Here is a 144179-nt window from a genome sequence, read left to right as displayed (position 1 = left end):
TAAATGCCCAGGAAGCCACCACCCATGTCCCACAGTGAGGAATTTCATCCAAGTCCCAAAGTGGAGATCACCCAGTAATGAGTGGGGCACCAGTCAAAAATGAATAAAGTCACTGAGCAATCTAAGAAGATAGGTCCCGCATTGTTACCTTCTTTGTCCCTTTTTTAATTCCTCAGATACGAACTCACCAGCACAGCACTAGGAAGGCCTGGACTCTTCTTTTAACTGTACCAGTTCCTCAAATGTGTAATGTGGGTGGAGAAGCAACAAGCCTGTATGTTCCTGGGAGCTGACCCATGAAGTCTTGAAGACACACAGACACACTCATACCCTGGCCGGCAAAATACAAGACTTCCTCTTCTGCTGGCTGAAAGGAGGTCTCAGCTCTCAGCAGAGTGTCTCTGAAACAGTAACATTCACCCACAAGCTTAGAAAAGGCAACTTAATTGAGGAGAGCTGGAGCTTTTGAGCTATCCCTGGGCTGTTTTGGACAAAATTAAAAGGCTTTGAAGCCCACTTTTTTTTCACCCCCCCTAGGAAAAAAGTTGTTTCCTCTGGTTCTCAAAGTTTCTTCTTAGAGGCAACCCTTGGAGAGTGCTGCAAGCAGCACATGGAGGCATCATGAGTCCCTCTGAATTTCAGTGTGTGAGAGGCCTAGGCCAGCACTCCTTAGCAGATGAGGATGGATGGTTGGTAGATGGATGTGTGGATGGATGAATGGATGGTTGGCAGATGGATGGGTGGGTGGATGGATGGATGGTTGGTAGATGGATTGGTGGGTGGATGGATGGATGGCTGGTGGATGGATGGGGAGGTGGATGGATGGATGGTTGGTAGATGGATGTGTGGATGGTTGGTAGATGGATGTGTGGATGGTTGGTAGATGGATGTATGGATGGATGAATGGATGGTTGGTAGATGGATTGGTGGGTGGATGGATGGATGGCTGGTGGATGGATGGGGAGGTGGATGGATGGATGGATGGTTGGTAGATGGATGGATTGGGGCAGATGGGTGGAGAGGTGAATGGGTGGGTGAATGAACAGAAGAGGTAGCTGTTCAGTTCCGTGAATATCTAAGAAGCGTTGTCCTGACACCCTTAAATGCCCCCTTTCCAACAGGCAATCAAGGAAATCATTGCTACGGGTTTTTACGGTCTTGAATCCATTTCTCCAACATGCATTTTCCCTGTCTCTGATGCAGCCACCATCTCCAAGCCCCCACCCTTCTGGCTTATTATCAGCTCCATGCTGTCTCTTTGCATTAAAGTGACAAGAAGCAGCACAAAGCTGACGACAGGAGGCTGGAGCTGTAATTTGCACTGACATTCACTGGCGTGATCCACTTACTGCCTAGTAAGCCAGAAAGAAGAGTTGTCTGATTTTGATCACAGGAAGAGAAGTAACAAGCCTGCTGTACTCCTGCCACTCAAACCAAGGTGCCAGGCTAGTCCCCAGGCGTGGGTCCTGGCTGGCAACACCCACCCACACCACGTCGGTCTTCTGTATCCTCTTTCCTTCCTGGGGTTGGAATTGCCTTTCAGACTTGACATCTGGCAAACACTGGACAGGGGCTGCAGTTGGGAGTGGAGGTGGATACCACACCATTCTCTTAGCAGGTGGCAGTGTTGTTCACAGGTTGCCGAGGGGCCTCCAAGGACTCTCCCGAGAAATTAAGGGCGCTTGGGATGTCAGATCCTGTTGACAATACCTCAGTAGCCGCCCCCCTTTAAAGATTTTTTAATTTATTGGACAGAGAGAGAGCAGAAGCAAGCAGAGCAGCAGGCAGAGGGAGAAGCCTGACGAACAGAAAGCCTGACATGTGGCTTGGTCCCAGGATCCTGGGATCATGACCTGAGCTGAAGGCAGATGCATAATGGACTGAGCCACCCAGGTCCCCCCTCTCAGTAACCCTCTTTCTGCCCCCTCAACCCCCTCTTTAAACTCTCTCAGCTGTCAGAGAAATGACACTAAGCAGGAGGCTTGCAAGAAGCTGAAGCAAGGAGTTAGCCTGTGGGCACAGCCTGCTATGCCATCTCCAAATCCCAGTGGGAACTGAGAATGTGGGACCCCTTGTTCAAAAAGGCAGAAAAAACTATCATTAAAGGTAAAAAATAGAAGGTTTTTTACCTTTCTTCTGTGGTCTCTCTCTGATTTGTCATGGTTTTATTTGCCATATAATGCTGTTCTAAGTAAACATAAATAAACAAATGAATAAATTATTATCATGAATTCTACCATGCATCTTTCTATTATACAATGAGTTTAAAATGAATCTGTAAGAGCTTTTTTAAAAATTAAATTTATTTATTTTTTTAATAAACCTATAATTTATTTTTATCCCCAGGGGTACAGATCTGTGAATCGCCAGGTTTACACATTTCACAGGACTCATCAGAGCACATACCCTCCCCAATGTCCATATCCCCACCACCCTCTCCCGTCCCCCCTACCCCATCAACCCTCAGTCTGTTTTTTGAGATTGAGTCTTTTATGGTGTATCTCTCTCCCAATCCTACCTTCGTTCATTTTTTCTTTTCCTACTCCCCAACCCCCCCACATTGCATCTCCACTTCTTCATTTCAGGGAGATCGTATGATAGTTGTCTTTCTCCGATTGATTTATGTTGCTAAGCATAATACCCTCTAGTTCCATCCACATCGTCGCAAATGGCAAGATTTCATTTCTTTTGATGGCTGCATAGTATTCCATTGTGTATATATACCACATCTTCTTTATCCATTCATCTGTTGATGGACATCTAGGTTCTTTCCATAGTTTGGCTATTGTGAACATTGCTGCTATAAAAATTCGGGTGCACGTGCTCCTTCGGAGCACCACGTTTGTATCTTTAGGATATATACCCAGTAGTGCAATCATTGGGTCATAGGGTAGCTCTATTTTCAGTTTTTTGAGGAAACTCCACATGGTTTTCCAGAGTGGTGGCACCAGATTGCATTCCCACCAACAGCGTAGGAGGGTTCCCCTCTCTCCACATCCTCGCCAGCATCTGTCATTTCTTGACTTGTTAATTTTAGCCATTCTGACTGGTGAAAGGTGGTACCTCATTGTGGTTTTGATTTGTTTCTCCCTGATGCTGAGTGATGTGGAGCCCTTTTTCATGTGTCTGTTAGCCATCTGGATGTCTTCTTTGCAGAAATGTCTGTTCATGTCCTCTGCCCATTTCTTGATTGGATTATTTGTTCTTTGGGTGTTGAGTTTGCTAAGCTCTTTATAGATTCTGGATACTAGCCCTTTATCTGATATGTCATTTGCAAATATCTTCTCCCATTCTATCAGTTGTCTTTGGTTTTGTTAACGTTTCCTTTGCTGTGCAAAAGCTTTTGATCTTGATGAAATCCCAATAGTTCATTTTTGCCCTTGCTTCTGTTGTCTTTGGCAATGTTCCTAGGAAGAAGTTGCTGCGGTTGATGTCAAAGAGGTTGCTGCCTGTGTTCTCCTCAAGCATTTTGATGGATTCCTTTCTCACATTGAAGTCCTTCATCCATTTGAGTCTATTTTCGTGTATGGTATAAGGAAATAGTCCAATTTCATTTTTCTGCATGTGGCTGTCCAATTTTCCCACCACCATTTGTTGAAGAGGCTGTATGTTTTCCATTGGTCAATCCTCCCTGCTTTGTCAAAAATTAGTTGACCATAGAGTTGAGGGTCTATTTCTGAGCTCTCTATTCTGTTCCATTGATCTATGTGTCTGTTTTTGTGCCAATACCAGGCTGTCTTGATGATGACAGCTTTGTAATAGAGCTTGAAGTCTGGAATTGTGATGCCACCAACTTTGGCTTTCTTTTTCAATATTCCTTTGGCTATTCGAGGTCTTTTCTGGTTTCATATAAATTTTAGGATTGTTTGTTCTATTTCTTTGAAAAAACGGATGGGATTTTGATAGGGATTGCATTAAATGTGTAGATTGCTTTAGGTAGAATAGACATTTTCACAGTATTTGTTCTTCCAATCCATGAGCATGGAACATTTTTCCATTTCTTTGTGTCTTCCTCAATTTCTTTCATGAGTACTTTATAGTTTTCTGAGTATATATTCTTTGCCTCTTTGGTTAGGTTTATTCCTAGGTATCTTATGGTTTTGGGTGCAATTGTAAATGGGATTGACTCCTTAATTTCTCTTTCTTCTGTCTTGTTGTTAATGTAAAGAAATGCAACCGATTTCTGTGCATTGACTTTATATCCTGACACTTTACTGAATTCCTGTACAAGTTCTATCAGTTTTGGAGTGGAGCCTTTTGGGTTTTCCACATATAGTCTCATCATCTGGAAAGAGTGATAGTTTGACTTCTTCTTTGATGATTTGGATGCCTTTAATTTCTTTTTGCTGTGTGATTGCTGAGGCTAGGACTTCTAGTACTGTGTTGAACAGCAGTGGTGATAACGGACATCCTTGTCGTGTTCCTGACCTTAGCAGAAAAGCTTTCAGTGTTTCTCCATTGAGAATGATATTTTCAGTGGGTTTTTCATAGATGGCTTTGATGATATTGAGGCATGTGCCCTCTATCCCTACACTTTGAAGAGTTTTAATCAGGAAGGGATGTTGCACTTTGTCAAATGCTTTTTCAGCATCTATTGAGAGTATCATATGGTTCTTACTCTTTCTTTTGTTAATGTGTTGTATCACATTGATTGATTTGTGGATGTTGAACCAACCTTGCAGCCCTGGAATAAATCCCACTCAGTCGTGGTAAATAATCCTTTTAATGTACTGTTGGATCCTATTGGCCAGTATTTTGGTGAGAATTTTTGCATCTGTGTTCATCAAGGATATTGGTCTGTAATTCTCTTTTTGGATGGGATCCTTGTCTGGTTTTGGGATCAAGGTGATCCTGGCCTCATGAGTTTGGAAGTTTTCCTTCCAAACTGGCCTCATGAGTTTGGAAGTTTTCCTTCCATTTCTACTTTTTGGAACAGTTTCAGGAGAATAGGAATTAATTCTTCTTTAAACGTTTGGTAGAATTCCCCTGGGAAGCTGTCTTGCCCTGGACTTTTGTTTGTTTAGCGATTTTTGATGACTGTTTAAATCTCCTTACTGGTTATGGGTCTGTTCAGGTTTTCTATTTCTTCCTGGTTCAGTTGTGGTAGTTTATATGTCTCTAGAAATGTATCCATTTCTTCCAGATTGTCGAATTTGTTGGTGTAGAATTGCTCATAGTATGTTCTTATAATTGTTTGGATTTCTTTGGTGTTGTGATCTCTTCTCTTTCATTCATGATTTTATTTATTTGGGTCCTTTCTCTTTTCTTTTTGATAAGTCTGACCAGGGATTTGTCAATCTTATTAATTCTTTCAAAGAACCATCTCCAAGTTTTGTTGATTTGTTCTATTGTTTTTTCAGTTTCTATTTCATTGGTTTCTGCTCTGATCTTTATGATTTCTCTTCTCCTGCTGGGTTTAGGCTTTCTTTGTTGTTCTTTCTCCAGCTCCTTTAGGTGTAGGGTTAGGTTGTGTACCTGAGACCTTTCTTGTTTCTTGAGAAAGGCTTGTACCACTATATATTTTCCTCTCAGGACTGCCTTTGTTGTGTCCCACAGATTTTGAACCGTTGTGTTTTCATTATCATTTGTTTCCATGAATTTTTTCAATTCTTCTTTAATTTACTGGTTGACCCATTCATTTTTTAGAAGGATGCTGTTTAGTCTCCATGTATTTGGGTTCGTTCCAAATTTCCTTTTGTGATTGAGTTCTAGCTTCAGAGCATTGTGGTCTGAAAATATGCAGGGAATGATCCCAATCTTTTGATACTGGTTGAGACCTGATTTATGTCCTAGGATGTGATCTATTCTGGAGAATGTTCCATGTGCACTAGAGAAGAATGTATATTCTGTTGCTTTGGGATGGAATGTTCTGAATATATCTGTGATGTCCATCTGGTCCAGTGTTTCATTTAAGGCCTTTATTTCCTTGTTGATTTTTTGCTTAGATTATCTGTCCATTTCAGTGAGGGGAGTATTAAAGTCCCCTGCTATTATTGTATTATTGTTGATGTATTTCTTTGATAGTTGGCTGCTCCCATGTTAGGGGCATAGATATTTAAAATTGTTAGGTCTTATTGGACAGACCCTTTGAGTATGATATAATGTCCTTCCTCATCTCTTATTATAGTCTTTGGCTTAAAATCTAATTGATCTAAGAATTGCCACCCCAGCTGTCTTCTGATGTCCATTAGCATGGTACCTTGTTTTCCACCTCCTCACTTTAAATCTGGAGGTGTCTTTGGGTCTAAAATGAGTTTCTTGTAGGCAGCATATTGATGGGTTTTGTTTTTTTTATCCATTCTGATACCCTGTGTTTTTTGATTAGAACATTTAGCCCACTAACATTCAGGGTTAACTATTGAGAGATATGAATTTAGTGCCATTGTATTGCCTGTAAGGTGACTGTTACTGTATATTGTCTCTGTTTCTTTCTGACCTACTACTTTTAGGGTCTCTCTTTGCTTAGAGGACCCCTTTCAATATTTCCTGTAGAGCTGGTTTGGTGTTAGCAAATTCTTTCAGTTTTTGTTTGTCCTGGAAGCTTTTTATCTCTCCTATTTTTAATGATAGCCTAGCTGGATATAGTATTCTTGGCTGCATGTTTTTCTTGTTTAGTGCTCTGAATATATCATGCCAGTTCTTTTCAGCCTGCCAGGTCTCTGTGGATAGGTCTGTTGCCAATCTAATGTTTTTTACCCTTGTATGTTACAGACTTCTTTTCCCGGGCTACTTTCAGGATTTTCTCTTTGTCGCTAAGATTTGTAAATTTTACTATCAGGTGACGAGGTGTGGACCTATTTTTATTGATTTTGAGGGGCGTTCTTAGCATCTCCTGGATTTTGGTGTTTGTTCCCTTTGCCATATTAGGGAAATTCTCTCCAATATACCTTCTGCTTCCCTCTCTCTCTTTCTTCTGGAATCTCAATTATTCTAGTGTTGTGTCGTCTTATGGTGTCACTTATCTCTCGAATTCTCTCCTCATGGCCCAGTATTTGTTTGTCTCTCTTTTACTCAGCTTCTTTATTCTCTGTCATTTGGTCTTCTATGTCACTAATTCTTTCTTCTGCCTTATTTATCCTAGCAGTGAGAGTCTCCATTTTTGATTGCACATCGTTAATAACTTTTTTGATTTCAATTTGGTTAGATTTTAGTTCTTTTATTTCTCCAGAAAGGGCTTTTATCTCTCTAGAGAGGGTTTCTCTAATATCTTCTATTCCTTTTTCGAGCCCGGCTAGAACTTTGAGAATCGTCATTCTGAACTCCAGATCTGTCATATTAGCAATATCTGTATTGATTAGGTCCCCAGCCTTCAGTACTGGCTCTTGTTCTTTTTTTCTGTGGTGAGTTTTTCCACCTTGTCATGTTGTCCAGATAAGATTTGCTTTCTCCTCCTCTGGAATTCTGCTGTTCTCCTTGGTGAGTGAAGTTGGTCTTAGCTCGGTTTCTGGTTGATCTTCTGGGGGAGGTGCCTGTTGTAGTGATTCTCAAGTGTCTTTGCCCCTGGTGGAAATGCACTGCCCTTACCAGGGGCCGGGCTGAGTAATCCGCTCGCGTTTCCTTTTGGGAGCTTTTGTTCCCTGAGCACTTTCCATAGAGTTCCAGAGGACGGGAATGAATATGGCGGCCTCCCAATCTCTGGCCCGGAGGAGCCGAGAGCTCGGTCTGGCTCCTCAGTGCACCCTCAGAGAAAAGCGCCCAACCGTCCCCATCTCCTTGGCCTCTGGTTGCGCTTGTAGGAAAGCGCTCAACTGGTCGCACTTGGAGAAAAGCACTTGGTCACTTCCGTCTCCACGGCCTCTGGTCGTGCTCCAAGCTCACCCAGCCTGCGACCGGTTCAAGGTAACCCCTGAGCTGAGAGCTCCCTCCTTGGCTTTGTCACTGTAGCTGGCTTCCCCACTCTAATACCTGCAACCTCTGCGACACTCAGACACCCCTGGTCCTTCTGTGACCCCCGGGATGTGGGGTTATGCTAACCCCGCGTGGGCTTCTTCCGCCCCGGTTTAGCCTCTGGAGCGATGACCCTCAGCGGAACAGACTTTTAAAAGTCCTGATTTTGTGCTCTGTTGCTCCGCCGCTTGCCAGGAGCCGGCCCCTCCCTCCGCGGTCTATCTTCCCGTCACTTTGGATTCACTTCTCTGCAGGGCCTACCTTTCAGAAAGTGATCGATTTTCTATTTCTAGAATTGTTGCTCTTCTTCTCTTTGATTTCCCGTTGGATTTGTAAGTGTTCACAATGGTTGGATAAGCTATCTAGCTGATTTCCTGCTTCCTGATGTTGTCTCAGCCTGCTACTTCTCCACCATCCTGACTCCTTCTCCTCTGTAAGAGCTTTTAACACAGATGTGGAATCACCAAAATGACACAGTTCATATCTCCTAATTCATAATGCACATACAATTAATTTCTATCAGAACAATGGAAATGCTGCATGATAGTGTTCTTATTTCACTTCTTTTTTTTAAGATTTATATATTTTAGAGAGAGTGGGGAGAGGGGCTGAGAAAGAGCAAGAGCAAGAGCGAGAGCGAGAGAGAGAGAGAGAAAGAATCTCAGGCAGACTGTGCTGAGCCAGAAGCTCGGCTGAGATCAGGACCTGAGCCAAAATCGAGTCCAATGCTTAACTGACTGAGCCCCCCAGGCCTCTATTCTTATTTCAGTTCTTGAAACATATGCATCCTATCCACTGTCTGTACCATTCTCTTACTGACAAGTAAGGGAAGGATTGAAAGGAAAATATACTATGGTTGCCTTGTCTTTGTCATTTCTTCTATATCCTCATTTTCAATGTTGGTGGTTAGTTAACACAGGGAGGTAATGTAAGAATACGATAGGTTTCCTTGGCCTTTCTTGGAACACCATTGTTTTCTTTCTGCAGTCAAAGCCAGCTGTGGCTGAACAGCAAGCTTGACTCCCCCCTCCTCTTCCCTGCTTAGTCAGTCACATTGGTAACCCACTTCCCTTGTACTCATTGTGGGTCTGTGGGAATTCTGTGCTCATGGGACATCAAAAATGCTATTTGAGCTGGGGCAGCGGGGAATGACAGATATCCATATTGCTCACACATCTCTGCTTACCTGCATGCTCCATTGTCTCATTGACTTCTCTTCCAAAACCCAAGTTCAAAGATAAACTCATTAATAATTTCAAGATGGTGACAGCAAAGCATTATACAGGTAGCCGTGTGCTCTCATGGAACTGGCCCAGCCCATCCACATGATAGAGAGAGCCTATGGTGACCAGGCACTGGTTCAAGAGCTTTATATGTAGGAACTCATTGAGGCTTCCTGGCAAATACAAGCAGCAGGTAAGTTATTACCCCACTTTTCAGATACAAAACATGAGGCACTGGGAAATTAAATGACTTGCCCATTTTCACCACTCCTGCCACTGGCAGAGGCAAGCCGCCAGACCCAGGCAATGTGGTCTTCCAGTCTGTGTCCTGGACCACTAGGCTCAACTGCTTCTCAAGATAAATCAAGTAAAGACTTGGGTTGGGGGGAGACACATGTTTTTTTCCTCTCGTGTCTATATTCAGGTCTATACAGCAGGATTGAGGAATCTTCCCCTTCATAAGGGAATTCATAACTTTACTTCTTTAAAAATTCAGCCTTTGCTCAAACCTGGCTTAAAGGGCTTAGTGACATTTTAAAGATCATGAGGGGGGTGGGGGTAAAATTCACACTGGGAAGGCCTCAGAGTCTCTGAGCCCAGATAAGTCAGGGGAGGGCAGCTGATGGTCGGCGAAGCCCCTTCCTCCCAGCTGCTGTTAGACTCGGGAGCCTGGGGATTTTGCACAGGAATCCAGCTGGTTAAGCCCTGGCTTGATTTTTCTTGTCCCTTAGTGTGTGCACGCACATCTGCACACACACTCAACCCAGCTCTACCTCCAGGCTACATTCTTAGAAACTCTCCCTTTATCACCCCCACATATTGTCTCTTTCAGTGACTCAGAGGCATTCCCCACTGGCCACCAGGAAAGTAGAAAAGGCATCGCGGAGAAGGTTCACCTGGTCTCCCCTTTGTATACAGAACACCAGCCTGCGTGCATCAGCAGAGAGAAAGGAGGAAAGGTGGCCAGGATGGAGGGACATGGTGACTTCCTGTTGGTGCTTGGGTAGGTAGGAGAGGGCAGGGAATGGAGGAAGGGAAGGGAAGGGAGGGCTTGGGGAGGGGGAAGGCACAGAGGAAGTCAGATAAGCACTTTGCATAAGGTCCTGGAGGATGAAGCGATCGCTGTGTTGCCCAGTGGTCTTACACTGACCCTTACTGGTTTATCAGTAGCCATTAGTCTAGTCCCATTTAACCATTTTTGTGACCAATCAAACTAATTACATTTCCTCTGGAGTAGTGTGTGCTCTCTGATTGGCCATCCAAACAAGGGTGATGTCAAATGCAGCTGTGTCTTCCCTCTCTTAGCATGAGACTCCTAGTCCCCCTACCAGAAAGACTTCTGTGTCATGCCCATTAACACAGTTTGTGTTTCATGTTTCTGCAGACAGTATCCCATCATTCAAGAATTGAAAACAACAAATGTAACATAACTGGGTACTGACCAGTACAGATTGGCTATCTGGACTTGAAGAAAAAACATCAGGGAAAGGAAGCTGTGGCTTAACGTAATTGCTTTTATCTTTCTGAGAAGAGCAGCCTTGCTTCTCCCTGCACCTTTTGCCTTTTTTCCAGAATGTGAAAAGCTTTCTCTGTTTTCCCCATCTTCCAGTGCACAACGCCTTTACGGCAGTCTTATTGACCAGCAACAGCATGGGGCAGAGTGCCCTTCCCCTTCCTGCTTCCTTATTTGAGTTGTCATATGCTCTTGTTCTCTTCGGACAGGATGTTTGGAAAGCAACAGGCATGTATTTGATGCATGGTGCAAATGTCATATAGTGTGGTTAATGTCATACCATTGACAAAAGAAGACAAGAAAAGGCTCCCAGCAGATGGCTTGGTGTTACATTTCCTACTACGCACAGTTGATTCCTAGCAGCCCAAAGCAAATAGCAGCCACTTTAGCAGTGGGAGAGATGCAAGGTTTTATGTCATCTCATGCAAGAATTCCCCCAAATGGTGGTTTTGGGGGTCTTACCCACTTGTCAGTAAGTTTTCTTTTTCATGGTTCTTTTTTGTCCCTCCTCAAAGCTACTGCTGGTCTCAGGGCTTAGGGGCAACGATTGTTGTTCTTCTCAAAATAAAGGTCAGGGTCCTTTGTACAAAATAAGTTTATGACCCACATAAAGCTGGATCAACACAATCTCTACAAAACGGCCGCAGAAAATACCTCCCTCTCTGCTTGCCACATTTGGCCAGTCTGAGTGAGAAAGGCTCCTGGGTGTAAGAGCATGTGAAACCACACAATTACGGCCTCTTGCTTATCTTTTTATAGACAGGTCTAAGAGATCCCAAAATGTCAGCCACTGCTTGGACTATAAAGGGGAGTCAGTTAAAAAAAAAAAAAAGAGTTGTTTTTTTCCTTTTGTTGATCATTTTTCTGCCCTCATTTTCAATATCTTTAGCAAAGAGCCCGACACTGTGAAGATACAGTTTCTGTTTATAAAGGCTGGAGAACCTGCTCTCACTCTGGTTTGCTGATTTCTGGATTTCTTCTGGCTAGCACGGGAGCACCAGGGTGCTGAATGCCAAGCAGGTGGAGGTTGACCCCTGCCTGGCTGACCCCATGTCTGGGTTAATCTCCACCAGCTACCTGTCAGGTAGGAAGCATCACTTGGCCTTATGGCCACCGCAGACCATTCCTTTCCAGTTATGATAGGTTGCCACGGAAACAAGGATGTCTTAATGTTAAGAATAATTTGCTCCTTAATGGAAACAGCCTCTCTCTAAAAGAAAGTTAACTGGGAAATTATTTGAGTCATCCCCAGTTGCTGTCCCCCACCCTACCCCCGCCCTACTTTCCTCTGTTTGCCTAGAGGTCTTAATTCTGATGATCTATGAGGTGTCAGCCAGAAGGTCTTGTGCTCTGCTGTGAAGCACTATAAAAAGGCAGATGTATGACTGTGTCATCCACAAATACCCTAGAAAGTTAAGTGTTAAACCAATGTTAATAATAAATGTTTTCCTCCCAAGTAGGTTACGGCAGCATCACCAGAGCCCTTTGAAGTATAACAAACTAATAAAATCCCAGGGAGCTCAGGAACACTTACCCTGTCATTGTGTTTATGGTACAGTCAGGAAAGTTATTAAATGCTGTTCCATTGGAGGCCCCTCCACATCTGAACTTGATCTCCAAAAGATGGGAAGTCTGGGGATGGGAAAGCCCAAGGGAATGGAGAAATGACTCTTTAAAAGTCTTTTTGAGGAAACATGACCACTAACCCATCACATTGTCTCAGTGCAGCACCTGCCATGGCTTTGCTACAAGGACCCCTTGATCTAAATGGGGGAGGTGACCCAGGTCCTGCCCAACCTCCAATCATAAGACCCTGTGGTGGTCATTTAGGAACCACTGGTCTTCACTCTGGCTCCTGCAGAGGTTTGTCTAAAGAGAGCCCCCAGGTGGGGAGCCTATAAGGAGGGCCACATGTTTATGGGTGTAAGAATTAGAAGCTTACTTTGTTGCCCTATCTTTGTTCAAGAAAATTCCAAGCCAAAATTCTATATTCTGACCCGAGCTGTTGTAAAGTCTTGATTGCTCCTTATGTCCCATTGCTTTTCTTCCAATAGGTAGAGTGTTTGTGACTGCCACTATCGTTGTATTCTATTTGAAGATCCTTCCTTGTTCAGGAAAAAGAGTCAGCATCACGGGGAAAATGAGCCATGGTCAAGAAATAAAAATGATCCAGTTTTAAGCTTGGTTCCCCAGAAGCAGATCCTGACAGATTAATCCAATGAAAGTGACTCATTAGGAAGTGTTCCTGGTGTCCTCCATGTTCTGTAGGGTGGGGAAACGTGCCTGGGGAGGGAAGAAGTACAAACAAGGCTATGATGTCAAGCCAAGTCCCTAGGAGGGTAATGTTGGCACAGAATAGGTCACACTTAAGTATCCCCATCAGGAATGAGGGAGTTGGAGAGTTTATATCCCTCAGTCATTGGTTAAAGGGTACAGGAGTGGGTCATATGGGACATAGCCAAAGCTGTTCCAGTAAGTAGCCTGTGGCTAGTCCTCTGACATAGAGATGGAGGTGAGCCTGGGAACGGAAGCATCAGGAGGACCCTTGTGCCCAGAAACAGCAAAATGATTGGAGGGAATAGCAAATCAGGACTGACAGTCACTGCTCTAAGCCCTATCTGCAAGGGAAGAAAGCAAGGAAGAAAGGCTGAACTTATTTTCAGGTTAGTTTGCTTATCACTCATTCATTCACCTGCTACATTCCAGTCATTGTGCTAAATGTTGGAGGTGCAAAGGAAGAAGAAGACAGGGCCAGTCTTATAGCTGAGAAGCTAAAGAGTCATAGGGTGGGTGGGGAACATGTACTGAAATTTCTGTCCCCTCTCCTCCTGCCTCAGGTTTGGACCCCACTATTCCTGGCTTCCATCTAGGTCTATCCTATGAAGGACCAACCCTTCCCCTGAGGAAGCTCTCTGTATAATTACATAATCCAAGGGTCACAGGGCTGGGCCCCTTAATGCTAATACTGCACCTAGAGATCTCTGGATGAAAAGCACTACATGAGTGCGAGGTATTATTAGTAAGAAAGGTGGTGTTTAGTAATACCAAAATAAATAGAATGACGGGAGTTTTGCTCTGCATTCAGGGAAGTGTTCTGGGCCTCATAGGCCCTTTATCTAAGAATCAAATGCTCCCAGCATCCATAAAACACTCCTGCCCTGGTTTGTCTTAGGACCTGAGCATTTTCCTGGCATCTGCGCTTTGGTAAATGCCCTGCTGATTCCAAGGACTATGGCTGCATGGGCGGTATCTCAGCAGCAGCCCAGGCAGACGGGTTACCTAAGGTCACATCCATCTATTGCCCTTGACCAGCAGGCCAGGGCCAGGAAGGAAGGAAAAGGAATTGGAGTGGAGACTGAGAGCGAAGCATCTCTTATCTGTAGAGTAAAGTGGGTTAGGAAAAGTACAGTGTCCCTGACCCTACATTCTTTGGACTGAGGACTTGAAGATCAGAAGAGGTCTTCAAGGTAGGCAGGCCAGATAAAACAGAGGGCACATAGCTATACCTACAGTTCAGATAAACCATAAATATATATATTTATTAGTATAAGTATGTCTCAAATAACTCATGGGATATGCTTATAATAAAACCTGATCTGTTGCTCCTCTGAAATTCAGATGAAACTGACATCTTACGTTTTTATTTGTCAGAGTTATCAACCCTGGCAACCCAACACCCAAGGTCTTCTCCAGGAAGACTTTACTCCTTTAATTCCCTGCCTAGGTGAGAAACAGAAGGCCTGATAACCATGGGGGACTCCATTTCACCCACATGGTGGGGGGGGGGTGGTTTGAATCTCTCCAATCCAGCCATTATCTGAAGTCAACTAAAATCACTTTTTAAGATTCTCAACTGTTGCTGGGATGAGGAATGTAGACCCCAAACTGTTCTTTAACTCATTCTTAAGTTCCCTAATGCCAAGCAGAAAGCCCAGCTGCCTTGGGGAGATGGCTGTCAAATGTTTTTCATGGGCAGGAAAACAAAGGCAGAGAAATAACCAAGGTAAGACATTCTTAGCAGGGGCTCAAATTCCAGGATTTCTTTTTTGAATGTAACTCCTTACATTTTTTTCATCTGTGGCCAGCTTACCCTATGCTAATGAAGACAACAATGCTTTATGATTTTTAAACTGCCAGAATAAAAAGCTTATGTAAAATTATATGCTGTGTACAGATTTTAAAGCCACAGGGAAGTACAACCATCCCCAAACCTCAAATTTGTCAGCCCCTTTATCTTGGCATAGTAGTTTCTCAGCAATGACTTCATTGAGCCACATGGACTGGGAGGCAAGGTGACACAAATGTTACCCCACCCTTTGGCAGGTAAGGCAGGTCAGGTCAACACCTGTTGAGGGCTTTGTTCAGGGTGATGGGTAGTAAGGATGGCAGAAATCTCATTTATGGCCCTGGTCCTTCCCATCTGAATAAGCTGTTAAGAAATAGACCTGCAGACAGAATCTGGACTTGAGGGTCAAGATCTGGGGTATATCGCTTAAGAATTCTAGACCTTGCCTCCCATAGTGTATCCAGTAGAGTCCACACATTCATGCCATAAATCTGTATTGAATATGTATGGTGTGCTGGGCATGCTCTAGGTGCTGGGGACATGGCTGAGAGAGGCAGACAAGGTTCTGGCATTCATGGGGTTGCCACCCTGGAGGTGGTGTTAGACAGTGGCAAGTGCTTCTGAAGATAGGGACAGAAGGAAAGGGTGGGAGGTGAGGCTGTTTTATGGAGGGTGAAGAGGAAGCTCTTTCTGGAGAGGGGATGCCCGAACCACCGGTGTCACGTGCCATCTGGGTCCTTGCCTTAGCAGACGGAGGGACCGAAGAGCTCCAGGATGGGAACAAGCTTGGTGTCTGAGGGACGGCAGTGGGGCCAGAGGGCCAGAGTGGAGCTGAGAGGCTGCAGAGCAGGGAGATGGGGTCTGAGCACCAGGCAGGCCATGGTCAGGAGTTCGGATTTTATTTGAATCACGATGGGGAAAGCATATCTTAGCCCTTCTCACCTTCTCCTGTAAAGGTCAAGAGAGAAAGAGGTGTGGGCTCAGGCACAGACCAGGTGGCATGGAGAGTACATGGAGACATTCACAGATGAGGACCAGGAGTCCCTTGGCCTTTGGAAGGGGGCAGATGAGATCCCTGGTTGCTGCTTCCTGTTTAAGGTTTGGCTCCCAGAGCGTGGGGTTTTCCCAGGATGTAAAATTCTCTTCCCCGAAGCTTCAGGTGCTTCTCCTAAAAGCAAGTAGGTATTCTGAGAAGGCTTCAGATTCTGCTACAGTGATTTTTAGGCCTTGGTGGCCTTTTGACACAGGCTGGAATGTCCCAGTGTGCCCCTGCAGGCTGCCAAGGAAAGATAGTCCAAGTCTGACCCTGAGGGTAAACAGAGCCGGGCCCTGGCACTGTGGCCAAACATTTCAAACCCCCAGCTCCTTGGCCTCGGGAGATGGTCAGTCTGTCTCTTTATCTAACAGGTGCCATGTTAGAACATTTAAACTAGTGGGTCTCAAAGTGTGGTCCCCGTACCAGCGGCATCAGCACCACATGGGGAATTGTTAGAAATGCTAAGTCAAAAACTCTGGAGGCATGGGTGGCTCAGTGGGTTAAGCTTCTGCCTTTGGCTCAGGTCATGATCTCAGGTCCTGGGATCGAGCCCCGCATGGGGCTCTCTGCTCAGCAGGGAGACTGCTTTCTCCTCTCTCTCTCTCTGCCTGCCTCTCTGCTTACTTGTGATCTCTCTCTCTCTCTGTCAAACAAATAAATTAAAAAATCCTTAAAAAAAGAAAAAGCTCAGCTTTCCATGTGTTGACAAGTACTCCTAGTGATTCTGATATTGAGCAGTTTGAAAACTTGCTTTAAGGGAAAGCTGGGCAGATGGTTTTTTTTTTTTTTTTTTTTTTTTAATCCTGCTTTAGTTAAGAGCTGGCTCTCAGTGTAAAGTCAAATCAGAGCAAACACAGAAACCTTAAGGGCACGTGGATATGTGATGTCAAAACCCCAACCAACCACTGAGTCTAACATCTGAGTTGTAACTTCCCCAATTCAATAGAACTCTGTGATGAAACATATTAATAGAGAATAACCTCTAGCTACTTCTCCTAAATAGGTTCGAAGCACTTAGTTTATCCTTGGTGCACTTTGGATGCTCCTGGAGTGTATATTCATTCATTCATTCCTTCTCATGCTCAGCTGCTGAAGATACAAAGATGGTAAGACCCTGAAGTAGCTTGAATCAAGGAGAGGACTGTGACTGGTAAACGAAACATTACAATTCAGGGTAGCAAATACTACAAGAGAGCTGTGGTTTGGGATGAAGGAGACATGGGGGAGGAATAAGGAGGGGGAGCTCAGCCCAACCAGGAGGAAGGAAACATGGGAAGTTGGCAAGGGTTAACCCAGTTCATCCAGGCTGGTGGCTGAGTCAAGTCATGATGCAGTCAGATGGGAAAGCTCCAGCCCACATCCCTGGCTTCTCCTGGAGAGCAGAGCCCAAATATACCCCATTGCCACAAGCGTGTGCTTGGGCTATGAGCGGGGAGACCGCAGGAGTAAAGGCACCACTGGCAGCCCCAGTCCCTTGGTTTGCTGACCAGGGGCTCCTTTTCCTGATTGGGGTTCACGCTGGCTGGTTGGTCAGCTCCAAATTTCAGCACCTGCTTCTCGGCACCCCGATAGACACTCCCAAACCTCCTTTCTACCACAGAGTTCTGTCCATTTGAAAGTACTTTTAATTGAGCAAGGAAAGACTCGGAATAAATTCCTGTTTATATAAGCAATAATTCCACAACTCCAGGCCTTCACATACAGCCCTAGTGGTTCTACTCTTACCCACAGTGTAGCCCACCTTTGATAATTCATCTATTTGAAACTATTTATTCTGCCAGGCCCTGACCCAATGACTCCCTCCCCCTCCATTGTGTTACTGATGGTTGATAGTTATGGGAGAATTTTTAGCCTCAGTTGTAATAAAGAATGTAACAATGAACTACTTTTTTTCCCCTGTCAAATTAGCAATGGTTTGTTTGAAAGAAAACAGTGTGGAGCCTGTAGGATGGACAACTATAGCACCATGATTAGTAAGAGTGCCCGGGACATCTTCCTGGAAAGTGAATTGACACCGTGCATCAGAACTAAATGTTAAAGCTGATTAAACAGTTTATTCTAAGGAAGTCACTGGGGATTTAGACAAATATTTATACCAGCTACTATTTATTGAGCATATACCATGTACTGTGCATCAAATACATCAATTATCTCCTCTAGCAGCCAAGATGCTCACCAAAACATTGTTTTTAATGACAAAAAATCAGAAACGAGTGACATTCGCAATAATACAGAATGCTTAACAAATTAGAGTAAGTCCACAGAAAATACTATGCATTAAAAACGTTTTTTTTCAAGAGTTTTGAATGCTGCACCAAATGCTCTTAAATAGAGAGTAAGATTTTAATTTCTAAAATATATATAATAAACATACATGCATTAAAAATAACCAAGAGAGGGGGTGCCAGGGTGGCTCAGTCTGTTAAACATCTGCCTTTGGCTCAGGTCATGTCATGATCTCCACGTCCTGGGATCGAGTCCTGTGTCTGGCACCCTGCTCAATGAGAACCTGCTTCTCCCTCTCCCTCTGCCTGCTGCTCCCCAGCTTGTTCTCTCTCTCTTTCTGTCAAATAAATAAATAAATAAAATCTTTAAAAATAAAAATCACAAAGAGAAATAAACCAAAATACTATGAGGTAGAATGGGAAATTTCATTTTTTATGCTTTCTCTATTTCCCTATTTTTCTACAATTGGCATGTATCTCTTTTTTAAAGAAAAGGTTATAAAAATTAAAACACACACGTGACTTCCCCCTGGGTACAAGGAACTCCTTATCTTGTTGTTTCTCCAGACAGCTGTCTCCTGGTCCAGTTCTGGTGAGTCACCCACCTTGTCTGTTTTTTATTTTCTCTTTGCAAAATGGACATGATAATCCCGGCCTTGCCACCTCATGAGATAGTTCTATGTTGCCGTTACCTCCTGCTTGTAAAACCCCAGGTGAATGCTAATTACTGTTATTACTAACACACTAATGCTTTCGGGAGAGGTGAGTCACAGTGACTGTGACATCACTATCAAGACTCACATGAGGAAGGAATGGTCTCCTGGGACAGGGTTTCCCATGATGCCTCCTCTTCCCAGAAATCGTCCTCCTGTGTAGGTGTCCAAGAGGCACTGAAGGAGATATGTATATCCATTAGCTACTGGTGGTGATAAATGACTGAAAGCATCAGCAGCAGACAACTAAGCCTCTAATCACACACTGCAGGTCAGCCACATTTTGAGATGTTGGGTGGCATCAGCTGGCCTGGGCTCCAGGCTGCCATTGGGGTCCAGGTCTGTGACACATGTCTCTTATCTTCCGGGGAACAGCAAGCTAGCTGGGGCATGTTCTTCTTCTGGCAATGGCAGAGGCACAAGAGGTCACACCCAATCATACCAGCACATTTAAAAGCACTGTATGCGTCACATCTGCTAAGATCCCTGGCCAAGCCCAAAGTCTTGGGGCAAAGAAGTGTTCCCTTCCAGAAATTATAGGAGGATACATAAAATCACACAGCAAAGGGTATGGATGCAGCCAAAGGTGGAGATTGAGATCAGTGACTCAATGTGGTATTAGAACGGTTGGGAAGCTATTAGGCCCCTGCCCATCCAGACTGAAGGAGCAGAGGGATTGGAAGTAGGAGCTGTGCCCATGCTATACCCTTTCTTCACTCATGAGCAATATTTATAGGGGGTTGGGCTTGGAGCTCGGTGGAGCTCTCACCGGGGGCCGCAGCACAGGCGAGCATGAAGGCAGGACTCCGTGCCACCCATCTGTTTTCCTGGTCTACTTTATTTCCAAACCTGCAGCCTGGAGCCATATTTTAAATGCTTTTTAATTGGCAGCATTCCTGCCTCTTGTGTTGCCATGGTTTTAAAAGGTTGTGTATATTTTTATCATCTCAAGACCACATACCAAGCACTTCTCTAGTGTGTAAACATCTTTAGCACTGGAGTCCTCCCTGGGGAAGGCTGGCCTAGAAGGGTCCATCTGATGGTGTGGTCTGTCGCCTGGGCTGGGGGGTCCACCCACCAGGACTTTGCCAGAGGAAGGCAGGAAGTTGAGGGAGCTTCTGCTGGGCTGAGGAGATGCCTCTACAGAGATAGCAGAGACAGAGACTTGCAGAGACAGAGCCTAGTGTAGGGAGTTGGGAGGCAGCCCCCCATGCATCATACCTGGGCTTCAGGGTCCCAGTCTTAGCAGTGATGAACAAGGCCAGGCCGGAGAGCTGAAGGACCCAAGTGCAATCTGTGACCCTGAAACATGGGGCCCAACATCGACCAAGGGCCTCTCACCAGCAGAGAGCCTGAGTTAGGATGACTTCTTTTAAATGGAACCAGATGACTCAGCACAACAACAAAACAGGAGTCTCCTTTTCCTTCTGAAAGAAGCAAAGATGTAAGAGAAAAAGTTGATATAGTATGGAATTCTGCCAAATAAAGCAACAGAAATGTTCCTGTTGAGTTTATACCTGCCTCACAAGAGCTCCCTGTCACTATCAAAGGTCAAGGTTAGGCCTCAGTCTAATTGTGAGAAAAATCACCAAATGTGTCCCCAACACCTAACCAGGACTCCTCAGAACCATCAAGGCCATTGACAACAAGGAAGTCAGAGGGACTGCCACAATGGGGAAGATCTTAAGAAGGCTTGGGGACAAAGTGTAATGTGGCATCCTGGATGGGGTCCTGCAACAGCAAGAGACATTAGGTAAAAACCAAGGAAATCCAAATCAACTATGTACTTTTGTTAATAATGTATCAGTATTAGTTCATTAATGAGCACCATATGGGGCTCCTCAATCAACGCAGGGTTTGCTTGGGATTCTCTCCCTCTGCCTCTCCCTCTGCTTTGATAGAGAGATAGATAGATAGGTAGATAAAATCTTTTAAAAATATGTTAGTTAATTAATCATAACAAATGTACCAGCTTATATATTTATAAATATAAAAAATGGGAACCTTCTGTACTATCTTAATTTTTCTGTAAGCCAGAAACTGTTCTAAAAAATAAAGTCTTTTTTTAAAAAATCAAGCGCCAAGAGCACACACTTGGAAGCCAGGTTGCCTTGGGTCCAATCCTGTCTGTCATCACCTTGGATAAGCCACTTAACCCTTTTTGTGCCTTGGTTTCTTCACTGTCAAATGAGGATGATCACAGTAGCTCTGCCTCTCCTGGGGACTAAACTCTGGAAGAGAGCTAGTGCTCATTTAATACCTAAAAATAAAGGTCCCCTCACTTGTTCTATAGAGGAAGAAGAGTACACACTAGACAAATTTTTGTTTTTCTTTAAAAAAATTGGAAACAACAAGGGTGGGTGAGGATGGGGAGAAAAGGTAACACATGCACACTGTTGGTGGGAATGTAAATTGGTGCAACCACTGTGGAAAATAGAATAGAGATTCCTCAAAAAAAAAAAAAAGAAATAGAAATACCATACGATCCATAATTCCACTATTAGCTATTGACCCAGGGAAAACACTAACTCAAAAAGATACATGCATCCCTATGTTTACTGTGGCATTGTTTACAATAGTCAAGACATGGAAGCAACTCAGGTGTTCATCAATAGACAAATGGGTAAAGAAAATGTGACACAAATGTGCATAAATGCATGCACAGACAGAGGAATATTATGCAGCCATAAAAAGGATGAGAGTGTGCTATTTGAGACACTATGGATGGACCAAGAGGGTATTATGTTAAGTGGAATAAGTCAGGCTGAGAAAGATAAATACTGTATGATTCCACTCATAAATGGGATCTAAATGAAAAATGGATAGATAAAAAGCAGAATCAGAACTATATATACAGAGAACAAACTGATGGTTGCCAATGGAGAGTTGGGCAAAATAGGTGAAAGGGAGAGGAAGATATAGGCCTCCAGTTACAGAATGAGTAAATCACAAGAATAAAAAGCAGAGCATAAGGAGTACAGTCAGTGATATTGTAATAGGGATGTAATGGGACAGGTCGTAGCTCTACTTGTGGTGAACATAGCATCACATATAAACCTGTCAAATCACTAAGTTGTACACCTGAAACTAACGTAACATCATGTGTCAACTAGACTCGTGTTTAAAAAAAAATGGAGCATTCTCAGGGCTCACTTTGGGCTCTGCTGTCATGTAAACCTTGCGGCCTGTCCCCTCCCTGCAGCATGGCTTGAGTTCAGCTCCTCCTGCTCTTTCTCTTGAATGTTTCCTATCCTTTGCCAGGCTCAGATGAAATGCCCCAGGTTTGCTGGAAACCTCCCCCAGAGTTGCTATCAGCTCAGGTAGATTCACCGCCTCCGTCTGTCCTCCCTCTTCCTTCAGCCCTGGGAACATCCTACTCAATCTGGGATCCAACAATATTTCCAGACGCCCCCAATCCCAGCATCCTCCCCCGGCTCCAGACCATCCAGCTGCGTCTCCCGCCAGCACGGACACCCATCCAGCTCTGAGCACCATGGGAAGGAAGGGCACGTCACCGCCCAGCAGGATGCTTGGGAAACGCGTGTGTTCCTTATTGCTCAGGAAGAGGTCTCCCTCAAGAACAATCCTGAACTTGGTCCAAATGGTTGAGAGCTTGACATAAGTCATCTTCCTGCGAACATCGGAAAAAAGCCTGTGTCCGAACGGAATCAGGCACACACATCTGCTGTTTCCTTCAGTCCAGAGCTTGGGTTCCTGGAGCTATTTCCTGCTTGTGCTCACAGCCACACTCCCTCTCTGGGGCCGCTAGGTCAAACGAAAGCCAAACACTGTTCCAACGGGGCCGAAAGCCTACAGCTAGAGGATGGGGTCGAATCTCCTAGTGCTATTCCCCAGTGGGTTCCCCCACCCTCTACTGAAAAGGCCTATTTTTTGTCCAAACTCCCAAGACACTAGTAAAGGGGGTTGTTCACATGACCCTCATTTTATGGGTGAAGAAACAGAGTCCTTCAGGAAACAAGAGAGATTTCAGTCATGTTTCCTCTTTGGAGATAGGGTTGCCATTCCCCATCCACCTTCTGTCTGGGCTTAGCTTATTTTCTTTGCTCTCTGTCATGATGGTACTTAGCAATGACCTACATGGACCACATGCCTAATAATAACATGGGTTTTATTAGCACCTAACATTCAAGAGCCTCTGGGGATTTGGCAAAAGCAATATTTACTAAATCATCTGCTTGTTGCAAACAAACCCTCATGCCTCTGGGGCAGTCTTACAGAGAAGAGGCTGCTGGAAGGGAATACCTGACAGCAGCCCCTTGACTTTCTTTCTTTTTCATTTTTTTTAATATGGAAATCCTGCCCATGGCTCACTTGCACAAGGTGGTTATTTAATACATACAGCAACTAGTATGCTCAGGTATTGACCAATCAGAATGGAGGTCAGCCAGGGTACCCAACCAGGGCACTAGGCCCACCTCCACACTCCGTTGGCCAGGCAGTGTTCCTAAAGCTGCAGGATTAGATGAAGGTCCCGGAAGTTCTAGGGAAGGAGTCTAGGTGGTCAGGGCAGCAGGACAATAGCTATATCATGTGACAGGGACATAATTCCATGTTTAACAAGCAGACTGTCAACCCTAATGCACACATATTCTCAATTCCTAGAGATTCATCCTACATGGCTGGAGTAGACTTGTCCCTAAGCATACATGATGGTTGGTTACAGCAGGTGGCAAGGAGCAGAAGAGTTTGGATTCAAGAACCTTGAAGATTTCATTTTAGTACATGCCACTTCCCCTCTGGGCCACTGGAGCGGGATGTAGAATTGGAGATGGGTTGGGTGAACAGATGTGGGAAGTGAGTGTCAGTGCCAAAAGATAGCATGCAACAGTCAAACCTGGAGAAGCCTAAGAGTGTCCCCATGTCCAAAGGATATGTGTAGAGTTAGACCTGAAAGATAGGACAATCAAAGCAGATGCTGGGAAGATCCTAGAGCATCCTAGAGGACTAGGGCATAGGGAAACAATGGAGTCTAAATCCATTGCCTCAAAAACTCTATCATCCTTGCCTTGGGAAGCTTAGTGTGGCTCAGTGTAAGGAAGGGGTGGAGCTACTCGACACCTACCTTATAACCTGCTTGTGAAAAGATTTTCCCGAGTGTTTGCAGCTAGCTCACATAGCAAGTTCCTTCTAGAAAAGTTGTTCCAGATATCAAAGCTGTTACATCAGAGACCTTCCTCATTTGAAGGGCTACTTCCCACTGGGAAAAAGCATGATTTGGATGAGTGATCCTTTCCATCAGAGTTCAAATTCTTTATGACTTTGGCAATACGGAAATTCTAACATAGTCATTTTCCAAGTGGGCTGGAAGGCCACTGGTGGGATGCATGAATTCTGTGATGGATGCAAATTGCTCTCCAAACATGGGAGTCCTTACTTCTGCTTGTCTGATTGAATGCCACACCATCCTTCAACTGTCGTTTATGAAGAACTCATCGCTTCTTACCAGTAACTTATTAAGTGAATCACCAAGGATGACTGAATTTGGAATTTGCAAACCAAAATTAATGTATGACTAGAATACTTTTACTCTGCATTCTGACCCAGATTCCGTCAGTCATGCCACATGTGGCAACTTGCACAGCTCCTTCTGGCCATGCCTCACTGTGCATGGCCAGAATGCCCACACTGAGGAGGAAGCAAGCTCAGTTATAGCTTTCATCAGTTGTTGCTACTATGTTATCCATGTACTGCAGTTGGTAACCGATTATCTGATCTTCTTTTCAGTGCTTAGGATCCCATATTCATCCCATTGGTAGTTGGTGCCCATAATTGTCTAATAACTAGATTGGAAGATATCTGTACATTGTGGTTCAGGTAGAAATCATCGATGTCCCTATTGCAAAAGCAAAGCAATATATTATATGTTAATAAAAAATAAATCAAAAATACAAATAAATAAATAAATAATAAAGATAAATAAAAATTTTTAAAAAGCAAGCTACTTGTCTGGTGATGCTATTGCAAACAAGTTCTTATCTTTTTTCCATTGGAAAGTTTCTCTAAATGTAATTTTATTTATTTTTTTTAAAGATTTTATTTATTTATTCGACAGAGAGAGATCACAAGTAGGCAGAGAGGCAGGCAGAGAGAGAGAGAGGAGGAAGCAGGCTCCCTGCTGAGCAGAGAGCCCGATGCGGGACTCGATCCCAGGACCCTGAGATCATGACGTGAGCCGAAGGCAGCGGCTTAACCCACTGAGCCACCCAGGCGCCCTGTAATTTTATTTTTTAATAGATTATAAATTCCTGGGATTCAAAAGTCAACATGATACTAAAAGGCAGAATTGAGACATTTCGTTCCCACCACTCCCTAGTCTGTATGGATCCGTCCACCCCTCACCCTAGAAGTCACCACTAAATTTGTTTCTTGTAAACCCTTCAGTGTAGCTTTATGCCAATACAGAGTATTTTCTTCAAAAAGAGAGGTTTTTAATATTTCACTAATGCACAGAGCTCCCCTCACCCCACATTAAAGGGTAATATTAAATAAGGTAGATAAATTCAGAAGTGACCCCAGAAGACTGAAATTGCCTCTGTCAGCAGCCGTGACCTTTTAAAAATATACCTGGCTCTTGAGAAAGCAATAGAATAGTTTTTCCCCATGTCTCTTGCTCCTCTGCTTCCTCCTGTGTTGACAATCCCACAAGGGGCCCTGACAAAGGTCCACCTCCACCTCCACCAAACTCACCTGTCTAGGGGTCCATTCACATGAGTGCCTGTGGGGATGGGTACAATATTCAAGGAAGAAGTGGCTGGCTGGTTCAAATCAAGTTTCTTCCAACTGGAAACAGTCCTTTCAAAATGGATCCAGTGGAGAAATATGATTCTGGATGGTGTCCCAAACGTGTAATATCCAGCCTATCTATTTATGGAGCATGTATCATGTGCCAAGTGTTATGAGGGGTGCCAGGAGGAAGGGTGAGTAAGACACAGTTCTTGCCCTCACAGGCCTCACAGCCTCAGGAAAGGTACAAGACATTGCTGTAAGAGGCATGAGAAAGGACCCCTAGCTAGGATGGAGGGCTCAGAGGCTTCATGGGGGAGGCCTCATCAAAACTGCAACAAGAGGGGCAGGAAGGCTCAGCCAGACAGTGAGTGGGGGCATGAGGTGGCTTTACATTTCTTTACATTTCTTTACCTTATGGAGAAATCCTGGTGATTGAAGGAGTGACTTTAATGGAGGTGTAGGGACAGCAGGAGTTGGGGTGTTTGGGACAGGGTGGGAGTGTAGAATCTCTCATACCACAACACTTGGACATGGGCCTCATCCTAGTCCATGCCAGTGCAGTGGTGGGGGTACCAGGTGGCAGTCAGGAAATTAAATGTCCTCTCTCCTGGGGACCCCCAAGTTTATTCTGGGCACTTCATACAATGCTTTGGAAACCTCAGAAAACGTCATAGCAATGAGAACTTCCAGAGAAAGGCCTCAAAATGTCTGTGAGTCCGAAGGTGCATCAGTCAGGTTCCCAGCCGAAAAGCAGATGGCACGTTCATAGCAGGATGATCTGGGGAGGGGTTATTTATAAAAGTGTGGGTATGTGGAAGCACAACCGGTGGTATAGTGGCTGGGGCCTCACCACTTTCAGGCTCAAAGGAAGGAGATCGGGACTAAGTACCAGAATTTGCAGGGAGAGGGTGTCTCATTAGGTCCCTGGGTCTTGAGAGGAGCAGTGGCCTTCAGCAGAGGTGATCTTGCGTACAGAGAGCCAGGGACATAAATTCCTCAACCTTACTCTCTTTCCTTCTGGCAGGTCTCCCATATAGATGAAGCCAGCCCTAGGAGAGGGCACAGGGCCTGCCAATATGGTGCGAGACAAGGAGGAGGGTGAGGCAAGGATCTGGAGGCGCATAGGTGGCAAGAAGACAGAAGGAAACCCACCAAGACTCACTTGACTCAGGACAGTGGGAGACTGGGCAAGCTTTCTTTTCTTCATGCTTTTCTCTGTTTTTCTAATATTTTCAAAATGAGCACATGTGACTCCTGGAATTGCAGGAAATATGATTTTTAAATTTAAAAAGTCAAATCACTAACCATATCAACAACCATAACAGCAACAAGGAATGTGTACTGAGAGGCCCCAGTGGGCTGTATAAATGCGTTTATTAATTAGTGCAGAAAAGGGGGGCACTCACAGATAATTCTTTCCCATTCTGAACAGCCAGCTGAGCCTTTCTCACAGGATACTGATGACAGGCAGAGCAAACGCAATCGGCTTTCTCACCTAAGAGCCTGAAAAGAAGAGTCACTGGGCCCTGAAGAAAGTGACACCCAAGTCCCTCTTACTTCTCTGAAGTGAAGCTTGTATACAGGGATGGTGTCATAGGGGAAGCCACTCAGCATTTCAGGATGTGGGTTCAATCCCCAGCTCAGCCACTTCATTGTGGAGGAACCTCGACAAATAGACTGTGAGTGTTGTCCCTGTTTCTCCCCTCCTGAAGGCACCCTGAGAGCCCCTGGCCTTGCAAATTGCCAGAAACTCTGTAAATATTAGTTGCAAATGAAGGAGAGGAGGGCACGGAAGATAATAGCCACCACAAACTGCAAGAACAAATGTCCAGCTGCTCCCTCTCTTATGGCCACATCTAGGAGGCCTACAGTACTGATCACCCTTAGATGGAAAGAACACACCTTCAACTTGGGTGAATTGAGGAGAAACCGATGGGCCAGAGGCAGGTGCAATGGATTCCTCTATGTTCTTTCAGATGGCCTTTCTGTCTTCTCTTGTTTCTCTGCCTTCTGCACTCCTCAGCAACCTGGACTCAGGGAGCCCAGAACCTGACAAGGAGTTCCTTTGTGCAGCTCTTTCCCTACCTCCAGGGTGGAGGTAGACCCCCAGGTTTGGGACCTTCACAGACTTCAGAGGGCAGAACCTATGACACCCACCTTTCCCTTGCTGCCTCAGCCATATTTGGAAGTGCAAGTTCAGTGTGGGATTGTGCCAAAGCTCCCTGTCCCTTGAGGAAGGGACAAGATGGATGAGCCCAGAGGAAACCCCATCTCACCACATGAGAAAAACCATGGCAGAAGAGTGTGTGAAAAGAACAGGGCAACTGGGTGGCTTAGTAGGTTAAAGCCTCTGTCTTCAGCTTCGAGCCCCGCATTGGACTCTCTGCTCAGCAGGCAGCCTGCTTCCTTTCCTCTCTCTATGCCTGTCTCTCCACTTGTGATCTCTGTCAAATAAAAAAAAAAAATCTTAAAAGAAAAAAAAAAAAAAGAAAAGGAGGCAAGACAAGGAGATGGGAAATTCACAATAAAGACTGCATGAAGCCTGAAAATGTGTTAACATTTTGGTACAGTCCTCAATCCCTTTAGCAAGCAATACACTCACAGCTGGAGCCTGAAGGTTTTAGGGCCAAAAGGAAAAGCAGGTGGGGAGGAAAACTTGTCAGATGCTAGACCCTCCCCAGATCCTCCCACCTCTCATGACATCCACCAAACCGGGAGAGAAGAGAAGGAGCCACATGGTGGGCCTTCTTGATACTTGAAACCGTTGCACCTGTTGTCCTCCCTAGTTTAATCTACATAAGCCAACCCACAGCATTTTGGTACTGAGAAAGCACGAATGCAGGTCACAGGGACTTCAGGAAGAGAGCAAGGTATGAAAATGGAACACTTGTCCTTCCTGCAGAATGGGGTAGTGGCTCAAAGTATACATTTGGAGATCTGATTGAGAAGGTCCAAACCCCATCCCCTCTGCCTCTTGTCAAGGTGGTCTATTTATCTAATCACTTGGGCCCTCTGATCTACCACTATAAATAGGATAACTGGGCCTTAAGCACATACTAAGGTGATGCAATGTAAATACACAGCACCAACTTGGACACATCCTTGCCTTTAAAAAATTGACCCTGAAACTAATCAAGCCTCTGTCTCTCTTAACAGTTTACAAAAAATATAGGGATTGAAGAAGAAATTAAACAACACTATAAAGACACAATCAGCCCAATCCAGAATGTGGGATGTTCTACAGGATAAATGACCTGATATCCATGACAAATCAACAGCATGGAAAAAGGGAAGAAAAGAATGGAAATTGTTAAAGAATAAAAAAGACCCAAGAGGGGTACTTGGGTGGCTCAGTCAGTTAAGCATCTGCCTTTGGCTCAGGCCATGATCCCACGGTCCTGGGATAGAGCCCCACATTGGGCTCTCTGCTCTGCAGGGAGTCTGCTTCTCTCTCTGTCTCTGCCCCCTCCTCTTGCTTATGTGTGTGCTCTCTCTCAAATAAATAAGTAAAATCTTGAAGAAAAAAAAAAAGACCTAAGCCATAGGAAGCATCAAAAGAAATGCACGAGCCATGTTTGGGTTCTGATTTGAAAACAAAATACATCAAAACACACTAAAGAGACATCTTTAAGAGAACTGATCTAATATTAAGGAATGACTATTAATTTTGTAGGAGTGATTTGTGGTAGTTACATTTCTAAAAAGTCCTTCAAATTACAGATGCACTTTGAAGTATTTATGGCTGAAATGACATAGAGTCAGGGAGTAAGAGGGGATCGAGTCAAATGGCTGGATCCCGGCAATGAGTGCCTGAGTTTTCATCACACCCTTCTACCTGCACTATGTATTTTCTGGAAGTCTTTGTAGTCAAACCTTTCATAAAGTCACTATTATATGACTACAAATAATGTCAGGTGCTGGATCAGACACCTTTGGTGCGACCTCAGCATCTATTGGGCTGACCAGGGCTTGCATCCATGTCTGGGGAGTAGTTCCCTGCAGCTTTGACCTGCTTCACCTCCAGAATAAGCCTTGGGTCTCTCCAACTTGTGGCAGGGGATGCAGGGCTTGTCACTCCACCAGAAGGAGCCCACAAGTGTCCAGGAATTAGCGCTCCATGATCAGTAAGTCCAGGTGCCTTGTTTTAAAGGTGCGTAAACAGACAGTGTAAAGGAAAATGACACTTTCATGACAGCTGATGGGTGACAGAGCTGGACGAGGGATTCTGTCTTCATGGTTTTCACAGCATCCAGCAGAGGGCTTTGCCCCCAGTAGGCTCTTGATGAAGAAACTTTGAATGATTAAATAGAGACCACAATAACGCAACAAAATTAACAATAGAAGGTTCTAATACTAGGTCTTTTCCCCCCATATGACTGATTATAAGATTCCAAAGTATTATTTGAGAAAATGAGTACCTATGAAGGAAGACAATCTTTTGTGCCCCAACAACACACTTCTACATTGGTGGTAAAATACCGAGCTTACTGTTTCTTAGCTCTACCTTCAACATAATGAACCCAAGTGTCCATGCAGGTAGGTGTATGTGCAAACAGGTGTGTGTGTGCTCCATATTGCTATAAATAAAAATAGCTTATGAGCTTGGAAGAACAATCCATTAGTTCATTCTAGGAACTTGAAAAAATGCCTGTAGTGAAGAACAGAATCTCGGTTTTGAAAATAATTGGCATTTCCCTCCAAGCACAAATATTTTAAGTATTAACATAAGTGAGATAACATGCAGAGGCAACTCCTCCAGCCCAAGTCCTTGTGACTACAGGAATCCATGCCTTCTCTTCTCTTTCCACGCTCTCCTGGGGCTTTCAGGATGCTGCGACGAAATCTGCAGGATTGCCAAGATTTGAAAAAAAAAAAAAAAAGCAACTTGGCTATCAGGTAAAAATAAACAAAAGATATCCACACCCTTTATTTTTGTGTAGAAAGCAAGGAAATATTTTTTTTTATTAGAAAACTGGCAAGCAGAAAGCTGGTTGAGTGATGAAGGTTCCAACTGCAGGCTAACGTGTTTATCTAGGACCAGATGGTTCAGAGGGCTGGTAATGAGATCCAAAGTATTCTCTATCTAGGTCAGCATTGAATCCAGCCTAGGTCATAAATAACAGAGAGTGGTTTGGGCAGATGTGTGTTCAGGGGCTGATGGAAACGAGAGAATGTTCTGAGATAGACATAATCTGACTTTGGGTCTAATTTCTCTCTTTTTGGGGCAGACTTTGGTCCTGAGTTCTCAGATGGAGTTGCCATGGAAGGAAAACTTTCTGTATATGATAGATCTGCAATTGTGGTTCTTTCTCAAAAGATTACAGAATGTCATTAACTTTCCAGAACTTGAAAGAAAAATACAGTGCCAGGGCCTCTGGGTGGCTCAGTTGGTTAAACGTTCAACTCTTGATCTCAGCTCAGGTCTTGATCTCAGAATTGTGAGTTCAAGCCCTTATCGGGCTCCATGCAGGGCATGGAGCCTACTTAAAAATCTTTTTTTTTTTCAATTTAAATAAAGTTAGAAAAAGAAAAAAGAAAAACACTGAACCAGAATGCAAGGAATCCTCTCATACATGGCAGATGTGTGTAAATTATTACTGCTTCTCTACAGATAAATTTGACATATATATTTTTTAAAAACCCTAAAAGTTGCACAGTACTCCACTTTTAGGAATTTATTCTAAGGAAATAATCAAGGATGCACCCTAAGATCTTATTTATATTAAAAATAAAGATTAAAAAATAGTAATTTTTTAAAAAATAGAGTAATGAACTAATCTTATTGCCTAACATTAGGGGATATTTAATGCAATCCCTATCAAAATACCATCAACTTTTTCAAAGAAATGACCAATAATCCTAAAATTTACATGAAACCAGAAAAGACCCCGAATAGCCAGAGGAATATTGAAAAAGAAAACCAAAGTTGGCAGCATTACAATTCCAGACTTCAAGCTCTATTACAAAGCTGTCATCATCAAGACAGTATCATCAAGTAGTACAGGCACAAAAACAGACACATAGATCAGTGGAACAGAATAGAGAACCCAGAAATGGACCCTCAACTCTATGGCCAACAAAACTTTGACAAAGCAGGAAAGAATGTCCAGTGGAAAAAAAGACAGTGTCTTCAACAAATGGTGCTGGGAAAACTGGACAATCACATGCAGAAGAATGAAACTGGACCATTTTCTTACACCATACACAAAAATAGACTCAAAATGGATGAAAGACCTCAGTGTGACAGGAATCCATCAAAATCCTTGAGGAGAACACAGGCAGTAGCCTCTTTGACCTCAGCCACAACAACTTCTTCCTAGAAACATCATCAAACGCAAGGGAAGCAAGGACAAAAATGAACTATTGGGACTTCATCAAGATAAAAATCTTTTGCACAGCAAAGGAAACAATCAACAAAACCAAAAGACAACTGGCAGAATGGGAAAAGATATTTACAAATGACATATCAGATAAAGGGCTCGTATCCAAAATCTATAAAGAACTTATCAAACTCAACAGCCAAAGAACAAATAATCCAATCAAGAAATGGGCAGAGGACATGAACAGACATTTATGCAAAGAAGACATCCAAATGGCCAAAAGACACATGAAAAAAGTGCTTTACATCACTGGACATCAGGGAAATACAAGTCAAAACTACAGTGAGATACCACCTCACACCAGTCATAATGGCTAAAATTAACCAGCCAGGAAATAACAGGTGCTGGTGAGGATGTGGAGAAAGGGGAAACTCCTCCACTCTTGGTGGGAATGTAAGCTGGTGCAGCTACTCTGGAAAACAGTATGGAGGTTCCTCAAAACTTGAAAATAGAGCTACTCTACAACCCCACAATCGCACTACTGAGTATTTACCCTAAAGAGACAAATGTAGTGACCTGCAGGTGTACATGCACCTGAATGTTTACAGCAGCAATGTCCACAATAGCCAAACTATGGAAAGAACCTAGATGTCCATCAACAGATGAATGGATAAAGAAGATGTGGTAAATATATCTACAACAGAATATTATGCAACCATCACCCCCCCCCAAATCCTGTCATTTGCAATGATGTAGATGGAACTAGAGGCTATTGTGCTAAACAAAATAAGTCAATCAGAGAAAGACAATTGTCATATGATCTCTCTGGTATGAGGAATTTGAGAGGCAGGGTGGGGGCTTGTGAGGGGAAGGGAGGGAAAAATGAAACAAGATGGGACCATGGAGGGAGATCATAAGAGACTCTTAATCTCAGGAAACAAACTGGGGGCTGCTGGCATGGGGTGGGGGTGGGGGTAGGGATAGGGTAGCTGGGTGTTGGACATTGGGGAGGGTATGTGATATGGTGAGTCCTGTGAATTATGTAAGACTGATGATTCACAGACCTGTACCCCAGAAGCAAAAAATACATTACATGTTAAAAAAAAAAAAGAGGTGGAAACAACAGAAACAAAAAATGATGATGTGATGTACTGTCCTCAGCCATTAAGAACAATACTGCAGAAATGAATTTATTGACATAGAAAGACAAAAAGTTGGTTGTAAAGTAGCCTGACCTCACTTTTGCTTCTCTAAAGCTTTTTATCCACCCATGCATATGCTTAGGTGCTTAGAAAGTTCTATGAATAATTGGTTACAATTATCTCTGGGTAATAGAATAAGAGGCACATTTTTTTTCTTCTTTTAGGTATCTCTGTTTTCTAAACTTTTTTTTAAATAATAAACAAGAATTTGCGTTTATGTTTGCTGTTGAAAAGCTATTTCAAAACAGAAATTAAGAGCTAGAATTAGAGGATTCTCTGTAGCAACCAAAAGGCAGGATGGTGGAGGTGTCATCCATGAAAGAAAAGACGTATGGGAAAGGAACGTACAACCTACTCTGTGCTCCTTCAAAGGAGATGGGATGCTAAGGCACTGAGCCCCAACCTTGCATGGAACAACCCTGCCATGAAGCTGAAAAGAAGCCTCTGTGGTCTTCCCTCAGCAAGGCAGGGCTGTCAGTGCTTCCTAGAACTGCCCCTAAGAAGAAGACTTCCACCAGTGGAAATGGACAGGGGTAAAGGCGAGGGGTGGGGGGCAGGTCCTGGGCTGGAACAAAACCCAGGACACCAGCATCTTTCTTAAAAGCTACACTTCTTGGCTTATTCCTCATTGTTTTAAACATGTAATTCCCTAATCCCTCAAGAGTAGTCTTTGAAAGTATGGAATGAACTCATATAAACAGCAAGAGAAAATGGAGCCGCCAAAGGGGGATATTTCCCCCCAGCTTTCTCATTCCGAGATGTTTCCCTTTACCAACAGACATCTCAGCACGGGGGGAGCCCAGCTCTGGACGGATGCTCCTTTTTCTCCTTGTCTCTCTGAGGTCTGGAACAAGCATCCTCCTCCCCTGCTTAGCACATGCATGTCCTTAATTAAAGTGTGTACAGCAGCCCAACGTAGGATGGCAAATCCACACTGGAATGGTCACATGAGCTCAAAAACAAGCGAGGCAGCAACCCAATTGAGGTTTTGAGCTTCCTGGGTAAAGACAGGGCTGATGTGCAGCTTTCCGTACAATGCGTTCCTGGGCTCTGGCATAGCAGACTCAGGAGTTAATAAGACATATGTTTAGAGGTGATGCTGCCCAGAATTGAGGGACCCACAGTAGACCAACACAGGCATCCCCGGGGCCAGACACTACTTAGCACCATTGGGTGTTACACACAAAAGGCCTTGGGACCACCCAAAGCTGATTCTGAAGAATTTGGAGGCCAATGGCACTGTTTATGGAGCTGCCTCAGACAAGTGACATAAGCTCTCAGGGTCTTAGTACCTCTGTTTGTAAAGTGAAAAATAACAGAAACCTGGGGAAGTTGTAAAAATTAAAAGAAACACTGAGGTCTGAGGGCCCGGAAAAGTCTCACAGAGACATGCAGCACAGAGCTCAAGAAGAACTGCCAGGATCCTATCTTCTGACTGTCTTCCTGGGAACAAAGACAGCTAATCATCCACCCCAATATCAGCCCTTCCTTCCTAGCTGGGCAACAGCTCCCTGGAATAGAGCTTGCATGGCCCAGCCTCCCCTGTAGCTAGCTGTGGCCATAAGAGGACATTCTGGCCCTTGGGACACTCCATTTACATGGGAGTGTCCTGCGCACCTGGTGTTTTGGGATGGAGTGGGTCTCTGTACCCCTCCTCTTTCTCCTGGGCCAGAGCATCAACTAGATGGCTAAAGCCAAACAGTCAAATAATGGTATTGGGCTGTGAGCCCAGGACAGCAGTGATGAGGCAGAAGGAGCCTGAATCCCTAAAGAGCTTCACAGAGCCACCACAGCAGCCCAGACTCCCTAGCTCTGGATGCATTTACAGGACTGTCAGATAAACTTCTGTGTTGTTTTAGCCACTGTTGTTTTAGATTTTCACTCACACAGACAGGACAGATCCAATCCAAACTGAAACATCACTCATGCTCTATGTAAAGCTGGGAAAACAATGACGAGCAGCTAACCACCCTAATAGTAGTCTTTCACGTTCATACAAGCCCCCAGCCCACTAGGCCCTTTTAGATCACACAGTCCCCAACTCACCAGGCTCTCTTTAGTCTATATAGCAAGTCATCGCACACCCAGAAGGGTTTCCCGCTGATGCAGGGAACGGGGCTCCTCTGTTGGCACCCAGCACAAGAAGACCCCAGAGTCTCTGAATCTGTTTGAACATCAAAGACAGATTATGTTTACAGGAGAGAGATGTCCCCCATCTGCAGAGTGGGGGCAGGAGGCTATAGTATTCTGAAAGTTTTGAACTCCCAACATTTCAGAGACATTGTTCAAGACCCAGAAAGACCTGCTCATAAACTTTTAGGAATTATTTTTTCCCCTTTAACCAGAGATTTACTTTTTTCTCCCTGTTCCTATTTCCATTTATTTTATAAGGGACCCCGATATGATACAAGAAGTGTGTTTTGTACTAATTTTCTTTCCTAAAGACTTTCGTCACTGATAGTATTTTGTAATCCTGAAAAAATGATTTTTATTGGCTTCTTCATGTTGGCTTATTTCCTTGCTAGAAAGAATTGCAGATTTTATTTTGGTGGATGTTTGGCTGGTTTCTTGGGTTTTGTATGTACAATTTACCCTGTTAACCATTTTTAACCATCCAGTTTCCTGGCATTAAGAACACCACCACCACGTATCTCCACAATTTTTTTCATTTCTGCAACCTGAAACTCCATACCCATTAAATAACTTCCCACCCTTCCTGCCCCTCGGCTCCTGGCAATGGCTGTTCCACTTTCTGTCTGGAGGATTTTGACTTCTCTAGGAACCACCTGTAAGCGGAATCACACCATATTGGTCCCTTCCTGTCTGACTTATTTCATTCAGGATAATGTCTTCAAGGTTCATCTCTGATACAATGTGTCAGAATTTTGCTCCTTTTGAAGGTTGAACATAAATACGCTGTTGGGTGTCTATACCACGTTTTGTTTCTTTACCCATTCATCTACGATGGCCCCCTTGGGTTGCTTCCACATTTCTGCTATTGTGAATAATGCTGCTACGAACATGGGGATACAGAGTTCCGTTTTTGAGGAACCTCTATACTGTTAAGTATTACTTCAGAAGAAGAGCATGAGGGTGTAGTTCTTCCAGGAGTGGGTAAAACAATGGTTCCCAAATTGGATTATGCATCAGAATTACCTGGGAACTCACGTGCAAATTCCTGAGTGCCCCATTTTCCAAGACTATTAAATGAGATTATCTAGGGGGAGGAGCTGGGAATCTGGAATTTAATACAAGTTCCCTGTGCCACTCATCTCTAGGGTGGCCTATGGAGCCATCAGGTGCAGGGAAGAAGGCTCTAGCTGCCCCTGCAGTGTCTACTACACACACCCAAAGGGAAATAAGCTTTGTAAGACACAGGTCCCATGCTGCTTTGCTCTCCACCTACGGCAGAAACTTCTTGTAAGAAAGTGACAGAGTAAGGAAAGCCATCTTCGTGTCTGGGGAGGAACCAGGATAATAGTGCTCACAGCTCAGGACTCAGCAGCTTACCGCCCTGAATCTCCTGACTTGGAGGAGTGGGCAGAGAAGAGTCCTCAGGGAGTGTATTTATGCACTCGTCCTGAGACAAGATCTGATTGGCCTGTTTTTCACTATCCAATATCGAGGACTCTTACTTGACAGTGGCTTCGGTCAAGCTTTCTCATAAGTGGAGTGGGTTCTATCAGAGCCTTTACTAGGGATTCCCCCTTCAATGCCAGCTGGTAGGGTCATATGACACACGGTTTGGCATCTCTGCCCACAGTGCTGCTTCCAGGAGTGGTTGGTTGGTTTGTTTGTTTTTTGTTTTTTAAGATTTTATTTATTTATGACAGAGAGAGATTGTGAGAAAGGGAACATAAGCACAGAGGAGCTGGAGAGGGAGAAGCAAGCTTCCTGCAGAACAAGAAGCCTGATATGGGGCTCCATCCCAGGACGCTGGGACCATGACCCAAGCCAAAGGCAGACACCTAACCAGTGAGCCACCCAGGCGCCCCTCCAGGAGTGTTTATAAAGGTCTGTGGATGCTCCAAGACAGGTACTCTTTCCCAAGGAATGCTGTGAGAATTGCTTTCCTCCTTTGACCACCTGAACTTTTTTTAAAAATCAGGTGGGTTTTTTTTTTTTTTAAGTTTTGTTTTGTAGTTTGCTATAACATCATTCGTATTGAGCTTAGAAAGTTTGGAAATTATAGGAAAATGGAAGGAGGAAAAAACTGGTCCTAATTCCCACTTCCCAGAGTCTACCATTTTTGTGAATTCCTTCCTGGCTTTTTTCCTCTGCATAGTTTTTTGTGTGCTTTCTTATCATAAGTATTTTCCCATGTTATTTTAAACTCATATATGCATTTCAGTGGGTGCAAGAATCTACCATGGTTTACTCAATTTGTTCCTTACTTTTAAATATTTTTTATTGTTTCCAATTTTTCTTTATTGAAAAATGGTATTACAAAGAACATTTTAGACAGAAAGCCTCCTGCAATATTTTCCCTTAGGGCAAAGGCCAAGAAATTGGATTATTGAGTCAAAGTCATGAACATATTAAGGCCTTTGATATGTAGCCCATCTAATTTTTGAAAGGGTGGACACCAAATTACACAACCATAAGCAAATATAAAAATGGGCACCATTACCTAGATCCTAGGCTAGTGGTTGGGCACTGAGTGATTTTGCCCTCAGGGGACATCTGACCATGTCTGGAGGCATTTTTGGTTTTTGCCATGGGAGGGATACTACTGGCATCTGTTGAGCAGAGGCCAAGGATGCTGCTAATCATCGTACAATGCACATTATAGCTATACACAACAGAGAATCATCTGGCCCAGAATGTCAATCATGCCAAGGTTCAGAACGCTACTCTATTGTAACCATCACTTGGATCACAGCCCATTCAGGGAGAAAAAGACAGAATCTTATCAGTTCAATTTCAGGGCCCAGCTGTCAGCTGCTGGTGCTTCTGTCAATGCTACATACATGAGGTCAGTGATGAAAAACAGTCTAAACATCAGCACAATGTGTCCTTGTCCAAATTAGCTCCCTGCTCCAGAATCAAATTTCACCTTGACCAACTGAGGGCACTTCCCTGAACCACCTCTTACCCTGGAGCTCTGAGAATTCTTACACATTGGCTGCCCATGGCTCTCAGTCTAGACCACTACCTCTCATCAGAAATGTTCGATGCAATTCAAAGTAGGGGATCCATATGCTCTGATTTTGAGAAAATTTCTGGGATCCTATGCAAATTTACCCATACATCACCCCTTCTCAAACCCACAGTAGTCCCTGGCAACACACCTAAACCTTAGGACTTTGAAGACAGGAATTCAAATCACAGATCTAATCTGTGGTACAAACAGCTAACTCTTCCCAGTGTCTATTCTACTGTTCCTCTATGGTAATAGAATATCCCATTTTTAGCTGGCCAGTAGCTTCTCAGAATAAACACCTCATTTCTCAGACTTTCTTGCAGCTATCCAATAGCTTTTAAGTGGAAGTATTGAGTGTGACTCCTGGTAGTGTCCTGTCAGAGGCAATGCACCCTTTTTTACTGATAACTTAAATAAATGTGGACATGCCAGCTTAATCTAAAGCAGCCATCTTAGACCAGGAGGTGGAAGTCAATTTTGGAGGATGTCAGAGCAACAAGATAGAAGGAGCCTGGGTCCTTGATGATCATGGATTTACTGTGCCAACCCTGTACTCTTTACCACCAGGCTTCACTATGTGGGAGAGAAATAACCCCATGTTTAATTTAAGCCACTGTTATTTTGGTCTCCATTACAGCTGAACCTAATCCTAAGTGACACATAATCCAACTTCCTCATTTGAAAGATAAAAATGCAGGCTTGAATGGACTATATCAGGCTTGGTTCGTGGTGCCTTTTCTGCCAGCTGTCGGGGAGTTTGCTGAATAAGAAAAAAAAATGAATCATTTAAGAGAAATGGTGTATTTTGGGATACCGTATGAGATTGATAACACAAAAGAAAAGAAGATAAAAAGACTTGAATCTGGAGGAAAGCAAAGACTTCAGAATATGTGAGATGAGATTTGGGGCACAGTAAGGAAAGGCAAAATAAAGCAAAAGCCCTGATTTTTCAGGGTTAGATCTGAATCTGGGAGTAGTTAAAACTCTAACGACACTCTTGTTGATGTAATGATCTGTTTTTAGCAGTCAGCATGTCTGAATGCAGAGACTGTTTATAGAGCAGCGTAATTAATAGATACTTCATGGAAGTGATTGTTGCTGGTTCAATTATTCTTTAAGAGATTGGACAGATCAAGAGACTGCTCTAGAAAGAGAATCACCCTTTCTTTTCTCCCCTTCAGAATAAATGAGCACTCATAATTTATTAAAATTATCCCCTTGGTTTCATTTCACTCACAAAGAGAATATATGCACCCTCCTAAAATATACAGATTTATTTCTCCTAGAGTCTAGCAGGTAAAGAGAAAGATAATTGACATCATATTGAGTTAGAAGAAAGCTGTGTCTGTACATCGCCTAAGCAACCAGTCACTCAGGACAATTCTGCCAAAACACCCGTCGACTCTGGGAAAAATCCATCAGCCTGCTTATGTGACATCCCACAGCCTTCTGCTTGCCCTTCCCAGATTGAGTAGCTGAATTTCTTATTTTCTGTTACCTGTATTGGTTTCCTAAAGACACTGCTACAGGTAAAGCTTTTACTTCATAAAGGAAGTCATCGATCTTTAAAACTCCCCCCCACAGGGTGACTTCCTCATGACTATCAGAAAATCCTCTGCAGAAATAAGGTCCCATTGCCCACTGGAGCTTGAAGGGTCAAATGAAGCCCAGTCCCTGGGACAAGCAGAAACAATTAGAAAGAGGACCATTAATTAGTTTTCCCCTTTTCCTTCTTCTCAGTGCCCAGAAAATGGTTTTTCTTGGCTCGAGGACTAAGCGGAGTGAACACCTGGTCCAGATTTCCTTGGATCCTTCTCTAAGCAACTAATTCTTGATGGAAAATATGCTTATATCACATAGGCGCACACCAAAGAGAAGGAAAAGCCTCCATTTATCCTTTCTCTTTGATTTCATTTCAGCTTCTGGAGGCAAAGTCAGCCCAGGCAAGCCTCATGCAGCACTTCATGGCACAGAAAACTGTTGCATCTGGCTGGCTGCTCTGTTATCATAGAGCAACAGAACCTTGGCAGCAGCCTCTTGAGCAGGTTACTTTGACTCTGAAGGCTATTTGCATCACAAAAGAGTCTCTGAGCTGCACCAAGATTCAGCCCTCAAAACGTGGGTGACCCACCCTGTGTACATCCACCTTTCTATGTAGTTACTCTTCTCATCTGTGACTGGCCTACTTTCACACCCACTGCTCCCATGGTTCTTAGTCTAGCCGGTTCCAGGGTCACATGAGCTGCCACACCCTGGTTTTATCTGTTGGTTTAATCCCTCAATTCAACCAGTGGTGTGCCAGAGCTAGTTCCCACTGGCTTAAGAAAACCAGTAGCTCATAGCTCTTCAAAATGTCCTATTCAATAGCATTACATTGGTAGGTTGAACTCAGGCATTGTAAGGGTAATTACATCACAGAAATCAGCAAAATCTGTAAGATCTACCCCCAACCTGACCCAGAAAGCCAATTAAATATTTCCTACCACATGCTGGATCTGTCCCTTTTGAAAAGGGGTAAATATGTGTCCATTTATCATGGTCAATATAAATAATACACATTAAAAAATGATTTAAAAGAAGAATTTTAGGCCAACCTTAATTGGATTCTGATTTGAACCACTAAATGTAAAAAGATATTTGGAAATATTTGAAACCAATTATAGATAATATTAAAGAACTCATGTTAATTTTTTAGGCATAAAAATATGGAGGAATAGAAGGGCACTTCCTCAACCTGATAAAGAACATCTATAAAAAAAACCTACAGCTAACATGATTATGTGGGAGAAACTCAAAGTTTTCCCTCTAAGGTCATGAATGAAATAAAGATGTTCCCTCTTCTTTTCAACATTGTACAAGAAGTCCTAGCTGATGCAATAAGACAAGAAAATAAAAAACAATACAGATTGGGATAGAAGAAATAAAACTGTCTTTTTTTAACAGACAACATGGTTGCCTATGTAGAAAATCTGAAAAAATCAACAACAACAAAAAACCTCCTGGAACAAATAAGCTATTATAGCAGGGTTGCAGGATATAAGATTAACTAACAAAAGTCTATTGCTTTTCTACACATCAGCAATGAACAAGTGGAACTTGAAATTAAAAACACATTACCTATGTCAACTATACTTGAACAAAAACTATTTTGAAAACCACATCATTTACATTAGCACCCCCAAAATAAAACACTTAGGTATGGATCCAAAAAACATGTACAAGATCTATACATGAGGAAAACTACAAGACTCCAATGGAAGAAATCAAAGAACTAAATAAATAGATGTCAGTGGATAAAAAGACTCAAAATTGTCAAGATGCTCATTTTTCGGCAGTTTGAATCGCGGTGCGATGAAGGAGTAAGCGGTGGGATCTCGCTGGCTGTCTGACTAGTTCTTTGTCAGCTTTGCTTGTTTGAGCTTCAGCAGAATTCGAAATGGCTGGCGGTAAGGCTGGGAAGGACTTTGGAAAGGCCACGACAAAGGCGGTTTCCCACTCACAGAGAGCCAGCTTGCAGTTCCCGGTGGGCCGCGTTCAATGACACCTGAAACTAGGACAACCAGTTATGGATGTGTGGGCGCGGCTGTTGCTATGTACAGTGCAGCCATCCACAGAGGTACTTGAATTGGCAGGAAATGCATCAAAAGACTTAAAGGTAAAGCATATTACTCCTCCTCACTTGTAGCTTGCTATTGGTGGAGATTGAGAATTGGGCTCTTTCATCAAGGCTGCAGTTGCTGGTGGTGGTGTCATTCCACACATCCACAAATCTCTGATTGGGAAGAAAGGACAAAGGAAGACTGTTTCAAGGATGCCTGGATTCCTTATTATCTCGGGACTCTAAATACTCTTAACAGCTGTCCAGCGTTGGTGATTTTCGGGGACTGTATTGCTGTGAAAAACAGAATTTTGCCTTTTTGTAATTCTATTTGAGCAAGTTGGAAGTTTAATTAGCTTTCCAACCAACCAAATTTCTGCGTTTGGGTCTTAACCATATTTAAGTGTTATTGTGGCTTCAAAGAAGCTATTGATTCTGAAGTAGTGGGTTTTGTTTTTAAAAAACTGTTCGGATTTTAATTGTGATGCAGAAGTTATAGTAACAAACATTTGGTTTTGTACAGACATTATTTCCACTCCAGTGGATAAGCTCAATAAAGGTTATATCAAAAAAAATTGCTCATTTTTCTCAATTTGTTCCATAGATCCAATCCCAATCCCAATCCCAATCAAAGTCCCAGCAGATTATTTTGTGGATATTAACAAACTGATTCTAAAGTGTATTGGGAATGGCAAAATTCCCAGGATGGCGAGAATTGAAACTATCTGACTTCAAGGTTTAGGATAAAGACATATTAATCAAGAATAGACAAATTGATCAATGGTACAGAGTAAATAGTCCAAAAATGGACCCACATAAATATAGTCAACAGATCTTTGACAAAGTGGCAAAGACAATACAATGCAGGGAAAAAGTCGTTTCAATGAACCATGCTGGAACGATCAGAAATATGTATGTAAACACAGACGTTATGCCCCTCACCAATTAACTTGACATGGATCACAGATCTCAATGTAAAATGCAAAACTATAAAACTAGAAGCTAACACAGGAGAAAATCTAAATAACCTTGGGTATGGCAAGGACTTTTTAGATATAGCACCGAAATCACAACCATAGCCTTATAATTGAGAAGTTGAACCTCATTAAAATTAAAAGCTTCTGCTCTGTAAACGATTCTGTCAAGAGAATAAGAAGACGAACCACAGACTTGGGAGAAAACATTTGCAAAAGAGATGAAGGACTGCTATTCAAACCAAAGAATTCTTAAGACTCAACAATACAAAAATGAACAATCTGATTTTTAAAATGAGGAAAAGCTCTTAACGACACTAAAGAAGATATATAGATGGCAAGTAAGCATATGAAAGGTGTTCGACATCATATAATCATTAGGTAATTGCAAGTTAAAACAACAAGATACCACTACACACTTAAATATAAGAACGGCCAAAACTCCAAACACTGACAACAACAAATGCTGTTAAGGATGCGGAACAACAGGAACTCTCACTCTTTGCTGGTGAGAGTGCAGAATGGTACAGCCCCTTTGGAAGATAATTTGGCAGTTTCTTACAAAACTGAACATATTCTCGTCATACCGCTCAGCAGCGCTGTGCTCTTTGGTATTTACCCAAGTTAGGTGAAAAGTTATGTTCGCACAAAAGCATGCACATAGATATTTATAGTAGCTTTATTCATAATTGCCCAGACTTAGAAACAGCCAAGAGCTACTGTCCTTTAGTAGGTGAATGGATGAATACATTGAGGTGCATCTAGACAATGGAATATTATTCAGCACTAAAAAGAAATGAACTATCAAGCCATGAGAATATAGGGAAAGATCCTAATGCATATTATGAAGTGAAAAAACCTAATCTAAAAAGGCCACATACCTTATAATTGCAACTACACGATGCTCTGGAAAAGACAAAACTATGAAGATAATGAAAATATTAGTGGTTGCCAAAGGTGGGGGGTTAGACAAAAAGGCTGAGCACACAGGATTTTTAGGGCAGTGAAGCAATTTTGCATGATGGTATAATGATGGATCGATGTCATTATATATCAATCAATCTATCTATCAAATCTATCTATCAAAACAATAGAACGCACAACACCAAAAGTGAATTATAATGTAAAGTACGAGTTTGGGATGATCACGATAAGTCATGTAGGATCATCAGTTGTCACAAATGTACCACTCTAGTGACAGGTGTTCATAATGGAGGAGTCTATATGTGTGTGGGGCAAGGGATATATGGGAAATCGCTGCACTTCCCACTCAATTTTGCTGGAAATCTAAAACTGCTCTAAAAAAATAAAGTCCACTTTTAAAGAAATGATATTATGGTTATATAAGGAATTGTTTCTATTGTTTAAAGAAGTATTGAGGGAAGAAATGCCATGATGTCTGTAATTTACTTTAAAATCACGTCAGAAGAAGAAATGAAGCAAATACAGGAAAATGCTAACAATTGTTAAATCTCAAGTATGGATGTGTGGAGATTCATGCTACTATTCTTCATTTCTGTATTTTTTGAACTTTTCATAACAACAATTTTAAAGAACTTCCAGCCATGAAAGCTATGAGTTTGGACAATCTCAAGTAGAACTGTGCGTATCTGTCCCCTAAAATCTGGGCCTGGATTACTCGAAAAGTTGTAAACCTATTGGGTTGTTATCATCCCAGTGAAAGCCTGTGATAGCACACACTAGGACTGTGCAGATCTGGTAGCTGGCCAGGGCTCTACCTGCCCCTGTGCATGTGTGGGACTGGGCTAGGGTTAAGTTTGCAGTCTGCAGGATGAGGCAGCCACTGACCAGCAGGCATTTCGGGCTTTCTCAGTCAAGCTGGAGGCCGTTGAGTGCAGTACACATTCCACTATTTAACTTTCATGCTTTTTGTAATTGTATAGACTGACTGAAAACCACGGTTTTTCAGTAACCCACATAGGAATGACCCCCCCCCCATTTTTTTAAATTAAATGTTTTTGTTTCCACTAACTGCATTTGGCATGGCTATCCAATTCTCTGAGCAGCAAACACCATTTAATCAAAATAATATTTTAAAATATGTATTTTCTGGTACTAATGCCTCCCCCTTTCCCTCAAGAGGAATCCTTTGGCCTTGGAGAGTTTTAGGGAACTTTTAAATGCATTTAGCATCTAACATCCAAACTAGGATTTTATTTTTTTGAAAAGATTTTATTTAACTATTTATTTTAGAGTGAGAGAGCACAGCGCACAAGTGCAGGGACAGGGGATGGGGGGGAGGGGTTGGAGCAGAGGGGGAAGGAGAGGCAGAGGGAGAGGAACAAACAGAATCCATGCTGAGCAAGGGGAAGGTCACAGGGCTCATTCCCAAGACCAAGAGATCATGACCTGAGCTGAAACTGACTAAGCCCCCAAACTAGGATTTTAAATCAAGAAATGCCTTTAGGAAAAAAGGTTTTTTAAGTCCTTCTTTTCCTACCCTTTAGAGAGAATGGCAGTCCTGGTGGACCTGAGGGTGACCCTAGCCTTTTAGGTCACAGAGTCCTATTCAATCAGGAAGAGAAAAGGGGCTTAGGAGGGAGAAGCCAGTGTCAGTATGTGTCTTAAACACTGCCTCTGGGCTTGCGTAGTGTGTCAGATGAATGGAGAGAAATTGGGGGCACCACTTCTGCCCACGTCTCATTTGGGACCCTGGGAGGAGATGACCCCATAAGCTCCCCACACCAACCTACCATGGGAAGCCACATCAGAGAACACTCAGGGGCCCAGTGTGATCTGGCAGAAGGAGTTTGGGTCTTATGTGATTTAGAAGATACTCTCCAGTCCCCATGTGCCCTCTCAGGGTACAACAAAGCTGAATTGAGATGCACTGGGCCTCCTGAGAGCCCCCTGGTGAAGGTGAGGTTGTCCCTGAGCAGAGGAGAGTGGGAGAGACACTCAGAAGACTGTGTGGTGCCAACAGGAGCAACAGTGGGCTAAGTCAACCTGAGAGGAACCAGTCTGTGAGTGACAGCAGCAACACCAGTAGGAAACCCAGACCCAGTGGTCACCATCCACACAGCAATCCCAGACTGCTGCCCCATGGCTGAGACTGGCCCTTACATCTATCCAACCATCCCACCCTCCTTCTGATATCGCAGGGTCCTGTAATATACAGCCCTCTCCCTTATATTTACACAACACTTCAGAAAGTGGAGCACTTCCCATGAAGACCTAGAAAGACTGTGTCAGCGACTGCATTTAACCAAGTGCACTGGACCTTGTAAACATGGCTGCTCCTGTCCCTTACTCCTGCTACCTGACAGGGCAGGCTTTCCTGACAAAAATGCAAGAACTAGATTTCCTTTGCTCATGTGAATGCAATGTGAGAAGATCTAAATCGTGCTACAGCCAGAGTTTTTTTTGTGGTCTATCCTTCCCCCAAGATGCTCACAGCAAGAGTCTCATGATCAAAGAAATCTGGGAACACCTCTATCTTGAATGTCCCTCCTGGAGCTTTGACATATTGAGGGTTCTGAATGTTTCTCAGAGGAAACCTTGTTGAATCTTTGTTGATCTCAATGCCATGCTTGGCCCCCACTCCTTCCTTTGGATAACCTCCAGAACACAGCAGAAACTTCTTCAGTAGAAAAGAAGGTTTGCTGGGCTCACTTATGGGAAACCACACTTAGTCTCCAACAGGCCCGGGGTGGGTGGGAGGTATTTTCACCTACCTCCTTGCAGAAGAAATGACACATCTCCTAACTGGGCAGTGTCAGTTCCCAGATGGCTCAGCCACATGAGCACTTTCCAGCATTTCTAGCCCCTTGTTGACAGGCACATTTGTGTGATTAGGGTCAGGTATGTCCTGCATGCAGAATTTAACTCTAGCTGATGCATGGTTTTCATTTTGCTGCCAGAGACAAGCTGTTAAAATACAAACACATATTTTTGGTTTTCCCTCACAAACCTTTGACTGAAGTGGAAAGAACACTGGACTAAGTGAGGAATGTAGAAAAACCTGGGTTTGAAGCTCTGCCCATGCATCAGTGGACTACCAGTCCCAGTTCAAGTATCAACAAAACCATCAAAGGCAAATGGAAGCAGACTCGCACCCTTCACTGAAAACCCTCCCAGAAGAGGATGTGGGCATCTCCAATTCCTCAGGCAGCCCTGCATATCACTCCCATAGCCTCCTTGTCATCTTAGCCCTCCCTGTGTTTATTCCTCAGACTAAGACTTAAACAGTCCTGGATTGTACCTGGTGTTTCTTGGGGCTCATAAAATCCCATGTCCCAACTCCTATCTCCTTCCCCTTGGCCAGTTATAGATTTAGGGCTTTTCCCCTCTCCCTTGCTGTGGCCTGAGAACTTCAATTGAACCATAAGGCTGAGACCAGACAGTCTGTAGGCTTGGACATCCCATAGAGCCTTAGTTTCATCCATAATGACATTAATAAAAGATAACTGTTTTGTCTGCCTTGCAGGGCTGTTAAAAGATCAAAGGAATAAAAGTCTACCTAAGTCTGATGTTCACTGGAAAACCCAATGCAAATGTTCCTTGTTATTATCTATTTTTTATAGAATTTAATTTTTGATGCTACACAGTATCTTTAGTGACTCTCCAAACAGCCAGTGTTGTTGTTTTCTCATCTAAGAAAGCAAAAGGTTTAGTGAATTATTTTCCTACTCAAAGAAATCTTAAATATGGAAGGAGGGAGTCAGTGTCCTCAGATACATACAATGAAACACCCCTGTGAAGAGGATGCTCGCCCTGTACAGACAGGTGCCTCCTAGCCCATGATCCTACTCTACTTGTTAGCTACAGATTCAGTTCCTGTTCATTTGGGAACTGCTGACGTTGAATATTCATACTGGCTTCTATTTTCTGTTGGCCTTCATTACTTCCTTCCTCCCTCCCTGGCTTCCAAACTTTTGTGATGTTGAAACCTTTGGCACACAGGGCTGCTGACATACCTTTTGTACACCAAGCTGTTGTGCTCTACTTTTAGAAGTAAACACAATCACATGTTGTTTTAAGGAGCTTCTGGAAACCTCTGGGGGAATAGATTCTGTCCAGCTCTGATAGATTTTGAACAGAAAATTTCCGGTTCTTCCAACTTCTTCACGTATTAGCAGAATAGTTGCTCTAGGTCTGAGTATCAACAAAACCATTGAAAGCAAATGCGAGCCAAGCCTTGGACCCTTCACCATTTTCTTAGTACTGAACATGGGCTCAGATTTTCTGGCAGCATCATCAAAACTCTCAACCTAAAATCATCTTGGGGAAGCCGGAGTAAGGGCAAAATCCCTGGAGAATACTATGAAAGCACTGAAGATGAAGGGGATACATTTTAATACCCCCAACAAACCTCTCCCAGATTAGTTCTGAGCCAAATGAATCATGGCTACATTGGATTTCTAGCCGAATGGGTTTACCCACTCCAGCGTTGCCGTCTTCAGGGAGACATTGACCAACAGGAATGTTTCCAGGGATGAGGGCCAAGGTAGTTCTTTACCCTATTGGCAAGTGAGGGGGCTCCCTAAGGCAATCAGAGCCTGAACCTGATTGGAAATCTCCATAACCCCCGATACTTGATTATCTTCCTGTCCCTGTGTAATTGTAAGATTAGATTCTATTTGGCAAAGGATGCCATCTAATCCACCTTGGAATCTCCATTTGTAAAACACTGGCAATCACAAATCCTCACTTCTCCCCTTTCCAAAAGGTGAGATTTGAAATTCTTATCAACTCTCATGTGTGGGAAGTGTTCAGGAACAACATTTTCTGTTTACAGCCATACTCTGTTAAAGCCTCACTACAATCCCACAAGGATAATCTGGGTAAGTACTACCAGTCGCATTTTATGGTTAAACAAACTAAAGGTTGTAGAGTTTGAGGGGGTTCCCCATTGGTCCTATTGTTGGTAATGACAGAGCTACCAAGTTCTTTCTTTTCATTTAGCAGCTTTTAAATCTAGGCCTTTTGTCTGGCTTTGAGAGATTGCCTAGAAAAATCTGTGCATTTTTCTAGAAAGGTGATCTGTAGCTGTCATGGGATTTCCAAAGAGATGCAAGATTCAAAAATGGTTAAGAATACATTGACTATTTTTGTTTGACATGGAGAAGGTGTTCAACATTTACATGCTGAATTGAATTTGAGGTTAATTGATGTTGGGAAGATGAGACACAGAGGGATAGCACTCTTACTTACAGAAGAGTGCCCTGTAGGAAAGGACCCATGAGCTTCCACAGCTGAGTTCCTTGTCATGGTAATTCAGAGAACCATGAAGAAGTTGGGCAGTAGGCCAGGACAATTTCCTGATGCATATATATAGCCCAGAACCCTGGACCAACCCAGCTCACCTGAGGAGGACATATTCCCAAAGAAGTTTATAGTGAGAACACTGTTGAAAGAGAGAGGAATCGCCAACCCTTCCACTGGAGTTGGAGTGTGGTGGCCATTTGAGGGGTTCTTGGGTCTTCTAGGACTTCCCTAGCAGCAAAGGAATGAAACCTGCCTGAGGGGAGTCTTGCCGTCAGCGGGCCCAAGGCTCATTACAGAGTGAGACCAGGGCAGAGTTGAGCTTCCCAACCTCATGCAGAGAAGATAAATGAATATGGGGCTTTGGCAAAGAGCTGAAACAAATATGGAGATCAAGGAGGATCACTGTCAAGCCAGTTGTCATCTTGGCAACTGGATCAGCTTTAACTCTACACATTTGGGCATCTTCGAGGACTAGACATGTACGATGGTTGGGCATCTATTCAGAGACATGAAGTAAAATCAGGACATTGATCCCGACAACAGAATATTATTCCCCTTCTTGGCTAGCAATACACATGCTGTTAGAATGTGTAAAATCTGATGAACTTGGGCAGTGGGAAACAAGCACAAGAACCCTTCCAGTTTGGGCTGTTTTGGTCTTTGTGTTTCACAGGATGTATTTAGAGGAGAGATTTCCGTGACTACTGAGACACAGAGAAACTTGGTGCCCAGAGAAGAATGAGGGGAAACAAGAGCCTGCGTGTGTGTCCCATGGTAAACAATGAGGCCGGAAGCATCCATCTGGAAGGCAGTCAAAACAAACAACTGCCCGATGAAATGCTGGGGTCCCTGTGTTCTCAAAGTGAGTGGCTCCTTAACAAAACTTTGCTGGATAACAGATATGAAAGGATGGTTAAGGAGTTGTATGGGAAAAAGTTGAGAGCAAAGTTTTTGAGCAGCCAAATAAAACGTGTTTGTGCAGGAGTCACACAGAGAGGCAGAGAGGGAGAGAGGAGAGCAGAGAAACTCAGATTCAGTGGTTGGAAATGCTCTACAATTAAAATTCAGCCCACAATTCATCTCAATCTCTTTCAGTGGAGTCCTGGCACTACGCTCGGGTTGTGGCAGCTTCTTGAGGGATCTGGAGTATAATAGCCTGGGAAGAAATATATGATATGTTTCGGGATCCTTGCATTCTTCGTAATCATGTTACAATGATGGGGGAGGTTCAAGCAGTGGTGCAGGCATTATTTTAATTCACCTAGTGGAAAATTACTGAAGCATATTTCATATAATTAGGGTCAAGAATGGATTTGGCATCATTTGAGGCAAATGCCCCAAACACAAAGCCGATTCAGCTGGCATGGTTTCTAGCTTAGAGAACAGCAAGTCTGGCAACAATTAACCAGGCAAGAGGAAATAGTAGAGAGACCACTGTTTGGCCACCCTCTGCACAGATCAGGGCAAAGAATTATGGAACTCCAGCAATTAGCAATATAAGGGGCCCACTGGAACACAGCAACATGTTGTGAGTAATGGCTTGCGCCTGGAACATCTCAGGAAGTTTTATGAATGTTAATTTAGTTGTGCAATAGTCCAGGAAAGTAAATGTTCCTTGTTTTACAAACACTAGGCTTGCTAGGAGCTGGGCCTCGCTGAGACTCATAGGTGTTCTGGGGTAAATTGACCCAGACCCTAGTGCTAATAGATTAAAAAGAAGAAGAAGAAGGAAAGAAGTAAACCGATATTGTTAACGACATAGCTGATGAACAGAAACTAGATTTGGAACAGAACCATGATGCTCAACACAGATGCTTCTATTCAGGACCAAAAAACAAGTTGTCAGCTTAAAGCTGTCAGCTGTGCTCAAGAAAGGATGGCAATGAAATCCCCAAACCAGCCTCATGGCCATAAATGTCCAGTGAGCCTGGCTGTCAGAGTGTGGAAGTCTGGTGTTCAAGTGTGGTAACATCTTGGTTTGCTGGTTGATGTTATGAAGTAGAACCAAAAGGCGCCCATGGCATCACTGTGATTGCTTCCCTTCCCCCTTAGGCTACTTCCATCAGGTGCCTTGGGGATAAGACCAGTAGGCTTGTCTCTGGGCAGATTTCAAGGGGAGTATTGGGAAGCAAAGTACCAACTATTATATACAGCAGAGCACATAAATCAGTAGATAGAAAAAGTAAGCCTCACAGAAGTTGACATAATGTAGGAGAGATCCAAATAATGGTGGCTTGAACAAGATGGAAGCTACTTCCCTCTGCTGTAACAGCCTGGACATCAAGAGTCCGGGGCAGGTCTGTTGGCCTATGAGGGAGGGACCCAGTCTCCTTCAATCTTGTTCTCTGCTGTCCCTAAGGTATTCCCCTCAATTAAGTGGTTCAAGATGATTCATCACCACCATGTGCCCATTCCAACAGCAAAAGAGAAAAGCAGGGCACTCCTCTAACCAACAGGAGAACAGCCTGGATGTTCCGCATAACCCTTCCCTTTGGTCCGGAGACAGTCATGTGTCCATAACTACCTGCAAGGGAGACTGGAAATTAATTTTTTTTTTCTGGGTAGCCATGCACCCAGCCAAGAATTGTATTTCTTTGGAAGCAGGAGAGAGGCAGTCTGAAGGCATAAGGGGAGATGGCAGTCAAATCTTTGGCTCCCTGTTACAAGTCTCCCATTCCATGCTCCTTTATTAGTTGTCCCTCCTCGTCCTCCTCTAACCCCAGCACTTCTTTTCCTGTGCCCCACACAGTACTTCAACTTTCTTTTTGTCCTATCAACTTTTTCCCGGGCTCCATGGTCCCAAACAGAACTCTCTTTTGTCCTCCTCTTTTTGTATTCTCTTCTTCACACAAAGAGGAGAAGCTTAAAAATAAGGAAAGACAAAGTCCTATCTTTCATGAAATCTGGCAAGGATTTTTTTCTAGATGTAACTCTATGTATTAACTTGACCACTTTAAACAATCACCTCTCTAAATACAGTGGAGGCCTTCCATAGATAGGAGTGGCTCTAACATTGTCTGTACTCCATGGGTTCAACAACACTGAATAAATTTCAAACACGCGAATCAAGGACACGAAATACATTTCGAACACACTTCTTCCTTTGTTCTGGTTGGAACATGGATGGACACATGTGAGAGACAGAGTAGCAAATGGACAACAGCCTGACCATGTATAACAATAGGATTCTGACTTACACAAGAAGCCCAAAGAGCCAAACCACAGTGTCTACAGCAATTGGCCCAGACAGAGTCAGGATTTGGTCAATAGCAGCCAACTTCCCTTGGTTTTTGTTTGTTTGTTGTTTTGTTTTGTTTTGTTTCGTTTTGTTTGCCACCACTGACCCTACAGCCTGCTTCTAATTCTAGGCCAACTAGAGGAAGCCTAATAGCAACTACGCTCCCCTAACCAATTACATAGGATGCCCTGCTTCTAGTTCATGGGCCTCTGGCTCACCCATGTCCCCTCCTCCAGCCTCTAATCAGAGGACTCCTGAAGCCATCACTTTTTTTTCCCTATAGAGCTTTCCCACCCTTCTGCCTTGGAATCCCTACCAAAGGCGATTGCTAACTCTCTTGCTAGGGCAAGTTCTGAATAAATAGCTTCTGCTTGTTCCCACTTGTTTATTTTACTTTATTCATTTATTTTCACACTTGCAAAAAACTCACTAAAAACTGAGCTGAACATTAAAACCAGTGTTCTTTATGTTGGTTACTCTATAAATCTTACCCACCAAAATTTTTTAAACATTAACTTTGCTCAAACTTTTGAATAAAGAAAAGACGGATGATATTAGGAGGAGTAAAGGAAAAGTAAAGAACATGGTAAAACAAGGTAAGTACCATCAGTTTCACTGGGCAATATAAGAACCAAGAACTTCTCATTGGCAGTTCATTTGAAATGCCTCAGGCAGACCTAGGACCTTCTTTCTATGTAAAGACCATGATCACCACCCTAAAAAGGGAGACTGAAAGAGATCATGAGAAGTTGCACATTCCGAGTTTCTGGGGCCCTGTCCACTTCCTAGAGTATGCATGCAGATTAGGGGAAATAAGACCTAGACCAAGACACCACTTGACCTAAGTAGTAAAACTTTACTAACTAACCTATACAGGCACCATGTTTTTTCTCCATGACTCTGTTCTAGTGACACACCTCTCTGTAATGGTCTATTTCATCTTAGTGTCTAACTTACTGCAGCCAGTGCCCCTTGCCCCCTTGGGAGACCCACTAAAGATTGGTGGGATTGTATTCCATCCTGATCCGCAGAAGCTCTCAAGATTACCACAAAGAAATTTCCTCAGTTCTTTCCCTTGGGGGCAGGGGAGCCCATGATGTCAATTAAACCCAGACAATCAGAAAACAAGATTCCCTTACCAACAAACTGAGCTGATTCTTTTATATTTTGAAGAATTTAATTCAGGGAGGTTCTAGGAACAAAATGGACCTTTTCCCCAGTGTCTTGGGCTGACTTTTTGACATAAGTTGTGATATTCCAGGAAATCAAATATAAAGAGTTGAGAGTGAGGCTTAGAATTAAGGTTGAGGCATGGCTAAAAGTTGAAGAATCAACAGTATTGTTTGTGACAGGAACACTGGGCTGTGCTTCTAAATTTCAGAGCTGAATTGCAAATGTAGAGGATAAACCCTTCTATTTGTACTCCAGCCAGACTGAGGTCTGCCAGGGTCACGCAGGTATGGATGGCTTGACACTCAGCAAAGATCCCAGGGGCCTCACAGCTATCACCAGGGACACACAGGGATGATGGATGAAGGGAAGGATGGCTACTCACAGATGGTGGGGACGAGACTCAACTCAATGATGTTAATGGAGTTGCAAAGTAGAAGACAGGACATTAAATATGAATGCCAGGGCACCTGGGTGGCTCAGTCATTATGCATCTGCCTTTGGCTAGGGTCATGATCCCAGTGTCCTAGGATCGAGCCCCTCATTGGGCTCCCTGCTCAGCAGAGAGCCTGCTATGTTCCCTTTCTCACTGTGTCTCTCTCTGTCAAATAAATAAATAAAATCTTAAAAAAAAAATAAAGTAAATATGAATGCTAGAATCGAACTAACTATCCCCAGTCTGCTGTGAAGCACAGGCTTCTCACCTTCCAAGAGGACATTACCTGTTGGGTATCACCAAGCCCTTCCTTATTTTCCTAATTCATCCCAGCATCTCTCAGAGGGGTACTAAGATTTTCCCCATTTAAAACTGTCTGCAGATGTCCTCCTGGCACCAAGTGTGGTATCAATGTCACCCCAATCATCACCTCTTAGCTGACAATGTCTTGGCATGCTCCCATATCACCCCTGCCCAGGACATTCTTAGACTCTTACCATTGAGGCCCTGAACCCCTCTCGCCTAGCAGCCACCATGTTGCTCACATGCATCCCATCCTTTCCCATTCCCCCTGCCCTCCACTGCTCAGGTCTCTGCAGCCCAGCTGGACTCTTGCCCTGACTGCTGAGCCATGTGCCCAAGCCTCTGTCCTCTCCTGCCGCCACCTGCCCCCCATCACCTTACAGACTTGACCACATCCCCAGCCTGACTCCCCAAGCTCTCTTCCCCCCACAACCTCAACCTCACTTCCCTGACAGCCCTGCAGGTACCCTCTTGTCTAGCGCTACATGCTCTGGCTGATGCTGCCTCTTTCTCCCTTTCTAAACAAACATTTTTGGGGGCACCTGGGTGGTTAAGCCTCTGCCTTCAGCTCAGGTCATGATCCCAGGGTCCTGAGATGGAGCCCTGCATCAGGCTCTCTGCTCGGCAGGGAGCCTGCCCCCCCGCAACCTACCTCTCTGCCTACTTGTGATCTCTCTCTGTCAAATAAAATCTTTAAATTTTTTTTTCATTATGAGTTATAACATTAAAAATCCCAGTTAGCATGAGAACAGGAGAACTTCACTCCATCCCTCCCAACCACCTCCCACAGTGTGAAAAGACAGATAATCTACAAAACCTCATCAGAGAACTAAGGTCACAAGGAAACCAGGTGAACTAGATTCCAAAGACAAGAGGGAGATAAGGGACACAAGAACTGTTTCACCTTCAAGCATGGACAGGTGAGGTTATTATGGGCCACTATGAAACACATAGTGTATAAAAATAGAAAAATAAAACATACCTGAGCTTCATGAATTATTGGAGAGTAAACACCTGTATGATGGCCACCGGGGGTAACAGACAGGTCATGATGCTCCCTCCCCTCCTAAGAGGAACAGCATTGCTGGTTTTTTTTTTTTAATTATTTTTTTTTTTAAAGATTTATTTATTTATTTATTTGACAGAGAGAGATCACAAGTAGGCAGAGAGGCAGGCAGAGAGAGAGGAAGGGAAGCAGGCTCCCGGCTGAGCAGAGAGCCCGATGTGGGACTCGATCCCAGGACCCTGAGATCATGACCTGAGCTGAAGGCAGTGGCTTAACCCGCTGAGCCACCCAGGTGCCCCAGCATTGCTGGTTTTTATGGTAAAGACTCCCTTGCTTTTCTTTATCCTTTTACCACTATATGTGAGTCCCTAATCACTATGGTTCAGTTTGCCTTTTAAACTTTATAAAACATAGCTCTACCATAGGTCTCTCCAGCAGCTTCCTTCACTCAGCACTGGGTGCATGAAATTCTGCCCCACTGCTAACGAGTATAATTTAGGCCCATGCAGCTTTGCTCCTGACTCCTCCCACCTAGAAGTTCTGTCCCTCACTGTCCCAATCCGGTCTCCACATGTACCTGCCAAATCAACCCCGACCCTCAGAATTCAAGGCAAATGCCCCTTCCTCTTCTAAGAAGCCCTCCCTATAGCCCTGTTTGGAAGCTGCCACACCTGCACGGGACTCCAATACCTTGAACTCATCTGCCAGCTCTTTCACCTACCTTGCTCTGCACGATGGTTCCTTGTCCTGAGATTACACCACGTTGTCATGTGTCCTCAAAACCAGACACCTGGACTGATTTATTTATTTTTGATCCCACAGAGTGCTTGGCACTCAGCCAATGGGAGATATTCAATGAATTCAATGAATGGGTGGATCTACCAAACTCTGCCCACACAAAACAGAAGTGTCATGGACTCTGTTGGACCAGAGCTTGGCAGAGCCTGGAGGAGAGCCTGGAAGGTTTTCTCCTTCTTGTTTGATTTTCTCACATGGTCCTGTAGATTTCGGAGTGTCAGGAACTAGAAGCAAGACTGCAGTTGCTCTGGGGGTTGCTCTCTGGACTGACTGCCCCATTCGGATTGTTCCCATTGTATCTGTGTCTTAGAGATGTGATGTGTAGAATATTGTCTGGCTCTTCGAACTTCCATATTTTTAGATTTTGGTTAAACAAGAGTCTTCTTTCAGGCTCTCTAGGATTAAACCAGTTGGAATATCATTTCAGTTTGAATGAAAACAGAGCTCCTTCCCTGACATGGAAATTTTGAGAAACGCAAACTGGAGAGATGGTCTGGGTGCACCTTTGATGACCCATGGCAGAGAAAGAAGTATTCAAGACACCTCAGTAACAGTGATGAGTAACAATGAGCATCTTTTCATGTGTCTGTTGGGCATCCAGATGTCTTTGGGGAAGTATTTGTTCATGTCTTCTGCCTATTTTTTAATTGGATTATTTGTCTTCTTAGTGTTGAGTGGTGTCAGTTCTTTATATTTTTTGGATACTAACCTTTTATTGGATATGTCACTTGCAAATATTTTCTCCCATTCCACAGGCTGCATCTTAGTTTTGTTGATTGTTTCCCTTGCTCTACAGGGGAAATAAGAGTAAGCTTTTTAGTTTGGTGTCATTCCAATAGTTTATTTTTGCTTCTGTTCCCCTTGCCTCAGGAGACAAATCTAGAAAAATGTTGCCATGGCCAGTTTCAGAGACATTACTGCCTATGATCTCTTCTAGGATTTTTATGGTTTCAGGTCTCACAGTTAGGTCCTTAATCCATTTTGAGTTTATTTTTGTGTGTGATGTAAAAAAAGTAGTCCAGTTTCATTCTTTTGCATAAAGCTGACCAGTGTTCCCAACTTCGTTTGTTGAAGAGACAATTGGATATTCTTTTTCCCATTGGATATTCTTTCCTGCTTTGTTAAGATTAATTGACCATAAAATTGTGGATTTATCTCTGGATTTCTATTCTGTTCTATTGACCTATGTGTCTGTTTCTGTGCCAATACCATAATGCTTTCATTACTACAGATTTGTAAAATAACTTGAAGTCTGGGATTTTGATACCTCCAGCTTTGCTTTTCTTTTTTAAAATTGCTTTGCCTATTCAGGGTCTTTTGTAGTTCCATATAAATCTTAGGATTGTTTGTTATAGTTCTATGAAAAATGTTATTGGTGTTTTGATAGGGCCTGCATTAAATGTGTAGATAGTTTTGGGTAGGACAGACATTTTAACCATCTATTCTTCCAATTCATGAGCACAGAATGTCATTCCATTTCTTTGTGTCATCTTCAATTTCTTTCATCAGTGTTTTATACTTTTCAGATTATAGTTCTTTCTCTTCTTTGATTAGGTTTATTCCTAAGTATCTTATTATTTTTGGTACAATTGTAGGTTAGGATTTTCTTAACTTCTTTGTCTACTGCTTCACTGTTAGTGTGTAGAAATGCAACAGATTTCTGCACATTGATTTTGTATTCTGTGACTTTACTGAATTCATTTACCAGTTCTAGTAACATTTTGGTGGAGTCTTTAGGGTTTTCTATATTTGGTGTCATGTCATTTATACATAGTGGAAGTTTTACTTCTTCCTTACCAATTCAATCTCTTTTATTTATTTATGTTGTCTAATTGCTGTGGCTAGGACTTCCATATTATGTTGAATGAAAGCGGTGAGAGTAAACATCTTTGTCTTGTTCCTGACCTTAGGGAGAGAGATTTCAGTTTTTCCTCATTCAGTATGATGTTACCTGTGAGTTTTCCACAGATGGCCTTTATTATGTTGAGGTATGTTCCCTCTAAATCTGCTTTGTTGAGGGCTTTTATCATGAATGGATGTTGTAATTTGTCAAAGGCCTTTTCTGCATCTACTGAAATGATCATATGGTTCTTGTCCTTTCTCTTATTGATGTGACACAACACGTTGATTGATTTGTGAATATTGAACCACCCCCACCCCCCGCAGCTGAGGAGTAAATCCCACTTGATTGTGGTGGATGATTTTCTAATATACTGTTGGACCCAATTTGCTAGTGTAGTTGTTGAGGATTTTTGCATATATGTTCATCAGAGATACTGGTTTGTAGTTCTCTTTTCTGGTGGTGTATTTATCTGGTTTTGGCCTCAGGGTAATGCTGGTTTATAGAATTCAATTTGGAAGTTTTTCTTTTTCTCCTATTTTTGGAACAGTTTGAGAAGAATAGGTATTAGCTCTTCTTTAAATGTTTGGTAGAATTTGCCTGTGAGGCTGTCTGTCCCTGAACTTTGGTTTGTTGGGAGTTGTTTGGTTGTTGATTCAATCTCCTTGCTGGTAATTAATCTGTTTGAATTTTCTTTTCCTTCCTACTTCAGTTTTGGGAATTTATATGTTTCTAAGAACTTACACATTTCTTCCAGGTTGTGTAATTTGTTGGCAAATAGTGTTTTATAATATTCTCTTGCAATTGTTTGTGTTTCTGTGGTATTCGTTGTTATTTCTCCTCTTTCCTTTGTGATTTTTATTTGAGTCTTGAGTCCTCTGTCTCTCTCACTGATGAGTCTGGCTAGATGTTAATCAATTTTGTTGATCTTTTCAAAGAACCAGCTCCTGGTTTCATTGATCTGTTCTATTGTTCTTTTAGTTTCTATGTCACTTATTTCTGTTCTAGTCTTTATTATTTCTTTCTGCTGGTTTTGAGTATTGTTTGTTCTTTTTCTAGCTCCTTAAGCTGGGTGGTTAGGTTATGTATTTGAGATTGTTTTTGCTTCTTTAACTAGGGCTGTATTGCTATAAACTTCCTTCTTAGAACCACTTTTGCTGCATCTCAAAGGTTTTGGACCATTGTGTTTCCATTTTTGTTTGTTTCCATCTATTTTTTTTTTTTTTTTTGCTTCTTTAATTTCCTGGTTGATCCATTTATTGTTTAGTAGCATGTTGTTTAACCTTCATTATTAGTGTTCTTTCCAGATGTTTTCTTGTGGTTGATTGCTAGTTTCATAGCATTGTGGTCAGAAAAGATGCATGGTATGACTTTGATCTTCTTGTATTTGTTGAGGCTTGTTTTGTGGCCTGATACGTGATCTATTCTGGAGAATGTTCCGTGCGCACTTGAAAAGAAAGCATATTCTGCTGTTTTAGGATGCAATGTTCTGAATATATCTGTTAAATCCATCTGTTCCTGTGTGTCATTCAAATGCTCTCGTTCCGTATTGATTTTCTGTTTCAATGCTCTGTCCGTCCATGTAAGTGGAGTGTTAAAGTCCCCTACCATTATAGTGTTGTTATTAATTAGTTCCTTTATGTTTGTTATTAACTGGTTTATGTATTTGGGTGCTCCCATGTTGGGTGCATATTTACCATTGTTGCATCTCCTTGTTGGATTGTCCCCTTTATCATTATATAGTGTCCTTCCTTGTCTCTTTTTACAGGCTTCTTTTTGAAATCCATTTTGTCTGATGTAAGTATTGCTATTCTGGCTTTCTTTTGACATTCATTTGCATGATAGATGGTTCTCCATCCCCTTTTAATCTACAGGTGTCTTTAGGTCTGAAATGAGTCTCTTGTAGGCAACATATAGATGGTCCTTATTTTTTTCCCATTCTGATACCCTATGTATTTTTTTTTTTTATGATTTAAAGATTTTCTTTTATTTGTTTATTTGACAGACAGAGATCACAAGTAGGCAGAGAGGTAGGCAGAGAGAGAGAGGAGGAAGCAGGCTCCCCACTGAGTAGAGAGCCCTATTCGGGGCTTGATTCCAGGACCCTGGGATCATGACCTGAGCTGAAGGCAGAGGCTTTAACCCACTGAGCCACCCAGGGACCCCAACCCTATATCTTTTGATTGAAGTGTTTAGTTCATTTACATTCAAAGCAATTATTGATAACTATGTATGTTTTGCTATTTGTTACTTGTTTGTGGTTGTTTTTGTAGTTTTTCTCTGATCCTTTTTTTAAATACTTTTTATGGTTTGCTGGCTTTCTTTAGTGAAGTACCTGGATTATTTTCTGTTTATTCTTTGCATATCTATTATCAGGTTTTGATTTGTGGTTATCATTAGATTTGTATACAACATCTTCTGCATATAGCAATTTATATTAGGTTGATGGTTACTTGAGTTTGAACTGATTCTTTCCTCCTCTTCCTCCCACATTTTAGGTATATGGTGTCGTACTTTACACCCCTTTATTCTTGAATGACTTGACTGACTTTTTTTTTTACAGAAATACTTACTTTTACTGTTTTTATGTTTCATACTCTCATTTATGGTCTTTCCTTTCCACTCGGAGAGTTCCCTTTAATATTTATTGTTGGGCTGGTTTAGTGGTTAATTTTTATTTGTCTGAGAAACTCCATCTCTCTATCTATTCTGAATAACAGCCTTGCTGGATAGAGCATTCCTGGCTGTAGATTTTTCCCTCTCTATAATTTTGAATATATCATATGAGCAGGACAATTCTTGAAAGGCGTTCTACGTCGAAGAGCTGCAGTGGGGAAAGGCTGTTCCCTGCAGTGGGCAGGAAGGGTTGTAGAGGCTGAGCAGGGTGAAAGCTGGAGGCCTGTTGCAATAATCTAGTAGAGGCAAGACAAAACGTAAAGGAGGAGGGTAATTGAGGGTAATAAATGTATAGGCAACATCAGACCTTGCCATAAAATAAAAAGGATCCATGAGGACAGTCTGTGCATTGTAAAGCCTCTATCTGGGCTTCCTTTTGACATTTCAGCCACAATTGAGACACCCAGGGTTAGGTCAGTTCACATGTACAGAGGAGATCTTAAAGATGGGTTTAAGACACTACTCCCTCTGCCATTTTCTTGCCCTGTTGTCCTGCAAATATCACACCATTTGTCCAAGTCTCATTGAGGAAAATTTTCTTATGTACCCGTTGTGGACATCTGTGATTTGACTACTTAGTATCTGTTCCCTTTTGTCTAATAAGGCCTCTCTGATTTTTGCTTGCCTCATTCTTCAGTAGTGGAGCTTATACCTCTGGCAACAATGATTGGTTTAAGGACAGACACACACCCTAAGTCAGTCCAATCAAAGTGAATCTTAGGAATTTTTGTGGAAGTCACTGGAAGAGTTTTTTATTCTTTCCCATTGAGTGAAACCCTGAACTTAGTCATCCTGCAGCCATCTTGGCTTTAGTAAGGAAACAGTCATGACACAGAGATCAAAAAAGGAGCCAACAATGTATGGCAGAGCAAACGTATGATATCAAGGCAAAACAAGTCCTAATGACACTCTTTTGGGTCCCGGATCAAGCTACACTTAAAGTCAGAGAGGTTACCCTGGATTTTTCCATTACATTTAGATTCTTATATAATTTGCTGGTTTCACCCAATAGAACAGTGGAAATATCTAACTCTGCAGATGCTGAGCTCTCAAATCACTACCTTGACCCCAGGGCCAGAGTTTGGTTGGTGATGTCTTTCACCAATGGACTTGGTCCTGTGCAGCAACAGCCCCTCTGGGCAGCATATTCAGTAATCCAAACTATCCGCAGACACACCCACGTTGGCCCTCTGAAGCTGGCAGTGAGATGATGAGCAGGCCCAGCTCACTGCAGCTGGAGTTGCGTGGGAGGCAGGCTTCACTGGGCTCAGCACCGGGAATGCCTGCAGGTGTGTATTGTCATCTCTGTGCCAGCATGCCATGTGCTACATTGCCTCCGAAAGAGGTGTTTCTCCAAAGCCTGCGGTGGAGGCTTGTGGTATTGCCATAGGGGAAATGGGAGGAACCAGGATAGGATTTTCATCCCGGTGGCATCCAGTCACAAGGGCAACAAGACCTCCTTGCTTGGGGTATACTAAAAGCTGTGGACTTGGTGTGTGATCCGGGTGCTTGAGGCAACCCCTCCCCAAAGGAACTGGTGCCAGTCCACCGAATCACCATCACCAGGAGGACCATAGCACTGACAACAAAAGCACTCACTTGTCTGGCCATGAAGGCTTCCCCAGGGCAGTGGCTCATATCAGATATGTGCTTCTCAGTAGCCCACAGTGGGTGGGTGTTGGAGCCAGGGTGCTAGGGTTGGATACTGGTAGCTTTGTAAGCATGGGCAAGTGGCTTAACCTCTATGCCTCAGTTTCCTCAGTCAAGTATAGATAATAATAGCATCAGCATCATGAGTTGTTATGAGGATTAAGTGAACGAATATCTCCAAGACTGGGCCGCTTATAGTGAAGGCTACAGGTCAGTGGGAGAAGCATTCTTAAGACTGTTTTTAGCTTACTGGCAAGGCTAGGCTTTGGACCAGGACTTCTAAGCCCTAGATCTTCTTCTGACTCAGCCAGAAACACAGAGGTGATCTTCACACACTTCAGAGCGGTTCATGCGGGCACACCCACACCCCCAGAGTGCAGCCTCAAGGGAAATCTCTGTCAGGTGTTCCATCTGAGTCAATGGCATACTAGGCATATTGTCATTAATTATACTCAAAGCAAGGATGTGTCATTATTCCCAGATTCTATGTCTGCAACTGCAAACAGGCAGGGAAACTTACCGGAGCTAATGGGGTATTTATTGGGGTTCATGGAGTATTCCTGCTTTCTCAGTCTCCCAACTTGTGACTGCTTCAGTGTTAAGGACAACAGGCAACTGAGCACTCTGTTGACCATTCTGACCTGACTTTCAGGGTAGCAAAACTTGAGTCTTCTTCATCCATTTGGTGTGAGGGGGCCTAGATTTGGGGTCCTTGTGCCTGCAGACACACCCTCACCTCGCATAACAAGCCTCAAGCCTTACTGACCATGAAACGAGATCCAATCTCACTGTGTTGACTGCCCAGCTTTGCTATGATCCTTTGGTGGTGCCTGTCTCTCAGGCTGGGGTGGGTGGACATCGGGAGTTCAGTGAAACATTAGTCGTCCTGAATGATTCTCAACCCAACTTTGGATAAGGATAAGTTCCAGGCAAAAGGGGACAGTTCCCAAAAAGCAGCTTGTTGGCTGGACCGGTCCAATAATCTTCTAACTGGTCTCTAGCCTTTAGTCACGGCCCCTTCGGATCCATCCTCACTGGCTACAGGGAGTGTTCTGTGAAATATGATGCTGCTATTTGCTTGTCTAAAATCCTCCCGTGATTCCTGCAGCCTAGAGAAGCACTGTTCAACAGGACTTTCTGTGACGATGGGCATGTTCTACATCTCTGCTGTCCAATATGGTGACCCTAACTACATGTAACTACTGAGCACTTGAAATGTGGGTGATGTGTCTGATGAACTGAATTTTTAGTTGCATTTTACTTCAATTAATTGAAATAGAAATTGCCACATATGGCTAGAGGCTACACATTAGACACTGCAGAGTTAGAGAATGAAATCCCAAGTTCCAGGCATGTCCTAGCCCTATTTGAGCAAGTTTAATTTGTTTGCCAGAATTCATTCAAACTGGGGATTCCAGCCATAGCAAATGACTTACAACTCCCTAAAACCCTATGCCCACTTCACACCTCCATGCACTGGCATCTGCTGTTCTCTCTGCCTGGAATGTTATCATTCCTGCCCAAACACGCCCGCAAACTGCCTGCCAGCCAAACAGCCCTCCTTCAATACACAATTTCAGTGTTACCTCTACTATCAAGATTTATCATTCACCCCTGGCCTCCCCATGCAGAATTAACCACCCCTCCCTTTCTGTGTCAGTACAGACATGCCACAGGCCCTTCCATGCCTCAGAGTGCCCATGTGTTTCCCATATGCTACTCTCTGCAAGTAAAGGAAGACCCCTGGAGAGAAGGTTCCATGTCAAATTCACGTTGCGCCCCCAGTGTCTGGCCTAGGGATTGGCTCGTATCAAGCAGTCATCAGATAATGGCTGAAGGAATAAAATAATTGTAGTGGACATATGTCGTACTTCAGGCTTTCCCATGTCCAACCTCTTGTCCTCTTCTGTCCTGGTTACTCTTTGGGACTTCTCTTTGTGTGGGGCCTTGGGAGTGAGGGGAGTTGAAAGGGAAGATGTTCTTCTCACTTCCTGGGCCATCCTTCCAGAGAGCATAAGGAACGCAGTGATGCCAGGGCGGATGGAGGTCATACATGTCATTTCTGCTGAGTGGCCTGCCAAAGCTCCCAGATTGGCTCTCCAGCCTCCAGTCAACCATGTGAGCTCCTGACTCGCTGAGAGCTGGCTGTCTCTTGGTAGTTGGCTATGAAGTGACACTGGCAGTCATGAAGTTAACTCCCAGGTCTACAGAGCCCTGCAGGAGGAAAGGATGTGTTTTTCTGTGATTAGAATCAATGGGTGACAGGGCTGAGCTGTCAAAATACACAGAGCTGAAGTTGAGTCTGAGCAGAGGACTCCCTTCTCACCCTGGGCAGCAAAGTAGGACCCAGCTGGCACCAAAGGGAGATATAACAGACAATGTTGGGGTCTGGCCCATGCCAGGAGAGCACAGTACCATCTATTCCAACAAGAGTGACTGGGATAGCTGGTTAACCACATGCTGGGCTACCCTATGCCCTAAGAGAGAAGCAGAGGGCTACCTGGAGATTCCAGGTGATGCTGAGGAATTGTTTTGACAGGGATTGGGACACTGAGGGCCATGATGGGGATTTGGTGTGCTCTTGGCAAGTATTGTTGATTGGGCTTAAGTGAACATCCCTTCAAATACGCTGTGAAGTGAAAACTGTATTCATCCCTTCAGCAAAGTTTATGAAGGGCCTCTTCCTTTGCACAAGATGCCATGTCAGTAAGCACTCTTTCCCACCTCAGGGCCTTTGCCCAAGCTGTGTCTCCTGCCCAGATTTCTCTTTCTGCCTTGTCTGAACCACTCTTACCCATCATTCACATTTAGCCCCTTCATGCTCAGATTAGGTCTCCGGGACCTTGGTACCTCACATGTCAGAGTTATAAGTGTGTAGCCAGTTATTGGTGGGGTTGTTTGAAGAAAGGCCTTCTTCCTTGATACACAGCAGGCACCGTGAGAGTGGGGACAGTGTCCGTCCTGTTCACAGAGGCATCCTCAGCACTGCATGCTACAGTGTCTGACACACGAGAATCATTTGTTGAATAAATGAACAAAAGAGTGAAAGTGAAGAGGAAAGAAGGGAGAAAGGGAGGGAGGGGGGACGGAAGGGCCGTAGCACTCCCTCTGGGCCTTCTGGGGACCACATTATGATGTTGTCTCCACTTATCTTTGTCTTAAAAGAGGAAATACTCTGCTACATGCAATTTCTGCTACTTATACATTATCCAGTCTGTGGCACTTTATAGTAACCCGAAAGAACTAAGACACTACTACACCACACGTCAGACATGAAGGCTATAGATATTTGATGCTTTCTTCTGCAGTTCAAAAAAATACCAAATAAAAATGTGGTGTTTTCTTTTTTTTTTTTTTTTAAGATTTTATTTATATATTTGACAGAGAGAGATCACAAGTAGGCAGAGAGGCAGGCAGAGTGAGAGGGGAAAAGCAAGCTCGCCGCTGAGCAGAGAGCCTGATGTGAGGCTCGATCCCAGGACCCTGGGATCACGACCTGAGCCAAAGGCAGAGGCTGTAATCCACTGAGCCACCCAGGCACCCCTGTGGTGTTTTCTTATTAGTATTTTACATATGAGACTTGGGAAGAAAGGAGACTTACAAAAACTAAGCACTAAGTCCACCCAGTGTTGTACCCTGGGTGGGATCCTGGACCAGAAAAAGACATTAATGGAAAAACAGGAATCTGAATAGACTTTGCAGTTTAGGTAATAGTATCTTACCGGTGTTCCCATCTTGGTTTTGATGAATGCTCCAAAGCTATGCGGTATGTTAACACTGGGGAAGCTGGGTGAAGGGTGTGTACACAAACTCTGTATTATCTTTTGTTTGCAACTGTTTGCAACTATTTTTGTTTGCAACTGTTTTTGTTTTGTTTTGTTTTGTTTTTTAGAGAGAGAGAGAGAGAGCATGTGTGGGGAGTGGGTGGCAGAAGGAGAGGGAGAGAGAGAATCCCGAGCAGTTTCCATGCTCAGTGCAGAGCCTGATGCAGGGCTTGATCCCCAGGACCCTGGGATCATGACCTGAACTGAAATCAAGAGTTGCATGTTTAACCAACTGAGCCACCCAGGTGCCCCATCCTTGCGATTTTTATGTAAATTTAAATTATTCCAACATAAAAAGTTTTTTAAGACTTCATCCACTTTCTTATTTTTAAGTGTTATAAAATATAAACCTCTGCATGGAGAAATGGTGGATGACTTTCATTGTCTTTATTACACCTTTTCTGTGTTCTTACAATAGCGTGTATTGCTTTTTAAATTAGGAAATGAAGTGTTTTTAGGAAAAACAATTAAATGGCTTGGTTTAGAAAATAGTGTGTATAAGTTTGTGTAAGTGTTGTTTTTAATTGAAAACAGAGTGGCACCATTATGATCAAAGTGTAAAAGATGTAATAATCCATAATCTTACTATTATGACAAAACCGGATTCTCAGTTTGGCACATAGCTGTTCACAGGTAAAAATAATGCTGTGAAGATGCAATGGGATTGGGGTATCGAGGTTTACTGCAGGTGCCTGGATTATACTTCCTGCCGATGCAATTAGAGCAGATGTGTGGTAATTTTCAACTGACAAGTGTTCAAAATGCCCAGCTGCTGATCTAGATCATGTAGAGGTTCTGAAGGTGTGTCCCCTCAGCCCCTTCAAGACTGCCCATTATCGTCATGGTGTGTGTGGGTGGTGTGGTCAGGCAGGACCAGGAAGGTCCTGTGCCACTCTTTGTGACACCACTTGAACTTAGCTTCCTGCTGGGGGAGTGGGAGAAGCTGTCTCTGAAGCTGGAGATGTAGAATGGGTGCTAAGGGGAGCCTGCTGCTCTGAAATCATTCTACATGTGAGTTTAGAAAAAAGTGGGTGGTTCCATCCCCTTCTGCAAAGTGAGGCAGAGAATTAACTATTCATTGTCCAGTCACCAAAAGAAGAGTCCTATGTGACCAAGGAATGCTGGGGTTTTGCAGTACTCTGCCCCTGCCTTACCCCATCAGCTTGACTGTAATCATTAACTTTCTCTTCAAGACGTCTCAAAAGGTGTATGAGTGGGTCTGAATCCTGACAAATTAAAGTTTTCTTTTACCACATTGGAAGAAGTGCCATTTCACATGAAGAAAAGTGTGAAGTGTTTCTCTGAATATACTCCCCTCATCTTAGAATGTGGAAGGTGGTCCCTTGTCCACTGCACAGTATCAGCAGCTCTGGAGCCCCCTGTAATTTGGGATCATACTTCTGTCCCTGGGGAAGTCTTGCCAAACAGCCCTGACCTCAGATCCAGGCCCAGCCCTGGGTCCCTGGCTGTTCCTGCAAACCTCCAGCTCTCACCCATCTTTATTCTCCCTCCCTTTGCTACTGGGATGCTGGACCCCTCCCTAAAGCCACTAGAAGTCCTCATGGACCAAGTGCCAACCCTCAGCCTGGCATTAAAACTCCCTCCAGACTGGTCAGACCAGTCTCCCACGCTTCCTTGCTTCTGCCCCCAAACATCTGCCCTTCTTTCTCAGAGGTCCTTCCTGCTCCCATTGAATTTCTACCCATTTCCAAACCTGAGTCAGGTCAAGCTTCACTGTGGGGCCCAAGGACAGGCATCATCAGTGTGTTAAAGACTTAGAATGCTAGGACCACCCTAGACCTTCAGCCACAGAGCTGTGCTTTCCTAGATCATTGTGTGGTTTCCATGTGCCTTACAACAGGAGAAGAAACTTTGATATGAAATGATCTCCAGTGGGGCCCTGAGGCCATCAACAGCAGAAGAACCACCATGACAGAAATGTAGACTCCTGGTCATATCCCAAAGATAGAGGAATTGGAACTTCTGGGGATGAGACCCAGGAATCTTCATGTTTGACACCCTGATGTGATTCTCTTGTATTTTCTTTATAAATTGAATACTGTATAAATAAAAAAATCACAAATCACATAATTTTAATAGTAAATAAATTTTAAAAATTATTTCAATAATAATTTTAATTGTACTAATTATAAATTAGTTTATATTGCTATAGACATTAGATATCAAATATAAGTATGTATGTTAGGGACACCTGGGTGGCTCAGTTGGCTTAACGCCCGCCTGCAGCTCAGGTCATGATCCTGGGATCCTGGGATCAAGTTTCACATCAGGCTACTTGCTCAATGGGGAGCCTAGTTCTTCCTCTGCCTGTGGCCCCCTCTGCTTGGTGCTCTCTCTCTCTCTCTCAAATAAGTAAATAACATCTTTTAAAAATACATATGAATTCATTACTATATGTGACAATTTTTACTTAATACATGAAACACATTGTAACAAATCAGAACATAAGGGAGAAGGCTGACCTCTCATTTAACCACAATACCCTGTGGCTGTCCCGTTCCCAGAGCAACTTCCTTGTATTTACACACACATGTATAATTCTGAGAGAAATCACATATTCTACATTCTATACATATGGTAACCTTCATGTCATTCTGGAACTTTCTTCTTCACATTCAGCAATTTCTGTGTTAGAAAGCAGAGGGCCTCCTTGTACAAAGACCACCAACTATTCCCTTATACACATTTTTTTAAGCCATTAGTGGGCAGTTGGGTTATTTACAGTTCTTCTGCAATGCTATAGTGAACATTCTTGAACACACTTCTTGCACCAGAGTGTGTGCGTTTCTTTAGTGCAGAAATAGCAAAGGCTGGAAAATGGAATTGTTGGTCATGGAGGGATGAGCATTTTATGTGTTTACATGTTATCGCCAAAATGGGGCAGAGCTTTGCACCTTCAAGTTTAATCTCTTTGTTTTGGGGTTGATTTCCCACGAAGTCTGGAACTGGACATTATGTTATGGCATTGGAACAGATGATGCTCCAAAGGCGCTTGATCTCACTTCCTAGGATCAGTACAGCCGATGAGCATTGAACCTTCTCAGCACTGTCCATGGGCTCCTTGTTTTGTCTCCATGTACCTGATCCTTTGAGGTGGGTACTCCCAGAATGCCAGCTCCAGACTGAGGCCCTGACCAAGACTGGAAGGTAATGAGGGAGCCCATGTGAGATTCCAAGTCAGTGTCTAGTGCACTGCCTCACTGACTGTTCAGATTCTGGGTAAGCAAGTGACCAGCAGGATCTAAACTCACGTACTTGGACTGAGACTTGTTCAAAGGCATATTCATAGTTGACTTATCTCAAGAAATCATGAAGAAATTACCCCTATAGTAAAACCGGTGGGGTCTGCAATGCAGGGGTTGCTATAGTATGTAAAAGTCCCATCCAGAGCTTCATCTGGATGCCAGACAAAGGCTCCTTAGGCTGCTGCAGCAGAGACAGAAATCTGGGGGGAAGTCACTGAAAAAGCACTATTGGAAACAAAAGAAATGTAAGCCAACTTTGTTTTTGTCCATGAGTGAGGATATGTCCGGGCATCAGCATCTCCCTCTGTACCTGGGCTCTTTCCTTGACCTGGAATAAGAAGCCACCGACCTCGTGTGTCTTCCGAGTGGAACTTTCTTCCAGTTCTCCAGGGTTATAGTGATAGATGCTGAATTTAACAGGAGCCCCAGGCCTCCGTCCTTCAGGAGCACAGTGACACTCCGCCTGGTTTTTTTCTTTGCTAGTTTTGCAGAGAGAAAATGTGTGACTTTTCTTGATGAGCAAACAGCCAAAGGTGTTTAGGAAGGTCTATCATTTTTCTGGTGGCAAGACACCCTAAACTAAATTCATTAGCAGCTCTTCTTTTTGGAATTTCAAAATATTCTCTGACCTACATAAATTCCTTGTTCTGTCCTCTACTAATACAAGAAGATTAACTGGGGGGCACTGTGGCTACAGAGCAAAGCAGTAGCATAGTCTAACAAAAAGGGGCTTAGAGACTGTTATTCCACTGTTGAAAACATCAAAACCCATGTTCTGGCCCCTGCTTCCTCTCTTCCTAAGGGTTTTTCTTCATGTCTATGGTATTATGAATAGAAGATGGTAGACATTGCTTTTTAGACACAAGTCAAGACTTGTCCTTAGTTCTACATGTATTTGTCATTTATTCATGTTTCTATATTCCCCTGCCTTTTAGAAAAATATGAAGGGAACACCAGGACACAAGTTTAGCTATGTTTTATGAGCAACTAACTGTAATGAGTCCTACAGGCAAATGCTGAGTGGGTGACCACCAACTCAAATACATCAGTTGCCTCTCTATTTCTTAGTTTTCTTTCCCTAAATAAACAATGAAACAGTATGCCCATTCGTTCATTCATGTGACAAATGTTTATTGAGCTCTTGGTCTGTGCCTTTCACTGCTGCAGGGTGCTTGAGCTACGGTGGTAAACAAAACTCATCCGGTTCCTTCCCTCATGGAAGTTAGTTACCAGTGGACATTAAAGCTGTAGGGACAAAAACGCTGTTATGGGTCCGAAGCAATATACATATCAGCTTACGGAAACAGTCTTTCCCCCCTCTGTCTCTAAAACCCATGCTCTTATGTGTCTACACCATGTACAGGTACTTACTTGATGATACCTTAACGGTAACCAACAGTAGCCTCATCAAGATCAAATGCATGGCTTAGAGTTTTCATATTCCTGATGCTCAGGATGATGGGGTAACTGGCTTTGAGCCCTGAACATGGCCCTAGGCCCAAGAGTCCCTAGCCTTCTTCCTTTGCTAAATGGCCTTTCAGCTGGGGCAGCCATTGTAGACATTGAATGTATGATTACAATGGTAATACAACTGGTATTTTCCTACCAGAATTAATGATGGGTACATCTATGCCAAGATACCTTTGTGAATATTAATGATTTGAACAATCCAGTCCTGAGTTTGTGGACACTACATTTCATGTTCGTTGAACCTCAGCTGCTTTAGACTAGTGATTCACCCCACCCCAGTTCATAACCATGATTAGCATCTGAAATCTGAATCAGGCCATTTCAGTTGATTCCATTTGGTGAGTTAGATTTAGCTCACAGACTGTAAAAGAAACCATTCTGTCTTCACTCTCAATTTCTGGCCTTTCCCTTGGCTCTGAGCTCAAATGAATACTCCACTAAACCACAAGTTTACTATTTAAGAAGTTTTGGGATTATCATAAATAAACCACAGCCATCCAGAGTGCAGACTGAGATCTACTAATTAGCATCAGGTTCAGGCAAAGGGCCCCTGTTGGGAGGACCCGAGTGCTGACTGGGGACCAGAGTTTAGTCATGTCCGGTGAGTCAAGCCCCCAAGCATTGTAAAGGAGTGTATTAAGTGTTGTTAAAGGAGGGTTCAGCTCTTGCCAGCTGTTTTGTTCCTTTAACCACTACCCACGTGCCCAATCCACCTCCACTCCACAGAGCAGAAGAGATGGCTGGATAAGGACAAGCAAAACCTCAGGCTGGCCATTCCAGGAGTGGCTTGAGAGAGAGAGAGAGAGAGAGAGACTGAGAAGAGAAAGAGAGGGTGGGTGGTGGGCACCTGCCTAACTCATCCAACTTCTCCTCTTTAACCTTTCAATTGTTTTCTGAGAACTAGATGGTTCCTTCTCTTTCAAAATTATTCTTTGAGGGACGCCTGGGTGGCTCAGTTGGTTAAGCAGCTGCCTTCGGCTCAGGTCATGATCCCAGCATCCTGGGATCGAGTCCCACATGGGGCTCCTTGCTCAGCGGGGAGCCTGCTTCTCCCTCTGCCTCTGCCTGCCATTCTGTCTGCCTGTGCTTGCTCTCTCCCCATCTCTCTCTCTGATAAATAAATAAAAAAATCTTAAAAAAAATTATTCTTTGAGAACAAAGGGTTTTCAACATCTTAAGAAGTAGGATGACTGAAATTTAGAGTCTTACTTCTGAACTTTTGAATCTTGAAAGCCACTCATTTGATTACTTGTATATTTTAAACAAGCGTTCATTGAGTAGCTACCATGTGCAAAGCACTGGGGATATAATGGTGAACACTTTCAGTCTCCATCTTGGAGGCGCTTGTCATCTTGAACCTTAAACAGAACTTAGGGACTTTGACAGGATTGTTCTTTTTTTAACTTGATTTCTTGTTTTTGTTGTTTGAAGGTAGAAGTGTTGGAAGTGTTGGAAGAGCCATGTCACATGGCCCATGATGTGTTATGGGAACACAAAGGAGACCACCAAATCCACATTGGGGAGGGGGTAAATAAGACGCTATGACGTTGCAGCTAAGACCCGAGAGACACAGAAGTCAACAATGTGGATAGGAAATAGATGCTCAGTTTGCCTTTCCATCACTGTGATTTGTAACTTTGGGGTTATCAGAAAAAGGATAGGTCTTTCCTAAAGGTTGGCTGAATGCACTACCTGAGTATGACCAACCTCTCACCAAAGGCTGGCTCAGAGTGGTCATCAAAACTCAAAGAAAACCAAGTTTATTTTTCAGTTAGGAGTAGATCACCATGTATACCACAGTGCCCATGACTTTGGGACCAAAATTCAAGAAACACTGAGAATATTTCCTGATTTTCTTTTTTTGACTTAGCAAATTAGAGGCTAGAGGAGAAAGAAAGGAAGAGTTACTAGCTCTAAGTAACTAGAGTTACTAGTGCTCAGGATCTCATGTATTATCATTGCTAGTTTTAAAAACAATACTCTGTTGTCTGTGTAATATAATTACTTACAATCCCCCCTGCTTAAAACAAATTGGAGTAATGTCTTCTAGGAAGAGGCAAGAATGTCATGGTGGTGACACCATGAATTTGTTGTGAGGGCTTGGGGGTTGAGGGAGCATTGGAAATGGTGTACATGTCACTGATGTTTTGGTCCTTGATTGAGAGTTATGGAGGGGATGGCTCACAGCCTGGTGGAAGAGGATGGACAAGTCATTGCAAGTCAATAGAAAGAGCAAGGTACTCTTGGCAACATGCATGAACAGAGTACAGAACCAATGTCGGTGTTCCACACGTGGACAAGAACATGGAAAGTGTGCTTGGCAGGATTAGTGTCTCTAAAGTGCCCCTAACATCCCATGCTTTCAAGTACAGTCACATGACACTGTTTTGTATCCTAGCTTTGTGATTATAGCATTTATTTAGCTTTTATGAAAATAACACCATGAAAGAAGGAAACAGAATTTAGGGACTTTGACAGGATTGTTCTTTTTTAACTTGCTTTCTTGTTTTTGTTGCTTTTAGCGTCTACAATGCAGGAAAACCCAATTAGAATAGTAATATTTTTTAAAAATTCATACAAAATGTTCAACCATACATAAAAGTGAAGGACAAAATACAATGAACCCCTGATTTGTCTTCTCTATAACATCCCCCATCATACACAACACAATTTTTATTTGGCTTTGCTCAAATAATTAAAAACAAATTCTAGGCATCATTTCATTTCATCCCCAAATATTACAGTACATATCTCTATCACAGAATAACTTTAAAAAACATAACCACAGTACCATTTTCATGCAGTGCAATACCCAGAACATAGCAAATTTTCCTAAATAGCTCCAATAATATTTTTATAGCTGTTTCATTCAAATCAGGATCCAAATAAGATCTACACAGTGGGTGCCTGGGTGGCTCAGTTGGTTAAGCAACTGCCTTCTGCTCAGGTCATGATCCCAGAATCCTGGGATTGAGTCCCTCATCAGGCTCCCAGCTCCACAGAGAGTCTGCTTCTCCCTCTGACCTTCTCCCCTCTCATGCTCTCTCTTACTGTCTCTCTCTCAAATAAATAAAATCTTAAAAAAAAAAAAGATCTACACATCATGTTTAATTGAAAGAACTCTTAAGTTTCTTTCACTCTGCAAAATATTCTCCCCTCCCTGTTTTTATACCATTTACTTGAGGAAGGGGAGAAATGAGTCATTGTCCTGTATGATATCCTGCATTCTGGATTTGGCTGATTGCTTCCTCCTAGTGTCATTCAACTTGTTCTTGTATTTATTGTAAGCTGGATTAAATTCTTATTAAAATATTTTTTTGGCTAGTAAACTTCACAGATGCCTTGTGTTTTCTGATGTATTATATCATGAGGTGCATGGTGTATGACTGTCCTACTTTAAGAAATGGAAAAACTCATCAGTGGGTTTTGGCGTTACAACATGGTCCATCCAAAGGTTCCCTGTCAACCTTTCATGTAATAGTTATTGATGGTGTTTGCCTGAATTCTTTATTTCATTAGGTGTTCCAGTGTTGTAGTTTTCCAACTCTAGCATTACTCCTGTCTTTATTAGCTGGAGTTCTTCTACAAAGAACTCCTCATCTCTTTGGTTGCTCTGAGATACAGTTCATACTAGAAAGGCAGGAGAAATGCTTGGTTGTCTCCCTTTACCCACCCTAAACTCAACTTAATCAACTGGAGGCATTGTTTTCCAATGCTCAAACTGTCTCCTCCTTGGACAGTGAAGTCTTCTCAAGTCACCTCTGGGTCATCTTGAACTGACTCTAACAGGACTTGATAACTTGATAACAAGTGTATACAGATTATTTACCGATTTTTAAATAGATTTTATTTGAGAGAGAGTATGAGTGTGCATGCATGAGCAGGGGAGAGGCAGAGGGAGAGAGAAAAGCAGATTCCTCACTGAGCAGAGTTTGACACAGGGCTCCATCCCAGGACCTCGGGATCATGACCTGAACTGAAGGCAAAGGCCTAACTGACTGAGCCACCCAGGCGCCTCTCTACAGCTTCTTTTTGATGAATTCACTAGACTTGGGAAATCTTTATACTCCCATCCCCACTATCTTTTTTTTTTTTTTTTTTTTTTTTTGCCTATCCATGACAAGTAATAGTTTATACTAGCTGTATCAGTCAGGAAGGCTTTCAGCTAATAAGTAAGCATAATGAAAAAATAGAATTTTCAATTTTTTCACAGAACACAAAGTCTGGAGCAGGCAGCTGTTAGCATTTGTTCAGCAGCTCATGAGGTCCAGAGCCAACACTGCTGTGATTCTCTTGGCCTCTCCTTCCTGGTTGCAAAATGGCAGCTCCTATTCCAGGCATCATGCCCAATTGGGGCAGGAAGAAATGGGAAGGCCAGAGCCAGCTGCAGCTGTCTCTTTGTATCAGAAAAGCAAAAGCTTTCCGCAAACCACCCCCCTCCCAACTCAGCTGAATTCTACCCAGATCTTATTGGCCGGAAGGGATTAAATGGACACCCCTACTTGTAAGGGAGACCAGGAAAGTGAGAGCTTTGTTTTGCTGGGTTCCATAGTCCAAGCAGGCAAGGGAGTGGGGTCTGGAAGTGAATATAGGGCTACTAGTTCTGGGCTACTAGTTCTAGTACTAGTCTTGAGTCCTGAATCAACATTTTATACTCTATTTTAAATTTTTTATTATTTTTTAAAATTAGAATATTTTATTTGAGAGAGCACGTGCATGCGTGTGCGCACATGTGTGTGTGTGTGTGTGTGTGTGTGTGTGTGAGTCTGTGTGTGTGTGTGTGAAGTGGAAAGGGGCAAAAAGAAAGACTCTTCAAGTGGACTCTGTGCTGAGCAGGGAGCCCATCCTGAGGGGAGGGAGGTGATCTCAGGATCCATGAGATCATGACCTAAGCCAAAATCAAAAGTCGGATGCTTAACTGACTGAGCTACTCAGATGTGCCTATTTTAAATTTTTTACATAATGTCTAATATTCCTTCATCTTGAAGCTGGGAGGGACAGTTGAAAAGAATTATGAGCTGGAAATGAATAAAGCTTCATTTGTAGGACTGCTCTAAGGAAATGAGTATCAGCTGTTTTGACATCCGTGCCCTGATGGCTCAGCTCAACTCTGTTCAGTTATCAGATGCCAACTCCAGGGGCAGGATCTGCGCAGCCAAGTTCCCGTCTCCTGTCTGCCCGGGGACAGAGCAGTCTCGCCTTCATCAAGAGAGACACCTCATCTGAGCTGTAGTGATCCACGTGACGCCAGAATACTCTTGAGGCTACAGATTCACAGAAGCCACTCAACCTTTGCTCTGTTCTGGCCAAGAGAAGGGCTAACCTGCAGCCAGCACTCCCCTGACACTGGAGCACTGAGCTTATTCTGCACTGACCGATAGGCAGCCACTGCCTGGAGCCTCACTGTCCTGTTGGCTTGGCCATCCTGGCTCCTCTCTGAGGAATCCACCACCTTGCCTATGACCTCCTTACAATCCAGCAACTGAAAGCCAAGGCCGGGCCTGGCAGGGGCCCTAGGACCCTATTCCCACCAGTACCAGGGCTGTCCATTCCATGTCTGTACATTTAGAGGTAATTTAAAAATCTTTTTACTATCTTCCATGAGAAAGAACACTGTTACTATTCCTACTGGTCATTTTTCTGGACTGTCCATGGCTGAAAGGCAAATGAGAACCAACTCAAGGAACGGAAGTGGGTAATTCCATCACTGACAATCTTGATTTCCTTGAGGCGAATGTCTCATATTAGAGAACCTGAGTTGTTCTGATACTAATTTTACTTTTCTTTTAATATTCATGCTGCAAGCAAAAGAAGCCAGACACAATAGAACACACTCTATATGATTCCATTAGAAGAGGAAAGACTATAAGAAGTCACAAGTGGTTACCCTTGGGGGTAAGCATGGGTAAGGAAGGGGAACAAGAAGGTCTCTGGGGTGCTGGTTTTATTCTTTTTCATGATCTGGGTATTGAAACTGCTGGTCATTAACCCAGTATCTATCTTCTCCCTTCTCCTTTCTATCAGAATCTGGTCTCCTTGTGGGGGTGAACGTGGCAGCTGAGGAGCTGAAAACCACATTTCCCAGCCTCCTTTAGAACTAAGGCTGGTCATATGATACACTTAGGGCCAATGAGATGCATGTGAAAATCCATGGGACTTCCAGGGAATCTTCTTCAGGCAGAGAGTCTCAGAACTCCTCCCTGAGTGCACCGAAGTGTATACCGCCGTCAGCCTCAGTCATCTCAAATGTCCATTCATGCACTGTTATATAAAATTCCCCCGTGTCACCATGTTCTGTGGTTTGGTTCACTTATTCAACGAATCCTGATTGAGCACTTGGGCTCAATAAGTTGGGCATGAGCTGATCAGGTGTTACAGATTCAGATGTCCCAGGGCCAGGCCTATAATTAGAGATGTAGGCCTGGGCTGACGGACCAGAGCAGATGAAGGAGGACCTAGGCCCTGGCTAATAAAGAGTTGGGGGAGGGGCGCCTGGGTGGCTCAGTGGGTTAAGCCGCTGCCTTCGGCTCAGGTCATGATCTCAGGGTCCTGGGATCGAGTCCCGCATCGGGCTCTCTGCTTAGCAGGAAGCCTGTTTCCTCCTCCTCTCTCTCTCTGCCTCTCTGCCTACTTGTGATCTCTCTCCGTCAAATAAATAAATAAATAAATAAAATCTTTAAAAAAAAAAAAAGAGTTGGGGGAGAGCCATTGTTTAACAGCTAGTTTGACATATGAAAAACTAAAATCTCAAGTTGTCATATCTTCCCATTTTCAAGAGGCCCAGAAATCTTGATTTTACTTTTTAAAATTAACTCTGCCATGAGGCTGGACTTCTAGCCATTGCAGAGTAAAATCAGACAAACTTGGTATATTAGTTTTCTGTTGCTATGTAACAGATTATCACAAACTTAACAGCCCCATCAACCTATTTGTTAACTCACAGTTCTTGTAGGACAGAAGTACAGGCAGACTCAACAGGGCTCAAATCAAGGTATTAGCTGTACGGGTTCTTAACTAGAGGTTTTGGAAAAGAATTCATTTCCAAGCTCATTGAGGCTGAAGTCCTCACATTATACCACATGAACATATATAAGGAAATCAAATCCAGCAGCATGTAACAATGACCTAAGTGGAATTTATCTTGGGGATGCAAGGTTGATTTGGCATCTGAAAATTACTTAATGCAATGTCATATTAATGTAGTACACAAAACCTACATAGTCATGTCAATGCATGCAGAGAAAGCATTTGACAAAATCCAAAACTCATTCATGATGAAGCTCTCAAAAAACTCTGAATATAATGGAATTTATTCAAACAGATTAAAAAGCACCTAAGAAAAACTTATAGCAAATATCATACTTAATAGTGGGAGACTAAATGTGTTTTTGAGAACAAAGCAAGACTATCTACTTTCATCAATTTTTTTAAAAAAGATTTTGTATTTTTATGTAATCTCTATACCCAATGTGGGGCTCAGACTTACAAACCTGAGATCAAGAGTCACATGCTTTACTGATGGAGCCAGGCAACCCTAAGAATTAATCACTTCTATTGAATAACATACGATAAGTTATAGGCTGCCAAGAAGATAAGAAAAAGAAATTAAAGGCATTTAGACTGGAAAAGAAGAAATAAAACTGTCATGGGATACCTGGGTGGCTCCGTTGGTTAAGTATCTGCCTTTGGCTCAGATCTTGATGTGAAGGTCCTGGAATCAAGTCCTGCATTGGGCTCCCTGCTCAGTGGGGAGCTTGCTTCTCCTTCTTCCTGTTGCTCCCCCTGTTTGTGTCCCCCCACAAATAAATAAATAAAATCTTAAAAAGTAAAGAAAAGAAAACTGTCTTTACTTGCAGATGATATTATCCTGTATCTGGAAAATACTAGTGAATCTGAAAACACCAATTGGAACTAATGAATGAGAATGCTGAAGGATATAAAAATCAGTATTTCTATTTTCTGATAATGAATAACCTAGAAATAAAGAAAATAATGCAATTCACAGTAGCAGTAAAAAGCAAAATACTTAGAAATAAGGGTAACAAAAATGTGTAATACCTAAAAACTAAAAAGCATTGCTGACAGAAATTTTAAAAGATCTAAATAAATGGGGTGATATATCATGTTCATGAACTGCTAAAACATTATTGTTAAGATGGCAATTCCCCCCAAATTTATCTATACATACAACACAACTCCAATAAATCCCATCCTCCAAAAACACTGTTTTTTGAAAATTGACAAGCTGATCTTAAAGTTTACATGGCATTGCAACATACCTAGAATAGCAAAACAATTTTGAAAAAGAACATAGTTGGAGTACTTTTTCTGTACATTGTCAAAAGTTACTATAAAAAAACAGTAGTTAAAGACCATGTCACAGTGGTGTAAGGATAGACATATAGATCAAAAGAAATGAATAGGAGGTCCAGAAAATCCTTAAATTTGTGGTAAATAGATTTTCAATGAAGGTGACAAGGCAATTTGATTGGGAAATGATAATTTTTGACAAATGGTTTAGGGGCAACTGACTACCCATATGCAAGAAATGAATTAATTGACAAAGTATGTAGACACTTACTTTACATCAGCATAACAATTCAAATTGGATTACAGACTAAATTGTCAAATTGAAAACTATAAACTTGGGAAAAAAACACAGGAGAAAAATCATTTTCTTTGGCTCAGGCAAAAATTTCTTAGATATGACATCCAAAACATGATTCATAAAAGAAAAATTTGATCAATTGGAATTCATCAAAATTTAAACTTTGGCACATCTAAAGATATCATTAAAAATATGAGAAGATAAACCACAGCCTGGAAGAAAATATTTGCAAGTCATATATCTAATTAAGGGTTTGTATTGGAAATATATAAAAAATTCTTAAAACTTATTAAGACAAATAATCCAACTAAAAATGGGCAAAAGACATGAATAGATCTATCACTAAAGAAGATATATGAATGACTAGAAAGTACATGAAAAGATGATCAACATTGTTGGTCATCAGAGAAATGCACATTAAAATCATAGTGAGATACCTTTACACTTTTAGTCAAATAGTGATAACCTTAAAGTCAAATAATGCCAAGTGTTGCCAAGGATGTGGGGAAACTAGAGCCCTCATATTCTGATGATGGGAATACAAAATAGTAACTCACTTTAGAAAAAAAATTTATCACTTCCTTAAAATGTTATGACATGACCCAATAATTAAACCCAGCAATATTCCCAAGAAAAATGAAAACATGTCCCCATTTAGAACTTATATAATTATTTATGGCATCATGATCCACAATAGCAAAAATGTGGAAATAAAATGTAATTTATCCATATAATGGAGTACTATTCAGCAATACAAAGGAAAGATCTAATAAAACTACATGACCTACAACATGGATAAATCTTTTTTTTTTTTTTAAGATTTTATTTATTTATTTGACAGACAGAGATCATAAGTAGGCAGAGAGGCAGGCAGAGAGAGGAGGAAGCAGGCTCCCCGCTGAGCAGAAAGCCCCATGTGGGGCTCGATCCCAGGACCCTGAGATCATGACCTGAGCCGAAGGCAGAGGCTTAACCCACTGAGCCACCCAGGCACCCCCAACATGGATAAATCTTAAGCCAAGTGAAAGAAGTCAGACACTACAGACTACGCATTATATAATTCTATTTATATAACATTTCTAGAAAGGCAAACCTATGGACATAGAAAACAAATTATTGGTTGCTAAGGACTTGAAATTAGAGTGTGTTTGACTATATATGCACATGAGAAAACTTTTTGGGAGAAATGAAAATATTTTTAAAATGGATTAAGGTGATGGCTGCACAACTTTATAAATTGATTAAAAATCAATGAATTACCATGTATTCTGGGTGAACTTTACAATACACAAATTAGACCTCAGTAAAGTGGTTAAAATAAAAATTAAATCTCCCAATTTTAAAGTGCTCACAAGTAATTCAAATTCTTAAAAAGATCTTTGTGAAAAAAAAAAAAATACCCCAAGTGTGTGATGTAAGTCCTTGGGCCGCCCTCTTGAAATGTCAGGGCCAAGTGGCATGAATAGAAATTTAAGTGAAATAAAATCCTTGTTTTCTAGGAGTTGAAGATCCAAAGGCAAAAAAGGGGAAAGTAAACAATTACAACAAGCTAAAGATAAATGCTCTAAGTGGGTTGTGCAGGGAGGTATGGGTTGAGAGTCCTTGGTGCTGACTGGGTGTGGGCTGAAGCACCACAGAGGAGGTTGGACGCTACAGTTAGGTTTGAAGCATGAGTAGGAACTCAGGAGATTGCAAGTGTGGGAAGTAGGGAAAAGGGGCAGGTGACATTTCCAGGCAGAGGGAACAGAATTGGCAAAGTCTTGGAGATGTGAAAAAGCAGTTCTCTTTGAGAACTGGGGAGGCTGGAGATGTGGCGCACATGGAGAATGGAAAGAGCAGGAAAGGAAGGTGGGGGCCACATCATGAAGGGTTTGGCAGGCCATGTTAAAAAAGTTTTTGGGCATGAGATTAGGAAGGAATTTATTGTTGGAGAACATGGGCATGCTTCTTTTGGTCTAAATTAAACTTTGTAAATCTTGGCAACATCATACTGTACTCATATGTACTCAAACATATTCATTAGCATACCACTTACTGGGTACCAGACACTGTTTTAATACTTCAAATAAACTCATTTAATCCCATCAATAGTGGTTTTCAAACTCTAACTTGCATCAAAATCACAATTTTTAATTTAGTACACCCGGAGTGGAGCCTGAGAATTTGCATTTTGATTTGGTCCCTGGAATAAGCTGATGCTGCTGGTCGAGGGAGAACATTTTGAGAACCATTGCTTTACACCAAGTTTACCAGTGGCTTTCTACCAACTTTAGAAGAAAGGTATCATTATCACTGCCATCCCAGTGTTTCAGAAGAGAAAACAGTTAAGCAACCTGCCCAAAGACATACAGCCTTAGTGATAGGGGTAGGATTCAATGTCAGGCAATGACTGCCGTGTCTCCTAGCTCACGGGTTGCAAAAAAATGGGGTTAAGGGCTGGCATTTTCAATCTTTGTTTACAACTATCAAAAATATATTACACACACACACACAGAGGTTGGTCTTAACTGACATCTGAGATACAAGACTGAAACATGCTGATACCAACGGGGTGGTAAGAAAGTCTTTGAGGAACTCTGTGGGCCATTCCAATAGAGTATTATTTTGATCCTACTGGGATGAAGCCAGGATTTAGAAATGCGCGAGTATCAGTGTATAAAAATGACTAATTAAATATGTAAAAGAAAATCTTTAAATACCATGTCACAATTCAAAATTGAACTGCAGATGAGTACTTAATATGTATTATTTTAAATAGGTTTATTTTAAAATTTTTTTTATGAATTATGAAAACTAACAATATCTGGAGAAGATCATATGATGCTTTGTGTGTGTTGGGGGGTGGGGGAGATGAAAATTGCAATTCTTTCAAGAATGTGCTTGCTTTTCACATCTTGATCTAATTTGTAGCATCTCCCTGGTTGCCTTCCAATAAACAACTTCTTCCTTAAATTGGTGGCATTATGTTTGAGATCTGAATCACAGAGACTGTAATACAAACCTGCATGCTCCATCTTGTCGTTTTGTAGAGTGCTGTATATCTAATTAAAGCTTCTTACGGGTCCATAAAAAGACCTAACATTAAAAAAGCAGTCTGTGTTGGAGGAAGCCCCTGGGAAGATTGGAGGAGGGTTTTCTTCATTAACAATAAACATATTTGCTTGAATTCAAAGTTAAGTAATAACATATTAATTTGCACTTGAATATTCTTAAATATTGCCTAAGCATAATCAGATCATGTTACCACATTTATGGTGTAGAACTGAAAATGGGTCATGTTCTTGCCAGCAGCACTCCCGTTTCCCAAGAAACAAGGGGAATGAATAAATGATTTACCATGTGGCCAGTACTGACTGTATCCCTGACTTTATTTGAATCAATTTGTTATTCTGTTGCTTTTCGTTTATTGTTTTGCTATTCTTATGTCCTTGTTACCTTATAGATTTTAGTCAAAAAATGAGTCACATGGCAACAATATAAAAACTGTTTTGCAAGGGCTTACCTATTATGGCCATTGTTTTGTGGTTACTGTTACATCTCAGGGGCTATAAGCCTGGTGGCAGAGGCTATCAACTACTGGAATTCCCATGGGAGACCATTAGAGTAGCATTTTTTTCCCCTTTACAGGGTTCCTTAAATAGTGCTATCTCCCTGAGGGGAAAAGTGCATGGTCTTCCAACTTTTCAGTAATAAAGGACTGAATTCCACAAAGGAGCTATTGCTTAACATATGGCTAGAGTTAGAACGTCAGCGTCGAAGTGAGATTTTTCTTTTATGATCTTCCTAAATCAAAGTTGGGTTTTGACTCATCCTTAAGGGGGAGAGTCCTAGAGCCCAAGGCTTTCCCCAGCCAATGATTCATCACTCCATACTAGAGCATTAGGGTAACTGGGAGTCCCCCTTTAACAGAAAACCTTATGTTATCACCCTGAGAGTTTGCACCTCCCACAATCGACTCTTATTTTTCAATCTTCTTCAGACATGCAAAATTGATGCTATGGAGAGAATCTGCGGAAAACAAAACAAAACAAAACAAACCCCTGACATTTGCAGGTCAACAAAGACATTTGCTAAAGCCATCTAGATTTCTCTTCTGCACCCAGTCAATCTAATCAAATTTGGAGCATCTAAGCAGCTTTTATTTGTATATTTATCTTTTTTTTTTTTTAAGATTTTATTTATTTACTTGAGAGAAAGACAGAGAGAGCATGAACAAGGAGAAGGTCAGAGAGAGAAGCAGACTCCCCATGGAGCTGGGACTCCAGGATCATGACCTGAGCCAAAGGCAGTCATCCAACCAACTGAGCCACCCAGGCGTCCCTGTATATTTATCTTTTCTTGTGTCCTTTTTCACTAGGTGTTTTTTACTGGAAGGGTGGAAAGAAAGCAGAAACAGAAAGGGGAAAGCGGGTTGGAGAAACCTGGCACCTGGCTTGTTGGCTGTCCCTTTCAGGCAACTCAGAGAGCTGATTAGCCATTTTGCAAGACACGCTTTCAAGGGTGGGAGTCAGAAGGCCCCCCCGAGCCCGCGCCCCCACCCCCCTACTGTCGCCTCCAGCACCCCTCTCTGGTTTGGCTAAGCTCCCCTCCCGAGACACCTGGCTTGGTGGCCATGCCGCTGAACCATCCAGTTAACCACGGTTAATGTCTGCTGTTTTGAATCCCGGACTTCACATGCTTTAATATTCTCCACGACCTTTTGCCTTTCCAGGCGGTATCCAGTGGAGGCAGCTAACTGATGGGGCCGCGCTAGTGTGTCTCCCATAGTAGACCTTTAAAGCCAGCGCCGCATTCAGATGGTGGGCTTTTTTCTTTTTATTTAAATAGCAACTAAATCAATAAAATTCCTTCAAACTGGGTTCTCAGGTAATAAAATTGTAAAAAAAAAAAGAACATATGCATATGAATATATATATATATATATATATATATATATATATACACATATGAATGTATATTTAATTTTTCCCCTCCCCGTGCTTAAACTTGGGCGGGAAATGTGGTGAACCTTTAAAAGGGTGAATGAAGTGCTTGCTGCCCTTAGCCCGAGCTCCAGGACGCAGTCAGGTGCGCACGCAGTCCCTCCCTCCGATTTCCCGCGACAGCTCGCGCTACTTTTTTAAGCCATTGTCCCATATCCCCGGTGCTTCTTTCACCGTCCCCTCTCCTCGTGCGCCTCGCCTACTTCCTACCGCCCGCCACAGCCAAATTCGCTGGGGTGAGACGCCGTCAGGATGCCCTCCAGCCGCCCGCGGTCCACAGCCCGCAGGTGCTGTCGGCCCCGCCCTCCCCGCGGCCCCGCCCCTGCGTTGCGTCACAGTGACGCGCGTCCCGCGCAGGCGCAGCCCGGCCCCACCCCCCCTCCCCGCGGCCGACCGCCCGCTCGGTATTATGATTAGCGCTGGGTGCGGGGATTCGGCGGCCGGGAGGGAGTCGTCGGCGCCGCGGCCGCTGCGGACGGACGCCTGCCTGCCGGCTGAGGTAGGAGCGAGTGCGGAGCGCGGCTGGGCGTAGCGACCGTGAACCTCGGTGCGGGCCGGCCTCCGCCGCCTGGTAGCCTGCGCCGTTGCCGGGCTGGGAGTCCGGGCCGGGGAGCTCGCCGCAGGCGGAAAGTAAGTTGCGCGCTCTGCGCTCCCCGCGCCGGCCGCAGCGCGGGCCCGGGAGGACGGGGAGCCCGGGCTGCGGCGGCCGGAGCCGGCGCGGCGGTGGCGCGGCCTGGCAGCCGGGCGGCGGCTGGCCCGACGGGAGCCGGCACTGCGGCGGCCGGCCGCGGGCTCCCGGAGGCCCTGCCCTTGCGGCCGCGGCCAGATTGCGGCACCTCGGGAGGTGCCCGCATCCCCGCGCCCCGCCCCGAGCGGGCCGAGTGCGGCGCCGCGGGGCCCCCGAGGTCGGGCCACGCTCCCCGCGCCCAGGTTCTCTCTTGGGGTGTGTGTTCTCGGAATGTGTTTCCTTTTTCAAACGAATCTGGAGATTTGGCCGCAGCAAGGGGGGGTTCCTTGGTAAAACTGCAGCCTTACAATGGAATGGGGATATTGTTGTCTGTAGAGAAAGGGCATCGGAGTAGGGGAGGAGGAGCAGTGCCATTCCCGAGGGAGAGCTGGAATTTCCCCCCGCCCCCTAGCCCCCCCCCCCCCCGCACCCCGATCGGGCAACCTCCGTTCTTTTCCGTCGTCATCGCCTGTTGATTGCTTTCTGGACCATTTTGCAAAACCTTCCTGCCTTTCACTTGGACTTGGGATCTAGAAAAGTGACAGTCTTATCCTGGGGAGTGGGGCGGGGGGAGGATCCTGGAGCTGTGCTATTCCTAATAGTTCAATCAGATCGGATCCGATCCGGTAGCTTCTTGGGTTCAAGCTTAGTAATTGGGGAGAATTTAACCGTAGGGTTCTTAAATCTGTAGAGGTCTGAGGATATAGGACCTTTCACTCTGTCAGGTTACTTTTTTCTCTTTTTAAAAATTGAGTGCATTCTCAGTCTTAGATGCGGGTGGTAAAGCTGATTTAAGGAGTTTCACATTTTATCGGTTTTTAAGGTGAAGCATGGCTTACATGGGACTGCAAATGTTGAGTATCCTGCTGAATTTTCACCAAATATCTGTCAAGCATCAGATGCCTCAGTTGGGGTTCCTCGTATGGGGTTGGGACACTGTCTCAAATCAGCCTAATTTATCAGAATGTATATCAGTGTACTTTTAAAGCCAGGGGCTGTCAAGGTTTATGTAATCAGTTTGTTAATTTATAATCTTGTTACATTGCTTTCCAAATTTATAAAATCATTCCCTTAAGGAAATCTGTCTTCAGCGTCTGCTTAAATATTTCTTTTGGAATTGGATTCCTGAGGAGGAATGTACTGTACAAGTGGTGATTTAAGCATACTAATTAGACAAGTTTCCTTTAAAAAAAAAAAGTGCTGATTCTTTTTATCCAACTAGCTTATTGTCCCTCTTAGGAAAACATGGCATGCCCATTTTACAGAACAAGAAATGAGAGAAATTACATGACATTCCCAAGGCCACATATTAAAGCAGTGTAGTAGCTGAAAAATTAAGTGCCTGCTGCTAACTTCTCTTACATCTTCAGGGTTTTCCAGGCAGGGAACTTCGAAAAACCTTTCTGCTTTTTAAGTAGGCATTCTCAGTTTTTGTTGTTTTATTTTATGCATAGAAATGGCCCTCACCCTATTAATATTTTACTATTTAAAGTAAAATTTTCAGCATCGTTGCAGTAAGATCAGTTAATTTAAAGCATGCAAGAACCCAGAAGTTATCCTAATTTCTGTTTTTCTAGAACGGAAATATAAATTGGGACTTTGTGTTCAAATTTAATCCCGTAATCCTCAAATGCAGGCTTTTATATGTCCTTATTAAAGTTGAAGGGCTTTCATGATATTTTTACTGGTCACAGGAAATACTGTTCATCTAAACCTTACTATGGGTGTTTCTGTCATATAGAAAGTGAAACTAAATGGGAAAAAAGTTATTTATTCTTGGAGATAATTGAGCAATCCTGGTTCTAAGCACTGATATAAATAAGGCATGATGTCTTCTCTGTAGCAGCTTGTCTGAATCTAAGAGCTCACTTAGTACACTGCCCAGGAAGGAAAGGGCACAAGTAAACTTTTCACATGGCCAGAATTTTAGGAATTAAAAACGTAGATGAGGAACTCTAAAGATGTGTTTTAACTGCGTGTGCGGTTTTCTTAACAGCCAGAGGATGGAATTTTTAGCCAAATGCTTTTATAATAAAACTATTACTCATAATTTAGGTACTTCTAGTTATATGAGTGTGCAGGTAAATTCTTAGAGCAACTTCAGTAGAAAAGTTACTTGAGTAGATTCTAGCAGTTTTGAAAATAAACTTAACCTGTGATCATTTATTCATGGCGCCTTTGTGTGTCTATTTTTGGGGCTCTGGGTTCAAGGGTAGCAATAGAAAAATGAATAAAAACCAGTGACTGCCTCAAAGAGCTTATAGGCTCTTTGAGGGACACTGAAGTAAACATTAACAGTAGAATCCAGCAAATGCTGTGGCGAAGCATAGGCAAAACCCTGCGGAAGCACAAAGATGGGGGCAAGGAACAATCTGATTTGGGAATGCTTCACAGAGGAGATGACATTGAACACATCTTAAAGTACAGGTAGAGTTCCCAGGCAGAGAAAAAGGGAAAGTTCTCAGAGGGCGCAGGGAGGATGAGAAGACAGAGCTACGTGATGGAGAAGGAACTTAGATCCAAGTGGATGGAAGGGAATTGAGGAGGTAAAGAGAGTACAGCAGTTCTTTCTTTCTTTCTTTCTTTTTTTTTTTTTTAAAGAATATGAAAAGGAAGGAAAAGGAATGGGGCAGGAGCTTGGGGGGATGGGAGGGAAGTTTTTCAATATTCTGTTTTTGTTTGCTGAGAGCTGGTGTAAAAGCTGTCAGACTTAATAGCCTCATGAGAAGCTGTGGATGATCTAGAGCTACATTATTCACACTGGTGGATGGTTTCCTCATCTGTTTTTCTAGAAGTCTGCTTTGGGTTGAGGCCTTATATCCCATGAGAAATCATTCCTTGCTGGTTGTAGGGGAGGAGCCTGTCTAAAGAGGATTCCTGCTGTACCTTCCCTGAATTTTTATTTCTCTGCTGCTTCCAGAGCCTCCTGAGATTCTGCCTTGGCACCTCCAGCATTTGGCTTCTGCTCAGGTAGGCTCTTCCATAACAAATCAGGCTTCTTTCTCTCCCCTTCCCTGTTGTATTATACCCTCCAAAGTGCTGTTCTGTAGCTGTTCAGCAGTTACTTCAGAGGCATTCACAGACCATGTGCTGTGATGTTTTAAGCCAGACTCGAAGCAGGATTGGGTGTACCTACATACATACCCCCTCAACTACATATTGGCCTGGAAATGTAGATTATGAAATCTGTGCTCCAGATGTGTAGGGTACTGGTCATATAATGGTCAGATCCTAGCCCCACTGGGCCTCAGTTGCTCATTGGTCAATGTGCAGTTATTTTTCTCAAACTTAAAAGACTGTTGGCTCCTTGAAGGTAGAGCCCACTTCTTTGATTTCAACATCCCCAGATGAGCATATGCCTTATGTGGTGTCTCGATGAAAAAACTTCAAAAATCTAAACTTATTTTATTAACTTATTTTATTGGTTTTATCAGCCTATTAATAGACATACCCCATTTTAATATAGCTGGGCTAAATTTGAATTGTTTTTCAATCATAGAATTTTGGAACTAGAAGCAAATCTTTCACTTGATCCTGGCATGTAGTAGATGCCCAGGAAATGTTTGTTCCTGTCCTGTATATTTCTGGTCTGAGTGAATGGCACCATTTGCTACCACTCTCCATTAGAATCATTCTGGATTTCCTTCTTTGCTTTGCCCCCGTGCATTGAGTTCTGAGATTCTACTTTCCAAACGTGTCTCCTTGATTAATCCTCATCACTGCCCACGTACTGGCTGCTTTCATTTTTAGGTCATTAAGTGATCATTTACTTGGAGGTATTTTCAGTTGTCTCTTTACCTGTCCCCCAGCTCTAGTCTTGGCCTGCCAGACTGGTCTTCACTTTGGTACTGGAGTGGTTTGTGTAACTGTCATCTCTGATTGCCATTCCTCTGCTCAGAATTCTCCTTTGGCAGCAGTGGTGGCTGCTGCTGCTTTTTCCTCTTCTTTAAAGATTTTATTTATTTGAGAGAGAGCACACACGCATGAGTTGGGGGAGGGGGAAGGCAGATGAAGAGGGAGAGGCAGACTCCCCACTGAGCAGGGAGCCATCCCAGGATGTTGGGATCATGACCTGACCTGAAGGCAGAAGCTTAACTGACTGAGTCACCCAGGTGCCCCCTTCTTAGTGCCGGCTTTCATTTGTTCATTTAATAATATGTATCTGTATATTTTGGGTAGATGCTGTACTCAGCAGGCTTTGGGATACAGAATGGAATAAAATGGACATAGGGCTTACACAGACTGAAGTTATCATTTAGTTGAGTGGGGACACAGATTATTACTCATGTAATTATATAACTGCAGTTGTGATAATGGCCCTGATGGGAAGGAAATGGTGCTGTGAGAGTGCATGGGAGCTGGTATGCAGGGGTGTGGGAAGGGGAAGGACACACTTGAGAGGGTGACCTTTCAGCTGGGCCCTGAAGCCCTCTGGTAAGGGCTTGCCAGATCCAAGGAATCGAAGCTGATTTGCTTGGAATACTGGGCCCTTTGGGTATCTGGCCCCTGCCTACCTGTCTGATCTCATTTCCTATGCTATGTATGTATTATTGTCCCAGGCACACTGAGCTCTGTAAGGTGTCTTTTCTGAAAAGCCTCTTCCCCATTGTTGCCAATTACAATTCTTAGCTCAAACAAGGAAATACATTTCTCTGAGATGCCTCCTGTGAACTTCCCAAGGTAGATTTTGAGGAAAGAACACCTCTTCTGTTATATCTGTCTCTGTAAGAGATTTTACAGACCTTGTGGCAGGGATCTTCCTAATATGTCTAGTAGAGGTATTTAGGGGCAGCTTGATGGGCCTGTAGGAGATATCAAAATAAGGTGGGAAATTAAGTATATAACCCCTCTCAAATATCAGACTCTCCTGGGAGGAAAGCCAGTTCTGAAAAGTTGGGGGGAAAATGGTGGATGACTTTGAGCCTCCTTGCATTTTGCTAATATATATTATCCCACTTAGTCTTCCTAATAATAACTGTCTAAGGTGGTGATTATCTTTGTTTTATAGATTAAGATGTGCCTGTTTGTAGAAGTTGAGGAACTTGCTGGGCTCCAGGTTCTGGGGTACTCTTTCTACTGCACTATGATGCTGCTGCTCATGTTGCTGAATAAATGAATTTTGATCATTGTAAAGTGCACCTCTTTTTAATAAGAAAGTTTGACCTTGTGGTAGTTTGAAATGCTGAATCTTAGGATGCTCTCTCCTCTCTGATGTTCCCTCCCTCTCTGTGTACGCACCTCTTAGGCTATTATGTTGTCTTTATATTGCATAGCTGGGGATGTCTTTATATTGTATAGCTGGGGAAAATGTCCAAATTTAATAAACATTCATCCATGTTGGTTTTTCTTTATTAGAGAAGTTACATTTTAGATAATGTAAGTTTTATGCTTATGATATAATAAAGTTCATTTCAGCCTTACAACAGGATACTAACAAATATATTTGTGGCAAGAGTGTGAAGCTAGAACATATGTATCTCTGGATCTCTTTATACAATAGTCATAATACTCTATAGCCTTTTGTTTAGCAGTGGACAAAAGCAGAGCAATTGAATTTAAAAGTAAGGGTTAGCTTTCTGTTTTAGCTTATTTTCTATAGGTGAAACAGGTTTTTTTTTTTTTTAATTGGCATAAAATATTTTGAGGACTACTGAAGAAATTTAGAATGAGAATATTCATACATTCTCAATTTCAGAGCTTGATTTTGTTCTTTACGCTCCTATTTTATGTGTATTTTCTAATCCTCTTGAGAAGGAAAATGCTTTTTCAGAAACAAATGGAGAAAATGTAATTTGCAGAGTATATTAAAATTGCATTGTGGGAAAGGATACAATTTTTAAGCAGAAAATGGAACCTTCCTAAATTTATCTGAATTATTTGCTTGGTGTTGGATGTAGCTTTCTTGTCATCACAAAATTGTATGTAAATTCTAAGGTGAAGTTATTTTTAAGGTGCCATTCCATTTTTACATGATCAGTAAATTTCTGTTTTTTGAATAGTTATTTGCCTGTTACTTCCTTTCTTGAAAAGCAATTTCAAAACCTTTAATGGAATTGTTTGTTAATAATGTTTATTAAGTGGTGCTAGGGAATTTCCTCCATTTAATTGGTTGCTGGGCTAGGTAGCTAGCATAGTATATCAGAACTGGAAGAACACAAGAAATGTCCAAATTGATTTATTTTAGTGCTGTTGTTTCCCTGGGAGCTAGAAAGGCCTAGGTAAATGGGAGGCATTGTATTGTTGCAGGAAAAAGTGGAGGGTCCAGGACTCGGGTTGGGGAGAGGACCTGGAGTCCAACCCAGGCAGTGCTTAGCTGGGTATAGGACTGGGGCAAAGGAAGTCCTTATCCTCTTTGGCCCTGCTTTCTTTTCTGTGAAATGGGTATGATATTTTCATTATATTGCTGGTTGTGTGAAATAAGTGATGAAACAAATACAGAGTTCAGTACCAACATAGATTCCCAGTTATTACATTGTTTCCCCTTTTTGAGACCTGCATTAAAATAAAACTGGAATTCTAAAATGAACTGTTGTGGTATGAAAGACATTTTTGAAATTTGAAGTGAGACAAAGTCAATTGTGGTTTTTTTTTTTAATGGGACTGAATGCATTTCTATATACATGTATTTTGGTTTGTAGTGGGGTTTTAGGAAGGTAGTATGGGTATAATGAGAGCTTTCTAATCTAAGAACAAAAATTGGTGTTTTATGGAACATTAAAGTGGATAGTGAACTTTTAAAATTGGTTTAACTTCTCTAATGCCGTTATTTCTATGTTGTTCTCATGTTACTACCCAAAGAGTTTTCTTCTTCTGTTTAGACCTCTTATCAGCCATGTGATTAGAAGCTGGTTCTGTGCATTTTTATCTCTTTAAAGACACTTTAATTAAACTTAAATATAATTCAAAGATAGATAAGTGGGGAAATGAGTATGACACGTTTTCCATTCATTAGTTTTGAGAAAGTAAGAGACCATCATAGTTGCCTAGGTGGTAAGCCAGTAGGTATTTTTCAGGATCAGCCTCCTTAACCTTACTAACTTATTTCATGTCTACCCCAAGTCATAACTTCACCCACGCTGATGTTCTTCTTTCCGAGGAGGTTGGCCAGCCAGCCAACTGTGTGCTCTGCTGCCTTGGTTTTTCCCACTTTTAGGAATGGCATTCCACTGCTCCCTCTTGAAGGGTAAGCTCTGGTCTATGGGCTGCCCTGCCCTTGGGGATCCTGCCTTCTTTGTGTCCTCTACTCTTCCTTTGGCATACATCACCCAGGTTGACCTGTATAGTTATTTATTTATATGTAGATAACTTAATTGTAAGGTTATAAATCAGTTGCTTTTTACACAATTAGGGCTCAAATATTTGCTAATGAAAATAGACTGTTCCTGTTGCTTCCTCAGTCTGAAAGAATTGCATACCGTGTCCCTCACGGAAAGCAAAATATTTCCTTGAATATGTCTTGTTAATTAAGATGAAATAAGTAGGTTTTAGACAATATATTTTTAGGGACGTTAGTCTTTTCATAGATCTCAGTGGAAAAGTAAATTGAAAATCATATACAAAAAAGTCAAAATTTTAATAAACTATCTTTTTTAGATTATAAAAGCAGCACACATTCATTGCCAAAAATTTGAAAAGAACAGAAAAGCATAAAGAGAAAAAAATTGTATAATCTTAATATTTTGGTATTTTAAAAATATATATGTAGACAAATTATATGCTTTTTTAAAAAAAATTGAGATCATGCCATGAAATTTGGTGTATGAATTTTTTTAACTTAACATTTTATTGTGAGAATTCCCCCTTGAGATTAAATAGCCTCAAAATAGGACTGCATAGTGTTAATGTTAGGTGCACTATGATTTAATTGTTTTCTTATGCAGATCTTTAGATTATTTCTGATTTTTTTAATGTATAAATATCATTGAACATCGTTGACTATAATCTTTATTTCTTTAAGACATAATCTAGTAGTAAAAAAAAAAAAGACGTAATCTAGTATGAGATTATTAAATCAAGGATAGTAATCATTTTAAGGTTCTTGATATATGTATTGCCACATTGCTTTTCAGAGATTTCAGAAATCAGATTTTCAGAAATAAAATAATTTGCAGTCTCTTTTTCTTATGGATCATGAATTTACTGTTGTGTCCAAGAAATCTTTACCTAGCTTAAGACCACAACATATGTGCATCTTTTTCTTCTGCAAGTTTTCTAGTTTCACGTTTTGCATTTAGAGATATACACATTTCCAGTTAATCCTTGAATGAGGTGTGAGGCATGTGAAATAATTTACAGTCCTAACAGTGTAAGAGAATCTTAAATGGTTTAGTCTTTGAAGTCAAAGTCAGTGTAATGTTAGGTACCAGTATTTTTGTTCACAGAGAGAGATCACAAGTAGGCCAGGAGGCAGGCAGAGAGAAAGGAAGGGAAGCAGGCTCCCTGCTGAGCAGAGAGCCCAATGCGGGCCTGATCCCAGGACCCCCCGGAGGGCAGAGACTTGAGCCACCCAGGCGCCCCTCCAGTATTCTTTTTTAACCATTTTTTAACGACCATCTTCATCACAATATCAGCAGGGAAAGAAAAAGATGACAGAAAGTGAAAATGAGTCTTGATAGCTTTAATAAAAGTTTGGAAGATTTAGATTATTAAGTTTTTGAATTCTCCAAGCTTCCAACTTATATTGTCTTCCTGGCAAAAAGGAGTAATTGTGGGTTAGCCTTATTTATTTTGGAGTAACTTCTACATACCAGCTTTTGCTTCAGTCATTATTTGTTTGTTATGCGAGCACTTTGTATCAGGGCTGTCACCAGAAATGGTGACACACTTAGCACTTAGCATTTTTCATCATTTTAACAGGAGGCAGATTCTGTTTAGGAATTCGAACTGCTGGCCTGGGTTTTGTGTCTTGGATGTTAACCCCTTTTGCTTTACAAATAATTAGTACTACTCTACATCAGTTAATAAATTGCCTGACTCCTGGATACATTAAAATTCTGTGATATATCCCCGACCATTGCTTGTTTCACTTAGAGAAAATAAAGATTACATAAACTGACGTTTCATGAGATCAGTCTGCACTGGTGACCCAGTCGCTTCCTGGAGAGCAGAGCAGTCCTTTCAGCCTGCCATTCCTGGTCACCTCAGTTGCCCCCAGTCCATTAAAATTGACATTTGGAGGTACAATTTTACCTCTTTGGACATTTCTCATAATAAATAATTTAACCTTTGGGGCACCTCGGTGGTTCGGTTGGTTGGGTGTCCCCCTTCGGCTCTAATCATGATCCCAGAGTCCTGGGATCAAGCCCCGAATCAAATTGGGCTACCTGCTTAGCGGGGAGCCTGCTTCTCCCTCTCTCACTCTCCCTGCTTGTATTCCCTCTCTTGCTGTGTCTCTCCCTGTCAAATGGATAGATAAAAATTTAATTAATTAATTAATTAATTAAACCTTTTAATTTGTAGTTCCTATCTTGAGTCCATTCATTGAGTGTAGCCTTATAACCACGTAATACATTGATAACCACGTGGTAATATTCAGCCAATCCAGTGAAAAGCTTTTGATCCTTCCGTAACTTAGGACCTCTTGACCTATTTGTGGTTTCTTTATCTTTGATTTGTAGCTTATGTTGGTAACTACCAGGGGGAGGAGTGCTATTCTAGAAATGTGGAATATTGTTTATTTTGGATAGCGGGAAGAGCAGTGGCAACTGCATGTAGGATTGTGTTTATTTTGCTTGACCAGGTGGTTGTTGATATTCTCAGAGGATTTAGTTTACTGTCTTCCTTTCAGCCTATGGGTATTGTTGAAATTCTAGCGGTAAGATTGGGGTGGTAGTAATCATTGGGTGAGTGTTCTTCTACTTCCATTAGTTTTTCTATAAACATGCAGTTTAGTATTTTCCATGAGTAAAAATTACAGTTTTCATTTTTGGTGTTTGTAAAAGATACCAGATAATTTCATATGTAAGAAGCTTAAATGGCAATTTTAGTGTGGCTTTGCAAAAACTCCTCTTCAGTTATCTGTATTAGAGGAAGAGCATTGGCACAGATTTTTTTTTTTTCAGTACTTAGTTTGGGGGGAGATTTTTGCATATTTAAATATTGGTGGTCTGATTTTAGGAAATTTATAATATCCTAAATAAAATGTAGAGAAGCACATTGTCCTTTTTGTTCCACTCCTCTACTTTCTCATGCCATGGATTGGCCGCGCAGAGCAACCTTTGTTCAGTGTGCTGTTTTGTCCTCCCCTAGAGGTGTGGGTAGGAGACATTTGTTTGATATACAGACCACACTACAGTAGTGATGTTGTCTATGAAAATCTAAAAGTGAATTTTGACAATAATAACAGGGTGAATTCCAAATTGACAGTAGATTTAACAGAGGCTGGTTCTACAACTGTGTTCAGCAGCTTGCAATATGTGTGTAGGGCCACCCACACTTCCTTCCTCTTCTCCAGCCACACCCGCACACTTCAATTTGCTTCTCTCTTTAGTTGGGAGAACATCAGTATATTCTTGCAACATATACTGGTGGTTATTTCTCAAACATGAATTTCCATATTATAAACACTTTCGACTACTTGGCCTGTTTCATTTAGGCCCAGCCCAGTTACATGCATGTGTGAACATATGCTAAATAAGATTGCTTTAGAATAGTCTAATTTAGTTTTTTAGGTTTTGCTGTTTTAAAAGATGGCGTCTTTGTTATGTAGTCATTAAAAATACTGATTTACAAGAACTCCGTGTTTGAGAAAATGTTCATTATGTAGAAGAAAAGGTAGTCTCAAACTTCATATATATTATCTTAGCTTTGTAAAGAAACATAGGTATAAAGGATATATACTAATAGTTAAAGAGAAATCATCTTAGGTGAAATTACGGGTGATTTCCCCCCCACCCCGTGTTGTGCTTTTCTGCACTTTCTGAATTTTCTGAGGTAAATTGTATCAACTTGTTTTGTAGAGAGAAATACTTTTTAAATGGTTGTAAACTTTTCTCCTTCTCTCTGTGTCTGTGTCTCTTTATATTCCATTTTATTAAAAAAAAATTTGTGTCTGGGTATATATTATATGTAGAAAATAATTGGGAAGGAAAGTGGGTATCAAACTGTTAATAGAGATTGTCACAGAGAGTAGAATAATGGATGATCTGTATAAAAAATTATTTTTGCCAGTTTATATGTTCTAATTGTATATTTTCCTGTATTGTACAGGTATTTATTTCATAATTTCATAATAGAAGCAAAATACTAAAACAAAGAAAAGTGATATGTCAAGTGGAAAAAGCAGGCTACAAGATATAAAGTTATGTATAGAATGATCACACCTTTGTAAGACAAAATAAAGAAGAAGCTATATATAAGTATTTGCAGAAAGATCACCAAAATATTGGTAGTGCTTATTTTCAGGGGTAGGACGATGGATGCCCTTTTATTCTTTCTACTTCCTAGTCTGTATTTTCCAGATTTTCTGTAAGAATATATTACTTTTGGGGGAAAAAATGTAAAGGAGCATTTAATTCTTTTTGAAAAGGTAGATTTGAAAGAAAGTCATCTTGATACCATTTTGAAAACAAATACTTGGGTTTTGTGTGATGTTTTATTGAAAAATAATCAGACTTTGATACCCAACTAGAGTTACTATTTTCTTTATATTATGGTCGTACATCAGTCATTTTCAGTTTAGTACATTTTAGTAATGTACTAAAGCAGCTCAGTGAATTCATTCTCTTGAAGTAGGGTAGAAGAATTTCTACTTAGATGAGGGAGAGTACCATTGTTTTAACAATGATGGTGGTGGTAAAATAGCTAGTGTTTCCTATGTACTCTGTGTCAAGCTTCACTCTGAATACTCTTCCTTTACTAACTTATTTAATTAATTCTCACTCTAACCTATGAAGCTGTACTCTTACTATTAACATTTTTTCATGAGGAAGCTGATCATAGAGAGGTCAGGTCTTGCTGAGGTCCTGTGGCTAGTAATAGGTGAGGTGGGATTCAGATCCAGTCACTGGCTCTCAGAACCAGTGCTCAGCCACACCGTCTGCCTTGCCTAGAGACTGGATGGTGGAAAGCAAGCAAGGGTAATGTCAGGAGCCACCACATCCCTTCGAGCTGAAGGAGCAGGTATCATTCTAGTGTTCTTAGGTCTCTAGAGGTGGCCCTGTGCCCATGACCTTGCTGGCCCTCTGTGAGCGTAATGATTACCTGGATGCTCACCTTTAATGTGTTGTGTAAATTGCCTTGGCCTAGTGTGAATGTTTCGGCCTTTCAGTATTTGTGGGATATTTCAGTGTTGTGGAAAGGACTGTAAGGGCACCTCAGCCAAGTACTCTTCACCGTGCCACAGACTTAGATGTGATCTGTTCACATTCTCTGTTCATAGTGATAGTTCTTCTTTACTGTTGAACGGAAAGCCTCTGGTGTGAAGGTGTTTTTTGTGTTCTCAGATGCTGGCATTGTAATTGATTTCTGCTGGCTTGCTAGAAGATCATATGTTGTAAAGGTTGCCCTTCCTCGCTGTGGGAGTGAGTGTAGCAGGAACCATCAAGGTTTCTTGCAGGCAAGCTGGGCTTGGAAACTAGGCTGGACAGGATTGGGCCTGCCCACTGCTGCTGATTGGGCAAGTCAAGCCTCATTGTGCCTAGCTTGCAGGCTTTTAGTGATGATCCATGAAATGTGGATTTGGTGCCTGTTTTACCCAGGAAACATTCAGAAAATGGCAAATCGTCTGTTGTTTGTGATTATTATTTCCTCCTCCTTCTAGTGGAACAATCTGTCTGATCAGGCTACCTGGAACTATCTTTGTGTATCTGTTCACTGTTAACTTCCTGTTCACTCAAGATTCTTTGAATGGGTTATAATTCACAGAGGGGAGAGAGATGGTGGGAGAGGAGACAGGGTCACTAAAAACAAACTTGCCCTTTTTATATGTTTGTCTGGATCGACCTTTAAGATGTATATTTTGACTTTAAGCAAAGTTAAATAGAACTAAACTAAAATCTCCTTCTGTGTTTTCTTTTAGGAAAAAGAAGCAACTAACAAAAGACAGTGGTAACAAGGATTATTCAGTGTGCGGTTTGCAGGGTATGTGCTGGAGCCATCACAGAGTCTACCTGCACTTGCTGCAAGCCACATATGCATGTTCGGCATTGATGTTCAGAGTGACTTGTGGCACTAGAAGGTCCTCAGAGATCAAAGACAATTTAGTTATTCCTATGCCAACACAAAATGCACTCGATGGTGGGGTTGCACAGTGGGCTGGTACTTAAAGAAGATGTTCAGTAACAAAGATATTTTTCTTTCCAACCTTCAGAGAATCATAACATCCTGTTTTTAGGTATATAATTATAGTTTCATAGACCCTGGAAAGGGATATGTATACAAAACAAAGTAGAAAGAGTTTCTTAATACTGGAAGTGATCACTATTTCATTCCAGAGTAGTCTCATTTTCAAGAGACCTTTTTAGATTTTTTTCCCATGAACTCTTTAGTAGATTAAAAACTGTTTTCATTGTATCCTTTTGCTGGCACAGTTCTGGGAAGAGAAACCTCAGAATTTTAGTTGTAATCGTTTCTGAGTGTCGGAGACCCTAACAAAAGACTGTCTTTCCTCGTATGTATACGCATTTGTCACTTTTTGAAATAAGGCAAAATTAAAACTGGGAAAACCTAATTAATTTAATTAAAATATAATTAAATTCAGATTTATTCCTAAAATCTGATTTATATGCCACTTTATAGTAATATATTTAAACTAAAGTGATAGATGAAAAAACAAATAATGTATAACCTGGAGGCGACCTGAAATTGTTTTGAAAGCTTAAGTTGCATTTACAAGCTTGTACAATAGAAACATACACTCAGATAGAATTTTAAGGATAATTACTACCCTTATAATTAATCAAAATTAGAGATTTAAAGATAGTTTTCTGCCCTCTGGAGTTAGCTTAGAGTTTCTATTTTTGAAAATTAAATATGCCTGAATTAAACTTTCTTTTGGAGAACTGCTATCCTATTAAAGCAAGATCTTTTCACTCAGATTTTCCTGTTAATCTCATCATTAAAATTAATAGCTCAGATGATGAGGTAATATACAGTATGGAAGAAGTTTGCTTTTTCTCCAACACCTGTACATAGTACTGGCTTCTTATTTTAAAAATCTTTATAGAAACAGGATTAATTTAGTTTGGTTTTGAAATAAGTTTGTAGAAACTGTGTAGTATAGTTAAAAGCAGAGACTTTGAGGTCAGGTAGCCCTGAGTTCAAATCCTAGCTCTTTTACACACTGGCCTGGTAGCCAGTGCCAAGTGAGTTACCATTTCTATGACTCAAAATGGGGCTAGTAATCCCTATCTCTTAGGGCAGTTGTAAGTATTAAATGAGGATGACATAATGCATTTGGTATATGAGTGACATATTGTACTTAGTGAATGGTAGTTTATATTTACAGTAATTGCTAAAATATAAAAAAAGCATTAAACATACTAACATTGGCTTTTTTGGCTCTCTTTCTCTCTCTCTCTCTATATATACATTTTCAGGTGATCTCAGATATGTGTTTCCAATAATTTCAATTTGCATGTGAGAATGACTTTATTCCTCTTTTAGAGTTTGTACTTTAACTCTCCAGATATTATCCTAATATAACATCATTTAGAGTAGTTAAATGTTTATAAGGAAGATGGGCTTTGAAATAATTCAGTTTAAAGGTTAGTTGTAGCATTTTGATTCATTTTGCACAAATATGTATAGTAGGCTATTAATAAATGTTAGCTTTTCTTCTTTTAAGCAAAAATGAGATTTAAAGAAGTGTAATGCTAGAGCTTTAAAATAAAAAAAACACCTCATTTTATGTACAATTTACTTTTTTGGGGTATTTTCATCTAAGCAGGAATAGATAAATGTAACTACTATTCTGTTTCTACTGGAAACATGCAAAAGGTTTCACAGGAGGGCTATGTACTCACAGGACAGAGCTAGTCTTGGGAGATGGCTGTATTATTCACTGGATTTTGCTATACTTCTATTAAATTTTGGTCAGGAAGAATAGTAATGGGAGTTGGATATGTGAGATTTAAGGTGATATCTTAATTTGTATAATTTTATAAGAGCCTGTTTCTGTATTTAGAGTTTTTAAAGGTTTAGAATTTTAAATACCATGTGAGATATGGTCTTTAAAACTGAATGGTCTTTAAGATGGTTTATGAATGCATGCTTGTTCATTTTTGAAATATAATCAGATCTTGGTGGGTTATGTTTGAGAGTTGGAAAACTAATAAAGATAAGCTAATAAAGATAAATAGGCTATTTCTTATCTTTGTACTTACCAGTACAAAGTAAGTAAGTACAAAGAGTGAGTACCAGTCAGTCAGCAAACATATATTAAGCACCTACTGTATGTCAACATGTTGTTCTAGGCACTAGTGTGACAAGGAGAGCAAACAATTGCCCTGTAAACATTTTGAAAAGAAATTGAATTTCAGAATTTAATAAACTGTTGATTACCTGTTGTATATTAAAGACTGTTCAGGGGAGGGTACAAGGGGGGGATAAAAAAAGAACCTTAGAGTCCTCAGAACTTCTCAGTCTTAGGATGGGGATGGCGTATACAAAAACCCATGGAATAAGACCACACAGGGTCCCGAGCTGCTGTTGGAGATACGGAGTACAGAAGGTCATTCCAGCTGGGAGGGTTAGAGGAGGCCTCACTAAAGAGATCTGTCTATGTTTACAGGAAATAGTGCTAGCTTTGGAATAACAGGAAAAAGTTGCCGAGTTTCTGTCCAAATGTTGTTTTCCCTTTTTTGTCAGTTCTTGCCTTGTTTTTTAAGACACTAAGTGAAATTACTTTTGTAAGATTTTTTTTTTAACTTAGTTTATCAAACTTGCTAGTTTTCTTATTTTTGACATCACCAAAAACTTATTTCAACTAACTTCTTTCAGTTTGCAAATTTTAATATGGCATTTAAATTCTCAGCCTTTGTAACATAAACCCAAAATATATAGATTGTATAGATGGCCCTTACTCATTTTTTGTCTCTGTTTACTTCAGGCTTCTCTTAAAACTTAAAAAGAAAGAGAGCTCTAAGAGAAAAAGCTACAGAAACTTAATTTTGTTTCTCCTCTTCTTTTGTAGATGTCCATGGCGACACTGAAAATGAATTCCTTATTTTCACCAGATATTCTTATATGAGAAGATCCGTTTCAAACAGTCTAGATATTTTTCCTTCTGTTGGACCAGCATGGCAGGATTCAAGCGAGGGTATGATGGAAAGATTGCTGGATTATATGATCTGGATAAAACCTTGGGTCGAGGTCATTTTGCAGTGGTTAAACTTGCCAGGCATGTCTTTACAGGTGAAAAAGTAGCAGTAAAAGTTATTGACAAGACAAAATTGGACACTTTAGCCACTGGTCATCTTTTTCAAGAAGTGAGATGCATGAAACTAGTGCAGCATCCCAACATCGTACGCCTTTATGAAGTTATTGACACCCAGACCAAACTATATCTTATTCTAGAACTTGGGGATGGAGGAGATATGTTTGATTATATAATGAAACATGAAGAGGGACTTAATGAAGATTTGGCTAAGAAGTACTTTGCTCAGATTGTTCATGCCATATCTTATTGCCATAAACTCCATGTGGTTCACAGAGACTTAAAACCAGAGAATGTGGTCTTCTTTGAAAAACAAGGTCTTGTAAAGTTGACAGACTTTGGTTTCAGCAACAAATTTCAACCAGGGAAGAAGCTCACTACAAGCTGTGGATCTCTTGCATATTCTGCTCCAGAAATTCTGCTTGGTGATGAGTATGATGCACCCGCAGTAGGTAGGTAACCTCCTTCCAGTATTTGCCCACTTGAATTCCACCAGCTAGAATGTAGTTGGTCAAATTGGTGGTTGTTTATCTGAAAACAATTTCTTAAGGGACTTTCTTAAATGTGTCTTTTTTTTTTTTTTTTTTAAGATTTTATTTATTTATTTGACAGAGATCACAAGTAGGCAGAGAGAGCAGGGGGAAGCAGGCTCCCTGCTGAGCAGAGAGCCCGATGTGGGGCTCGATGTGGGGCTCAATCCCAGGACCCTGGGATCATCACCCAAGTTGAAGGCAGAGGCTTTAACCCACTGAGCCACCCAGGTGCCCCTCTTAAATGTGTCTTAATTAACAGATTTGGTTTCATGAATGCCGTATATCCTTAAAGCTCACAGTTAGTTTGTTTTACCCTTGAGATGGCAAATGTTTAAAGTATATTTCAGCATAAAGAAAAATGAGTAAGTTATCATTTAAGGTAACCATTATCTACTCATTGTAATTCTTTTGCAGGTCTGAGTATGTTTCCTATCTTCTTAGAGTCTTCTTAGAGTCTGTAGTGCCCCTGGTCAGCTTCTTTCTGTGTATATCCTTTAACAGTCATTAAGATGTATATTGGAAAGGTACTATCAATATTAAAATACATTATGAAGAATTTGGACATGGGAATCATTTATTAGTTGTGACCTTGAAGAGTGCAATTGATCTCTCTGCTTTATTTCCTCATCCATGGAATAAATTGGATCAAATAGAGGTATCGCATCCTGTGTTATCATGTTTACCATCCACGGAGACCTGGGGGGCTGTTATTGTCTGCCTCATTTTATAGGACAGGTAATTGACATACAGACATCCAGAATCGTGGTAGCCCTGGGCATTCCCAGCTACCCTCTTTCCACTCCAGCACATTATTGTGTTCTCTCTTGTGATGAGTTATCTAGTTGGGGTAGAAGTATTTATTGCTTTTCAGCTTTTCAGTTTTGTCCCTTGGATCGTATCTGTTTTGAAGGTCATAAGAGAATTTGTTTATAATTTTTAAGGATTTGCTAAGTTGAATATGTGGTCAGCTTTTACAGTTTTTAGTTTAATTTTGAAACAGTATGCCCTAATACTACATGTATATAATATCATACTTCATAGATAGGAGTCATTTGAAATGCACGTTACAGAGTATGAAAGACACACACTGAAGAACGCATTGAAGAGTGCTGATTTTTATACTGAATATTCTCTACACCAAGACACTGCGTTTCATGTTAGACTCTGTTCTGGAAAAGAAAGGGTTATTGCCCATTACAGATAACAAGGTTTCTCCGAAACTTTTCATTAGAATATTTGAGTCAGAGATTTTTGACCCGAGGAGCAGGCTAATCAGAAAATGAAGCCAAGAATTAACAGAAGAGGAGACATAAATGTCCAAACATGAAAATGATGTTTAACCTCACTAATGATCAGGGAAGATAAAATCATGATCAGATACTGTTTCATACATTTTGCATTAGGAAAAACTAAAGTCAGACAAATCTAAGCATAGGTAAGACTATAGGTCATTGGGAACTCTTTTAGTATGTAGAAGGCAATTTGTCAGTGTGTACTAAAGTTAAAGATATACTCAATCCTGAAACCCAGCAGTTCTCTTCCTGTATACACAACCTAGACTTGCTTTCACTCTTGTACACAGATTTTTAAAGATTGTTTGATAGCATTATTGTGTATTCATCAGTAGGGAAATACATCATTTCATATTCATATGATGGAATTGGTAAAAATAAATGAACTATATATGTCATTGTGGCTAGTGTTCACAAACGTACTATTTAAGAAGATCAAATCGGTGATAGTACTTACAGTATTATAACATTTATATAAAATTTTAAACAGACAAAGCAGTGTTATATTGTTGGAGGGTTGCTTGCACATGTAGTAAGGTACTGATGAATGCATGAGGTTAAGATAGTTACTTCTAAAGGGCAGGCATGCCTAGAGTGTTTCAGCTGTGTTGGTGGTATGTACTTCCTAACTTGGGTGGTGAGTACCTAGGTACTCACTGTAATGTTCTCTCTCTCTCTCTTTTTATTTTTTCCTTAAGTATTGCCTAATAAAACTTTAAAGTTTTTAAAAAGGAAAAGAAAAGTGTCTGGGAGGATGCTTACCAGTCTGATAAATGGTTGGTGAAGTATGTATTAGGTGGAGTACATGAGTAACTTTTCTTATTTGAATTTACTTTAATTTTGTGTAATTGTGTGATTGAGATAAATATAGAATTGCTTTAAAAAACAAATGGACAGTTACCTTTCTGCTAATATAGTCTAGTTTATTGTGCCAGAGTCAGTCAGTGATTTTTCACAAATATATAGTAGAATTAGTACAGAGATTAAAATCTGTCCTTTTATTAAATTACCATATGTTGCTGAATTAAACAACTTTGATTCAGTTTTGTAAGTGTTTTAGAGTGCACTGGTCCTTAACATTGACACTTGGTTTCGGGAATCATCTATTATTTTCAGAGTTAGATTTTGATTTTATGTATCAGCTAAACTTCTGTTTTCTTTGGTATTACCTTTTTTTTCACTGTTAACTAAATTTTTCCAGAATCTTTTAAGTTGCCTTTTCTTTCCTTTTTTCCTTTCTTTTTTCTTGAATTGAAAGCTGTTTTTCTTTATTGTCCTAATTTCTCACATTTAAGGCTGTGTGTGGTTCTCTCCTGCAATCTCTGGTCACATCCTGGGGATGTCACTCTGCTGTCATTGCTCAAGTTTATCTTTACTGTTTTGTTTCTGTTTAACCCCAAATTCTTTTTTTTAATTCAAATTGGATAGATTTATTTTTCCTTTATGTATTTGGTTTTTTACTTGTAATTTTAGTACGTTGCATTTAGTAATGTACACTGCAACCTGATTGGTTTTGCTTTGGGAAGTATTTTTAGATTTTCTGTGTGGCTTATTATACAGTGATTTTTGGTGATTATTCCATGTATGATTAAAATATTCATATTTTTAGCATATACAAATTTTTATGCATAATTAAGGTTGTTAATTATGTATTTTGTTCCTTTGTGTCATGTTTTTATTCTGATTTTATTTTCTGAGAGAATTATGCTAGTTTCTTACTCTAATCTGGAATTTACATTTTAATCAATTTTTACTTTATATGTTATTTTCAAGCTGTGTGAAGTATATAAAGTTTTGTGATTTATTTTACATGATAGAGTATACGTTTTTTCAATATGAAACTGTGCTTTGTTGCCATGGATTCTATTTTATTGTTTTGTTTTAGGATGTATTAGTGTCTTACTTTAATATTCAGTGCTAATTGATATCCATATCATTCCCTTTGCCCTACAAACACGAACTATATGTAGTTTGCTTTTACTTCCCTTTTAGTTATAGATTTGTAATTTGATTTTATTTCTTAATACTTTTTTTCTGGTTCAGTAATGCTTTAAGATCTGATGAAGAATGTAGATAAATCTTAAAATTTTGTTCTTGAGCATCCTTAATTATTCCTTTCTTTCACCTTACTTCCTGCATGTGAAGAACATGGCAAAATCCATTGTGAATATATATTTTTTCTTTTTTTTAAAAAAGATTTTATTTATTTATTTGACACACACAGAGAGATCACAAGTAGGCAGAGAGGCCAGCAGAGAGAGGGGGGAAGCAGGCTCCCTGCTGAGCAGAGAGCCCAATGTGGGACTTGATCCCAGGACCCTGAGATCATGACCTGTTGAAGGCAGAGGCCTAACCCACTGAACCACCCAGGCACCCTCCACTGTGAATTTAAAAGTGACTAGCTGGCGGGGGGAGGTGACTAGCTGGTGTACCGGAAAAGCATTATCTTGTGAAAAATTAGATTAGTGAAACATAAATTGAGACATTCTTGACTATTAATTTATGTGTGACTTATAGTTTGTATAATATGCCAACTTTTGGAAATCTTGGCATATTCAAGCCAAGAATTGTGGTTTAACTAGAAACCACATTGAATGTAATTAAGACAGTCTGTTCCTTGCTCTGCTTTAGCACTGTGAAGAAATATCTCAGCAGAAATATCTCAGCATATTCCTTCCTACAAAAGAGTCTCTTAGAGAATTTAGGAAATGGGCAACCACCAGAACTGTGATTGTAGTAATATGTTTAATTATTTTCTCTTTGAAAACTTAAAAGGATTACTCATTTCTATACAGATTGTAGAGCCCAAGTTGTAATACCTTTTTGATAGAACTTTGAATAGTCCAAAAGGACATAAATCAGTCATTTTCTCTTTGGTTTATCTAAATCTGCTATTATAGTTTGTTATTAATAGAAAAGTTCTTGCTTTTATTTCTGATTTCTTCCAGAAAAACTGTAATGTGCCTGCTTTTATAGTCCCCCACCCCCAATCTGAGTGTCTACAGTTTCATTTCCCTCCCATTTATTAGAGATAGATGTCTTAGCAATGTTACCATGTTTTCTGACTTGAACCTTCTCTTCTCCAAGTCAGATTCTGGTTAAATTTTGTATTACTCTTACACAGTCCATTTGGACTGTGGGCCCTAATGGATTCCACATTAGAAGATGTTGGCTTGTGTCACAGAATTTTAGGCCCAAGTGTGGAGTTTGGGATTATACATTTTTTAAGGGATGATTTGTGCTTTTGTGTGTGTGTGTGTGTGTGTGTGTGTGTGCACGCGCACATAGGGAAGTAGTATCTTGTTTCTTTTATTTAAAAAGATCTACATAAAACCTGCCTGCATGGTACGTGTCTGAGACGACCTGCAGCCTGGGCCTAGGCAAATGACTGTGTTGTTCAGTTGTGCAGAACTGAAAACCGTATCCATAGAAATGTGGCCCACACCTCACAATCTAGCTGCCAAGTGCCTGGTCACAGACTCTGTAAGATACCTTTACAGAGTGTGACATCATCCTTGTCATATAAAACCAAAAGAAAAAAATGCTAAACTTTCTGAAGTTTCACATGCCTATGAGAAGTGACAGTTACTTCAGACATCACAATTAAAAATTGATCTGACCTGAACCCTGTGTAAATAAAAGCACTTTATGGTATTAGCTCTGTATCCATGATATACTGGCTTTATAGTGTGAATTTGTTTAATTATGTATTTAGGAAACAACAAAAATTCTGTGCTAAAATCTTTTCAGTTTTATAAATAAGCCATTATTGGATTTAATACTTGTCTTAAAGATTCTTGAGTATGAAATGTTATGGGTAGTGTAATCTATAGGTACCATACAAATGGGTTTTTTAGGCTAACTCAACTATTGATTTTTTTTAGTGAGAGAAAATGAGGTAAAAATGACTTACGTGCTTTTCATGTTTTCCCTACTGCATTTCCCTACTGCATAAGCCTCTGGTGCTTATTGTTCTCACTGTGTTTTAAGATTCAAGTGAAATATATGTTGACTGTGTTTTAAGATTCAAGTGAAATATATGTTGACACTATTTTGAAAAGTATAATTTATTCTACTGGTGATATGGTAGGATCTAAATTGGTGGTTCTCTCCTTCCCATCTTTAAGTTTCACCTACAGTAGATTTAAAACCAAGCAAACCTTGTGAGGGCTCTACCCTAGAGATTGTGATTCAGATAGTCTCAGGTGAGGCCCTCATCCAGCTTTTGTGAGATTCTGATGGCTTCTAGCCTTGCCTACCTATGAGGTGAAATCCTAGGTCAAATGTTTTTGGTTATTAGTGGAAAAATAGATTCCTAACATTTTAATTCTAATAGTCGTTAAAGAATAAGTGTTCAGAAAAAAATGTTTAAACCTCTTTAGTTTGAAAAACTGAACAAGAACATATATTCTTTTTTGATGTTGATAATTGAGCTTAAATTTCTCTCTGTTCCCCCTCCCCCATTTTAATCACATCCTTTGCTTATTTAGGGATAAGTAAGTCAAAACCAAATTTCAGGTCCTTTGGAAATTTTTTCCAATATTGTTCCAGTGCCAGGAACTTCAGGCTAGACACCCCTTACCTTTCTGTTAGGAGCCCAGAGACTGTCCTCCTTGTTTGCTTTCTACTGCTGTGCCTGGAGCTGCTTGTTAGAGTGTTCCTTGGCATTGTGCAGATCAGAAGGTTGCCTCACTGCCTTATATAAAACCATTTTCTTCAGAAGATTTATAGCACGTTCGCACTTTTCTAAGGCTCTTGCCACTACTAACTAGACTTGGGTTTGATTTGGTTTTACATGGGCCTTGGTGTTCCTCTTAATCCTTTCCTCTCACAGCCTGTGTGGAGAGACAAAGGTGTGCAGGACTGATAATCATAGGTCTCACTAGAATAAAAACTGGAAGTTACTATTTATTTACTTTGCAGACTAGTGCCCAAGCTTGGAGTCTTTTGGTACTTAATGTGGGGAAGTGGGAATTGGGCTGACTGACATGACTGTGCACATCTTTGAAAAAGACAAGAGAAGGAACGGAGTTTAAAGACAAGTTTCCTGTCATTTGTATGTGCTGCTTGTTTTCAGACATTGACAGTTGCAGGTGAGAGGAGGCCCTGGGGCTCTGGTCAACAGTAAGCCATGAATTGTTGTGTGGAATAGCTGTAAGAGAGGGGAATTCCTATGGAGGTAGCAGTTTTAGGTAGTTACCACTCATAAGGGAAAAATATTATCAGTTCCTTTTAAAATTTACATGCATCTTTCTCCTCTGCTCAGAACACTTTAAAGACTTAACATTTCCTTCACAGTCAAAACCGGAGTTCTCAACAGCGGCCAGCATGGCCTCAAGATTGGCTTCCTCATTTTCTCCCACACTTTTTCCTCCCACTGTTTTTTCAGTTGCTTGCTCAGCTCCACCGATGCTGCCTTCTTGCTGTTAGTCACATTCCACATCCATCCTGCCTTGGGGCCCTTCTGTCTCCCTTTCTCTACTTTGGTTCTTGCCTACTGCCGCCCTCTTAGCCTGGCCCCACCCTCTACTCCAAAGGTGTTGGGCCCCAGCACTGCCTATTCTTCTTCCCCACTTGACTCGTTTCTGTGGTCTCTTTTACTTCCATTTGTGAAATGTACTAGTTCTCACCTTTAGGATTGTTGAAGGAGTTAGATGAATGAAAAACATATTTGTACTTAGCATAATGCCAGACACAACATCAGTCTTCAAGTCAGATATAAAAGTCAGCCTTTTGGAGGGATCACAGAATGCCTTGTTTCTGTGGTACTAGGACTGTGGTGCCAAAGGGTGTTTAAAGATCTTTCCTTTCGAGGTGTTTTCTTCCCCTTTGGAAATTGGCCTCAGGGGAATTTCTGAAATGTTGGCTGCTGTGGGAAAACTGGGAGGAAGAGGCAGGCCCAGGACCTTTGCTCTTGAGCTTTTCTCACACATGTTTTTAATTGTATTTAACTTTCAGAATGTAGGAAATAGGTTAACTTCTAAAGTAGGGATTTTTCTTTGTGTGTGTGTGTATGTGTTTTATGTTAGATAAAAGCAAAGGGAAGTATTTATTTCATAACTGGTTAGTTTCTTGGAACTTTAGAAGAGCTTTTTTAAAACCACTTAAAATAGCTAACTATCTTAATACAGATATATAGAATTAAATATACTTCTATTTACTTCAGGTTATAGCCTAGGAAACCTTTGGGAGTTGAAAACATCAAACTGCTTGGGGTTTTTTTGCTTTTTTTTTTTTGTTTCTTTTTTGTTTGTTTGTTTTGTTTTTTGTTGAAGAAAGACTAGTTTGCAAAACAAAAATTAAGTAGTTAGCACAAACTTTTAACACAATAAACTTAGTCACAATATACATTGATGGACAGACTCCAAACGCAAATGTTGCATAAAGTCACTGTAGTGTTTTAAGAACTGGTGAAAACTATTGACATGTAGGTGCTGTGCTTAGTTGTGCTCTTGTGCTTGCTCTGAGATGGCCTGGTGGGACTTGTTAGTGACACATCTCCATTTCTGGGGAAACTGTCCCTCCACATCAGGAAATTAATTGCCTGTGTGGTCTTGGAGTTGTCATGACTCCCAGAGCAGCTGCTTGGGAAATGCTTTCACAGTCACATTAACATACATAGTAGTGTGGTTTTCTTCTTTCAAGGGCTGTGGCTTCTCTCAGTTGGATCCTCACATGTTTACACAGCCTTTGGTGGATAAAGATGGAGAGCAGACATAGAACAGGGCACCACAGAGCTAATCCAAGCTAATTAGCAGAGATGTACTGTAGAACCAGAACTTCCTTACAACTGTGATTCCAAATACATGTCTTTGCTGTTTTTAAGTATCTTCTTCCATAACCCATTCTCCATAATTTGCTACCATTTGCTACCTAACCCACTTTGTCCTTGGAAAACATTGTTTTATCTTACCTGGTTTTTACTGACCTAATGTTACGGTGATATTTTTAAAATTGTATCCAATATAGTGTAGAACAGTACCTAATTTAATATTATAATTCACTTATTTTAAACCTTGGAACCTAAGCCAAACATCATAGGACCTGTGTTTGAAGCATTGTCTGGTGAGTAGGAGAACATGACTTTGTGAAATGAGATCTTCTTTGTATATACATCTTAAATTCTGCCTAGAATGCAGCCAGGCACAGAGAAGGTATACTAGATAAAAATATCAGAGGGGTTGTAGATGGCATTTAAAAACAGAATGATGAGGTGCAGGGGACACATGCCCTGATGGCCTTTTGCCTTTGGAATTGGATGGGGTGACGGCCAGACCTTGCTCAGTTCAGATGGCTCACTTGTCCCCCTTGCTCAATAGTAAGGTCTCTGAGAGAGAGAGAGAGAGCTGTGTGTTTGTATCTTATCTGAGTCCCATCCCTATCACCTGGTAAATACCACAAGTTCTTAATGTTTGTTTAAATGAGTAAATATTATAGAAACAAACTAAAGAAATGAAAATTTACATTTCTTTAAACTTGTTTACAAACTATAATTGTGGCCACTTCCCGTGGTCCTTCCTGATGTCCTTGCTTAGGTTGGAACTTTTCCCTTGCTTTCTGTACATATATTAATGCATGTATATGCATTATACATATATATGTACATTTATCAATGTATATTTATTAATGAGTCTGATGGAAGCCATGGTTTCTCTCTTCAGGAGAGGCAGAGTGGCAGTTTCAGGCATGTTATAGATCACTATGAAGCCTTTTTTGGATCTGATCTTGCAGACTTATTGGGCTGAATAAAAAAAAAAAGAGGGCTCACAACTTTGACAGGAAAGATGAGCATAGGCAGTTTTGAAATAAGCTTTGGAGCATAAATTATAGGTGAGGAATAGTGTCCTTATTTTTGTGTTTTGTCTACTTGACTCTGACTTGTTTTATACATTTACATCTCTCATTTTCCTTACCGTGTTTTAAATTCCCTAGTTATGTGTTGGGAAGATTGTGTTAGAAAATTGGAGGTAAGCTTATAGACAGGGCTTCTTCCAAAAGAAATATCAAGTCATGGGGGATATGGTGTGCTTTTTTGTTTTTTAAAGTCAAAGAGTCAATTTGTAGGTATTTAGTGTGTTTGATATGTGTTTTTTTGAGGGGAGGGTTTGTAAACCCATTTATGTTGTTAACAATATGTATCAACTATTCATTGATATTAGAAGGTCCTTGTTACAGTTTAAAGAGGTTTAACATAGATTAGGAGCTGCAGTAGATGGTAGGGAAGCCCCTCAGATAGTGTGATCTCCATGTTCCAAGGTATGATTTTCAGTTTTGTGCTCAGTGGTAATTAGTTCCTAGAAGACTGAAACTGGCTTAACAAATTCTTAGGAGACTAATATATACAAATACCAATTAATTGATATAGGAGACTTTAAATGTCAGTCCACTGCAAGCTTATATTCTTGATTCAGATTAGTGATATTTTCCTAAATTTACCTATTTTTTTCAGGTTCTAAAACGTTGGCATACATAAGATTTTCTTTTAGGGATAGTATAAATTGATCAGATTAAACCATTCTGAGGAACATTTGTGATCCATTGATATTCCTGAGGTCACATGATTCTTGTTAGGATTTCTGCCTCAGATCTTAGAAGGGGCCCTTCCCAATTCTGGAATTTCAGTTCATTTATTTCTTTTCCTTCCAAGGCCTTGAAAACATGGTTTCTGCAAGTTACTATTGTGTTTCTAGTTGTGGTAGCAGGATCTTCAGTTTGCTTATCACATTATATTCTACCTAGAAGCAGAGAATTCCCAGTGGTTTTAGTTTAATTCTAATTTTGTTCTCAGTCATCAGTTTGTGAGTACGATATGTTCCTGTCTGTCCCAAAGAAGGACAGTCATTATTATCAAGTTGTCAGTAAAAAGCTTGATAAAAATTTTTTGGATTTACTCTCCAGCTTCAGTATCAAAATGAATTTGTTAGTCAGCAGAGACAAGAATAGTTAGAGTAGTTGTGTTCTGTTCCTGACTTTTGACTCTTCTAGCTCCTGCCATGAAAAGGAGATTGCTTTTCATGTGTAAGGTTACTTTCTAAGGCTTCATTCTTGTGTTACTTCATGTAAGAAATGAACTTCAGAATCCCCTTACCAGTTAGAGAACTATTTATTGGTCACTTCTCTTTAGATGAGTTCTTGAGTTGTCCTATAGCAGAGCACCATGAAAGCAAGCAAAGAAAACCTCCTGGGATGCTGAAATGGACTGTCTAATAAGCCCATGTAAAAGTTCATGTATTTTGTTCATAGTTTTCATTCAAGGCCTTACTTGGATCCTTACTTAGTTAATTTTACATATAAAATTCTAGCAGTTTCAGTCGATTTGTATTTTCAACCTTCCGCCCATAGATGGTAACATTAGGGACTTTTTTAGAGGCTGGCACACTGATAGCAAAGATGAGAAAGAATCATGAAATCATAATTGGGAACTTAAAAACATGATATTCCTGAACAACCAATGGATCAAAGAGGAAATTAAAAAGGAAGTGAAAGTTTCTCAAGACAAATGAAAAGGAATTAAAGACATCAAAATTGAGAAGGAAGAAGTAGAATTGTCTCTAGTTACTGTCAGGACTAATCAAATTCAGTAAAATTGCAGGATACAAAATTAACCAATCAGTGGCATTTCTATACACTAACCGATTTTCTGAAAGGAAATAAATTGATCCCATTTATAATAGCATCAAAAAAAAATAAAATACTTAGGAATAAATTTAAATGAGGAAGTGAAAGATCTCTACTTTGAAAACTATAAGACATTGATGAAAGAAATCAAAGATACAAATAAATGGAAAGTAGCCTGTGTTGGATTGGAAGAATTAATATTGTTAAAATGTCAGTATTACCAAAAGCCATCTATAGATTTAATGCCACTCCTGTTAAGATTCCAGTGGGATTTTTTTTTACAGAAATAGAAAAAAATATTCCTAAAATTTATATGGAATCATAGTAGACCCAAGATATAGCCAAAGGCATCCCAAGAAAGAAGAACAAAGCAGGAGGCATACTTTCTGATTTCAGACTATGCTGTTAAGCTGTAGTCATGAAGACAGTATGGTATGGGCATAAAAACAGAGGAATGGACTAGTGGAACAGAATCAAGAGCCCAAAAATAAACTCAAGTATATATAGCCAACTAATATTTGACAAGGGAACCTGCAATACTCATTCAATAAACTCTCTTCAACAAATTGAAAAATATTGGATATTCACATATAGAAGAATAGAACTTTACCCATCTTACATCACTCACAGAAATTAACTTGAAATGAACGAAAGACTTAAGTATAAGACTTGAAGCCATGAGACTCCTAGAAGAAAACAGAAAAACCTCCTTAACATGGGTCTTGGTAATGATTTCTTTGAATATGGCATCTAAAGTATAAGCAATAAAATAAAAAACAAGTCGGATTACATCAGACAAAAAAGCTTCTGCACAGGCAAAGAAATCACTAAAAAAGTGAAAAGCCAGCCTGTGGAATGGGAAGAAATATTTGCAAATCATGTATCTGGTAAGCGATTAGTATGCAAAATATATAAAGAACTCCTACAACTCAACAGTGGCAAAATCAGATAATCTAGTTAAAAATGGGTAAAGAACCTAAATAGACATTTTTCCAAAGAAAATGTATATGAAAAGATGCTCAGCAAAGATGTTCAGCATCACTAGTCTTTTGAGAAATGCAAATTAACATCACAATGATACATTCCCTTAATGCCTGTTAGAAAGGCCATCATCAAAAAGACATTTGTTATCACAAATGCTAGTGTGGATGCTGACAAAAGTGGAACCCTTGTGCACTGTTGGTTGAAATGTAAATTGGTATAACTAGTATGGAAAACAATATGGATATTCCTCAGAAAACCAAAGCAGAACTACTGTATGATTCAACAGTTCCACCTCTAGAAGAAATATATCCAAGGGAGACAAAAATATTAACTTAAAAAGATAGCTACACCTCCATGTTCAGAACAGCATTATTTATAATAGCCAAGACATTCAAACAACTGTAAGGGTCCCTCAGTGGATAAATGGATGAAGAAGTTGTGAGATAGATATATATATATACATATGTGTGTGTGTGTGTATATATGTGTATATGTGTGTGTGTGTGTGTGTACATACGTATGTACACACGGTAGATATTATTTAGCCATAAAAATTAGGAAATCCTACCATTTGTGACAATAATGAACCATGAAGATATGCTAAGTGAAATAAGACACAGATACTGTATGATCTCACTCATGTAGAATCTAAAACCAAACCAAAACGGACACCATACTTAGAGATCAGATTTGTGGTTACCAGAGGCAAGGCAAAGAGGCAAGGGAAAGGCAAAGTACCAGAAAGTACAAAGTCCCAATTAGAAGATAAATAAGTACCGGGGATGTAATGAACAGCATGATGACAATAGTTAATTAACATTGTTGTATGATACATAGGAGACTTAAGAGAATAGGTCCTAAAAATTTTTTTTCACAAGGAGTTACTAATTTTTCTTTTTATTGTATCTGTGAGATAGTGGATGTTAACTAAATCTATTGTAATCATTTCACAACACACATAAACCAAACCATCATTCTGTGTACCTTAAAGTTAGACACACATATGTCAGTGCTCAATGAAACTGGGAGGAGAAAAAACCAAACATGATAGACCCCTTTGTTCGCTACATGGAGTCAGGCCTTTAGCATTGCTTATGGGCTCTTGGATATAGGGCGAGGTATATACTTGTTATTGAAGCAGCACTAACGGGTATCCTAAATGAAAAACAAGATGGAGCCATCTTTTATAAGCCAGATAGTTGTTACTTTCTCTGCCAATGAAGGAACAGAGAAAAGTTATGTGCCAAGGACACAAAGGGCAGTAGTGCCATCTCTTGGGACATTCTCCCTTCATTGCCAACCTCTAAGGTCTCATTATGATTATAGCACAGTGCCTGGCAAATGGTACCACACATTTTTTTGAATATTCATGTCAGTGTCTGCTTTGTAGCCATTTATAAGAACAAGTGTCCCCAAGGACACCATTGTATCTTAGCAGGTTCTTTAGCTGGTAGTTTTAAGTGATTTAGAAAAACCGGCTCTAAATAGTTCTAACTTCCTCAATTATCAGAACGCATTAGAGGAGAAATTATTTAATAAATTATAGTGGAAATAATAGTAAATATAGTGGAAGGAGGAATGTAGATCCCTATCTGTATTCTGTGTCAAAATAAAGTCTAGGTAAACTAAGGGTTTGTATATAAAGAATTAAGCCACCCGCCCAAAAAGTAATATTCATATGATCTTGGCCTTTCCAAACAGGTATCATAAGAAAGAGTAATAGATTTGATTTATAGTTTTGGGGTATGGTGCACATCTGTTTTTTTAGAAATCATTGTGGAAACCAAGGAAATGATTTGTATTATAGATGATTACTATTCTTACTGTAGAAAGAGCTCTTACAAATTAATGAGGAACTCACCTGAAGACAAATGGAAAGAGTTCATTAGAAAGTTTATATAAACAATAAAGATGGAAAAGTTTAATTTTTAAGTAATTGGAGTATTCAAGACTTAGTATAAAACTACAGTAATGAAGACTGTATGATATTAACAAAAAGGCATACATATGGATCAGTGGAATAGAGTCCATAAATAAATCCACACATACATGGTCAATTGATTTTCAGCAGAAATGCTAAAGCAGTTCGTTAGAGAAAGTAGTTTTTCAGTGATGTTGCTGGAGTAATTAGATATCTATATGCAAAAAAAGTGAACCTTGATCCATTCCTTATGCCACTTAAAAAAACTCAGTGTGCATCAGAGACTTTAATGTGAATCATAAAATTGTAAAAGTTCTAGAAGAAAACATAGAAGATCTTTGCATCTTTGACTTAGGCAAAACTATTTTAGATAAAACATCAAAAACATCAGTAGAAGAAAAATTTGATAAATTGGATTTTATAAAAATCAACTTCTGCTTCTTAAAGATATTGTTAAGCTACCACCAACAGGGAAAAAATACTTGCAAATCACATATCTGATAGAGAATATATAAAGATTCTGAAAGCTTAGAAGATATTTGCAAATGATAAATCCACAACGGGTTAAAATCTAAAATATATTAAGAACATATACAACTCAATAGCAAAAACACAAATAGTCCAATTAAAAAATGGGGCCGAATTTTTCCCAAAGATACATATAGATACCAGTAGACACCTGAAAGATATTCAGCGTCGCTAATCATCAGGGAGATGCACAACAAAACCACAGTAGCAAATCGCCTGTCATCAGGGAAATGCACATCAAAACCACAGTAGCAAATCGCCTCACATGAGTCAGAAAAGACAAGAAGTAACAAGTGTTGGCAAGGATGCAGAGAAAAGGGAACTCCTATGCACTATGCACTGTTGGTGGGAAAATAATTTGGTGCAATAACTGTGGAAAACAGTATGGTGGTTCCTCAAAAAGTTAAAAACAGAAATACCATTTATTCCACTACTGGATATTTACACAAAGAAAACAAAAAATAATTTGAAAAGATTTATGCACCTTTATGTTTATTGCAGCATTATTTACAGTAGCAAGATATGGAAGCAACATAAGTGTCCATTGATGGATGAGTGGGTAAAGGAAATGTAATGCATGGGCATGCGCGCACCCGTGCACACACACACACACACACACACACACACACACACACAGGAGTATTACTCAGCCATAAAAGGGATGAAATCTGCCATTGGCAACAACATGGGTGGACCAGGAGGATATTATGCTTAGAGAAATAAGTCAAACAGAAAGTCAAATGCCATGTGGTTTCACTTACATGTGGAATCTAAAAAAAACAAAAGGTACAAAAGAAATCAGACTCTTAAGTACAGAGAATAAATGGGTGGTTGCCAGAGGGGTGGTGGGAAGGGGGGGGTGAAATAGATAAAGGGGATTGAGAGGTAGAAATTTAAATAAGTCATGGAAATGGAAAGTACAAGTAATATTATAATAACGTTGTATGGTGACTGCACTTACCATGGTTGTGCACTGAGTAATGTGTAGAGTTGTCAAATCACTATGTTGTACACTTGAAACTAATACAACATTGTATGTCGACTATACTTCAGTAATTCTTTTTAATAGCTTACTTAGCTATTTTTCAGGAAATAATGTAAGTACAGTCAAAATGACTTTTATTTTTTATTTTATTTTTTTAAAGATTTATTTGACAGAGATAGGGAACATAAGCAGGGGGAGTGGGAGAGGGAGAAGCAGGCTTCTCACTAAGCAGAGAACCCAGTGGAGGGCTCAATTCCAGGACCCTGGGATCATGACCGGAGCCAAAGGCAGATGCTTAACGACTAAGCCACTGAGGCGCCCAATATGACTGTTTTAAAATAAAGCCTTTTTCTGTATTGCTAGAGATTGTACATAAAAAAGAACTGTCAAAACTCAATAAATTAAAAGGCAACCCAATGTTAAAATGAGCAAAAGATGTGAACAAACGCTTCACCAAGGAAGACATAATATGGCAAATAAGCACATGTAGATGCTCTACATCATTAGTCATTAGGGAAAATGCAAATTAAAGATACATCTATTAGAATGGTTAAAATTTTTTAACAGCCAGTACCAAGAGTTGCCAGGATTGTAAATGGAGCAACTGGAATCCTCATACTTTGCTGATGAGACTATAAAATCCTAGAGCCATCTTTGGAAAGTCATTAGGCAGTTCCTTATAAAGACTTAATATATGGCTCAGCAAGCCTGTTCCCAAGAGAAATGAACATTTAAGCTTGCACAAGCGTCAGTACACAGATGGTTTTAGTGATTTTATTCATAATTGCCCCAAACAGAAATAATCTTTGGAACATATGAGTAGTGGAATACCACTCAAACAATAAAAAATTGATGACCTATTGATACGTACAGCAATGTGGATGAATCTGAAATGCATTAGTTAGAAAAGCCAGACTACGTACTGTATGATTCCATTTACAGGCAAGACTTAGAGGGACAGAGATAGACTTGTGGTTGCCTGGAACTGGCCAGGAGGAACCATGGAATACGAAGTACAGGGAACTGTTGGGGGTGATAGAGCTGCTCTATATCTTGATTGTGGTGGTGGTTGCGTGACTGCGTTTGTTAGAACTCCCAGATGGTGACTTCCAGTGCATGTAAATTAAACCTTGAAGAAATGAGGGAAAAATAATCAGGAAGCACAAATAAGAGCAAACCAATCATATCTTTATCTGTCTGATAGGCTAATTAATATTAAAGAATGTCTGTAGTGTTGAGGAGTGGGAGGGTTTACTAATAGAATTTTACTGTCACTGAACATGTGTTACTTTGATAATCTGAAGGAATAAATGTTAACTTAAAAACTGGGAAATGTGTGGTTATATTTGAGAGAACTTTCTAGCTAAGGTTTTATTTGAAGGAATAGTCCTAATCCTATGTAGAACCAATCAGGTTATATGTTCATTATAATTCTAAGAAGATATAACATGTCTTGCTAACTTTTTTTAATGTAGGAAAATAAGTTGTGTACATTTTTCAACCACATGCCTGTCAGGTGTTACACATGGAGAACTAACCAGAATCAAACATTTCAAGAATCAACATTTTGAATCTTGAATCTTGTTACAGCAAATACACTATTTTAAAGTTTTGTTTTTTTTATCCTCAAGAAAGTTAGTCTTTTTGACAAGCTTAAACATTTTGGGCAGTGTAGGATAATGTGTTCTGTTAAAGGACAAATTTCATTTGACTTTGTATCCCCCACATTCATTGAATAAGGTGTGCCTTTTGAAAGAGAACCCATGGGAGTCGGTATATGCAGGTGATTTTTATTAACTGAAATTTTAATGGCTTGTATATTTGTCTTACGTTAGCATACCTCAACCTTCTGCAAAAAGCTCAACGTTTTTAGAATACATTTAAGAGAACATTAAAATACTCACTACCTATTAAACTAAAGCATCAAGCAGACTTTACATTTAGAAAATGCTAATCATACAGTCCTTTAGTCTGCATGGTTTATATTGTTTGACTAGACAAATAGGACTGGACATTTTTAGATTTGATACTAAATCTGAACATTCCTACTTTCTAGATCAAAATTAGACTTGTGAAATTTGCATTTGTCATAATCTTGTGGGAAGTTGACATGTGAAATCACTTCTGAAAACCCTATCTATAGTGGTTGTGTATCCACAGCAGCAGCTCCCTTCCTTGAAGAGCATTCATGTGGAAATGTATAGTAGGTGCTCGTGTACATGTTGCCAGGCTGATGGCCCTGTCTCCACATTTTAAAAGTATTTCTAAAATATGAATATTTTAGGCTTTTGGGCTAGTGTTATAAAAATGGACAAAAGCCAGAGATTTTCCCCCCTATAAGCTTGGTGTAAAAGGAAGTATTTGGTTTTCACAAGGTATTAGATGTAAATTTGGATGTAATTTAAAAGATGTAATTTTGTAAAACTGAATTTGTAATGGGTTCTTGCCTCACCTAGGTGTTTAGAAATGCCTTGAGAGGTACTATTTTTTTTTTTTAAGATTTTATTTGTTTATTTGACAGAGATTACAAGTAGACAGAGAGGCAGGCAGAGAGAGAGAGAGAGGGAAGCAGGCTCCCTGCTGAGCAGAGAGCCCGATGCGGGACTCGATCCCAGGACCCTGGGATCATGACCTGAGCCGAAGGCAGTGGCTTAACCCACTGAGCCACCCAGGCGCCCGAGAGGTACTGTTTTGGTTAGCTGGAGATTTGGAGATAGACTTTGGGAATGTCCCTGAGGTGGGTTGCATTCTGGGGGCTCTTGCTTTGGTATCTCCTTCCCCTGGTGAAACCTCAGGTGAGTCTTGAAGCACAGAAATGAAACTAGAGGGTGAAATGGCCAACAGCACGGACCTGGCCCCTTCCTTGGCTTGACAAGACCCAGCATTTTGATATTTGAGGGTTTTTTTTTTTTTTTTTTTAAGTCCTTGAAGGAAGTTAGTTGTGCTAAAAATTCAAACTAAAATTATTCCTACCATAAGTGTTTATGCTGTGGAGAGATTGGTCTGTGAATTCATTAAGGGAACTTCACAGAGAACCAAGTGTCCCCGGGCCACAGGTTGAGAATCACTGTCTCAGTGAGAGTAGGCTTTTTGTTTTTATTTCCTTTACATTCCTCTAAAGACGTTTCTTCTTATCCCACTGAAGTGCATATACTTCATAATGTTCTGTTAAGCACAGCTAATTTTTAATTACTTTTTTTACAAGCAATAAATGAAGTTCCTATAAGATAATTCAGATAGTACAAAAGTAGATTGAATAAAGTGTATTAAATTCCTTTTGCTTTTCCCTGCCCGTCTCCCTCCTGTACTTAGAGGTAAGGATTTTCTCAGTTCTTGCAGTCTCTGTACTGATACATGTAGCTCTTTGCCCCAGACACCCTCTCAGAAATTGCCAGATGAGTGGTGGTGTCCACCTTTTGTGAAAGAGAGGACTCAGCCACAGAAGACAGGTTGAACTTGGCCAAGAATACGTAACTAATTAAATGGCTGAGGTAGGATTTGAGCCCAGAGCTTTCTTAAGCATTAGCCCAGGCATGCTCTTTTCATCAGGCCATACTGAGGGAAATCACGTGATTTTAGCCTGGCCTCTTTTTTTGCTCTTCTTCTCTAAAGTTCATTAAAATCAGATTTGTAAAGTGATTTATGGAAGAATGCTGAGTTGAAAGGGTGTCTTCTGCCTGTCTGGTTTGGATTTATGAACCTGTGCAGTCCCACAGTGTGTGATTGATAATCTTTGGACTTCTAGAACTTTTTCCTGTTTTCTTTTGACTTGAAAAAACAAGTTAGCACCAGGCTTTATTAAACCCCTAACTAAAACAAACTGTAGCTTGTCTTCACTGGTGCCCCCTTTCCCCCATTGCAGGTACTTAGTCTTCTTTTTCTCTTAGTTTTTATTTGAAGGTCATTAATAATTAAGGACTGCCCCCTGCTGCAGCTGCCCTTTTTGGGGCCCTAACCCAACAGTGTTTACAAAAGTACTATGTTCTCTTTTGTTGTAGGTTCATTCTGACATCCAGCCCACTGCTGAGGGTGCAGGGGATATATTCTGCTCTCAGGGAGCTCTGAGTAATAGAGGAAAACATCTCTAATGACAGCTCACTGTGGTGACGCCCTGGTCACCAGGTTGGGAGGGCAGTTTGGAGAGCTTTCACAGAGAGCTAAGGGTCACTGGTAGGAGCGTTGGAGGATTCTGGGCATGTACTGGAATTGGCAGGATCTTCCTGACCTGAATGAGAGGTGCAGTCTGGGATGCCTTCTGAATTTTGATTGGAGAGGTGGAGGTACTGCAGACCACACTAGAACCCAGATAAGAGAACTAAGTTTTTTTTCAAAGGTGATAAGCTTTGTTTGGACAGCATTGATTTTTTAAAGTCCTCAGGGGGCATTTAGATGGATTCAGGTGTGGGAAAGTTTTTTGATGTAGGTATGAGTGATGGCATTCATTCTTTCTGCTTAAGAAATGATTACTTGTGAAATAGTAAAACTGTGCTTCTAACTAAAGTGTTAGTAAAACTAGGGATTATATAAATACCATAAAATGGGAACTTGTCCAAATGCTTTATTCCTCCTTGTCCCGCCCTCCCCTGTTAGTTCAGAAGACCACTTGTAGAATGGTCTCTAGTCTGGTCCCTCAGAACCAACCATTGATCTTGTTGCAAACAAGAATCTTTTGTAACTGGAGCTCTAGGTGTTGTTGAATGCACACCAGTAGTTCTTGGTGTGTAGGGAGCAATTCACATCAGTTGACCTTAGGGTTTCTGAATATCCGTACAAGGAACAAAGGTCCTGAGACCTACATGTTTGTGTAACAGTACTTGCTATTCTAAGAAAGCATTGCCTTTTACATTAGTTTTGGGTCATATGTCAGTTGCTGGTAACCACAGTTGGAACTGAAAAGTTGATTGCATAAATCCTGCTGGTTTTAAGTGATGTTATAAAAGGTGCTGGTCCCTGCTTCATCTGTAGTGATTTTAAACCATTCTGTTGTTTCTTCTGTTAGATTGATAGTTATACTGATAAAAGAATGCCAGAAGAAAAAAATAGAAGTTTCCATCTGAAACTTTTCTTCTGGTCTTCCCATTTTTATTACTTTCTAATCAATGCTCGCTCTTTTGCTCTCAAGATAATTCACTTCAGAAATGATTTTTTTAGAAGACTTTTCAGCAGTCATGACATCCTCTACTACAACCCCCTTCCCGCCTCAACATTTGGCAGTAGCTTTTCCTCAGATTAATCACTAGCATGTTCTTTTATTCTGCTTTGTTTTCATTTTGATCTTTTGTTAGCCTGCCTAACATGACCTTTGTAGTAGAAACTCCACTTCCAATTCTAGAAATGGCATATATTGTATTGTGACAAGTTGACCTGCTGAGTGTTGTTAGCAGGTGAAAGAGACGTCAATGCTGAGTTTGGTGCTCTTCTTTCCAGCTAGCTTGAGAGCTGCAAGTAAGGGGACCAGTAACTCCCATTCTTTGTACTAACAAAGACCTCATTATCTTTCCACCCCTTCCCACAGTTCCATGAGTTGGAAGTGGTTTTTTAAACCAAAGGAACTGTATTTATGAAGTGATACTTTCTTTTTCCCTTTTTATTAACAAAGACTCTATAGCTGGGTCTGAAATTAAAAAATATGCTTCAGATGGTATCAACATTAAATTTGATTTTTCAGATGGTTGATGTTTGTTAACCTGTGTACCTTGAATATGAATAGACAATTCCATTAACATCTTTTTGAAATAAATATAATGTGAAGTCCCTATTCCATTATCTTTCTCTCTCCTTCTCCCTGATCATCCACTGTCCCCAGTTAAGGACTTGGTGGATCCCAAGCTGATCCTATGATCTATACCTTGGGAATATATAGTTTTATAAGCAAGTTTAAAAAAAAAATAGAAAAAGATATTTTAAAATATTCACAAACATGAGTTTTTAAGACAAGTAGCAGCTCCCTCCCCCACTTGAGGGGAATGTAATAGATAATTTTTCTTGATGCTGTTGTTAGTCCTGTAATACCAGATGTCTTGTCCTGGGGACCCAAGATCTTAAATTGTCCCCTTTTGTAGCTGCATTACTAAGAGGCCATTCTTATTCTCTCCCCCCATCTTCACTAGTTTTTGTCTATGTTGGCTTTGTGCCTTCTTGAGCTTATCTGCTGGCTGTCTCTAACAGTGAATTGAGAGCCCTGTAAGGGCAAGGGTGTCCCCCATTCATCTCTGTGTCCTCTGTGCTCAGGAACAATGCCCACCCGGCACAGATGAATGAGGGCGAGACAGTACTGACTCCTCAGAATGCTTTCTGTATTCTGGGCTCTGTCCTGAGTACTCAGCATGAATTTGATTTTCATCTCTTTAATGCCCACCACAGCAATAAGAGGAATTGCATTACTGTTCTATTCCCATTTAATGATGGAGAACACGTTTAAATACTTGGTTAAAGTCATTCCACTCTGTGTTTGTTTTGTGATTTTTTTGTTTGTTTGTTTTTAAGATTTCTTAATTTATTTGACAGAGATCACAAGTAGAGAGAGAGAGGAGGAAGCAGGTTCCCCGCCTAGCAGAGAGCCCCTTTGTGGGAGTTGATCCTAGGACCCTGAGATCATGACCTGAGCTGAAAGCAGAGGCTTAACCATTGAGCCACCCAGGGAGCCCTCGTGATTGTTTTTATCTCTTTCCTTTGGTCCTTAGGATGGAAAAGTAAAATCATTCAAAGACAAGAAGAAGAGAAATTAAATCTAGGAAAGAAGTAAATGGAAAAAGTAATCCTTTGAATAATCACATTGTCTCTTTGAGAGGGTCATTTGCTCTTTCTGAAACTTGGCTCCCTTAGTGCTGCTGCTCTTTTACATGCTTCACACATCATGTCACTTCACTTCATAAACTACCAGGCACCGAATTGTGTTTCTAAATTTCACACATTTTAAGCACTTCTTCATTCAGAAATTATTTGAGCCCTGGCTGGAAACAGTAGAAATAGTATATATATTTATGTTGTTTTTCTCCCTTCGAATCACGCACCACTTCCTAGCAAGTGGTGTGTGAGTCTTCTTGGCCAGATGATCCTGAAGAGAACATTTCCAGGTAATTGGACTTCCTTATTGCTGTTGAGGTTGATATTTAACAGGAAAAGAAAGTTTCCTTTAGCCAGATAAGAATTTGGGGGTAATTATTAGTTGGATGTTTATACTATTTGCTAACCTTTTAAAACCTCAGCTTTGTATAATTGTACTGTCAGATATCATCTCCAATTTAGCATGGAGAAAAAGTAAAAAACTAAATAACCAAAATGGGTTATCCACAGTTAAGGTATGAGATGGTAGAAGAAATAACATAACCAAATTCATTTTATAAAAATTGTTTTATAGGATTTATATAGAAAGATAAGAATATATTATATCTCAGATATATGTGTATTTGAGGTTGGGGTTGGTTATAGTAGTAGCCTTAGACATTAGTCAATATTTGAACAAGAGAGAGAGAGTGTTTTAACTACCCTGGTTTTTATGTTTATGTGTTTTTATTGCAAACCACTTATAAAATCCCTTTTCTTTGGGGAGGAGATAGCCAAAACTAAACAAAGTAGTGTAAATCAACCAAAAATAAAGCCATGGTATATTTCCATTCTTATCTAATAAACATTGGTGAAAAGATGAGTTTACTTGATAGTGAATTTCAGGAATATAACTTCTTTGAAAAATAAGGGACACATGGATTAAAGGGAGAATAATTATAATTGCCACTTGTTCACAGGAGTGGCTTGAGAATTGGGGCAGGTAACCAAAAATAGGTTCAGGTTGTTCAGAGAGGGTTTAAGTTACAACTATGTAGATTTCCTTTGAAACTCTTAATAAGTTAGAGCTAGTATTGGGGTTATAAATTCTCACTATATATTTAAAGAACAGGTGCAGCTAGCCACATTACTTATGTTGTTTGACTTTGAATGGGGATGGCCCTCTGCATTCCAAGATCAAGATAAAGAAATGTGTGTTAGTGAGTTGAGTGGAGTCCTGAGCCAACTTGCTGTCCTGGGGCTGTAGGTTACATAATTTATGCATCCAACAAGCAATGCCAGGCACACCACCTCCTAGGGACACTGAAGAGCCACAGGTTTGGACTGAATGATCTTTAGGTCCCTTTTCTTCTTACATATGTAATGTTTTAATTTTAGTAGATTTTTGTATCTGCTTAACCAGTTTTCATTAAAGCATCCTTAGTAAAATTTGTTGTATATATAAAAAATCACAGTATGTTTAACTTTTGGGTTTTTGCTTTTATTGCCCTCTTTATGTAGTTTGGACCAAGGAGAAGGTATTTTATTAACAAGTTATAATTCTGCTGAAAATAACATGGAGTGTAAGCTAAATGAAAACAGCAGTTGAGTGTTAACAGATGTGACAGAGTCCATGTGGCTTACATTCTCTTCTAAGCTTTTTGTGGTAGAAAGCTTCTTGAATTCATCTCTTGGTATATTAATGTTTATGTAATCATGTCTCTACTTCAAGTTTCTGGAATGAATGAATGATTTGTGATCCCCTTCCTAAATGATGGATTCATCCTTTTTTCATTTGAAGAGCCATCATTTTTCCAACTGATAGGTTAGATTTTATCTAATGGCAAGAAGTAGGGGGCTATTGGCACTTGTAGGAGTTAGGCTAATGCTACAGTTGGGAGGGTCCTCAGATGTCAACTAGTCTAGTCTTACAATCACTACAGGAATGTCTTATGCAGAGTATTAGACAGATGGTTGCCCAGACTTTGCCGAATGGGAAGCCTACTGTCTTTCCCAGTGCTTTTTTAAATAGCTTCTGTTGTTTTTAAGCCAATATGTGCCTCCTGGTTACTTACACCTTCATACCTAATTTTGTCCTCTGAAATAATGTATAACTTATCTATTTCTTCATTGACAGCACAGAAATATTTCTCTCTCTGAATTTTAATTTTATTAACTATAAAGTGACTGTGATTTACATCATCTGGTTATCTCACCAGCATTGAGGTAAAGAGCAACTGAGATAATTGTGACATTAGGCAAAATCCTTTTCATGTTTCAGAGTATTAAAATACTAGGTTTATATATTCTCTAGTAAATGTCATGAGAAAGACAGCAGTCTGTTACTCAGTGGCTTGAGAACCTTGATAGGTACTTTCTCCTCGATGTTCTTGGCATTAGTGAATTAATTTATCTCTTTGTTGAACATTTATTGACTATTCACTATGCGGCTGAGGTGAATATAAAAATAGTAAACAAGACAGATACCTTCCCCTGCCTTATTGGGACTCAAGTTTTCTTCCCTAGATGTTTTCCTTTGAGATATAAATGGTTTTCACTATTCAAATAAAATAATATTGTTAGTCTACTTCTGCTCTTCTTAGTGCTTTTGGTTTTCTAACTCATCCAATATTTAACAGTATGTCTTTGCTTTGTAGATATATGGAGTCTGGGAGTGATTCTTTTCATGTTGGTGTGTGGGCAACCACCTTTTCAAGAGGCCAATGACAGTGAAACATTGACAATGATCATGGATTGCAAATATACAGTACCATCCCATGTGTCCAAAGAGTGTAAAGAGTAAGTAAAAGTAGAAAAAGAATGTTAAAACCAAAAGTTTAATTTATTTTTTGTATAATGTATGTATGTATGTATATAGAGTGCAAGCATGGGGAGGGGTGGGGGGAGAGATGGAGAGACAAAGAGATAGAGAATCAGTCGCAAGCAGACCCTGTGCTGAGTAAGGAGTCCTACCCCGGGCTCAATCTCATGTCCCCAAGATCATGACTTGAGTTGAAATTAAGAGTTGGATGCTTAACCAACTAAGCCACCCAGGCACCCTCAGAAGTTTTGTTTTATTCCATTAACATGTAAAAAAAAAAAAAAAATGAAGTGACTTCATTATATAAACATCTGAGTTCATTTTAATTTTTGAACTTGATATTTTATTTTTGTTAAGTATATTTTGGGGCGTTAACCCCAGAATGTGATTTGAAATTTAATACTAGAGTACAAACTGTGTAAGTCTATGTCTTAAATGTGCTTGTTTTCAAGAAACCCATTACATGCCTCTTCAGCTTCCAGGAGTGGTGGTTACTCACTTGAAATGAAGGTATTACCATAGGAACTACCTTTCTGTTTTTGCATAAGCGAAAAAAAAAGACCACCTAGAATTATTTTAAATTCCAGAGAAAAATTAAGGCATTTCTTTTCCTGAAATAGACCACCAACACACCATTTTAGGTTTTACATAATGTGTCCCTTAATTTTATCCATATACCACTCTCCCCTGTTGGTTTATGTGATTGTGGGAAACCAGCAACCAAAAGTACAGTCAAGTTGATTATTTGGAATTTAAAGAACTTATAGTTCTGTAATATGTATAGTGAGAAATATAATGGAATAAAAGAACTGTTAGAAGCTCAAGTATTTCATGGACATTATGGGTGATATATGGGTAATATTGGATGAGTTAGAAAACCAAAAGCACCAAGAAGAGCAAAAGTAGACTAACAATATTATTTTATTTGAATAGTGAAAACATATGTGTGTGTGTGTGTGTATGTATATATACATGTATATATATATATATATATATATGCATATATATATATATATATAAACTTCATTTATTTTAATGGGTGATATTTTTCAGTGAGTTCAGCTGAGATTATAGCTACTACTTTAAATATCTTGTTGCAGTAACAGAGTTTTGAATTTTTCCCATCAGCTGGTAAGAAGGAAATCTGATGATTTGAGAAATCTTTTCTCCAAGTGGACCTATATCTTAGTCCCAATGTGGTGTGTGGTTATCTTACCTATTCAAACTCTGGATTCAGTTACAGGTTTCTCTATGTACTGATGATGTGAGAATGGTAGAACCTGTTACCTAGAGTCAGAAATAGAGCAGTTATAATATCTTAGGAGCCTTCTCTATTTCTCCCTTGTAGAGGGATTATTCTTAGTAATTGTAGAACCATTCAGTTTTCTGCTTTTCCTGTGTCAGTTTTGCTGACTTCTGTTTTTTAAGGAGCTTACCCATTTTATCTAAATTTTCAAATTTATTGGCCTGAAGTATTTATATTCTCTGGTATATTTGTAAAGTATATAGATCAATGGGATGTTGCCCTTTATCATTCCAGTATTGAATTTCTGCCTTCTCTTGTTTTTGTCTTGATTAGTCTTGCCTGAGATTTGTTAATTTTATTAGTCTTTTTCAAGGAACTGCCTTTTATCTTTATTCATTTCCTTGTTTTTTTTTTTTTTTTTTGGTTTTGTTTTGTTTTACATTGTAAATTTTCTCTTACCTGTATTATTTCCTTCTACCTACTTCATGGGCTGAGTCGATTCTTTTTTCTTTTTTTCTTATGTCATAGTTACAAACTTTCCTTTTCTAATGTCATAGTTAAGGCTATCAGATTTGTCTTCTTGTACCATTTCTGCAGTACCTCAACTACTTTTTATTTATAGCCCTGTTATTATTCAGTTCTGAGTACTTTCTAGCTTCACATGCTGTATTTGACTGCTAAGATTTTTAGAAGGGTGTTTTACAGTTTCCAAATATATAAAATTTTTCTAATTACTTTTTTGTTGTTCATTTCTAACTTAATTCTATTGTGGTCCAAGAATATAGTCTATATAGTACTCGTTTTTTGTTGCTGTTTTTCACATTGTTTTAGGTGTTAAGGCTTGCTTAACACCTACCATGGAGTCAGTTTTTGTAAATGATCCTTTTGTTCTGGAAAGGAATGTATATTTTCACATTTTGGGGATCGGAGATAGATAAATCCTTAAGATCAAGCTTATTAATTATGCTGTTCTGAATTACTTACATCTTTTCTGAGTTTTTTGATTATTTGATTTATCACTTACTAAGATATTCTTCCACTATGATGGTAGATTTATTGTTTTTTTTTCCTTGGAGGTCTGTCAGTTTTAGTTTTTAAGTGTTTTGAGGCAATGGTATTAGGTACAAATTGTATCTTACTGGTGAATTGAACTTGTAATTCACTTGTTTATCACTAATGATGCCTTTTGCCTTAAAGTCAATCTGTGTTACTTGGTTTTAGCTATCCACACCAGTCTTCCTTTGGTTAGCATTTATGTGCTATCTAGTTTTCCATTCATTTACTTTAGACCTTACATTGTCTTGGTTTTAAGTAAGTCCTTTTTAATAGCTGGGAGCTGGGGTTTAATCCCTTCTAAGAATTTTTGTCCTTTCATCAGAGTTTATCTTATTCATATTGTCTTCACTGAAAGATGTAGATATATTTATACTCTTTTTATATGCTTCATATTTGTCCTACATTCCCCTCCCCTTTTTTTTTTTTTGGTCTATTCTTTCTTTAGGATTGATAAAGATTTTTCTTTTTCCCCTTACTTGGCTTTCTCCCTTCAACTACCTTAGAAGTCATAGTCAGTTGTTTTTAGTGAGTCTCCTGTTTTAACACACACGTACATATTTATATGCTTAATTATAATTTTTTTTACAATTTCATCTACTTATTTGAGGGGGGATGAAAGTGCATGGGAGAGGGAGGGGCAGAGGGAGGAGCAGAGTTTCTGCTGAGCAGGGAGTCCCCTATGTGAGGCTCAATCTCAGGACTTTGGGTTCACGACCTGAGCCGAAGGCAGACGCTTAACTGACTGTGCCACCAGGCGTCCCTATATGCTTAATTTAATAAAATTGATAGTTAATCCTTATCTTTATGTCTTCCTGAACAACACAAAATCCTTAGGACAGTTTACCATTCAATATTTTCTATCTCCACAAATTAAACTGTTATTATTATAATTCTGTATAGTAAAAATACTGTTTAGAATTACCCAGATGCTTGATTAAAAACTTTGTATATTCCTCCACTTGGGATCACATTCTTCTGCTAATATTATACCCTTTAGAATTCCTTTGAGGAACGTTTGTTTCTTGGTGATCGACTTCCTCAGTTTTTCATTGAAAATCTGTTTATGTTACATATGCCCTTGAAAGTTTCATTGAGTGTAGAATTCTAGGTGTGGATAGTTTTCTCTCAGGTTATTGAGGATGTTATCACACTCTTCTGATATGTCTTGTTGCTTTTGGGATATCATCTATTCGTGTTGTTATTGTTCTTGCTCAGGTGATTGTCTCTTTTCAGGCTGCTCTAAGAGCTTCTATTCATTCTGCTTAGGATGTGTTAGGCTTCCTGGGTCAGGATTTGTGTTTGTCCATGAATTTGGAAAATCTTTAGCTGTGATAATTTCAAATATAGTTTCTTGCCCATTCCTTTATTCCCTTCTGGAACTCTTGATTAGATATATGTTAGGTATTTTCACTCTCGCCTCCTTGTCTTTTCATCTCTTCATATTTTCTCAGTCCACTGGTGCAGGGTTATTTCCTTGGCTCTGTCTTCCAATTCATTAATTCTCTTTCTATCTAATTTAAAAAATTTACCTATCGCTTTTTTTTCCAGTGTTTTGTATTTCACACTTCTCCATGTCTTAAACATATACAACACAGTTGTCTTCTGTGTCTGAAAATTTCAGTATTTGAAGACTTTGCATTCTGATTTTGCCATCATGTATTACTAGTTTTTGTTAGTACTGATTTCCTTGATATTTTTTGTCTATGAGGTCATATTCCTTATAATATTATTTGGGAAGTTCCTTTAAGTTATGTTCCTAGGGAAAGGTTTTACATTTCCTTCTCTACTCTGGTTACTTAGGAGCACTCCAGCTTTAAAACCACCTGAATTAACTTCTTCCTGACATGTACCACACAGATATCATTAATTTGGACCACAAATGTGTGTGAGGACCAGCGTGTGGCTAGAAATTCTTAGAAGAGATTTCCCTGCCTCACATCCACAGCCACTGTTGAGGCAGGCAGTTTTCCTTCTTGATATCGTAACAGATTGGTTTCTCATTTCTCATTCTCCCTGCCACTGAAGCTGGGACCCTAGTTCTTTATGAGGGCTCTAGTTGTACTCCCTGCCTACACATTATATTCTGTTTTTTGCACTCAGTATAGCTTTCAAAACCAAAGCAGAAGCCTTCGGGTCAAAGGTTAGCTTTGTCATTTGCCTCCTAAAATTCCTGCTTTTTTTTTTTTTTTTTTTTTTTTAATTCATTTATTTGTCAGAGTGAGCACAGGCAGACAGAGTGGCAGGCAGAGGCAGAATGGAGAAGCAGGCTCCCGCTGAGCAAAGAGCCCGATGTGGGGATGTGGGACTCGATCCCAGGACGCTGGGATCATGACCTGAGCCGAAGGCAGCGGCTTAACCAACTAAGCCACCCAGGCATCCCCTAAAATTCCTGCTTTTATTCCGTTTTTTTTCCTGTTGAGTCTGCTTCCTTCCATCCCTGTGTGTGTGTGTGTGAGTGTGTGTGTGTGTGAGTGTGTGTGTGTATATATTTTTATTTTATTTTGTTTTATTTATTTATTTTTTCTCCCCCACGCAATGCATTTAAACAAAATATATGTTTAAAAGCCTGTGGCGTTGTGATTGTTTCCATCGGGATCATTTATTCTTTCTGAAGCAGAAGTTGGCTCATGCACTGTATTTTGTATGTCACCGTTGATCATTATATCTGGTTCTGGCTTGCAACTAAGCCACAGTTAATTAAGCAACGGATGTTAATATCTAGAGCTAATTCCAGATGATAGGAAGCTGTTTGGCTTACCAGTATATCTGGCAGTTGTGATTTTCTTTCTTTCTTTTTTTTTTTTTTTTTTTGTAAGATTTTATTTATTTATTTGACAGAGATCACAAGTAGGCAGAGAGGCAGGCAGAGAGAGAGAGGGAGGAAGCAGGCTCCCTGCTGACCAGAACCCTGAGATCATGACCTGCGCCAAAGGCAGAGGCTTTAACCCACTGAGCCACCCAGGTGCCCCTGGCAGTTGTGATTTTCTATTTATGAAACTGATGGCACTAAATTTTCTTTATTACCATCTGCCACACTACCACCACCACTAGTGGGCCTAATGAAATTTGATGGCATAAGTATAGGAAAGAATTCTGATTAATAAAATAATCCACCATTACTAAGCCCTGCTAACAGTTTGCTCTAACAGTGGACTTACTTCCTTTCCAGCCTGATCACACGGATGCTACAGAGAGATCCCAAGAGAAGGGCCTCCTTAGAAGAGATTGAAAATCATCCTTGGCTTCAGGGAGTGGACCCTTCACCAGCAACAAAGTATAACATCCCCCTCGTGTCGTACAAAAACCTCTCAGAGGAGGAACACAACAGCATCATTCAGCGCATGGTGCTCGGGGACATAGCAGACCGCGACGCCATTGTGGAGTATGTCAGCACTCACCAGCACGGGGCCATGGGTTTAGGATTCTTGGAATGGTCTCTCCTCTTAGCTTGTCAGGGCCTGCAGACACTTTAATGAGTAGAGTTCCCAATTGGCAGAAGTCATGTCATTTATTTCCTGTCTCATAGGTTTTATTGTTGTGTTGTTTTTATTTTTATGCTAGTGAATAAGTACACCATTGCTGGGTGGTGTCATCAAATGCTGTGGCCTCTCTTCCTTCCTGTCGGGGTGGATTGGAGTAGCTTCTTTTGTATCCCAGTACACGTCTTTTCCATAGCAGCATCTTCATTGTTGTGTCTCCCTCTGCTCCCCACAGAGAGTGGAGAGAATGGGGCAGACCACAGTCCTCTAATTGAGGGGTCAACACATGGGACTGGTCACACATTGTTGTAAGGGAAGTTTTAGTGGACTGCAGTCATGCTAGATGCCTGGGGTATTGTCTTTGGCCACATTGTGCTACAGTATCAGACAGAGTAATTGTGAGAGAGACCACAGACCCACAAAGCCTATAAAATGTTTACTTTCTGGCCCTTCAGAGCCCTTACTGGAGCAACCTGCCACCCACAAGATACAAAATTGTTAATTAAGTCATTTAAAACCAAAGCCAGTTTTTAATAATCTGAGAAGTTTGGAATCAAGGATAATACAAAGATGCAGTTGCTTTGTTTTAGTAATGATTTATTTCTATAAGAGGTCCTGTCTAGAAAATCATGAAATATTTCCACAAATGAAAAGTCAAAGTGTTCAAGAAACCTGTTGAATGAAACCATCAGGTATGATGAAAAGAGGAGTTACTCAGGGCGGAGTGGTGGGGAGGCAAAAACAAAAAACAAAAACAAAAAACTCAGATTCAAAATTTTGGTTTAAGTACAAATTTCTGCAGATTTCCAGCTGCATTATGAGTTGTCATACTTAATGACCTAAATGAACAGAGAGAGCAGGACACTTGGCTGTGCCTGCCAAGGACACTTGTTTTAGCAATGTGTAGAAAGTGGTTTTTCATTTTGAGTGCATAGAAGGCTTATTTGTATCTCCCTGAATTGGCTCAATGTTCTTAGCTTAAATGAATACATGTAGCGGTGTCATTTAGAACTATTTGATTCGTGTCAATTCAATGTTGTATCTGCAGGGAGGGTCAGTCTCATTGGTTCAAGTGACTCCATTTGTATGTGCACTAGTGGGCAGGTGCACGGTGAAGCCTGGGCTGGGAGGCCCGAGCTCACGGCCCCCAGCTGGCCTCCGCTCTTGCTCGTGGCTTGCTTCTGTGCTCCTCCTCCTGAGCACGATGCCTCAACTCAAAGCCACGTGTTTTTGGTCCCGTCAGAAGAAGCCAGTGCCCTTAGCTGGTACTCAGCTTAGGAAACCACTCGAAGTCATTCTGAGCCCAGAGTTTCATCAGGGCTCTTAACTTTTAGAGCCTTGCACCTCAGTCTGCCCTGCCTCTTTAGCTATGACTCCCCCCTGTTAATTTTGTGAAAAGGGATCCTTGTATTCTTTCCTAAGTTCATTTTGTATTTTCACTCACCATTACGGTTTCTGGGCCCTTATAGACCCTTTGTAGCATTCTTGTGCAGTCCTCAGGCCAGGCCAGCTGCGGGAGGATAGGTGGCCATGTGCCCCATGGGGTGGAATGTCCTGAGCTGGCCTGCAGGGTGCCTGTTCAGACTAGGGACTTGGAGCAATCTTCTGAAGTGGATAAACGAATACGCTGATTTTATTCAAAGAAGGGGCTAATGATATGGTCTCAGTTACACTAGTAATTCATTAAATGCAAAGGGTATAAAAAAAACTTACCCTTATTTTTCTGATTGATGCTAGTATTTCAGTGCACATTCATACAGCTCATTTTGTACTTCTGATGGAATCAAGTAAGCCAACTTAATGAAAATGAACACTTTGACACAGATTAACGTTTTGTATAATGCATACATTCTTGGAAAGATTCATCACCTTTTTTTGCATCGAAAATTGACATTCAGCTCAGCTGCTCTCGCATTTTGGATTTTTCTTATGAACATTTTTATGTAGTTGTTTTTTAGAATTTCATGAGTGATCTAAATAACTACTAGGTTTTTCTTCTTGTTTGTGGGTTTTTTTTAAAGATTCCAGATCATTGGATTTTATTTGCTTGTACTTTAGTTGGGGGAAATGAGTTCTACTTATAAAAAAGCAAACTTGCTGATGTGGCTTACATTTATTCTCCCTTATTTTCCTCAGGGCCCTGGAAACCAACAGGTATAATCATATCACGGCCACTTACTTCTTGCTTGCTGAAAGGATCCTGAGGGAGAAGCAAGAGAAAGAAATACAAACCAGATCTGCAAGTCCTAGCAATATCAAGGCCCAGTTTAGGTGAGAAAAAAATCTTCACTGATTTTAGTAAGTTAACATTTTGAAATAGAGAACCCCTTTAAAAAATATGCTTTCTAATAACTCTTTGGGGCCTGAGAGTATAAACAGTGGTGACGGCCTCATTGGAGAGGCCATGCATGGGCTCTTCCTGTATGGGGAGTCTTGTTCCTTTGTCACCAAGGACACCTTCCTTCCTGGACTCAGGGGAGTGGGGCTGTCTGTGGCTGCTGGCCTGGCCAGGAAAACATGTTTTGAGAAGCAGCCTCAAGCAGAGTGTCAACTATTTTCATTAAACTCTTCCAGATCTTATATGTATTAATGTGTTATTTTCTTCAAGTTTTCTTTCCAGAAACGACCAAATTTTCCCTCTGTTACTTGAAATAATTTTTAAGAACATTTAGGGCATTTCTGTGCCTTGATATTATCTCAGGATTTCAGTGACTTGACAGATCAGCTAGTTGATTTATTGGCTGCTTGACCTTGAGAGATCACTTCACCTCTTTTTGACTCAGCTTCCTGGTCTGTGAAATGGGAGTATAATACATCCACCTCCTGAGCTGAACTCTAGGTGTTTGCTGTCACTGTTATGACTCTTTCACCACCACTGGTGTCTTCGGCCAAGTCATAAATATGCTCTACCCCATTTTTTCCTCCTCTCTTCCTCCCATTCCCTCTTTCCAACCTTGCTTTTTCTTCTGCCATATTAGCTTTCCATTTAAAAATCAAAGGATGAAAGGATTACATTTTTATATCACCACTATGAAAGTTCTGTAGAATTTATCTTTCCCTCTTAAGATAAAGTAATCCGTGGAAGTGTAGTGATTCAAAAACAAAAGGATGTTCCCAATTCTGAACATTCTCTATGTGTACATCCATATACAAATATCTGTGTGTGAATATATAATAATAATTATTTAAAATAGGCAGAAAGCCTTGGATTTAAATTACTTGCAGTCAGCTTACCATGTATATAGGTTGTTACTTGGGATGCAGGAACAGAGAAGAAAAAAAAAAAAAACAAAAGAAAAGAAAAAGCATTGCTGGGTGGCCAAAGAATAAAGATTTAGAAGTCTAGAACTGGAAAGTTGACTTAGTAACTTCATTTAGATCCTAGATGGAGGCTTTTTGTAACGAAACCTAGGCAGGCTGTCTGCTGTCTGTGTGAAGAAGACTTCATCCTAGGGAGCCAGGGACTTAGGCTTGAGACCAACCAGGATGGTGACTTCAAATCGTGAGGTCATCCTAGTCCTGACCTGAGCCCCCCAATGGGGAAGAGCACAGTCACCACACATCAGGCCACCAAGTCTGGAGTCAGTCCAGCCTTAGAGAACAGAAAATTTGGATTTGAGCCGTTTTTGGTGGAACAGATCAGAGCTCAATCTAAAGTTGATCTCATATGTAAATGATTCAAGTTGGTTGTCCTTATTATAAAAGCTATATAAAAGTCCATGGAGGTTATAAAGAAATATCAGAGCCTTCCCTCGAGTTTTCCTTTTATCCTCCTGGGGATACCAGAGTGGAGTGGGCCTCGACTCCTCCCGAGCCCAGGGCAGGTGGCGCATCTGCTTCCTTGCCTTCTTTTTACTGTCACTTTATTGACACTTTATTGACTTTATTATCAAAACCCTGGACCTGAATTAGTTCTGTCAGTGGACATGCCTTTAGGTCAGAGTGACCTGGGGCTCAGGACCCTGGACTGAATCAGGAGACAGATGTGGAAGCAATCGCAGCTCTTCAGGGTGGGATAGGCAGGGTGAGCCAGGGAGCCACAGCTGCAGAGAGAGCGCCTCCTTTGGGTCCTGCTAGGGTGGACCCGAAGCATGGCATGGCTTGCGTGTTAGCAGAGGACCCCAGCACCGGAGGGCTTGGTGCCAGCATCCTCTCTGGTCCCAGGAAGTGAGGAGAGTCCCTGAGGCTAGACTAGAGGCCAGGCTGGGCAGCAGCCATTCAGAAGCTTTCAAGGTTGCCCCCGGGGATGGGGTGGGGGGGCGCGGGATGGTAGCCTTGGGACCCAGCCTGCATGACCTTGGGGGAGGATCATGGTGCCAACTTGTGGAGAGCTGAGGGGATGAAGTGATAAAGTGCATTCACCCCTGTCTGGCTCTCCCCGCAGTGCCGGCGCGGAGAAGCGCTCAGGCCCTGTGAATTGTTCTGTCCCCCGTGACTCCTCTGTAATTCTTGTTTAGCCGTCTCTCCTCTCTTGTCAGGCGAAGCCATAATTTGCTTACAGTGTTGTGGCAGTGGAGATCACATACTTCATTCGGCACACATGTAGCTCAGATGTGTGCTCGGTTAGTGTGAGCAGTTAAATGGCTCGACTTACTCCTGTAAATCAGAGCCATTGGTTCAGAAGTGGCCCGTGGAGGAGCCAGCCCAGTGGCCATACCCACCCATCCTGTTTTGGGGGGTGGGCTCTGAGAACGGTTTTGGCTTTCTTTTCCGGTGGGGTAGGAGGTGGGGAGAGAAGAGCCTCCACCATGTGTGGGCCCGCTCAGCCTGGATGGCGCTGGCTGCCACTCTGGCGGGCCAGACACAGTCGGCACCTGGGCCCCCACCAGTGCAGGGTCCCCAGGTTGTTTGCGAGCGTGAGGGGCGGGGCTGCTCTTCCAGAACCTGGTAGTGCTATTCTCCAGAGCGAAAGGCATAACCAGGGCTTTGTGCATTTGTGATGATGGGGGCAGATGACTTGTCTAGAGACACTTAATGACCTCAGAGACATTATCCAACACTCAGCTTTTAAGAACTTTGTCCACTGCATGGACAAAGAGGAGGACGCTTTGTGTTGGGGGAAAGATGTCTGTTGTAAATTCCTGTGAGTTTTTCAGAGCTATAGATTTAATTGGGTTTTACTTGTAGGGTAACATAATTGGTGTGAAACGAAAGTGTTGTAGTGTGGAAGTAGGTGTTTTAAAGATCTCTGGCATCTACTATTCCCCTGGACAGAGAGGACAGTGAAGAATTCCAAAACAGGCTAGAGACCTCATTTTTAAAAATATTTTTCTTTGGCTGCCAAGCAATGTTCTTATTACTTGGGTGACACTAGACTGGGGAGTAAAATCAAAGTTTAAATAATTGTGGATTTGTTACTTACTACACTTGGGTGGACATTTAAAAATACATGGATTCATATTTAGCATCATGTTTTTTTAATTGGTGAAGAAGAGTTGTATGTATGCCCATGTACATTGACTTTTTTTTGCCGTATTCCTATGCTTTTAATCCACTGAACTATTTCCATTTATTTTTATAAACAAAACTTTTACACCATCCTGTCATATCTGGAAGACTGGGAATTTCAGGTGAATTATATATATATATTTTTAGGTGAATTTTATTAGCAAACCATATGCCTTCAAATTTTGTGACCTAAGACCCAGAGGAACAAAATGTTTGGTGTTTTGGTTTTGCTTTGGTGATCTCCCTTGTGCTTTTTTAAATTATTTTTCTTGTGGTAAGACTCATATAGGGAAGATGGAGTATAGCTCTTGGCCCTCTTGTCCTGACAGCTCTGATGAAGTTTTTATCTGCCTGGTTAGCCACAGACTGAGCCATGTTTCAGAAGCACGTGTGCCCTGCTGCTGTCCTTTCTGATCTTTATAGGATGTTGAATGGGTTTGTGAAGCTGCTATTTCTTTTCTTTTTTTCTTTTCTCTTTTATATATTTCTTTTCTTAGTCTGTGGATTTTGCCCTAGTCAGTGTTATGTGATGTAGTTTGAGTAAAGTCTGCATATTATTACATGGCTTTCTTCTTCCAATCTGTTTACACAGACAGTCATGGCCCACCAAAATTGATGTACCCCAGGACCTTGAGGATGATCTCACGGCCACTCCTCTGTCCCATGCGACTGTCCCTCAGTCTCCTGCTCGGGCCGCTGACAATGTCCTCAATGGCCACAGGAGCAAAGGCCTGTGTGACTCGTCTAAGAAGGACGACCTCCCTGAGTTGGCCGGGCCGGCGCTCTCCACAGTGTCCTCGGCGAGCTTGAAACCCACAGCCAGCGGGCGCAAGTGCCTGTTCCGCGTGGAGGAGGACGAAGAGGAAGATGAGGAGGACAAGAAGCCTATGTCCCTCTCGACACAAGTGGTTCTGCGCCGGAAGCCCTCAGTGACCAACCGGTTGACGTCAAGGAAGAGCGCTCCTGTCCTCAACCAGATCTTTGAGGAAGGGGAGTCTGATGACGAATTCGACATGGATGAGAACCTGCCCCCCAAGCTGAGCCGACTCAAGATGAACATCGCCTCCCCTGGCACGGTGCACAAGCGCTACCACCGCAGGAAAAGCCAGGGCCGTGGCTCCAGCTGTAGCAGCTCAGAGACCAGCGACGACGACTCCGAAAGCCGGCGGCGGCTGGACAAAGACAGCGGCTTCACCTACTCCTGGCACCGGCGGGATAGCAGCGAGGGGCCCCCTGGCAGCGAGGGTGATGGCGGGGGCCAGGGCAAGCCAAGCACTGGCAGCAGCGGTGCGGACAAGGCCAGTCCGAGCGAGAACAATGCGGGCGGGGGCAGCCCTGCAGGTGGCTCGGGCAGCAAGCCCACCGGCACGTCGGGCAGCACGCGCCGCTGCGCCGGCCCCGGGCCCGGCGAGCTGGTGCAGAGCCTCAAACTCATGAGCCTCTGTCTTGGCTCCCAGCTGCACGGCGGCGCCAAGTACATTCTTGACCCACAGGGCGGCTTGTCCTTCTCCAGCGTCAAGGTCCAGGAGAAGTCCACGTGGAAGATGTGCATCAGCTCCACGGGGAATGCGGGCCAGGCCCCGGGTGTGGGCAGCATAAAGTTCTTCTCTGACCACGTGGCAGACAGCAGCACTGAATTAGAACGGATAAAGAGCAAGAACCTGAAAAATAACGTGCTACAGCTACCTCTGTGTGAAAAGACCATCTCTGTGAACATCCAGCGGAACCCTAAGGATGGGTTGCTGTGCGCCTCCAGCCAGGCCAGCTGCTGCCATGTCATCTGACTGCAGCCCGCTCTGGCCACTGGGCACTCTTCCTGCTCGGAGCGGTGAAGACTGGCTCGCTTCACTCTTCTCTTTTTGGTTTTCTCTTTAAAGTGGGCGTTAGGAACAGTTATTTATTACCTTTTCATTTGTTCGCCTGACGATGTGACAATGCATGGTCTTTGTGCATGCTGCTAGACACTTCTTTTCCAGCCGAGAAGTCTGTTGTGTAATTTTTACATTTATAATTTTAATGTGGATGATCAGGATTAAATTAAAATGTATATTTGGAACCTAATATAAATGGAGCACTTAGAAATTTGATGTTCTGCACTTAATCTAGAGAGAAAATGCTTTTGTTTCCTTGTGAAAAATCTAAATTCCTGTCCTGACCTTCTATGCGAACGGGGACTCCGTGTTCGGAGGCACACTCTGTGGTGTCTGAGACAGAACCAAAGCAATAACGTTGTGATGCCGACAGGCCTGGAGCCTGTGAGGGCATGTGCACCCCACCTTCCAAGGCCTGTGCAGAGCAGAGTACAGCGGGGGTCTGCACTGAGAACCTTAGAACCATGATTTCAACACACCCACACCTGTTTGTCTTAAACTATAGTGCGAAAACAAGTTTGGGCTCTTAAAATTTAACTGAAAAAGATATTTCTTGTTTTGTACTAGGTGATATAAAGTACTTAGATTTATAAGGCAGCTTCCCCCGTAGTGATAAATTACAAGCAGACAATCCTATTTTGTAATGTGATGAAGTGAACTGATGGTGTCTTAACTCTACTTATAGAGTGTATAGTCTGTGTAACAGAACAAAAAGATGCTCGGTGTAAATTCCTTCCTAGAGGGCACACCCTAGGCTTTCCTTTAAAACCATGTAGATAGAAGAAACTGTAGGGCCTAATACGGGAGCAAAGGTGCACACAGAGGTTGGCAAAGTCAAAACCCTATAAATTAAAAAAAAACAAAAACAAAAAAAAACTACTGGGATTTGATTTTTAGGAGTTTGGTAATTAGGCTGTCTCTCTTGTTTTTTCCATTCTATGTCCTTTAGCTTAGTAAGCTATGAAAACTGGCTGGTCAAAAACACATATAAAAGACCAAAATTCACACATACAGCAAACAAAAATGCACAAAGCCTGCTTTGTTTTTTTTGTTGTTGTCGTTTTGATTTTTGCTTTTTTTTTTTTTTTTCTGGGAGTGTTTTTCACTTTGCCTTCCTGCCAAAACAATAATCAAAGAACTCTTGCTTTAAACTGTTCCTGTACAAAGACTACTTTGACCAGATAATCATCTTTCATGGCATTTTATCTTGTAAGACGCAGTATATTGCAGACTGCTAATTTTGGAAGGGGCCAGATGCTACTTTTTCAGGCTGTGCCCTGGGGGTCTTCAAAGCAACCCTTATCCACATTGGTGATAGGATGTGGCTGGGCAGAGTTGGGGAAGGGGGACCTTCCCACACTCAGCAGCTTTCCTTCATGGCTCTGAAGTGATAGTCACTTTGTCTGTAGAGTGGGCAGAGCACCAAAGGACTGCATTCCATTGGTCACGGTTTCTCCAAGTACACACTGACTCTGCTACTTAGGATTCATAGATTTTACTCAGAATTCTGAATTTCACAATATACTTACTAAACTAAGATGATACCTAAAATACTTATTTTGCTTTCTAGACCTAGGCTAGATATGTTTTAAGCTACAGCTCTAGTTCATTGTGATATTTATAATTGAAAGCTACCAGAAAAGATGTGTGGGTGAAGCCATAGAACATATTTGCTTGAAATTCTTGAGCAGGGATCTTATAAAGGGCCAGAAATAAGATGTGTGGTTCACATAGATAGTGAGCGTAACATCTGTATTAAACGTAGGAGAGAAGTTTATAAAGGGCATTGGCAATAAATTCTTTGTTGCAGCTGTTTTCCAAGTAATGTAAATACTTCTTCCTGTGATTATGTATAGCCTTGGAATGGCACCTTTTAACTAACCCGTATGTGTTTGGTTTTCAATGGTTTTTTATATTCAGATGTATATATGGTGCTCACTTTAGGATCAGCAGTGTTGACTGTTTATGCTGCATAGCTGTATTATAGCCTTATTAGTTGTGTGTGGTTGGTTGACCCTCTGGGTATACAGATGTTAGTCTGAGTGGCGTCTTACTCATTTGTTCATAAGTGAATGATTGTGCATGTGTTGTATGTCATAGTATGTCGTCACATAAAAGGGAGGGAGCAAATAACCATTACATTAAGATAATATTGGACCAAACTATTTACTAGCTCTAAACAGTTCTTGTACCCCTTAACCTGTCTTCAGAAGTTGCATAGAGTTATAGTAGTGTGTAAATTAAATATTGTGGAAAAACAATTAGTCTTGTATTTTTCTGTATGTGTGTGTACATATATTATATATATATACACATATATATATACATATATATATATAAAATTATGTACTTCTGGCAATTCTATCTGTATTTAAAGATGTGACAATCTTGACACCGATTTTAAGAATAGCTGTGAGACTGAATCAAAGGAAAGATATCCCTACCAAGTTAAGAATTGATGTGTGTTAAGAGGGTACAGAATTATCAGCTGATTTGGTCAGTCACTTCCACTGCTGGTTGATTTTCCTCATTGTGTAAACATTGACAGGTATGTGACAAATGGGAAAAAAAAAATCCAAATAATAAAGTGGCATATTGGTGTTCAGCAATATAAACCGCGTCCCATGTTTCTGTTTCTTCTGAACATAACCTTGTACAGACCCAGCCTGGGTGACTCGCAACTTTGCATGTGCCATGCACCTGCGCTGCCAGGTGTGACTGGAAAGATATCATTGTCACTGTCCCTGCCTTGAACTTGGCTACAAGTCTCAGGTGGCCCCAGGCCCCATTAATTGTAATTTATTTCCCCAACTCATTGCTTCCCTCACTTGGCTTGTCACCATGCTCCTAGATAATGGAATAAACTGAAGCCATTAGAACTGCCACAGTCTTCCTCTTCACCCTCCCACCTTCATCTGAGTCGTCATGCCCTGCCCTTGCTCCTCGTTGTGTGATCCCAAGGTCAGTTCCCTTACTCACTTCTTGAGGCTTTATGGGGATGAGTGAGGCAGCCATGAGGATTACTCGTTCTCTTCTTTCTTGCACCATCAATCTTCACTTCACTGCTAGGTCACTCCTAACAGCAAGTAAAACAAACGTGACTTTATTCCCCTACCTTAAAGAGATGTCTTTATTATTCTCGCTTATCTTTGCTCTTTGAACCCTTCCAATCAGTCTCTTGCTGCTGTCACCCCACTATAACTGCTTTGCTCAAGGCCAGCAGTGACCTCCATGTGCTAAAAACCAGTGGTCAGTTTTTAAAACCAGCTTTGAGATGTAATCCACATAGCACACAATTCACCAGTTGTACTATTCAATGCTTTTCACTGTATTCTGTTGTGTAACCATTACCGTAAAGCCAAAAAGAAATCTGTACCTGTTTGCACTTCCTCCCTTTCAGCTCCCCACTGCAACCTTAGCCCCTGGTGACCACTAACCCCAGTAATCATCTTCTCACCCATGGTAGCATTTGATGAGTTGGTCACCCTTCTTCATAAACGTCATATTGTTCTGGACCCCAATTCCACCTCGCTGTTCTTCATCCACTGGCTCTTCTCTCAACCTCTGAACTTGGAGTACCCCAGGGTTCATATCTGGATTGTTCTCTGCACTTTCTGTTGGTTATCCCATTCAGTCTAAAGTTTACATGCAGGTAGAACCGAAAAATATATGTAACCTACCTCCCAGGAACATCTGATTCCAACAACGTATTTGACTTATCAACATGGATGTGTCTAATAAGCACCTAAGTTTTTACATGCTCAAAACTTAAACCTTCCCTTCAAATCCTTACCTTCTTAAAGCTTCCCTTCTCATCAGTAGTGGCTTTAAACCTTTTGCACAAGTCAAGAACCTGGGTATCCTTCCCTCATTCCAATATCCAAGCCATCAGCAAATCTTATGCACCATTCAAAAAAGGACCCGTTCTTACTGCCTTCCCTGCTAACACTCTAGTCCATTATGCCATCATCACAATTGGACAACTAAATGCCTCCTGGATGGTCTTGCTGCTTTTGCCCTGCCTTTTTCTTATCTGTTCTCTGTACAACAGGTTGAGTGATCCTTTTAAAAGCTAGAGCATGTCATGTTTCAATGAAAGGTGTTTTCCAAATATTTGAGGATTTTCCACATAAGTTTCTGTTACTTATTTCTAGTGCAGGTCTGATTTGTCCAGAAATCATGCTTTGTATAATTGAAATCTTTTAAAACTATGGCTCAGCTAATGGCCTTTTTAGTGAATGTTTTTGTGAGTGCTGCAAAAGTGCTATTGTTGGTAAAGTGTTCTGCACATCAGTCCCAGTTGCTTATTAATGTCAGTCAAGTCTGTATCCTCACTGATTTTCTGTCTCGTATCAGTTAGTGAGAGAGGAGTATTGAAATCTAGAATT

At 41.1% G+C, this 144179-nt stretch overlaps 1 protein-coding gene and 1 pseudogene across 5 annotated transcripts; both read left to right on the top strand.

Annotated features, from left to right (window-relative positions):
• The first annotated feature begins 41415 nt into the window (after positions 1-41415).
• Positions 41416-42234, top strand: LOC309842754 (histone H2A.Z pseudogene; annotated as a pseudogene). The gene has a single exon. The product of its transcript is annotated as a histone H2A.Z pseudogene (transcript).
• A 41933-nt stretch (positions 42235-84167) lies between these two features.
• SNRK (SNF related kinase) lies at positions 84168-142406 on the top strand. Of its 4 annotated transcripts, XM_082725919.1 has the most exons (9): positions 84168-84641; positions 87790-87839; positions 97888-97949; positions 101002-101127; positions 101223-101696; positions 126528-126669; positions 132163-132375; positions 134609-134743; positions 138513-142406. In XM_082725919.1, the coding sequence occupies exons 1-9, from the start codon at positions 84183-84185 to the stop codon at positions 139702-139704; spliced, it is 2853 nt and encodes a 950-aa protein (XP_082582045.1). In that variant the 5' UTR covers positions 84168-84182; the 3' UTR covers positions 139705-142406. The 4 variants fall into 4 exon arrangements, with proteins under 4 accessions (XP_082582045.1, XP_082582043.1, XP_082582042.1 ...); XM_082725917.1 differs by having other exon boundaries at positions 84469-84772; positions 101002-101696; XM_082725916.1 differs by lacking the exon at positions 87790-87839 and having other exon boundaries at positions 84477-84641; positions 101002-101696.
• The last annotated feature ends 1773 nt before the right edge of the window (positions 142407-144179 follow it).

This window comes from Mustela nivalis (genome assembly GCF_964662115.1).
Source record: "Mustela nivalis genome assembly, chromosome: 1".
In the NCBI taxonomy this organism is placed as follows: domain Eukaryota; kingdom Metazoa; phylum Chordata; class Mammalia; order Carnivora; family Mustelidae; genus Mustela; species Mustela nivalis.
This window is presented reverse-complemented; position numbering and strand designations above follow the sequence as displayed.

Bases quoted from the DNA above. Each gene is read 5' to 3' on its own strand.
- SNRK (XM_082725919.1), top strand. From the start codon at position 84,183: ATGAAGTGCTTGCTGCCCTTAGCCCGAGCTCCAGGACGCAGTCAGGTG. The intron at 101,128-101,222 runs GTATGATGGAAA...ATGTCTTTACAG, and splicing joins ATGGCAGGATTCAAGCGAGG to GTGAAAAAGTAGCAGTAAAA. The intron at 132,376-134,608 runs GTATGTCAGCAC...TATTTTCCTCAG, and splicing joins GACCGCGACGCCATTGTGGA to GGCCCTGGAAACCAACAGGT.